At 37.7% G+C, this 144,179-nt stretch overlaps 2 protein-coding genes across 2 annotated transcripts; both read right to left on the bottom strand.

Annotated features, from left to right (window-relative positions):
- Positions 1-72,220: 72,220 nt before the first annotated feature.
- On the bottom strand, positions 72,221-143,724 carry MTMR9 (myotubularin related protein 9). The gene is made up of 10 exons (XM_061199470.1): positions 143,197-143,724; positions 130,264-130,372; positions 125,606-125,731; positions 106,620-106,793; positions 103,996-104,213; positions 102,946-103,107; positions 88,570-88,711; positions 86,538-86,758; positions 80,903-81,054; positions 72,221-72,919 (listed from the first exon to the last, which is right to left on the bottom strand). Exons 1-10 carry the CDS (start codon positions 143,376-143,378, stop codon positions 72,756-72,758), a joined length of 1,650 nt encoding a protein of 549 aa, XP_061055453.1. The 5' UTR covers positions 143,379-143,724; the 3' UTR covers positions 72,221-72,755.
- On the bottom strand, positions 113,575-113,946 carry LOC133097551 (large ribosomal subunit protein P1-like). The gene has a single exon (XM_061199469.1). It carries the CDS (start codon positions 113,917-113,919, stop codon positions 113,575-113,577), a length of 345 nt encoding a protein of 114 aa, XP_061055452.1. The 5' UTR covers positions 113,920-113,946.
- Positions 143,725-144,179: the final 455 nt, after the last annotated feature.

The following is a 144,179-nucleotide window of genomic DNA, read 5'->3' as shown; positions in this document are numbered from 1 at the left end:
TCTTTCTTATAGAAGAATTTCAACTAATCAGCATGGAGGGAATGAGGGAAATAGACATTCCCCATAGAGCACCACAGCAGTAATTGCTGCAGGCAAGTTCACAGATAGATGCTAAAATTAGTGGGGGAAGGCTTAAGGAGAAGCAGGATATTTGCATAGTCTCAAGGTATCTCTCCCCAAATAGATGTTTATTAATAACAAGGGGAAAGACAGTAACTTTACGGTAAAGAAGACTGGCAGTCATCACCTTAACCAAGCGACTAAGGTTAACATCGTCAGAAATAAGACATGTTGACATCATGTACCCCATGATGTGAGGCCCTGGGAACAGCTTATCACCCTGTGGTGTCCTTCCCAATAGTGCATACTCTCAATCTAATCATGAGAATACATCAGACAGCACACATAGAGAAACAGTCTACAAGGTAACTGACCACTCCTTTCAAAAGTCTCAGAGCCGGGGGACTTCCCTGGTGGCACAGTGGTTAAGATTCTGCCTGCCAATGCGGGGGACACGGGTTCGAGCCCTGGTCTGGGAAGATCCCACATGCCGCGGAGCAACTAAGCCCGTGTGCCACAACTACTGAGCCTGCGCTCTAGAGCCCACGAGCCACAACTACTGAAGCCCGCTCGCCTAGAGGCCGTGCTCCGCAACAAGAGAAGCCACCGCAATGAGAAGCCTGCACATCCCAAGGAAGAGTAGCTCCCACTTGCTGCAACTAGAGAAAGCCCGCGCACAGCAATGAAGACCCAACGCAACCAAAGATAAATAAATTAATAAATTAATTTTAAAAAAGTCTCAAAGCTAGGAAAGATGGGAATGGTCACAGATTAAGGGAGAATAAAGAGACGCAATGACTAAGTGTAAGGTGGGTCCTGGAACGGATCCTGGAAGTGAGAAACAACAGTGGAAAAACGGGCAGAACCTGAATAAAGTTGGTAGTTTAGGTCATAGTATTGTCCCGATGTTACTTCCTTAGTTTTGAGAATTGTCCTATGGTTATGTAAGATGTTAATATGAGGGGAGGTTGGGTGAAGGGTATAAAGGAACTCTGTACTGTTTTTGCTCTCTGTAAGTCTAAAATGATAGCAAACATTTTAAAAGTATTCTTTAAAGTAAAAAGAATGCATGCAGTATAACCTGTCACTTAATAAAAATGACTAAAAATCTTTTAACAAAATGTAAATATGTAAAATTTCACTTGGGAAAAATAGACTTTGTGGAAATAATGACCAGAAAAGGAGATTCACAATAGGAGAAGTTGTATTTGTTTAAATATAAAATGAGCAAAGAAAACGGGAGACGAATCAAATCTTTGTTGTAAAATTTAATGGAAAGTAATTAATTCCAAATAATTCAGTAAAGGAAGATTGAAAAGAAGAGAAAAACAAATAACTTATAGAAAACTGATCACAGGCTTATAATGACTTATTAAAAACATTTTTCTTTCTATGCAATTAGACAATATGTAAACGTTTATGACCATAAATTCCTAAACAGGGCCTGTCCAAAGGTAATGTTTTTGTTTGTTTAAGATATCTCCGTGTGTAGTTAAGGAAGAATGAACAGCACATGTAAATTCCATGCTTTCCTTTTAGGATTCCATAGTGCTTTAATCTAAAATATGAATGGAGGGGCTTGTTTCTGTGTAAAGTCTAATAGATTGCCTCAATAGGGACTTGGGCTCAGAAGGAATAATAATAAGCCACACGGAACAAGTGAGTAAATTACATCACTGGGCCACAACTTCTGCGCCCAGTTATTGAAAATAGCACCAGGGTTCCCCTTTCAGTTGCAGGAGTAGATGGTCTAGTCGGGGACCACACTGTCCCATAGCCACCCACACCCCACATATGGTGCTGAGCACGTGCAAGGTGATCAGTTGGAATTGAGATGTACTGTAAATTTAAAGTACACACCATTCTGTAAGTTGTCTTTTTGTTTTGTTTATGGTTTCCTTTGCTCTGCAAAAGCTTACATAGGTCCCATTAGGTCCCATTTGTCTATTTTGCTTTTGTTTCTTTTGCCTTGGGAGACTGACTTAAAATATTGCTACAATTTATGTCAGAAAATGTTTTGCCTATGTTATCCTTTAGTTTTATGGTGTCATGTCTTATATTTAAGTTTTAAGCCATTTTGAGTTTATTTTTGTGTGTAGTGTGAAAAAGTGTTCTAACTTCATTGATTTACATGTGACTGTCCAGCTTTCCCAACACCCCTTGCTGAAGAGACTGTCTTTTATCCATTGTATATTTTTACCCCTTTGTCATAGATTAATTGACCGTGGGTGTATGGGTGTATTTCTGGGATCTCTGTTCTGTTCCATTGATCCATATATTTGTTTTTGTGCCAATACCATGCTGTTTTGACTAATGTAGCTTTGCAGTGTAGTTCGAAGTCTGGAAGGGTTATGCCTCTGTCTTTGTTCTAATTTTTCCTCAGGATTGCTTTGGCAATTCTGGGCTTTTTGTAGGCCCATACATAATTTAGGATTTATTTTCTAGTTTTGTGAAAAATGTCATGGGGAATTTGATAGGGATCACATTAAATCTATGTATTGCTTTGGGTAATATGGCTATTTTAACTATATTAATTTTTCCAATTCAGGAACATGGAATATCTTTCCATTTCATTGAAGCATCTTCAGTTTCCTTTATCAATGTTTTATAGTTCGCTGAGTGTAAGTCTTTAACCTCCTTAGGTTTATTCCTAAATATTTGGGGTTCTTTGATGTGATTTTAAAAGGTATTGTTTTTTTACATTCCCTTCCTGACATTTCATTGTTAGTGTAAAGAAATGCAATTGATTACTGTATATTCATCTTGTATCCTGCTACCTTGCTGAATTCATTTATTAGTTCAAATAGTTTGTGTGGAGTGTTTAGGGTTTTCTATATAGAGTATCATGTCATCTGCATATAATGACAATTTTACCTCTTCCCTTCCAACTTGGATACCCTTTATGTCTTTTTCTTGTCTGATTGCTGTGACTAGTATTTCCAATCCTATGTTGAATAGAAGTGATGAAAGTGGCCATCCTTGTCTTGTTCCTGAATTTAGTGGGAAGTCTGTCAGCTTTTCACCATTGAGTATTATGTTGGCTGTGAGCTTGTCATGAATAACTTTTATTATGTTGAGATATGTTCCCTCTATACCAAATTTGGGAAGAATTTTTATCATGAATGGATGTTGAATTTTATCAAATGCTTTTTCTGCATGTATGGAGATGATCATGTGGGTTTTGTCTTTTGTTGGTGTGGTGTATCACATTGATTGATTTGTGTATGTTGGACCATCCTTGCGGCCCTGGAATGAATCCAACTTGATTATGGTGTGGGATCCTTTTTATGTGTTGTTGGATTCAGTTTGCTAATATTTTCTTGAGGATTTTTGCATCTCTATTCATCAAAGATATTGGCCTGTAATTTTAGTTTTTGCTAGTCTTTGGTTTTTGTATCAGAGTGATGGTGCCTTCGTAGAATGAATTTGGGAGTGTTCCCTCCTCTTCAGTCTTTTGGAAGAGTTTGAGAAGGATAGGTATAATTTCTTCTCTGTATGTTTCATAGAATTCGCCGTGAAGCCATCTAGTCCTGGACTTTTGTTTGTAGGGAGTTTTTTTTTTTTTAAATTACAGATTCTATTTCACTTCTAGTGATTGGTCTGTTCAAATTGTCTGTTTCTTCTTGATTAAATTTTGGCAGGCTGTATGTTTCTAGAAACTTTTCCATTTCTTCTAAGTTGTCCATTTTGTTGGCATGTAACTGTTCATAATATTTTCTTATGGTATTTTGTATTTCTGTGGTATCGATTGTTATTCTCCCCTTTCATTTCTTATTTTGTATATTCGGGTCCTCTCTCTTTTCTCCTTGGTGAGCATGGCCAGGAGTATGTTGATTTTCTTTACCCATTCAAAAAAACAACTCTTGGTTTTATTGATTTTTTTCTATTGTTTTTATCTCTATTTTGTTTATTTCCTCTGATCTTTATTATTTCCTTCCTTCTGCTGACTTTAGGTTTTGTTTCTTCTTTTTCTGATTCTTTTAGGTGGTACATTAGATTACTGGGGATTTTTCTTATTTTTTGAGGATGGCTTGTATCACTATGAACTTCCCTTTTAGAATTGCTTTTGCTTTATCTCATAGATTTTGTAAGGTTGTGCTTTCATTATTGTTTGTCTCAAGGTATTTTTTAAATTTCCTTTTGAATTCATTGTTGACCCATTGGTTTTTTTTTTTTTAATAACTGAAGGTAGATCTTTTTTAAAATTAATTAATTAATTAATTAATTAATTTTTGGCTATGTTGGGTCTTCATTTCTGTGCGAGGGCTTTCTCTAGTTGCGGCAAGCAGGGGCCACTCTTCATCGCGGTGCGCGGGCCTCTCACTATCGTGGCCTCTCTTGTTGCGGAGCATGGGCTCCAGACGCGCAGGCTCAGTAGCTGTGGCTCACGGGCCCAGTTGCTCCACGTGGGATGTGGGATCTTCCCAGACCAGGGCTCGAACCCGTGTCCCCTGCATTAGCAGGCAGATTCTCAACCACTGCGCCACCAGGGAAGCCCCCATTGGTTTTTATAATAGCATATTGTTTAGTCGCCATGTAATCATTTTTTTTCTCATTTCTTTTTCCAGTGGTTGATTTCCAGATTCATACTGTTGTGTTCAGAAAAGATGCTTGAAATAATTTCTATCTTCTTAAATTTGTTGAGACTCGCTTTGAGACCTAGATGTGGTCTGTCCTAGAGAATGATCCTTGTGCACTTGAAAAGAATGTGTTCTTTTTTGGTTTTTGGTTTTTTTGGTATGTAGTGTCCTCTAGATAACAATTAAGTCTAACTGTTTTCTTGTGTCATTCAGGGATCTCTGGTGCCTTATTGATTTTCTGTCTAGAAGATCTGTCTATTGATGTCAGTGGGGTGCTAAAGTCTTCTACTGTTACTGCATTACCATCCATTTCTCCCTTTATTTCTGTTAGTATTTGTTTTTTTAAATTGAAGTATAGTTGACTTACAATGTTGTGTTAATTTCTGCTATACAGCAAAGTAACTCAGTTATACATATATATACATTTTTTAATATTCTTTTCCATTTTGATTTATCACAGGATATTGAATATTCTTCCCTGTGCTATATAGTAGAATCTTGTTGTTTATCCTTTCTATATATAATAGTTTGCGTCTGCTAACCCTAAACTCCCACTGCATCCCTCCCCACCCTCTTCTTCCCCTTAGTAAGCACAAGTCTGTTTTTTATGTATGTGAGTCTGTTTCTGTTTCACAGATAAGTTCATTTGTGTCATATTTTAGATTCTACATATAAGTGATATCATATGGTATTTGTCTTTCTCTTTCTGTCTGACCTCACTTAGTATGACAATCTCTAGTTCCATCCATATTTCTGCAAATGGCATTATTTCAGTCTTTTTATGGCTGAGTAGTATACCATTGTATATATGTACCACATCTTCTTTATTCATTCATCTGTTGATAGACATTTAGGTTATTTCCATGTCTTGGCTATTGTCAGTAGTGCTGGTATGGACATTGGGGTGCATGTATCTTTCTGAATTATAGTTTTGTACAGTTATATGCCCAGTTGTGGGATTGCAGGATCATATAGTAGCTATACGTTTAGTTTTCTAAGGAAGCTCCATAATGTTTTCCATAGTGGCTGCACCAAACTATATTCCCACCAACAGTGTAGGAGGGTTCCCTTTTCTCCACACCTTCTCCAACATTTGTTATTTGTAGACTTTTTAAAGATGGCCATTCTGACTGGTGTGAGGTGGTACCTCATTGTAGTTTTGATTTGCATTTCTCTAAGAATTAGTGATGTTGAGCATCTTTTCATGTGCCTGTTGGACATCTGTATGTCTTCTTTGGAGAAATGTCTGTTTAGGTCTTCTGTCCATTGGGTTGTTTGTTTTGTTGTTGTTGTTGAGTTGTATGAGCTGCTTGTATATTTTGGGAATTAGGCCATTGTTGTTCGCATCATTTGCAAATATTTCTTTCATTTCATAGGTTGTCATTTCATTTTGTTTATGGTTTCCTTTGCTGTGCAAAAGCTTGTAAGTTTGGTTAAGTCTCATTTGTTTATTTTTGCTTTTATTTCTTTTTAAAAAAATTTTTTTACAGTAGGTCCTTGTTGGTTATCTGTTTTAAATATAGCAGTGTGTACCTGTCAATCCCAGACTCCCAATTTTTGCTTTTATTTCTATTGCCTTGGAAGACAGACCTAAGAAAACACTGGTACGATTTATGTCAGAATATTTTGCCTACGTTCTCCTATAGGAGTTTTATGACGTCCTGTCTTATATCTAAGTCTTTAAGCAATTTTGAGTTTATATTCATGTATGGTGTGAGTGTGTATTCTAACTTCACTGATTTACATGCAGCTGTCCAGCTTTCCCAACGCCACTAGCTGAAGAGACTGTCTTTTTCCCATTGTATATTCTTGCCTCTTTTGTCAAAGATTAATTGACCATAGGTGTGTGGGTTTATTTCTGGGCTCTCTATTCTTTTCCATCGATCCATATGTCTGTTTTTCTGCCAGTAGCATGTGGTTTTGATTACTATAGCTTTGTAGTATTGTCTAAAGTTTGAGAGGGTTATGCGTCCTGCTTTGTTCTTTTTTCTCAAGATTGCTTTGGCAATTCTGGGTCTTTTATGGTTCCATATAAGTTTTAGGATTTACGTTCTAGTTCTGTGAAAAATGTCATGGGGAATTTGATAGGGATCGCATTAAATCTGTAGATTGCTTTGGGTAGTATGACAGTTTTAACAATATTCTTCCAATCCAAGAGCATGGGGTATCATTCCATTTCTTTGAATCATCTTCAGTTTCCTTTATCAATGTTTTATAGTTCTCAGCATATAAGTCTTTCACCTCCTTTGTTAGGTTTATTCCTAAGTATTTTATTTTTTTGGTGCGATTTAAAAAGGGATTTTAAAAAATGGTTCTGGAGAACCTAGGGACAGGAATAAAGACGCAGACATAGAGAATGGACTTGAGGACATGGGGAGGGGGAAGGGTAAGCTGGGACGAAGTGAGAGAGTGGCATGAACATATATACACTACCAAATGTAAAATAGATACCTAGTGGGAAGCAGCCTCATAGCACAGGGAGATCAGCTCAGTGCCTTGTGACCACCTAGAGGGGTGGGATAGGGAGGATGGGAGGGAGATGCAAGAGGGAGGGGATATGGGGATATATCAGGATATATACACATAGCTGATTCACTTTGTTATATAGCAGAAACTAACACACTATTGTAAAACAATTATACTCCAATAAAGATGTTAAAAAAATAATAAAGACAAAAGTAACCAATAAATAAATTAATTAATTAAAAGGGTTTTTTTTGTTTTTTGCATTCCCTTTCTGATATTTCATTGTTAGTGTAAAGAAATACAACCGATTTCTGTATGTTAATCTTGTATCTTGCTACATTGCTGAATTCGTTTATCAATTCTAGTATTTTTTGTGTGGAGTCTTTTGGATTTTCTATGTAGAGTATCATGTCATCTGCATATAATTATAATTTTACCTCTTCCCTTCTTATTTGGATACTGTTTATTTCTTTTTCTGATTCTGTGGCTAGGACTTTCAATACTATGTTGAATAGAAGTGGTGAGAGTGGGCATCCTTGTCTTGTTGCAGATTTTAAGGGAAGGCTTTCAGCTTTTCTCATTGAGTATTATATTGGCTCTGGGTTTGTCATAAATAGCTTTTATTATGTTGAGATATGTTCCCTCTACACCCACTTCGGTAAGAATTTTTATAATGAATGGATGTTGAATTTTATCACATGCTTTTTCTGCATCTATTGAGATGATCATGTGGTTTTGTCTTTTCTTTTGTTGATATGGTATATCACATGGATAGATTTGTATATGTTGAACCATCCATGTGAACTTGGCATGAATCCAGCTTGGTTGTGGTGTGTGATCTTTTTATGTGTTGTTGGATTCAGTTTGCTAATATTTTGCTCAGGATTTTTGCATCTATATTCATCAGAGATACTGACCTGTAATTTTCTTTTTTGTTGGTATCTTTGTCTGGTTTTGGTATCAGGGTGATGGTGGCTTCATAGAATGTCTTAGGGAGTTTTCCCTCCTCTTCAATCTTTTGGAAGAGTTTGAGAGGTCTCGGTATAAGTCCTTTGTTTGTATGGTATAATCCAACTGAGAAGCCATGTGGTCCTGGACTTTTGTTTGTAGAGAGTTTATAAATTACAGATTCTATTTCACTTCTAGGGATAGGTCCATTCAAATTATCTATTTCATTTTGATTCAGTTTTGGTGGGCTGTGTGTTGCTAGAAATTGTCCATTTCTTCTAGGACAAATTTGTAGGCATATAATTATTCGTAATATTCTTTTATGGTTTTTTGTATTTCTGCCACATTGGTTATTATTTCTCTCCTGTCATTTCTTATTTTGTTTATTTGGGTTCTCTCTCTTTTCTTCTTGGTGAGCCTGGCCAGAGGTTTGTTGATTTTTTTGTTTGTTTGTCTCAAAGAAGCAGCTCTTGGTTTTATTGGTTGTTTTTCTATTGTTTTTTAAGCTCTCTTTTGTTTATTTCCTCTAATCTTTATTTCCTTCCTTCTGCTGACTTTAGGTTTTCTTTGCTCTTCTTTTTCTAATTCTTTTAGGTGATAGGTTAGGTGGTTCATTTGATACTTTTCTTGTTTTTTGAGGAAGGCCTGTATCACTATGAAGGCCTTTATCCCTGTAATACCTGCTTTTGCTGCATCCCATAGATTTTGTATGATTGTATTTTCATTGTCATTTGTCTCAAGGTATTTTTTAATTTCCTCTTTGATTTCATTGTTGACCCATTGGGTTTTTAGTAGCATGTTGTTTAGCCTCCATGAAATCGTTTTTTTCCTCATTTCTTTTTCTGTTGTTGATTTCTAGTTTCATGCCGTTGTGGTCAGAAAAGATGCTTGAAATAATTCCTATGCTCTTAAATTTGTTGAGGCTTGTTTTGTGCCCTAGTATGTGGTCAGTCCTAGAGAATGTTCCATGTGCACTTGAAAAGAATGTGTATTCTATTCTTTTTGGATGTAACATCCTGAAAATATCAGTTAAGTCTAACTGTTCTACTGTATCCTTTAGGATCTCTGTTGCCTTATTGATTTTTTTGTCTAGAATATCTGTCCATTGATGTGAGTGGGATGTTAAAGTCCCCTACTATTATTATTGTATTCCCATCAGTTTCTCCCTTTATTTCTGTTAGTATTTATTTTATGTATTTGGATTCTCCTATATTGGGTGCATATATGTTGATGAGTGTAGTATCCTCTTTTTGTATTGATCCTTTTATCAATATATAGTGTCCTTCTTTAGCTTTCTTTATGGCCTTTGTTTTAAAGTCTGTGTTGTCTGATAAAAGTATTGTGACCCCCGGTTTCTTGTCATTTCCATTTGCATGAAATATCTTTTTCTATCCCCTTCACTTTCAATCTATGTGTGTCCTTTGCCCTAAAGTGGGTCTCTAGTAGGCAGCATGTTGTAGGCTCTTTGTTTTTTTATCCAATCTGCCATTCTGTGTCTTTTGATTGAAGCATTTAGTTAATTGACATTTAAGGTAATTATTGATAGACAAGTATTTACTGCCATTTTACACCTTGTTTACTAGTGGATTCCGTGTTTCTTCTTTGTTCCTTTCTTTTTGTTTTTCCTTTTGTGGTTTGATGATTTCCTTTTATTTTATGATTGTGTTCTCTTCTTTTTGGTTTTTGGGAATCTGTTGTATGTTTTTGATTTGTGGTTACCCTGTTTTTCAAGTATGTTAACCCCTTATTATATCTAATTGCTTTAGACTGACAGTTATATAGGCTCAAGCACATTCTAAAAACAAAAAAGAATCTACATTTTCTTACTCTCCCACATTTTATGATTTTGATGTCCTCTTTTACATTATCATGTTTATACTTTTGCTGTTCATTATGTTTATCATCACTTTCCTATAGCTTCTTGCTTCTTTTCTATTTAGAGAACAACTTTCAATATTTCTTTTAACGTAAATTTAGTATTGCTGTATTCTTTTAGTTTTTACTTGTCTGAGAAATTCTTTATCTCTCCTTCTATGCTAAATGATCATCTTGATGGGTATAGTACTCTAGGTTGCAGATTTTGTACTTTCAGGACTTTGAATATATTTTGCCACTCCCTTCTGGCCTGCAACGTTTCTGTAGAGAAATCAGCTGATAGCCTTATGGGGGTTCCCTTGTACTGACTCTTTGTTTTTCTCTTGCTGCCTTTAGAATCCTCTTTTTATCTTTAACTTTTGCCATTTTAACTATAGTATCTCTTGGTGTAGGTCTGTTTGGGTTCATCTTGTTTGGGACCCTCTGTGCTTCCTCTACCTGGATATCTGTTTCCTTCTTTAGGTTTGGGAAGTTTTCAGCCATAATTTCTTCAAATACATTTTTGATCCCCTTTTCTCTTTCTTCTCCTTCTGGAATCCCTATTATGCATAGATTGGCATACTTTATATTATCCCATAGGTCTCTTGTACTGCTTTCATTTTTTTTCACTAGGCTTTCTTTTTTAAAATTTTTATTGGAGTATAGTTGATTTACAATGTTGTGTTATTTCAGGTGTACAGCAAAGTGAAGCAGTTATATATATACATATATTTACTCTTTTTTAGATTTTTTTCCCATATAGGCCATTACAGAGTATTGAGTAGAGTTCCCTGTGCTATACAGTAGGTCCTTATTAGTTATCTATTTTATATATCGTAGTGTGTATATGTCATTCCCAATCTCCCAATTTATCCCTCCCCCCTTGCCCCCTGGTAGCCATAAGTTTGTTTTCTACATCTGTAACTCTATTTCTGTTTTGTAGATAAGTTTATTTGTAACCTTTTTATAGATTCCACATATAAGTGATATCATATGATATTTATCTTTCTCTGACTTAACTTCACTCAGTATGACAATGTCTAGGTCCATCCATGTTGCTGCAAATGGCATTATTTCTTTTTTTTAATGGCTGAGTAATATTCCATTGTATATACATCCCACGTCTTCTATATCCATTCCTCTGTTGATGGACATTTAGGTTGCTTCCATGTCCTGGCTATTGTAAATAGTGCTGTAATGAACATTATGGAGCATGTTTCTTTTCGAATTATGGTTTTCTCTGAGTATATAACCAGGAGTGCGATTGCTGGATCATATAGTAGCTCTATTTTTAGCTTTTTAAGGAACCTCCATGTTGTTCTCCACAGTGGTTTTACCAATTTACATTCCCACCAACAGTGTAAGAGGGTTCCCTTTTCTCCACACCCTCTCCAGCATTTATTGTTTGTAGATTTTTTTGATGATGGCCATTCTGACCTGTGTGAGATGATACCTCATTGTAGCTTTCATTTGTATTTCTCTAATAATTAGCGATGTTGAGCATCTTTTCATGTGCTTTTTAGCCATCTGTATGTCTTCTTTAGAGAAATGTCTATTTAAATCTTCTGCCCATTTTTTGATTGGGTTGTTTGTTTTTTTGATATTGAGCTGCATGAGCTGTTTGTATATTTTGGAGATTAATCCCTTGTCGGTTTCTTCATTTGCAAATATTTTCTCCCATTCTGAGGGTTGTCTTTTTGTCTTGTTTATGGTTTCCTTTGCTGTGCAAAATCTTTTAAGTATAATTAGGTCCCATTTGTTTACTTTTGTTTTTATTTTCATTACTCTAGGAGGCGGATCGAAAAAGATCTTGCTGCAATTTCTGTCAGAGAGTGTTCTGCCTTTGTTTTCCTCTAAGAGTTTTACAGTATCTGGCCTTACACTTAGGTCTTTAGTCCATTATGAGTTTATTTTTGTGTACGGTGTTAGGGAGTGTTCTAATTTCATTCTTTTACATGTAGCTGTCCAGTTTTCCCAGACTGTCTTTTCTCCCTTGTATATTCTTGCCTCTTTTGTCGTAGATTAGGTGACCATAGGTGCATGGGTTTATCTCTGGGCTTTCTATCCTGTTCCATTGATTTATATTTCTGTTTTTGTGCCAGTACCATACTGTTTTGATTACTGTAGCTTTGTAGTATAGTCTGAAGTCAGGGAACCTGATTCCTCCAACTCCATTCCCTGGCGGTCCAGTGGTTACAACTCTGCACTTCCACTGCAAGGGGGGCAGGTTCGATCCCTGGTTGGGGAACTAAGATGCCACATGCTGCACAGTGTGGCCAAAGAAAAAAGAAAGAGAGAACCTGGGCTTCATTTGGTTTTCTGTCCGCTGTTATGATTGGATGATTTCCATTATTCTATCTCCCAGATCATTTATTTATTCTTCTGCATTATTCATTTTGCTATTCGTTGCCTTTGGCTGAGCTTTCATTTTGGCAAGTGAATTTTCTGATTTTTCTTGGCTCCTCCTGATAGTTTCTAGTTCCTTTTTACAGTCATTTGCAATTGTTTACAGCCTTTCTTTGTTCTTTTAGTATTTTCATTATCTCCTTTTTGAACTCAGTGTCTATTAGACTGAAGAGTTCTGTTTCATTGTTTGTTCCTTCAGGGAGAATTCTCTTGGTCTTTTAACTGGGAGTGCTTCCTCTACTTCTTCATTTTACTTATATTTCTTTTAGTCTGTGACTTTAGGAGAGACGATTATCTACTGTGGTCTTGGGGGGCTATTTTTATGTGAGAGTGTCCCTGTGTAGCTTATGTGAGTTTAATATTTTTGGTGCAAGAGCTGTTTTTAGTATGGATGCCTGCTGCCTCATTCCTCATTGTGTGCTTGCCATTATCCCCTTGATAAGGGGTGTGGAGATGCGGCAGCTGGTACCTGCTCCTGGAGCCAGCGTCAGTGGCAGTGTCTGGCACCTCAACCAGGAGCCCAAGGTGGCAGTGGCAGTGGCAGCTGCTTGCACCCACTCCCAGAGCCTGCAGGGGGTTGCCCTGTTGGCTGACGTCATGCATGCGGAGAAAGAGGCTGCTGTGGAGGACCCTACCTTCCCTTCGCGCCCTCCAACAATGATGCCCCGCCTCTATGGCAGGCCCGGTCTCCGTCTGTGTATACCCTTGGTTGCACCCTCACCACACTCCAGCCCCTTCAGGCTGTCTCCATGCAGCCAACCCCAGTCCCTCCTCCCCCGGGTCTGACCTCCAAAGCTCGAGCTTCAAGCATCCAGCCCCTCCCTACACCAGTGGACACATATCTCCATCTGGGGAATACAGGGCTGTGGCATGGACCATCTGTGCAGATCTCTGTCTGTTCTGCATACCAGTTGCTGCACTAGCCTCCGAGGCTCTGAAGACCCCCCTCCATCCTGGCTGATCTCCCCGCCAGTGATGGGGCTTCTCAGGGTGCGGGAAACTTTCCCTCTTCACAGCTCTCTCTCAGGGACACAGGTCCTGTCCTGATTCCCTTCTCTGTCTCTTTTTTCTTTTATCCTATCCTGCCACCTGGAGATACTTCTTGTCCTTTCAGAAGTCTGAGGGCTTCTGCCAGCATTCAGTAAGTACTCTGTGAGAATTGTTACACATAGAGATGTATTTTTGATGTATATGTGGGAGGAGATGAGCTCCACATCCTTCTACTCCTGTGTTAGTATTTGTTTTATGTTCTTAGGTGTTCTTATTGAATGCATATATGTTAACGAGTGTAATATCCTCTTCTTGTGTGGATCCTTTCATCATTATATAGTGTTCTCTTTCTTTCTTTCTTTTTTTTTTAAACATCTTTATTGGAGTATAATTGCTTTACAATGGTTTGTTAGTTTCTGCTTTATAACACAGTGAATCAGTTATACATATACATATGTTCCCATATCTCTTCCCTCTTGCATCTCCCTCCCTCCCACCCTCCCTATCCCACCCCTCTCGGTGGTCACAAAGCACAGAGCTGATCTCCCTGTGCTATGCGGCTGCTTCCCACTAGCTATCTGTTTTACGTTTGGTAGTGTATATATGTCCATGCCACTCTTGCACTTTGTCACATCTTACCCTTCCGCCTCCCCATATCCTCAAGTCCATTCTCTAGTAAGTCTGTGTTTTTATTCCCGTCTTGCCACTAGGTTCTTCATGACCTTTTTTTTTTCTTCCTTAGATTCCATATATATGTGTTAGCATACGGTATTTGTTTTTCTCTTTCTGACTTACTTCACTCTGTATGACAGACTCTAACTCCATCCACCTCACTACAAATAACTCCATTTCGTTTCTTTTTATGGCTCAGTAATATTCCATTGTATATATGTACCACATCTTCTTTATCCATTCATCCGATGATGGACACTTAGGTTGCTTCCATGTCCTGGCTATTGTAAATAGAGCTGCAATGAACGTTTTGGTACATGACTCTTTTTTTTTTTTTTTTTAACATCTTTATTGGAGTATAATTGCTTTACAATGGTGTGTTAGTTTCTGCTTTATAACAAAGTGAATCACTTATACATATACGTATGTTCCCATATCTCTTCCCTCTTGCATCTCCCTCCCTCCCACCCTCCTTATCCCACCCCTCTAGGTGGTCACAAAGCACCGAGCTGATCTCCCTGTGCTATGCGGTTGCTTCCCACTAGCTAGCTATTTTACATTTGGTAGTGTATATATGTCCACGCCACTCTCTCACTTTGTCCCAGCTTACCCCTCCCCCTCCCCATGTCCTCAAGTCTATTCTCTAGTAGGTCTGTGTGTTTATTCCCGTCTTGCCACTAGGTTCTTCATGACCTTTTTTTTTTTTCCCTTAGATTCCATATATATGTGTTAACATACTGTATTTGTTTTTCTCTTTCTGACTTACTTCACTCTGTATGACAGACTCTAACTCCATCCACCTCACTACAGATAACTCCATTTCGTTTGTTTTTATGGCTCAGTAATATTCCATTGTATATATGTGCCACATCTTCTTTATCCATTCATCTGTCAGTGGACACTTAGGTTGCGTCCATGTCCTGGCTATTGTAAATAGAGCTGCAATGAACATTTTGGTACATGACTCTTTTTGAATTATGGTTTTCTCAGGGTATATGCCCAGTAGTGGGATTGCTAGGTCGTATGGTAGTTCTATTTTTAGTTTTTTAAGGAACCTCCATACTGTTCTCCATAGTGGCTGTATCAATTTACATTCCCACCAACAGTGCAAGAGGGTTCCCTTTTCTCCACACCCTCTCCAGCATTTACTGTTTCTAGATTTTTTGATGATGGCCTTTCTGACCGGTGTGAGATGATACCTCATTGTAGTTTTGATTTGCATTTCTCTAATGATTAATGATGTTGAGCATTCTTTCATGTGTTTGTTGGCAATCTGTGTATCTTCTTTGGAGAAATGTCTATTTAGGTCTTCTGCCCATTTTTGGATTGGGTTGTTTGTTTTTTTGTTATTGAGCTGCATGAGCTGCTTGTAAATTTTGGAGATTAATCCTTTATCAATTGCTTCATTTGCAAGTATTTTCTCCCATTCTGAGGGTTGTCTTTTGGTCTTGTTTATGGTTTCCTTTGCTGTGCAAAAGCTTTGAAGTTTCATTAGGTCCCATTTGTTTATTTTTGTTTTTATTTCCATTTCCCTAGGAGGTGGGTCAAAAAGGATCTTGCTGTGATTTATGTCATAGAGTGTTCTGCCTATGTGTTCCTCTAGGAGTTTGATAGTGTCTGGCCTTACATTTAGGTCTTTAATCCATTTTGAGTTTATTTTTGTGTATGGTGTTAAGGAGTGTTCTAATTTCAAACTTTTACATGTAGCTGTCCAGTTTTCCCAGCACCACTTATTGAAGAGGCTGTCTTTTCTCCACTGTATATGCTTGCCTCCTTTATCAAAGATAAGGTGACCATATGTGTGTGGGTTTATCTCTGGGCTTTCTGTCCTGTTCCATTGATCTATATTTCTGTTTTTGTACCAGTACCATACTGTCTTGATTACTGTAGCTTTGTAGTATAGTCTGAAGTCAGGGAGCCTGATTCCTCCAGCTCCATTTTTCGTTCTCAAGATTGCTTTGGCTATTCGGGGTCTTTTGTGTTTCCATACAAATTGTGAAATTTTTTGTTCTAGTTCTGTGAAAAATGCCAGTGGTAGTTTGATAGGGATTGCATTGAATCTGTAGATTGCTTTGGGTAGTAGAGTCATTTTCACAATGTTGATTCTTCCAATCCAAGAACATGGTATATCTCTCCATTTATTTGTACAATCTTTAATTTCTTTCATCAGTGTCTTATAGTTTTCTGCATACAGGTCTTTTGTCTCCTTAGGTAGGTTTATTCCTAGGTATTTTATTCTTTTTGTTGCAGTGGTAAATGGGAGTGTTTCCTTAATTTCTCATTCAAATTTTTCAATATTCGTGTATAGGAATGCAAGAGATTTCTGTGCATTAATTTTGTATCCCTACTTTACCAAATTCATTGATTAGCTCCAGTATTTTTCTGGTAGCATCTTTAGGATTCTCTATGTATAGTATCATGTCATCTGCAAACAGTGACTGCTTTGCTTCTTCTTTTCTGATTTGGATTCCTCTTATTTTTCTTCTCTGGTTGCTGTGGCTAAAATCTCCAGAACTATGTTGAATAATAGTGGTGAGAGTGGACAACCTTTTCTTGTTCCTGATCTTAGTGGAAATCGTTTCAGGTTTTCACCATTGAGGACGATGTTGCCTGTGGGTTTCTCATATATGGCCTTTATTATGTTGATGTAAGTTCCCTCTGTGCCTACTTCCTGGAGGATTTTTATCATAAATGGGTGTTGAATTTTGTCGAAAGCTTTCTCTGCATCTATTGAGATGATCATATGGTTTTTCTCCTTCAATTTGTTAATGTGGTGTATCACATTGATTGATTTGCGTATATTGAAGAATCCTTGCATTCCTCGGGTAAACCCCACTTGATCATGGTGTATGATCCTTTTAATGTGCTGTTGGATTCTGTTTGCTAGTATTTTGTTGAGGATATTTGCATCTATGTTCATCAGTGATATTGGCCTGTGGTTTTCTTTCTTTGTGACATCGTTGTCTGGTTTTGGTATCAGGGTGATGGTGGCCTCGTGGAATCAGTTTGGGAGTGTTCCTCCCTCTGCTATATTTTGGAAGAGTTTGAGAAGGATAAGTGTTAGCTCTTCTCTAAATGTTTGATAGATTCGCCTGTGAAGCCATCTGGTCCTGGGCTTTTGTTTGTTGGAAGATTTTTAATGACAGTTTCAATTTCAGTGTTTGTGATTGGTCTGTTCATATTTTCTGTTTCTTCCTGGTTCAGTCTCGGCAGGTTGTGCATTTCTAAGAATTTGTCCATTTTTTCCAGGTTGTCCATTTTATTGGCATATATTTGCTTGTAGTAATCTCTCATGATCCTTTGTATTTCTGCAGTGTCAGTTGTTACTTCTCCTTTTTCATTTCTATTCTATTGATTTGAGTCTTCTCCTTTTTTTTCTTGATGAGTCTGGCTAATGGTTTATCAATTTTGTTTATCTTCTCAAAGAACCAGCTTTTAGTTTTATTGATCTTTGCTATTGTTTCCTTCATTTCTTTTTCATTTACTTCTGATCTGATCTTTATGATTTCTTTCCTTCTGCTAACTTTGGGTTTTTTTGTTCTTCTTTCTCTAATTGCTTTAGGTGTAAGGTTAGGTTGTTTATTTGAGATGTTTCTTGTTTCTTAAAGTAGGATTGTATTGCTATAAACTTCCCTCTTAGAACTGCTTTTGCTGCATCCCATAGGTTTTCGGTCATCATGTTTTCATTGTCATTTGTTTCTAGGTATTTTTTGATTTCTTCAGTGATCACTTGGTTATTAAGTAGTGTATTGTTTAGCCTCCATGTGTTTGTATTTTTTACAGATTTTTTCCTGTAATTGATATCTAGTCTCATAGCGTTGTGGTCGGAAAAGATACTTGATACGATTTCAATTTTCTTAAATTTACCAAGGCTTGATTAGTGACCCACGATATGATCTATCCTGGAGAATGTTCCATGAGCACTTGAGAAAAATGTGTATTCTCTTGTTTTTGGATGGAATGTCCTATAAATATCAGTTAAGTCCATCGTGTTTAATGTATCATTTAAAGCTTGTGTTTCCTTATTTATTTTCATTTTGGATGATCTGTCCATTGGTGAAAGTGGGGTGTTAAAGTCCCGTACTATGATTGTGTTACTGTCGATTTCCCCTTTTATGGCTGTTATTATTTGCCTTATGTATTGAGGTGCTTCTATGTTGGGTGCATAAATATTTACAATTGTTATATCTTCTTCTTGGATTGATCCCTTGATCATTATGTAGTGTCTTTCTTTGTCTCTTGTAATAGGCTTTGTTATAACGTCTATTTTGTCTGATATGAGAATTGCTACTCCAGCTTTCTTTTGATTTCCATTTGCATGGAATATCTTTTTCCATCCCCTCACTTTCAGTCTGTATGTGTCCCTAGGTCTAAAGTGGGTCTCTTGTAGACAGCATATATACGGGACTTGTTTTTGTATCCATTCAGCCAGTCTATGTCTTTTGGTTGGAGCATTTAGTCCATTTTCATATAAGGTAATTATCGATATGTATGTTCCTATTACCATTTTCTTAGTTGTTTTGGGTTTGTTATTGTAGGTCTTTTCCTTCTCTTGTGTTTCCTGCCTAGAGAAGTTCCTTTAGCATTTGTTGTAAAGCTGGTTTGGTGGTGCTGAACTCTCTCAGCTTTTGCTTGTCTAAAGGTTTCAATTTCTCCGTGTAATCTGAATGAGATACTTGCTGGGTAGAGTAATCTTGGTTGTAGGTTTTTCCCTTTCATCACTTTAAATATGTCCTGCCACTCCCTTCTGGCTTGCAGAGTTTCTGCTGAAAGATCAGCTGTTAACCTTATGGGGATTCCCTTGGTATGTTATTTGTTGTTTTTCCCTTGCTGCTTTTAATATTTTTTCTTTGTATTTAATTTTGGATTGTTTGATTAATATGTGTCTTGGCGTGTTTCTCCTTGGATTTATCCTCTATGGGACTCTCTGTGCTTCCAGGACTTGATTAACTATTTCCTTTCCCATATTAGGGAAGTTTTCAACTATAATCTCTTCAAATATTTTCTCAGTCCCTTTCTTTTTCTCTTCTTCTTCTGGAACCCCTATGATTCGAATGTTGGTGTGTTTAATGTTGTCCCAGAGGTCTCTGAGACTGTCCTCAATTCTTTTCATTCTTTTTTCTTTATTCTGCTCTGCAGAAGTTATTTCCAATATTTTATCTTCCAGGTCACTTACCCGTTCTTCTGCCTCAGTTATTCTGCTATTGATCCCTTCTAAAGAATTTTTATTTTAATTTATTGTGTCGTGCATCACTGTTTGTTTCCTCTTTAGTTCTTCTAGGTCCTTGTTAAACGTTTCTTGCATTTTGTCTGTTCTATTTCCAAGATTTTGGATCATCTTTACTATCATTATTCTGAATTCTTTTTCAGGTAGACTGCCTATTTCCTCTTCATTTGTTAGGTCTGGTGGGTTTTTACCTTGCTCCTTCATCTGCTGTGTGTTTTTCTGTCTTCCCATTTTGCTTAACTTACTGTGTTTGTGGTCTCCTTTTTGCAGGCTGCAGGTTTGTAGTTCAAGTTGTTTTTGGTGTCTGCCCCCATTGGCTAAGGTTGGTTCAGTGGGTTGTGTAGGCTTCCTGGTGGAGGGGACTAGTGCCTGTGTTCTGGTGGATGAGGCTGGATCTTGTCTTTCTGGTGGGCAGGTCCACATCTGGTGGTGTGTTTTGGGGTGTCTGTGACCTTATTCTGATTTTAGGCAGCCTCTCTGCTAATGGATGGGGTTGTGTTCCTGTCTTGCTAGTTGTTTGGCATAGGGTGTCCAGCACTGTAGCTTGCTGGTCATTGAGTGGAGCTGGGTCTTGGCATTGAGATGGAGATCTCTGGGAGATTTTCGCCATTTGATATTACGTGGAGCTGGGAGGTCTCTGGTGGACCTATGTCCTGAACTTGGCTCTCCCACCTCAGTGGCACAGCCCTGACGCCTGGGTGGAGCACCAAGAGCCTGTCATCCACACGGCTCAGAATAAAAGTGAGAAAAAAAGAAAGAAAGAAAGAAAAAGATAAAATAAAATGAAATGAAATAAAGTTATTAAAATAAAAAAAAGAAATTATTTAAAAAAATTTTAAGTAATAAAAAAAAGAAAGAGAATGAAGAGAGCAACCAAACCAAAAAATAAATCCACCAATGATAATAGGCACTAAAATGTATATTTTAAAAAAAGGAAAAAACAAAGGGCAGACAGAACCCTAGAAAAAGTGGTAAAAGCAAAGCTATATGGACAAAATCACACACAGAAGCATACACATACACACTCACAGAAAGAGGAAAAGGGAAAAAAATATATGTATCATTGCTCCCAAAGTCCACCTCCTCAATTTGGGATGGTTCCTTGTCTATTCAGTTATTCCACAGATGCAGGGTACATCAAGTTGATTGTGGAGATTGAATCTGCTGCTCCTGAAGCTGCTGGGAGAGATTTCCCTTTCTCTTCTTTGTTCGCACAGCTCCTGGGGTTCAGCTTTGGATTTGTCCCCGCCTCTCCCTGTAGGTCGCTTGAGGGCGCCTGTTCTTCACTCAGACAGGACAGGGTTAAAGGAGCAGCTGATTCGGGGGCTGTGGCTCACTCAGGCCGGTGGGTGGGAGGGGTATGGATGCGGGGCAAGCCTGCGGCGACAGAGGCCAGCATGACGTTGCTCCAGCCTATGGCGCCGTGTGTTCTCCTCGGGACGTTGTCCCTGGATCACGGGACCCTGGCAGTGGCGGGCTGCACAGGCTCCCAGGAGGAGAGGTGTGGATAGTGACCTGTGCTTGCACACAGGCTTCTTGGTGGCTGCAGCAGCAGCAGCCTTAGCGTCTCATGTCCGTCTCTGGGATCCACGCTGATATCCGCGTCTCACGCCCGTCTCTCGAGCTCCTTTAAGCGTCACTCTTAATCCCCTCTCCTCGCGCACCAGGAATCAAACAGGCAAGAAAAAGTCTCTTGCCTCTTCGGCAGCTCCACACTTTTTCCCGGCCTCCCTCCCGGCTAGCCGTGGCGCAGTAGCCCCCTTCAGGCTGTGGTCATGCCGCCAAGCCCAGTCCTCTCCCTGCAATCTGACCGAAGCCCGAGCCTCAGCTCCAGCCCCCGCCCGCCCCGGCGGGTGAGCAGACAAGCCTCTCGGGCTGGTGAGTGCTGGTCGGCACCGCCCCTCTGTGCGGGAATCTCTCTGCTTTGCCCTCTACACCCCTGTGGCTGCGCTCTCCTCCGTGACTCCGAAGCTCCCCCGCTCCACCACCCGCCGTCTCCACCCGCAAGGGGGCTTCCTACTATGTGGAAACCTTTCCTCCTTCACAGCTCCCTCCCACTGGTGCAAGTCCCGTCCCTATTCTTTTGTCTCTGTTTTTTCTTTTTTCTTTTGCCCTACCCAGGTACGTGGGGAGTTTTCTTGCCTTTTGGGAGGTCTGAGGTCTTCTGCCAGCGTTCAGTAGGTGTTCTGTAGGAGTTGTTCCACATGTAGATGTATTTCTGATGTATTTGTGGGGAGGAAAGTGATCTCCACGTCTTACCCTTCCACCATCTTGAAGCTCCTCCCGTCTGAGAAATTGTTTATCTTTCCTTCTATTCTAAATGATAGTCTTGTTGGGTAGAGTATCCTAGGTTGCAGGTTTTTTCCTTTCAGGGCTTTGAATATATCTTGTAACTCTCTTCTGGCCTGCAAAGTTTCTGTAGCGAAATCAGCTGATAACCTTATGGGGGTTCCCTTGTAACTGACTCTGTGTTTTTCTCTTGATGCCTTTAGAATCCTCTCTTTATCTTTAACTTTTGCCATTTTAATTATGATATGTCTTGGTGTGGTTTGGGTTCATCTTGTTTGGGACCCTCTGTGCTTCCTCTACCTGGATATCTGTTTCCTTTAGGTTTGGGAAGTTTCAGCCATAATTTCTCCAAATACGTTTTTGATCCCCTTTTCTCTTTCTTCTCCTTCTTGTATCCCTATTATGCGCACATTGGCATGGTTTATATTATCCCATAGATCTCATTTGTTGCTTTCATTTTTTTCATTTGTCTTTCTCTCTACTGTTCTGATTGGGTGATTTCCATTATTCTGTCTTCCAGACCATGTATTCATTTTTCTGCATTATTTAGTTTGCTCTTTATTGCCTTTAGCTCGGTTTTCATCTTGGCAGTTGGGGTGTCTAATTTTGATTGGCTCCTCTTTATAGTTTCTAGTTCTTTGTTACAGTAATCCACATTTCTACTGATAGTCATTCTTAATTCCTTCAGCATTTTTATTACCTCCTTTTTTGAACTCAGGGCCTGGTTGACTGGAGAGGTCTGTTTCATTGTTTGTTCTTTCAGGGCATTTATCTTGTTCTTTTAATTGGAAGTAGTTCCTCTGCTTTTTAATTTTACTTATATTTCTCTGACTCTATGAATTTATGAGAAATAGTTATTGACTGTGGTCTCGAAGGGCTGTTTTTTATGTGGGAGCAGCCCTCTGTAGACTGTGAGTCCATTATTTTGTTGCGAGGGCTGTTTTGGGTATGGATGCTGGACACCTCTTTCCTCAGGGCGTGCTGGCCCTTGTCCCTTGCTAGGGGGGTGTGTTTGGTGTTGTGGTGACCAGAGCCTGCCCTGGATGTTGGCCGGGGCCTTCTCTTTGCTCTTTGGGTGTCACAACCCCATAAGAGGCAGGTCCTGCTGCCCAGTTGTCAGAGTAGACACCACCAGCTTCTGTTCTCAGCTGTGGTTTGAGGTAGGCGGGTTGCAGCGCTCCATCTCAGAAAGGAGCCTCTGTGTGTTCTTCCCCAGGAGCTGTCTGCTGGGACATGCGACTCTGTGATGCCACCTCCCACCTGGTACGTGTGCCCACAGAGACCACTGTTGCTGGCCCTGCCCTTGGGCCCACCTCTGCTGTGAGAGCACTGGCAGTTGGCTCAGATTTCACCCGGGCCTCCACATACGTGTGCCCGCAGAGTTCATCGAACCTGCGGCAGCTGGAGCCACAGGCCGTCTGTGAGCGTGCTGATAGTGAGGCTGCTTGCCTGGCGCACGCCCCTCCTTTCCCATGTCGAGAATGGAGTGCCTGTGGCGGACCTGCGCTCCATCCTGTGTGCGTTGCCAGTTGCGGCCCGGGCCACGCTCCAGGCCCTTCAGGCTGTCTCCGCATGGCCAAGCCGAGTCCTCTCCCGGGGTCTGTCCTCGGAAGCCCAGTTTCAGCACCGAGTTGCTGTGCAACAAGCAGGGGCGTGTCTTGCCCTGGGAAGTGCGGGTGGTGTTTCAAGGACCATCGGTGCTGGTCTCTGTCTACCCTGTGGGGCCTCAGACCAGCTCATGCACTCTCCTCCCAAGCCTCTGAATCTCTTTATCTGTCCCAGCAGACCTCCCAGCTGGTAAAGGAGGTTTCCAGGGTGAGGGGGCCTTTCTTCTTTCACAGCTCTCTCCCAGGGGCACAGGTCCTGTCTCGATTCCTCTTCTCCCTTTTCCCTTTGTCCTTCTCAGTTACGTGGGGATCTTTCTTGCAGCTTGGGTTGCGTGAGGTCTTCTGCAGGCGTTCAGTAGGTGTTCTGTGAGAAGTGTTCCACGTGTAGATGGATGTTTGATGTATTCGTGGGAGGAGGTGAGCTCTACATCCCTCTGTTCCGCCATCTTGATCTCCTCCCCAACAAAAATTCTGCACTGTAAGTTGGTTTGGGCATAATATTTGATGAGACATAAGCCAGTCTCTATCTCTTTCTCCTGAAATTTCTGACTCCCTGTCATTGTGATGGTTCATTGTCAGTGTCAACTTGACTGGGCCACTGGGTGTCCAGATATTTGGTTAATATTATTCTGGTTGTGTTTCTGAGGGTGTTTCTGGATGAACGTAACATTTGAGTCAGTAGACTAAGTGAAGCAGATTGCCTTCTCCAATGTGGGTGGACCTCATCCAATATGGTGGAGGCCTGAATAGAACAAAAAGCTGAGTCAGGGAGGATTCGATCTTTCTCTTTGACAGTCTTCAAGCTGGGACATCAGTCTTCGCTGGCCTTTGGACTCAGGCTTAGACTGGAACTCACATCATTGGCTCCCCTCTGGGGCTCCAGCTTGCAGCTCTTGGGACTTCTCAGCCTCCCTAACTGGTGACTTGATTCCTTATAATAAATCTCCAGATAGATAGATAGATGATAGGTAGATCCTATTGGTCCTGTGTCTCTGGAGAATGCTGACTAATACACTCAGTAAGTGAACCTGGCAATTCTGGCAGATAGGGAAGTCACCCAGATCTGGGGCAAATCCCAAAACAGAGTTAGTGCCAGAAAATACTTTCTTAATTAAAAAAAAACTTAATATTTGCATCATTTTTATTGAAATATTTGTATTTATGAACAGAGTCAAATCTCTATCAGGTCAAAATGATGGAACAAAGAGTCCTATACCACAGAATAGGAAGTCCCCTTTTTTATTTAGGGAAAGGATCTCTGTTGAGTGTGTGTGTCAGAACAGAGTCTGCAAAAGAAATGTATCTTTTGCACAGTTTATTTATATGGTAATTGTGAATACCATGCACCTTTATGGAAAGATATTTATGAATAATTCAGAAAGAATCAAAACAAAATTGTCACTTGGGTAACTGCATTTTAAAAAGGTAAACATATGAATAAAGACTAGATAGGAACAACAGAATAATTGTTGGGAACAATAAATGTTTATAAAAGTTTCCTCTGACTTTGTTCTGAACAATACAGGGCAATTTTTAAAAATAAAGAGAGCCTTTGGGGTAAATGCAGAGTATTGAAAACAAAAGATTTGACTTCCGCTCCCTACCCAAATTCTCTAATGGCCATAAAGGAATAACAAAGGTATAAATATATCTCAGTAAATAGAAGAGGAGCAGAAATGTTGGCAGGGAAGAAAAGTCAACATTTTGGAAACTGAAAACTGGATTGCAGATGACTTCTTTGTCAGACCTAAGAAAACCAAAATTAGTCTAAGCTTTTAGGCGGGGAAAGATGAGAAGTAAGCAGAGTTCACAAGACCCCTAGGAAGTTGCAGGCCTTGGAGGTACCTGGCACCTCAGAAGGCAAATGGGGTAAAAATATAGAGGACTGTTTAAATGTTTTTAAAACAAAAAGTTGGGCCTTGGAGATCCCCTTTCCCACTCCACACAGCCAAACAGAAGGCCTGGCCCTCACGGGCACAGCGAACACTGTGACATCGATGCCTGTGTCACATGGCCCCAAGCAGCAGCTTCTGTACGGTAGCCAGGATTTGCTGCAAAGCCTTCCCTTGGCCTTTGAGGTCCCCTCAAAACTGGCAGCCTTTCAAGGTACCTGGGAAATGGATCAAACAGTATTCCCATGAGTGAATGTGCCGTCTGTGAAATCAGAAGAGGCCTAACGAGCTGTGTCTCTTTCTTCATGCAGGAGATGCAAACTTGAATAAGTTAAGGCCTTTGCCTTGGGGTGCCTCAGCATGCATGCCCCTGCCGACTGGACCTCCAGAAACCTCGCCAGTGTGGCCGGCCCCAGAATCTTCACAGTTTATTTCCCCTCCCCTGGAGTGCATTAGTCTTATCAAGGCGCCTGGAGTACTTACCACTAGTCTTATCAAGGCACCTGGAGTACTTACCACCTTTGCTCCCTGAGTCTGAAAAAATGATTCATCAACATAGTGAACCACCCTCATGTTCTATAGCAGAGGTCTGCAAACTTTTTTAGTAAGGGGCCAGGTTGTAAATACTTTCCGTTTTGCTGTCACAACTACTCAATTCTTCATTGTAGAGTGAAAGCAGCCATAGACAATACATAAACAAAGGAGTGTAGTTGTGTTCCAATAAAACTTCAGTTACAAAAACAGGCAGTGGGCCAGATTTGACCTGTGGGCATTAAGTTGCTGCTTTCTCTTCTAAATCATCAAGTCCCTTCAGACTACGTTGTGCCAGAGAGTGAAAAATTACCGTAGACCTGGGGTAAGATCCTGAATGAATGCTGCTGACGCACCAAGAATTCAGACTGCTTCCTGTTCTCTTTCCTGAGAGGGACTGAAAAGAATAAATTTGCTGGATAACTATTAGTACACCAGTTCTCAGAGGCTGTGATGTTCTGTTCTAGTAAAGAACCAACATCTGGACCACCCAGCTGTAATTGGGACTCCTGCTCAGTTACAGTAGTTCACCATTATCTACTGTAACCCATCTGGATTGTTTTAAAGTCTATTTTGTCTGATGAGTATTGCTACCCCGACATTCCTGTCATTTCCATTTGCATGAAATAACCTTTTCCATTCCCCACTTTCAGTCTGTGTGTGTATTTTGACCTGAAGTGAGTCTCTTATAGGCAGCCTATTTTAGGTTCTTGGTTTTGTTATCCAACCTGCCACTCTGTGTCTTTTGCTTGGAGCATTTAATCCCTTGACATTTAAAGTAATTATTGATAGGTGGGTACTTATTGCCATTTGAAATCTTGTTTTCCAGTTGTTTTTGTAGGTTTCTTTTCTCTAGAAGAAAATCCTTTTTTTTTTTTTGAAGTATAGTTAGTTTACAATATTGTGTTAGTTTCAAGTGTACAGTAAAGTGATTCGGAGATAGACATATATAAATATGTATATAATTTTCAGATTCTTTTCCATTATAGGTTTAATATTACAAGATATTGAGTAGAGTTCCCTGTAGGTCCACAGTAGGTCCTTGTTTACCTATTTTATATATAGTAGTCTGTATGTTAATCCCAAACTCCGAATTTATCTCTTCCCCCCTCCTGCTGTCCCCTTTGGTCATCATAAATTTTTTTTCTATATCTATGGGTCTATTGATGTTTTGTAAATAAGTTCAGTTGTATCATTTTTTTAGATTCCACATATAAGTGATATCACATGCTATTTGTCTTTGACTTACTTCACTTAATATGGCAATCTCTATGTCCATCCATGTTGCTCTAAAAGGCATTATTTCATTCTTTTGTATGGCTGAATAGTATTCCATTGTGTATATGTACCACATATTCTTTATCCATTCATCTGTTGATGGACATTAGGTTGCTTCCATGTCTTGGCTGTTGTAAATAGTGCTGCTATGAACATTGGGGTGCATGTATCTTTTCAAATTAGAGTTTTCTTCAGATATATGCCCAGGAGTTGGAAATGCAGGATCATATGGTAGCTCTATGTTTAGTTTTTGAAGGAACCTACATATTGTTCTTTGTAATGGCTGCATCAATTTGCATTCCCACCAACAGTGTAGGAAAGTTCCTTTTTCTCCACACCTTCTCCAGCATTTATTATTTGGAAACTTTTTGATGATGGCCATTCTAACTTGTGTAAAGTGATAACCTCATTGTAGTTTTGATTTGCTTTTCTCTAATAATTAGTGATATTAAGCAGTTTTCATGTGCCTGTTGGCCATATGCACTTCCTCCTTGGAAAAGTATCTAGGTTTCTGCCCATATTTTGATTGGGTTGTTGTTTTTTGATATTAAGCTGTATGGGCTCTTTGTATATTTTGGAAATTAATCCCTTGTCATAGCATCATTTGCAAATGTTTTCTTCCAGTCCATAGGTTGTCTTTTCATTTTGTATATGGTTTCCTTTGCTGTCAAAAAGCTTTTAAGTTTAATTATATCCCATTTGTTTATATTTGGGTTTTTTCCCATTTTTCTAGGAGATGGATCCAAAAAGATATTGCTGGGATTTATGTCAAAGTGTGTTCTGCCTATGTTTTCCTCTAGGAGTTTTAGAGTATCCACTCTTACATTTAGGTCTTTAATTCATTTTGAGTTTATTTTTGTATACGGTGTTTGAGAATGTTCTAATTTCATTCTTTTATGTGTAGATGTCCAGTTTTCCCAGCACCACTTATTGAAGAGACTGTCTTTTCTCCATTGCATATTCCTGTCTCCTTTGTCATAAATTAATTGGCCATAAGTGTGTAGGTTTACTTCTGGGCTTTCTGTCCTGTTCCTTTGATCTATATGTCTGTTTTTGTGCCAGTACCATTCTGTTTAGATGACTGTAGCTTTGTTATATAGTCTAAAGTCAGGGAGCCTGATTCCTCCAGCTCCATTCTTCTTTCTCAAGATTGCTTTGGCTATTTGGGATCTTTTATGTTTCCATATGAATTTAAAATTTTTTGTTCTTGTTCTGTGAAAAATGCCATTGGTAATATGATAGGGATTGCCTTAGGTAGTATGGTCATTTAAACAAAATTGATTCTCCCAGTCCAAGAATACAATATATCTTTCCATCTATTTGTGTCATCTTCAATTTCTTTCATCAGCATCTTAGTTTTCAGAGTAATTTTAAGGTCTTTTGCTCCCTTAAGTAGGTATATTCCTAGGTATTTAAAATAAAATTTAAAAAAAAAAGAAAGAAAGAAAGAACGATTACGTCTTATTAAATGTGGAATTTTATCCTAGGAATACGCTTCTGCTTTTTATAACACCATTCTGCCCACCAGAATAAAAAGAACAATGGCAAACAATCTTAAACATAAATTGTACAGAAGTCAAAAAAAAAAAAACTTTTTCCATTTTAGTTTTGATATGTTTTTCTGTGGGTCTGTTTGGGTTCATCTTGTATGGGACCCTCTGTGCTTTTTGTACTGGATATCTGTTTCCTTCTTTATGTTTGGGAAGTTTTCAGCCATAATTTCTTCAAATACATTTTCAGTCCCCTCTTCTCTCTCTCTCTTTTCCTTCTGGAACCCCTATTATGTGTAGGTTGGCATGCTTTGTATTATCCCATAAATCTCATATGTTGCTTTCATTTTTTTTCAGTTCTCTTTCTCTATACTGTTCTCATTGGGTGATTTCCATTATTCGATCTTCCAGAGTACTTATTTGTTTTGTGTTATTTATTCTCTTTATTGCTTCTAGATTGGTTTTTATCTTGGTATTTGAATTGTCTAATTTTTATTGGTTCATCTTTATAGTTCCTTGTTACAGTGATCTGCATTTCTATCATAATCTTTCTTAAATCTTTTAGCATTTTTATGACCTCCATTTTAAACTCAGCATCTAGGAGACTGATGAGGTCTGTTTCATTGTTCTTTCAGGGGATTTCTCTTGTTCTTTTAATGGGGAGTAGTTCCTCTGCTTTTTCATTTTACTTAAATTTCCCTTTTTCTATGAATTTAGGAGAAACAGTTATCTACCATGGACTTGAAGCAGTGTTTTTATTTCAGAGCATCCATATGTAGAATTTCAAATTCCACTTGTTCATTGCTGGTATGTAGGAAAATGAGTGACTTTTAAACATCATTCTTGTATCCTGCAACCTTGCTGTAAAAATTGCTGTAAGTTCCAGGTTTTTTGTTTCAGTCTTTTTGTTGTTGTCAATTCTTTCTTAATTTTTGCATAGGTTATCATGTCAGCTGCAAACTAAGACAATTTTATTTCTTCCTTCTCAATCTGTATACCTCCTATTTCATTTTCTTATCTTATTGCATTAACTAGGACTTCCAATATGATGTTGAAAAGTAGTGGTGTGAGGGACATTCTTGCTTGTTCCTGATCTTAGTGGGAAAGCTTCCAGTGTTTCACCAATAAGTATAATGTTAGCTGTAAGATTTTGTAGATGTTCTTTATCAAATTGAGAAAGTTCTTCTCTAAGTTTGTTGAGAGTTTTTATCATGAATAGGGGTTGGTCTTGTCAAATACTTTTTCTGAACCTACTGATATTTTTATGTGACTTTTTCTTCTTCAGGCTGTTGGTGTTATAAGTTACATTAATTTTCAAGTGTTCAGCCAACCTTGCATACCCAGTAGATAAGGGGTTTTTTAATATTTTTCTTTAAAATTTTAGGATTAAAAAAGTTCTTTGTTCTGCTGTTACCTGCCATTTATTGGAAAATTTAATCTATTTATATTTAAAGTAATTACTGATAAGACAGGACTTCTGCCATTTTGCAGTTTGTTTTCTGTATGTCTTACAGCTTTTCTTGTCCTCATTTCCTCCATTACTACTTTCTCTGTGTTTAGCTCATTATTTGGAGTGACAACTTTTGATTTCCTTCTCATTTACTCATTTCCATTTCTATAGCTATTTTCTTTGTGGTTACTATGGTCATTACATATAGCAACCCAAGGTTATAACATTATAATTTGAATTGATATTAACTGAAATAGTGTACAAAAACTCTATTCCTATGCAGCTCTCTCCCCTACCCTTTATATTATTGATGTCACAAATTATCTTTATACACTGTATGCCCAATAATATAGATTTATAATTATTTTTATGCCTTTGTTTTTTAAACCCTGTAGAAAATAAAAAGTTGGAGATACAAACCAAACTTACAATAATATTGATTTTTGTATCTACTCATTTTTTACACTTAACAAAGACATTTATTTCTGCATATGAGTTTAAGTTATTTTCCAGTGTTGTTTCATTTCACCCTAAATGAATTCCTTCACTATTTCTTGTAGAACAGGTCTAATGGTAACAAGCTCCCTGAGTTTTGTTTTGTTTTTTTAAATCTGGTTATATCTTAATTTCTCCCTGATTCTTGGAGGACAGTTTTTCCAGATATAGAAGTCTTAGTTGAAGACTTTTTTGTTTCAACATTACAAATGTATCATCCCACTGCCTTCTGGCCTCCCTGGATTCTGATGAGAGATCAGTTGATAATCTCATTGAGGATGATCCCTTGTATGTTTTAATTCTTTCACTGCTTTTAAGATTCCCTCATTGTGACTTTCAGTAGTTTGATTATGGTGTGTTTCAGTGTAGATCTCTGACTTTAAAGTACTTGGATGTTTTTGAGGTTTTTGGATTTGAAGATTCATGTCTTTCTTCAAATTTGGGAAGTTTTCAGCCTTTAGTTCTTCCAATAATCTTCCTGCTCCTTTCTCTCTTTTCTCTTTTTGTTTGACTCCTATAATCCATATGTTGGTTCACTTGATGGTGTCTTATAGGTCTCTTAGGCCTGTTCCTTTTCTTCATTCTTTTTTTTTTTTTTCTGTTCCCCATACTGGATTTTGAGGGCATTGTATATCACATTTGACTATACTGCTTAGACCCATTTACTGTATGGTATCCCATCAATCTGCTAGTTCTGAGTGGATACAAGAGTAAGAGAAGGATCTGCAACAAGTCCAGGATGCAGTACAGGCTGCATTACCATTTACAGATATAGTGATATTTGAGGTGCATATAGCAAATAGGAATGCTATATGGAGCCTCTGTCAAGTTCCAATAGGAGAGCACAATCCAGAACCCTAGTATTTTGGAGCAAAGCAAGGTTCTCTTCTCCAGACTACCATTCTCCCTTTGAGAAACAGCTTTGGGCTTGCTATTAAACCCTGGTCAAGATGGACCATAGATATCAAGAATTCATGTAAGCCGAGGCACCCGTAATGAACTGGGGGTTATCTGACTTACCAAGCTGTCAGGTTGGGTGTGTCCAGCACAGTTCATCTTCAAGTGGAATGGTGTTGAGATGGGGCTTGAGCACTAGAAAGGTTCAAAAGGCTCTAGAAAGATGCATGAGCAGGTGTTTCAGATCCCTTTGACACCCATTTCTGCTGCATTGCCTTAGCTCTCCTTTAGCCTACTGAGGAATTCCTTATGACAGGTTAACAGAGGAAGAAAAATATTGGCCTATGAGGAGAAATATTCCCAAGTATCAAGAGATATTTGCCCACTTTTCTGGTATAGAGGTGGCCAGAAGTACAGATCTACATGTATTCATGGTCAGTGTCTAATGGTTTGGCTGGTTGACCAGAGGGATTGTAAAGAACAAGATTGAAAAATCAGTGTCAAGGAAATCTGGGGAAGAAGTATTTAACTAGACCTCTGAGAATAGGCACAGAATAGGAGGATATTATTGTCCCATGTGAATGTTCACCAAAGGGCATCCACTCCAGAGGATGTTTCAGTAATCAGGTGGGCAAATTGACACATTCTATGGATCATAGAACTTATGGATTGATTGGCCTTTTTCTTCAGGCATCCTTGTTCTTACTTAATGGAAATAGATATAAAGCAGCCATGGTGTCGGAGGGAGGCTCTGCATAGACTCAGCAACATGGACTTCCTCTGATCAGTTGGGCACCACCACTCTGACTTCCTAACATATCAAGAACAAAATCTTATGCAGACCTCTTAGTATGACACCCTTCTCTGGGCAGCCCAGCCTGCCACCTGGTAACAGGTTAATTACATTGTACCTCTTTTATAAGGAAGGGGAAGCAATTTGTCATCACTCAAATAGACATATATTCTGTATATAGATTTGCCTTCCTTGCCTGTAAATATTTCTGGCTATCTCTGGGTAGAATGTGTTATTTACTCTCATGGTATTGGTTATGTGTTGAACTGTGTTCCCCTCAAAATTCTCTTGAAGTCCTAACCCCCAAAATGTGATCTTATTTGGTAATAGGGTTATTGCAGATGTAATTAGGTAAGTTAAGATGAGGTCATTAGGGTGGGACCTGACCCAATATGACTGGTGTCCTTATAAAAGGGGAAATTTGGACTCAGACGTGCATACACATGCTTCTCATCCCCAAAACTTTGAGATCTGCTCGTTAGAGATCTTATTTACCAAAGGAGGAGTATGCCCCCAAAGGACATAGCAATAGTTTCACTGATTTGGAAATTAAGGCTTCCACCTGCCCATCCTGGGCTTCTCATGCCACTAAACAGGCAAAGTGTTTCGCTCTTTGGTTGAAATGACTGATCTTGATTACCAAGGTAAAATTGGATTGTTATTATACAGTGAGAGCAGAAAGGATTATGCCTGCAGACCAGGGAATTCTCTGGGCTATCTCTTATTCTGACCACATTCACTATTAAAACTTATTGAAAATTCAGGACTTCCCTGGCACCCTAGTGGTTAAGACTCTGCTTCCAATGCAGGGGGCGCAGGTTCTATCCCTGGTCGGGGAAGTAAGATCCCACATGCTGCACACGGCCAAAAAAAGAAAAAAAATTAAAAATTAACAACAACAACAAAAAGGCAACAGATCTGATGATCAGATCTTCAGCTTAAGAACCCAATAGGTTGATGTTTGTATTGAAGGTTAGGGTAACATGAAATTGGTTGTGGAAGAAGGAATTATAAATACCAACTGCAAACTCATGATCAGTTACAAAAGTAACAACTATAGCAAGTATGCATATTTTCTTCATTGATGTCTGTGTGTTCTCTCTCTTTCTCTCTTCTCCTTTCACCTTATTAGTCTAAACTGTTTATAGTGGTTAAAGTTTCAATTTCAGGTTGCAGGTCAGACTGTACTTAATTTTAAGGATAATTAATATTTCCTAGTAATGAATACCATGAGTGTTGCCCAGAGAGGGATACAATGAATATACAATGATTTTTCTGTCTCACCATTTTAGGTAGAAGCTAACAGCATCTTTGCTTGTTTGAAGAATAGCTATATATTGTTAGATGAAAGCATAAAGTTGTTATTGCGGATGGAAGGTCGACTACATCTAGAAGGATGGACACAGATACAGAATAGCCAAGGGTGGACTGTGCTAGTTTATAAGATATTTCAGCTTCTAAACCCCTTGTGTTAGTCAGGTTTATCTGGAGAAACAAAAATGATATTTGTAAAGCGATTTATCATAAGAACTTGGTTCACATGATTATAGAAGCTGAGAAGTCCTATGCTCTGTTGTCTGTAAGCTAGAGGCCCAAGAAGGCTGGGGGGTAGTTCCAGTCTCAGTCTGAAGGCCTGAGAATGAAGAGAGCTGATGGTGTAAGTCTCAGCCTGAGGCCAGGAGAAGACACATGTCTAAGCTCAAGAAGTCAGGCAGGGAGAGTGAATTCTCCCTTTCTTCACTTTTTTGTTCCAGTTAGGCCCTCAACAGATTGGATGATGTCCACCCATATGAGGGAGGGCCATCTGCTTTACTCAGTCTGTCGACTCAAATACAATCTCATCTGGAAACACCCTCACAGGCACACCCAGAAATAATGTTTAACCAAGCATCTGAGCACCCCGTGGCCTTGTCAAGGTGACTTTTGAAAGTAACTATCAGTCACGCACACCCTTATATATTCTGCTTTGTGATGTTGGAGATGAAACTCTTCAAGCCATGTTTCTGTTGATGGACAGTTGAGTTGTTTCCATCTTTTGGCTATTGTGAATAATACTGCAGTGAACATTGGTGTGGAAGTATCTCAGTCCCAGCTTTCAGTTCTCTTGGATATATACCTAGGAGTTATCAGCCAGGTCATGTGATACTCTTTATTAAACTTTTGAGCAACCCCCAAACCATTTTCCACAGCACCATCTTACGTTCCAACTACAAGTGCACTGGGGTTTCAGTTTCTCCACACCTGTGCTAACACTTATCTTCCTTTTCTGTTTGTTTCTGTTTTTTACTATAGCCATCCTAACTGGATGTGAAGTGGTATTTCATTGTGGTCATAATTTGCATTTCTCTAATAACTAATGATTTTGAAAGTCTTTTCATGTACTTATTGACGATCGGTATATCTTCTTTGCAAAATTGTCTATTCAAGCCCTTTGTCCATATTTGAATTGGGTTGTTTGTTTTCTGTTGTTGAGTTGTAGGAGTTCTTTATATATTCTGAATATTGAACTCTTATCAGATATATGATTTCAAACATTTTTCCCATTCTGTGGATTGTCTTTTCATTCTCTTGATAGTGTCTTTTTTTTTGGCTGTGCTGGGTCTTCGTTTCTGTGCGAGGGCTTTCTCCAGTTGCGGCGAGCGGGGGCCACTCTTCATCGCGGTGCGCGGACCTCTCACTGTCACGGCCTCTACCGTTGCAGAGCACAGGCTCCAGATGCGCAGGCTCAGTAGTTGTGGCTCATGGGCCTAGCTGCTCCACGGCATGTGGGATCTTCCCAGACCAGGGCTCGAACCCGTGTCCCCTGCATTGGCAGGTAGATTCTTAACCACTGTGCCACCACGGAAGCCCCGATAGTGTCTTTTGATACACAAAGGTTTTTAATTTTGATGAAGTCAAATTTATCGAGTTTTTCTTTTGTTGCCTGTTCTTTTGGTGTGATATCCAAGAAATTATTGCCAAGTTGAATGTCATTAAGATTTTGCACAGGTATCTTCTATGAGTTTTAAAGTTTTAGCTCTTAACTCCTGATTTGATTTATCAAAGATTGAACTTTTGTGTGTTGTGTAAGAGAAGGGTGAGATTTATTCTTTTGCATGTGGATATTCAGTTTTTGTTCCACCATTTTTTGAAAAGAATATCCTTTCCTCCCACTGAATGGTCTTGATATCATTGTAAAAAATCATTTGCCCATACATACAAGAATTTATTTCTGGGCTCTGTATTTGATTCAGTTTGTCTGTATTTTTGTCTTTAAACCACAAAAATACTCTGGCAATTACTATAGCTTTGGGATAATTTTTAAAATGTGGAAGTGTGCGTCCTCCAACTTTGTTCTTCTTTTTCAAGATTGTTTTGACTATTTCGGGTCCCTTGACATTCCATATGATTTTTAGGATAGACTTTTCTATCTCTGCAAAAAGTTACCATTTGGATTTTGATAGGATTATCTTGAATCTGTTGATAGATTTTCATCTTAACAGTATTAAGTCTTACAGCAAGTGGGATATCTTTCTATTTATTTATATCTTTTTTTTTTCACACACACACACTGTATTTTATTTTTACAAGAGATGAATAGACTGACACCAAGCATTGTACATGGATGACCACAACAAAAGCAACAATGATTGCAATTACCAAACATGAAACACACTCATACTATGTCATAATATTGACATTCAGTCCAGTAATCCTCCACTGTAACAGCTCCTTTACTTTGCAGTGAAAATTGATTTGTATATTCTTTGCCTCTGAGTCCTTGTGGGATTTTTTTTTTTTTAATTCAGACAGAAAGTCACAAAAATTATACTCATCCTCATCAGTTCACTCAGTCCCATGTAATTAATTTTTTTTTCATCTTGATCTTTTGTTAGCACTTTTATGAGTTCATCAGTTTTTCATTAGAGTTCTGAAAATGCTTATTCATTCAGTTCAGCAGTACAGTCAGTTACCAGAAACCTGTACTTGTCAGAATCTTTTCCATGAATTTCTTAAAGATGAAACCCTTTTATAGGAACATATTTGCAAAAGCATCAGAGTACACCCAGAACTGTCTGTAAATGACAAAAGACTTAAAAATGACCACAGTTAAAGATTTGATGAAAGTTCATAATAATGCAGTTGACAAGAAAATTAGTTATTTCTGAGATATACCTTTTAAAGTAATAACTAGGATTATGACTTATAACATTATACCAGAACATATAAGATTTTTAGAAATTTCATGTAATGTCTGAAACATTTATATTAACATATTTCCATACAAATAACCCAATGAAAGTTTAGTATTAGTTGTTTTGTTTGTTTGTTTTTTTATACTGCAGGTTCTTATTAGGCATCAATTTTATACACATCAGTGTATACATGTCAATCCCAATCGCCCAATTCAGCACACCACCATCCCCACCCCACCGCAGTTTTCCCCCCTTGGTGTCCATATGTCTGTTCTCTACATCTGTGTCTCAACTTCTGCCCTGCAAACCGGCTCATCTATACCATTTTTCTACGTTCCACATACATGCGTTAATATACGATATTTGTTTTTCTCTTTCTGACTTACTTCACTCTGTATGACAGTCTAGATCCATCCACGTCTCAACAAATGACTCAATTTCGTTCCTTTTTATGGCTGAGTAATATTCCATTGTATATATGTACCACATCTTCTTTATCCATTCGTCTGTTGATGGGCATTTAGGTTGCTTCCATGACCTGGCTATTGTAAATAGTGCTGCAATGAACATTGGGGTGCATGTGTCTTTTTGAATTATGGTTTTCTCTGGGTATATGCCCAGTAGTGGGATTGCTGGGTCATATGGTAATTCTATTTTTAGTTTTTTAAGGAACCTCCATATTGTTCTCCATAGTGGCTGTATCAATTTACATCCCCACCAACAGTGTAAGAGGGTTCTCTTTTCTCCACACCCTCTCCAGCATTTGTTGTTTGTAGATTTTCTGATGATGCCCATTCTAACTGGTGTGAGGTGATACCTCATTGTAGTTTTGATTTGCATTTCTCTAATAATTAGTGATGTTGAGCATCTTTTCATGTGCTTCATGGCCGTCTATATGTCTTCTTTGGAGAAATGTCTATTTAGGTCTTCTGCCCGTTTTTGGATTGGGGTGTTTGTTTCTTTAATATTGAGCTGAATGAGCTGTTTATATATTTTGGAGATTAATCTTTTGTCCGTTGATTCGTTTGCAAATATTTTCTCCCATTCTGAGGGTTGTCTTTTCGTCTTGTTTATGGTTTCCTTTGCTGTGCAAAAGCTTTGAAGTTTCATTAGGTCCCATTTGTTTATTTTTGTTTTTATTTCCATTACTCTAGGAGGTGGATCAAAAAAGATCTTGCTGTGATTTATGTCAAAGAGTGTTCTTTCTATGTTTTCCTCTAAGAATTTTATAGTGTCCAGTTTTACATTTAGGTCTCTAATCCATTTTGAGTTTATTTTTGTGTATGGTGTTAGGGAGTATTCTAATTTCATTCTTTTACATGTAGCTGTCCAGTTTTCCCAGCACCACTTATTGAAGAGACTGTCTTTTCTCCATTGTATATCCTTGCCTCCTCTGTCATAGTTTAGTTGACCATAGGTGCATGGGTTTATCTCTGGGCTTTCTATCTTGTTCCATTGATCTATGTTTCTGTTTTTCTGCCAGTACCATATTGTCTTGATCACTGTAGCTTTGTAGTATAGTCTGAAGTCAGGGAGTCTGATTCCTCCAGCTCTGTTTTTTTCCCTCAAGACTGCTTTGGCTATTCGGGGTCTTTTGTGTCTCCATACAAATTTTAAGATGATTTGTTCTAGCTCTGTAAAAAATGCCATTGGTAATTTGATAGGGCTTGCATTGAATCTGTAGATTGCTTTGGGTAGTAGAGTCATTTTCACAATGTTGACTCTTCCAATCCAAGAACATGGTATATTTCTCCATCTGTTGGTATCATCTTTAATTTCTTTCATCGGTGTCTTATAGTTTTCTGCATACAGGTCTTTTGTTTCCCTAGGTAGGTTTATTCCTAGGTATTTTATTCTTTTTGTTGCAGTGGTAAATGGGAGTGTTTCCATAATTTCTCTTTCAGATTTTTCATCATTAGTGTATAAGAATGCAAGAGATTTCTGTGCATTAATTTTGTATCCTGCAACTTTACCATATTCATTAATTAGCTCTAGCAGTTTTCTGGTGGCAGTTTTAGGATTCTCTATGTATAGTATCATGTCATCTGCAAACAGTGACAGTTTTACTTCTTCTTTTCCAATTTGTATTCCTTTTATTTCTTTTTCTTCTCTGATTGCTGTGGCTCGGACTTCCAAAACTGTGTTGCATTATAGTGGTGACAGTGGACATCCTTGTCTCGTTACTCATCTTAGAGGAAATGCTTTCAGTTTTTCACCCTTGAGAATGATGTTTGCTGTGGGTTTGTCATATATGGCCTTTATTATGTTGAGGTAGGTTCCCTCTATGCCCACTTTCTGGAGAGTTTTTATCATAAATGGGTGTTGAATTTTGTCAAAAGCTTTTCCTGCATCTATTGAGATGATCGTATGGTGTTTATTCTTCAATTTGTTAATATGGTGTATCACATTGATTGATTTGCGTATATTGAAGAATCCTTGCATCCCTGGGATAAATCCCACTTGATCGTGGTGTATGATCCTTTTAATGTGTTGCTGGATTCTGTGTGCTAGTATTTTGTTGAGGATTTTTGCATCTATATTCATCAGTGATATTGGTCTCTAATTTTCTTTTTTTGTAGTGTCTTTGTCTGGTTTTGGTATCAGGGTGATGGCGGCCTCATAGAATGAGTTTGGGAGTGTTCCTTCCTCTGCAATTTTTTGGAAGAGTTTGAGAAGGATAGGTGTTAGCTCTTCTCTAAATGTTTGATAGAATTCACCTGTGAAGCCATCTGGTCCTGGACTTTTGTTTGTTGGAAGATTTTAAATCACAGTTTCAATTTCATTACTTGTAATTGGTCTGTTCATATTTTCTGTTTCTTCCTGGTTCAGTCTTGGAAGGTTATACCTTTCTAAGAATTTGTCCATTTCTTCCAGGTTGTCCATTTTATTGGCATAAAGTTGCTTGTAGTAGTCTCTTAGGATGCTTTGTATTTCTGCAGTGTCTGTTGTAACTTCTCCTTTTTCATTTCTGATTTTATTGATTTGAGTCCTCTCCCTCTTTTTCTTGATGAGTCTGGCTAATGGCTTATCAATTTTGTTTATCTTCTCAAAGAACCAGCTTTTAGTTTTATTGATCTTTGCTATTGTTGTCTTTGTTTCTATTTCATTTATTTCTGCTCTGATCTTTATGATTTCTTTCCTTCTGCTAACTTTGGGTTTTGTTTGTTCTTCTTTCTCTAGTTCCTTTAGGTGTAAGGTTAGATTGTTTACTTGAGATTTTTCTTGTTTCTTGAGGTAGGTTTGTATAGCTATAAACTTCCCTCTTAGAACTGCTTTTGCTGCATCCCATAGGTTTTGGGTCGTCGTGTTTTCATTGTCATTTGTCTCTAGGTATTTTTTTATTTCCTCTTTGATTTCTTCAGTGATCTCTTGGTTATTTAGTAACGTATTGTTTAGCCTCCATGTGTTTGTCTTTTTTACGTTTTTTTCCCTGTAATTCATTTCTAATCTCATAGCGTTGTCGTCAGAAAAGATGCTTGATATGATTTCAATTTTCTTAAATTTACTGAGGCTTGATTTGTGACCCAAGATGTGATCTATCCTGGAGAATGTTCCGTGCGCACTTGAGAAGAACATGTAATCTGCTGTTTTTGGATGGAATGTCCTATAAATATCAATTAAATCTATCTGGTCTATTGTGTCATTTAAAGCTTCTGTTTCCTTATTTATTTTCATTTTGGATGATCTGTCCATTGGTGTAAGTGAGGTATTAAAGTCCCCCACTATTATTGTGTTACTGTCGATTTCCTCTTTTATAGCTGTTAGCAGTTGCCTTATGTATTGAGGTGCTCCTCTGTTGGGTGCATATAGATTTATAATTGTTATATCTTCTTCTTGGATTGATCCCTTGATCATTATGTAGTGTCCTTCCTTGTCTCTTGTAACATTCTTTATTTTAAAGTCTATTTTATCTGATATGAGTATAGCTACTCCAGCTTTCTTTTGATTTCCATTTGCATGGAATATCTTTTTCCATCCCCTCACTTTCATTCTGTGCGTGTCCCTAGGTCTAAAGTGGGTCTCTTGTAGACAGCATGTATATGGGTCTTGTTTTTGTATCCATTCAGCAAGCCTGTGTCTTTTGGTTGGAGCATTTAATCCATTCACGTTTAAGGTAATTATCGATATGTATGTTCCTATGACCATTTTCTTAATTGTTTTGGGTTCGTTTTTGTAGATCCTTTTCTTCTCTTGTGTTTCCCACTTAGAGAAGCTCCTTTAGCATTTGTTTTAGAGCTGGTTTGGTGGTGCTGAATTCTCTTAGCTTTTGCTTGTCTGTAAAGCTTTTGATTTCTCCATCAAATCTAAATGAGATCCTTGCTGGGTAGAGTAATCTTGGTTGTAGGTTCTTCCCTTTCATCGCTTTAAGTATATCATGCCACTCCCTTCTGGCTTGTAGAGTTTCTGCTGAGAAATCAGCTGTTAACCTTATGGGAGTTCCCTTGTATGTTATTTGTCGCTTTTCCCTTGCTGCTTTCAATAATTTTTCTTTGTCTTTAATTTTTGCCACTTTGATTACTATGTGTCTCGGTGTGTTTCTCCTTGGGTTTATCCTGTATGGGACTCTCTGCACTTCCTGGACTTGGGTGGCTAATTCCTTTCCCATGTTAGGGAAGTTTTCGACTATAATCTCTTCAAATATTTTCTCTGGTCCTTTCTCTCTCTCTTCTCCTTCTGGGACCCCTATAATGTGAATGTTGTTGCGTTTAATGTTGTCCCAGAGATCTCTTAGGTTGTCTTCATTTCTTTTCATTCTTTTTTCTTTAGTCTGTTCCGCAGCAGTGAATTCCACCATTCTGTCTTCCAGGTCACTTATCCGTTCTTCTGCCCAGTTATTCTGCTATTGATTCCTTCTCGTGTAGTTTTCATTTCAGTTATTGTATTGGTCATCTCTGTTTGTTTGTTCTTTAATTCTTCTAGGTCTTTGTTAATCATTTCTTGCATCTTCTCAATCTTTGCCTCCATTCTTATTCCGAGGTCCTGGATCATCTTCACTATCATTATTCTGAATTCTTTTTCTGGAAGGTTGCCTATCTCCACTTCATTTAGTTGTTTTTCTGGGGTTTTATCTTGTTCCTTCATCTGGTATATAGCCCTCTGCCTTTTCATCTTGTCTATCTTTCTGTAACTGTGGTTTTTGGTCCACAGGCTGCAGGATTGTAGTTTTTCTTGCTTCTGCTCTCTGCCCTCTGGTGGTTGAGACGATCTAAGAGGCTTGATGGGAGGCTCTGGTGGTGGGTAGAGATGACTGTTGCTGTGGCGGTCAGAGCTCCGTAAAACTTTAATCCACTTGACTGTTGATGGGTGGGGCTGGGTTCCCTCCCTGTTGGTTGTTTTGCCTGAGGCAACCCGACACTGGAGCCTACCTGGGCTCTTTGGTGGGGTTAATGGCAGACTCTGGGAGGGCTCACGCCAAGGTGCACTTCCCAGAACCTCCGCTGCCAGTGTCCTTGTCCCCACGGTGAAACAGAGCCACCCCCCGCCTCTGCAGGAGACCCCCCCCCAACACCAGCAGATAGGTCTGGTTCAGTCTCCCCCAGGGTCACTGCTCCTTCCCCTGGGCCCCGATGCGCACACTACTTTGTGTGTGCCCTCCAAGAGACCCCAGAGACTGGGGTCTCTGTTTCCCCCAGTCCTGTCGAAGTCCTGCAATCAATTCCCACTAGGCTTCAAAGTCTGATTCTCTAGGAATTCCTCCTCCCATTGCCGGACCCCCAGGTTGGGAAGCCTGATGTGGGGCTCAGAACCTTCACTCCAGTGGGTGGACTTCTGTGGTATAAGTGTTTGCCAGTCTGTGAGTCACCCACCCAGCAGTTACGGGATTTGATTTTACTCTGATTGCGCCCCTCCTACTGTCTCACTGTGGCTTCTCCTCTGTCCTTGGACGTGGGGTATCCTCCTTGGTGAAGTCCAGTGTCTTCCTGTCGATGATTGTCCAGCAGCCAGTTGTGATTCTGGTGCTCTCGCAAGAGGGAGTGAGAGCACGTCCTTCTACTCCGCCATCTTGGTTAATCTATTTATATCTTCTTTAATTTCTTTCATCAGTGTTGTATAGTTATCAGTGTAAAAACCTTTAGCCTCCTTGGTTAAATTTATTTCTAAGTATTTTTTCATTTTTATGCCATTGTGAATGGAATTGTTTTATTAAATTCCTTTCAGATTGTTCATTGCCAATGTATAGAAATGCAACTAATTTTTGTGTGTTGAATTTGTATCCTGTAACTTTGCTGAATTCTTTTATTAGCTCTAACAGTTTTTTTGTTTAATCTTTAGAATTACTACATATAAGTTCATGTCATCTGCAAACAGAGATCATTTTACTTCTTCCTTTCCAATCTGGATGCCTCTTATTTATTTGCTTACCTAATTGCAATGCTAGAATTTCCAGAAAAATGTTGAATAGCAGTGGTTAAAGTGAGCATCCTTGTCTTGTTCCTGATACTAGAGAGAAATCTTTCAGTCTTTCAACCTTAAGTATGAAATTAGGTATGGATTTTTCATTAAGAGGGCATTGAGGAACTGCTGTCTATTCCTAATTTGTTGAATGTTTTTATCATGAAACTGTTGGATTTTGTCAGATGTCTTTGCTGTGTCAGTTGAGATGATTGTGTGGTGTTTTCCCTTTTTTCTCTTGATGTTATGTATTACACTGATTTTTTTTATGCTGAGCCACCCTTGCATTCCTGGGATAAATCCCACATAGTCTGATGTACAATCCTTTTAATATGCCATTGGATTCAGTTTTTTAGTATTTTTGCATCTATATACATAGGGAATCTGTAATTTTACTTTCTCATTATAACTTTGTCTCGTTTGGTTTTCAGGGTAATGCTGACCTCATAAAATGTGTTAGGAAGTGGCCCTTTCTCTTCTATTGTTTGGAAGAGTTTGGAAGGGATTGGTATTAATTCTTTAAATGTTTGGAAGAATCCAACAGTGAAGCCATCTGCTTTAATGTGCAAATCCCTATTGATATATGATTTTGTGCATCTTTTCATATTCTTATTTTGCATCTGTATATTGTCTTTAGTGTAGTGTCTGTACAGATGTTTTCCTCATTTTTATTTGAGTTATTTTCTCATTTCTGAGTTTTAAGAGTTCTTTGTATATTTTGGATAAAATCCTTTATCAGATATATCTTTTAAAAAATTTTTATTGGAGTATAGTTGATTTACAATGTTGTGTTAGTTTCAGGTGTACAGCAAAGTGAATCAGTTATATATATATCCACCTTTTTTCCGATTCTTTTCCTATATAGGCCATAACAGACTACTGAGTAGAGTTCCCTGTGCTATACAGCAGGTTCTTATTAGTTATCTATTTTATATATAGTAGTATGTATATGTCAATCCCAATATCCCAATTTTATCCCTCTCTTCCTTTATCCCCTGGTAACCATAAGTTTGTTTTCTACATCTGTGACTCTGCCTCTATTTTGTAAATAAGTTCATTTGTACTATCAGATATATCTTTTGAAAATAATTCCTCCCCATCTGTGGCTTGTATTCTCATTTTCCTGACAATATATTTTGCACAGCAGAAGTTTTTGATTTTAATGAATTCCAGCTTATCAATCGTTTCTCTCATAGATCATGCCTTTGGTGTTGTAACTAAATTGTCACCCCCATATTCAAGTTTATCTAGGGTTTCTCCAGTGTATAGGTCTTTTTCATCCTTGGTTAAGTTTATTCCTAGTATTTTATTTCTTTTTTTATTTGATGTGATTTTATTTTATTTAAAAAAAAATTTTAATACATCTTTATTGGAGTATAATTGCCTCACAATACTGTGTTAGTTTCTGTTGTACAACAAAGTGAATCAGCCATATGCATACATATATCCCCATATCCCCTCTCTCTTGTGGGATTGGTTTTTACTTTCTCTTTCTGATATGTTATTGTTAGTGTAAGGAAATGCAACAGATTACTGTATATTAATCTTGTATCTTGCTACGTTTCTGAATTCATTTACTAGTTCTAATAGTTTTTGTGAGGAGATGTTAGGGTTCTCCATATAGAGCATCATGTCATCTGCAGATAGTTACAGTTTTACCTCTTCCCTTCCAATTTGGATACATTTTATTTCTTTTTCTTGACTGATTTCTGTGATTAGGACTTCCAATACTATGTTGAATAAACATGGTGAGAGTGGGCATCCTTTTCCTGTTCCTGATTTAGTGGGAAGGCTTTCAGATTTTCACCACTGAGTATTCGTTTGGCTGGAGGTTTGCAGTAAATGACTTGTATTATGTTGAGATATTTCCCCCCTATACCCACTTTGGTGAGAGTTTGTATCATGAATGGATGTTAAATTTTGTCAAATGCTTTTTGTGCATCTGTTGAGAGGATCATGTGTTTTTTATCTTTCCTTTTGTTAATGTGGTGTATCACATTGATTGATTTGCATATGTTGAATCATCCTTGTGCCCCTGGAATGAATCCACCTTGATCATGGTGTATGATCCTTTTTATGTATTGTTAGATTAGGTTTGCTAATAGTTTGTTGAGGATTTTGCATCTATATTCATCAAAGATATTGGCCTGTAATTTTCTTTTTTGGTAGTGTCTTTGTCTGATTTTGGTATCAGGGTGATGGTGGCTTCACAGAATGAATTTGGGAGTGTTCCCTCCTCTTCAATTTTTGTAATAATTTGAGAAGGATAGGTTTAAGTTCTGCTTTGTATGTTTGGTAGAATTCCCTAGTGAAACCTTCCAGTCCTGGACTTTTGTTTGGAGGGAGTTTTTTAAAATTACAGATTGTATTTCACCTTCCAGTGATCAGTCTATTCATATTATATGTTTCATCTTGACTCAGTTTTGGCAGGCTGTATATTTCTAGAAACTTCTCCATTTCTTCCAAGTTGTCCAATTTGTTGGCATGTAACTGTTCATAGTATTCTCTTTTGATTTTATGTATTTCTGTGGTATTCATTGTTGTTTCTCCTCTTTCATTTCTTATTTTATTTGAGTCCTCCCTCTTTTCTTCTGGGTGAGCCTGGCTAGAGGTTTGTCAATTTTGTTTAACTTTTCAAAAAGCCAGCTCTTTGTTTTACTGATCTTTTCTATTGTTTTTCTGGAACTGTATTTAATTTAATTCCTCTCTGATCTTTATTATTTCCTCCCTTCTGCTGACTTTGGGTTTTGTTTTTCTTTTTCTATTCTTTCAGGTGGTAAATTAGGTTGCTTATTTCGGGTTTTTCTTGTTTAGTGAGGAAGGCCAGTATTGCTGTGAACTTCCCTCATTGAACTTCTTTTGCTGCATCCCATGGATTTTGTAAGGTTATATTTCCATTTTTTTTGTCTTGAGGTATTTTCTGATTTATTCTTTGATTTCATCATTGACCCATAGGTTTTTTAGTAGCACGTTTTTTTGCTCTCCATGTTCCTTCTTTTCTCATTTTTCTTTCTGTGATCGATTTCTAGTTTCATACTGTTGTAGTCAAAAAAAGGTAATAATCTTGAAATAATCTTGAAATAATTTCTATCCTCTTAAATTTGTTGAGGTTTGTTTTGTGGCCTAGTATGTGGTCTATACTAAAGAACATTCCATGAAGACTCGAAAAACATGCATATTCTGTTTTTTCTTTTTGGTTTTTTGTTTTAATTGGATGTAGTGTCCTGTAGATATCAATTAAGTCCAACTGTATTGTATCATTTAGGACCTCTGTTGCCTTTTTGATTTTCTATCTAGATGATCTATACATTGATGTCAATGGGGTGCTAATGTCTCCTAATATTATTATACTCCTGACAATATCTCCCTTTCTCTGATAATATTTGTTTTATATATTTAAGTCCTCCCATGTTGGGTGCATGTATGTTAACAAGTATAATATCCTCTTCTTGTATTTATCCCATATCATTACATAATATTCTTCTTTTCTTTGTTTTGTTTTTTTGATTGATTTTTATTGAAGTGTAGTTCTTTTTTTCTTTATGACCTTTTCTTAAAGTCTATCTTGTCTGATATGAGTATTGCTACCACTGCTTTCTTGTTTCCATTTGCATGAAATACGTTTTTCCATTCCTCACTTTCCATCTGTGTGTGTCTTTTGCCCTGAAGTTAGTCTCTTGTAGGCAGCCTATTGTAGGTTCTTGTTTTGTTATCCAACCTGCCACTTTAAGTCTTTTGATCAGAGCATTTAGCCTTTTGACATTTAAAGTAATTATTGGTAGTTATGTATTTATTGCCATTTTAATCTTTGTTTTCCAGTTGTTTTTGTAGTTTTTTTTTGTTCATTCCTTCTTCTTTTTGTTTTTCCTTTTGTGGTTTAATGATTTTCTTTTGTACTATGCTTGAGTTCTTTTCTTTTTGGTTTTTATGAATCTTTTGTATCTTTTTGATTTGAGGTTATGATGGAGTTCAAGTATGTTGACCCATAATTATATCTACTTGCTTTAAACTGATAGTCATATATGTTCAAACACATTCTAAAAGATCTACATTATTATACTTCCCTCCCCCATATTTTGTGATTTTGATGTCCTATTTTATATCTTCACACTTATCCTTTTGCTGTTAATTGTGGTTATAATCACATTTACAAAATATTTTTGATCTTCATTCCTTTTATATATTTACCTTTCCTGTTGTGTTTTTCCCTTTCCTATAGATTCTTCTTTTCAATTTAGAGAAAACCCTTCAATATTTCTTTTAGGGTAGATATAGTATTGCTGAATTATTTTAGTTTTTGCTTGTCTGAGAAATTCTTTATCTCTCCTTCTATTCTAAATGATAAATCTTGCTGGGTAGAGTATCCTAGGCTTCAGATTTTTTCCCTTTCAGGACTTTGAATATATCATGCCACTCCCTTCTGACCCGCAGACTTTCTGCAGAGAAACAGCTGATAGCCATATGAAGGTTCCCTTGTAATTGACTCTTTATCTCTTGCTGACTTTAGAATTCTCTCTTTATCTTAAACTTTTGTCATTTTAATTATGACATGTCTTGATGTGGGTGTGTTTAGGTTCATCTTTTGGGACCCTCTCTGCTTCCTGTATTTGGACATGTTTCCTTCTTTCGTTTTGGGAAGTTTTAAGCCATAATTTCTTCAAATATATTTTCAATCCCCTTCTCTCTCTCCTCCTTCTGGAACGCCTATCATGCTTTGTATTATTCCATAGATCTTATATGTTGCTTTTTTTTTTTTTAATTGGTCTTTCTGTCTGCTCTTCTGATTGGGTGTTTTCCATTATTCTATCTTCCAGGTTACTTATTTATTCTTCTGTGTCATTTAGTTTGCTTTTTATTGCTTCTTGATTGGTTTTTATCTCGGAAATTCAACTAACTAATTTTGCTTGGTTCATCTTTGTAGTTTTTAGTTTCTTGTCACTGTGATCCTCATTTCTATCAATAATCTTTCTTAAATCCTTTAGCATTTTTATTACCTCCTTTTTAATTTGGGATCTAGTAGACTGATGAGGTCTTTTTCATTATTCTTTCAGGGGATTTCTCTTGTTCTTTCAATTGCAAGTAGTTCCTCTGCTTTTTCATTTAACTTAAATTTCCCTTTCTCTATGAATTTAGGAGAAATAGTTATGTCCTGTGGACTCAAAGGGGTGTTTTTATGTTGGAGCATTCACGTGTAGAATGTGTGTGTCCAGTATTATTGGTGCGAGGGCTGGTTTTGATTTGGATGCCAGCTGCGTCTTTCCTCAGAGTGTGCTAGCCATTATACCCTTGATGGGGGTGTGATTGGTGTTGTGGTGTGTAGAGCCTGTGTTGGATGTGATACAGGGCTTCCTCTTTGCTCTTTCATTGTCACTGCTCTGCCCTGGTTCCGCCTGGATCACACCTCAGGTGCCCCAGTCTGTCTCTGCATAGCTAGATCAAATCTTTGCACTGATCTCGTTTGAAGCTGTGGTGTGGATTGAATGGAGATGGGGTGTTCACCCCTTCAGATTGGGAATTGTGGTGAGGCAGCAGCTGCCAATGCAGGGCTCTCTCTGCCCTGGTTGTTAGCAAACCAGTGTGCGTGCACTCCTTGTGAGTAGAGCCTAGGCTTCTCCAGCCCTTCTATCTGTCTTAGCAGATTTCCCAGAAGGCTAGGGGGCTTTTCTCTTCTATGCAGGACTCTAGGTCTGGGATGCCCAGGTTGTGAGGCCAACTGCTCCCTCCCCATGGCAAGTGTCCACTGTGTGGACCTTCTCTTCCTTACAGATTTCTCCCAGGGGCACCAGTCCCAAACTGATGCTCGTTTATTTTCCCTTCCAACTAGGTTATGTGGAGATCTTTCTTGCAGCTTTAGTTGTATAGGAGATCTTCTGCCAGTTTCCAGTTACTTTTTTGTGAAAATTGTTCCACATGTAGATGTTTCTTTGATGTGTTTGTGGGGGGAGGTGAGCTTCATGTCCTCTTTCTCTGCCATTGTGATCCCCCTCTTAATGGTATTATGATTTTTTTTTCTTATAGGAAATGTATTTAGTAGAGGTTTTTTTTCTGTATAATATAAAAGGATTTTGATTAACTTAGTGCTTTAATTATATTAGAATGCATTTTGAAATTTTTATCTCTGAAAGGCCATAACAGATACAACTTTATGGAATTCATGTATAATTTTTAATATTCATGATAACACTATATATTCTGGTTGCAACTAGTAGCACTATTCCTTCTTTTTTTTTTTCACACACACACACTGTATTTTATTTTTACAAGAGATAAATAAACTGACACCAAGCATTGTAAATGGATGACCACAACAAAAGCAACAATGATTGCAATTACCAAGCACGAAACACACTCATACTATGTCATAATATTGACATTCAGTCCAGTAATCCTCCACTGTAACAGCTCCTTAACTTTGCAGTGAAAATTGATTTGTATATTTTTTGCCTCTGAGTCCTTCTGGGATTTTTTTTTCATTCAAACAGGAAGTTACAAAAATTATAATCATATTCATCAGTTCACTCAGTCCCATGTAATTAATTTTTTTTTCATCTTGATCTTTTGTTAGCACTTTTATAAATTCATCAGTTTTCCATTAGAGTTCTGAAAATGCTTATTCATTCAGTTCAGCAGTATAGTCAGTTACCAGAAACCTGTACTTGTCAGAGTCTTTTCCATGAATTCCTTGAACATGAAACCCTTTTATAGGAACATTTTTGCAAAAGCATCAGAGTACACCCAGAACTGTCTGTAAATGACAAAAGACTTAAAAATGACCACGGTTAAAGATTTGATGAAAGTTCATAATAATGCAATTGACAAGGAAATTTAGTTATTTCTGAGATATACCTTTTAAAGTAATAACTAGAATTATGACTTATAACATTATACCAGAACACATAAGATTTTTAGAAATTTCATGTAATGTCTGAAACATTTATATTAACATATTTCCATACAAATAATCCAAAGAAAGTTTAGTATTAGTTGTTCTGTTTGTTTCTTTGTTTGTTTTTTTATACTGCACGTTCTTATTAGTCATCAATTTTATACACATCAGTGTATACATGTCAATCCCAGTCGCCCAATTCAGCACACCACCATCCCCACCCCACCGTGGTTTTCCCCCCTTGGTGTCCGTACGTTTTTTCTCTACATCTGTGTCTCAACTTGCGCGCTGCAAACCTGCTCATCTGTACCATTTTTCCAGGTTCCACATACATGCATTAATATACGATATTTGTTTTTCTCTTTCTGACTTACTTCACTCTGTATGACAGTCTCTAGGTCCACCCACGCCTCTACAAATGACCCAATTTCATTCCTTTTTATGGCAGAGTAATATACCATTATATATATGTACCACATCTTCTTTATCCATTCGTCTGTTGATGGGCATTTAGGTTGCTTCCATGACCTGGCTATTGTAAATAGTGCTGCAGTGAACATTGGGGTGCATGTGTCTTTTTGAATTATGGTTTTCTCTGCGTATATGCCCAGTAGTGGGATTGCTGGATCATATGCTAATTCTATTTTTAGTTTTTTAAGGAACCTCCATACTGTTCTCCATAGTGGCTGTATCAGTTTACATTCCCACCAACAGTGCAAGAGGGTTCCCTTTTCTCCACCCCTCTCCAGCATTTGTTGTTTGCAGATTTTCTGATGATGCCCATTCTAACTGGTGTGAGGTGATACCTTATTGTAGTTTTGATTTGCATTTCTCTAATAATCAGTGATGTTGAGCAGCTTTTCATGTGCTTCTTGGCCATCTGTATGTCTTCTTTGGAGAAATGTCTATTTAGGTCTTCTGCCCACTTTTGGATTGGGTTGTTTGTTTCTTTAATATTGAGCTGCATGAGCTGTTTATATATTTTGGAGATTAATCCTTTGTCCGTTGATTCGTTTGCGAATATTTTCTCCCATTCTGAGAGTTGTCTTTTCGTCTTGTTTATGGTTTCCTTTGCTGTGCAAAAGCTTTGAAGTTTCATTAGGTCCCATTTGTTTATTTTTGTTTTTATTTCCATTACTCTAGGAGGTGGATCAAAAAAGATCTTGCTGTGATTTATGTCAAAGAGTGTTCTTTCTATGTTTTCCTCTAAGAGTTTTATAGTGTCTGGTCTTACATTTAGGTCTCGAATCCATTTTGAGTTTATTTTTGTGTATGGTGTTAGGGAGTGCTCTAATTTCATTCTTTTACATGTAGCTGTCCAATTTTCCCAGCACCACTTATTGAAGAGACTGTCTTTTCTCCATTGTATATCTTTGCCTCCTTTGTTATAGGTTAGTTGACCATAGGTGCGTGGGTTTATCTCTGGGCTTTGTATCTTGTTCCATTGATCTATGTTTCTGTTTTTGTGCCAGTACCATATTGTCTTGATTACTGTAGCTTTGTAGTATAGTCTGAAGTCAGGGATTCTGATTCCTCCAGCTCCATTTTTTTCCCTCAAGACTGCTTTGGATATTCGGGGTCTTTTGTGTCTCCATACAAATTTTAAGATGATTTGTTCTAGTTCTGTAAAAAATGCCATTGGTAATTTGATAGGGATTGCATTGAATCTGTAGATTGCTTTGGGTAGTACAGTCATTTTCACAATATTGATTCTTCCAATCCAAGAACATGGTATATTTCTCCATCTGTTGGTATCATCTTTAATTTCTTTCATCAGTGTCTTATAGTTTTCTGCATACAGGTCTTTTGTTTCCCTAGGTAGGTTTATTCCTAGGTATTTTATTCTTTTTGTTGCAGTGGTAAATGGGAGTGTTTCCGTAATTTCTCCTTCAGATTTTTCATCATTAGTGAATAGGAATGCAAGAGATTTCTGTGCATTAATTTTGTATCCTGCAGTTTTACCAAATTCATTGATTAGCTCTAGTAGTTTTCTGGTGGCATTTTTAAGATTCTCTATGTATAGTATCATGTCATCTGCAAACAGTGACAGTTTTACTTCTTCTTTTCCAATTTGTATTCCTTTTATTTCTTTTTCTTCTCTGATTGCCGTGGCTCGGACTTCCAAAACTATGTTGAATTATAGTGGTGACAGTGGACATCCTTGTCTCGTTACTCATCTTAGAGGAAATGCTTTCAGTTTTTCACCCTTGAGAATGATGTTTGCTGTGGGTTTGTCATATATGGCCTTTATTATGTTGAGGTAGGTTCCCTCTATGCCCACTTTCTGGAGAGTTTTTATCATAAATGGGTGTTGAATTTTGTCAACAGCTTTTTCTGCATCTATTGAGATGATCATATGGTTTTTCTCTTTCAGTTTGTTAATATGATGTATCACATTGATTGATTTGCGTATATTGTAGAATCCTTGCATCCCTGGGATAAATCCCACTTGATCATGGTGTATGATCCTTTTAATGTGTTGTTGGATTCTGTGTGCTAGTATTTTGTTGAGGATTTTTGCATCTATATTCATCAGTGATATTGGTCTGTAATTTTCTTTTTTTGTAGTATCTTTGTCTGGTTTTGGTATCAGGGTGATGGTGGCCTCATAGAAAGAGTTTGGAAGTGTTCCTTCTTCTGCAACTTTTTGGAAGAGTTTGAGAAGGATAGGTGTTATCTCGTCTCTAAATGTTTGATAGAATTCACCTGTGAAGCCATCTGGTCCTGGACTTTTGTTTGTTGGAAGATTTTTAATCACAGGTTCAATTTCATTACTTGTGATTGGTCTCTTCATGCTTTCTGTTTCTTCCTGGTTCAGTCTTGGACGGTTATACCTTTCTAAGAAATTGTCCATTTCTTCTAGGTTGTCCATTTTATTGGCATAGAGTTGCTTGTAGTAGTAGTCTCTTAGGATGCTTTGTATTTCTGCTGTGTCTGTTGTAACTTCTCCTTTTTCATTTCTAATTTTATTGATTTGAGTCCTCTCCCTCTTTTTCTTGATGAGTCTGGTTAATGGTTTATCAATTTTGTTTATCTTTTAAAAGAACCAGCTTTTAGTTTTATTGATCTTTGCTATTGTTCTCTTTGTTTCTATTTCATTTATTTTTTCTCTGATCTTTATGATTTCTTTCCTTCTGCTAACTTTGGGTTTTGTTTGTTCTTCTTTCTCTAGTTCCTTTAGGTGTAAGGTTAGATTGTTTACTTGAGATTTTTCTTGTTTCTTGAGGTAGGTTTGTATAGCTATAAACTTCCCTCTTAGAACTGCTTTTGCTGCATCCCTTAGGTTTTGGATCGTCGTGTTTTCATTGTCTTTTGTCTCTAGGTATTTTTTTATTTCCTCTTTGATTTCTTCAGTGACCTCTTGGTTATTTAGTAACGTATTGTTTAGCCTCCATGTGTTTGTGTTTTTTACGTTTTTTTCCCAGTAATTCATTTCTAATCTCATAGCGTTGTGGTCAGAAAAGATGCTTGATATGATTTCAGTTTTCTTAAATTTACTGAGGCTTGATTTGTGACCCAAGATGTGATCTATCCTGGAGAATGTTCCGTGCGCACTTGAGAAGCAAGTGTGATCTGCTGTTTTTGGATGGAATGTCCTATAAATATCAATTAAATCTATCTGGTCCATTGTGTCATTTAAAGCTTCTGTTTCCTTATTTATTTTCATTTTGGATGATCTGTCCATTGGTGTAAGTGAGGTGTTAAAGTCCCCCACTATTATTGTGTTACTGTCGATTTCCTCTTTTATAGCTGTTAGCAGTTGCCTTATGTATTGAGGTGCTCCTCTGTTGGGTGCATATAGATTTATAATTGTTATATCTTCTTCTTGGATTGATCCCTTGATCATTATGTAGTGTCCTTCCTTGTCTCTTGTAACATTTTTTATTTTACAGTCTATTTTATCTGATATGAGTATAGCTATTCCAGCTTTCTTTTGATTTCCATTTGCATGGAATATCTTTTTCCATCCCCTCACTTTCAGTCTGTATTTGTCCCTAGGTCTGAAGTGGGTCTCTTGTAGACAGCATATATATGGGTCTTGTTTTTGTATCCATTCAGCAAGCCTGTGTCTTTTGGTTGGAGCATTTAATCCATTCACGTTTAAGGTAATTATCGATATGTATGTTCCTATGACCATTTTCTTAATTGTTTTGGGTTCGTTTTTGTAGATCCTTTTCTTCTCTCGTGTTTCCCACTTAGAGAAGTTCCTTTAGCATTTGTTTTAGAGCTGGTTTGGTGGTGCTGAATTCTCTTAGCTTTTGCTTGTCTGTAAAGCTTTTGATTTCTCCATTGAATCTGAACGAGATCCTTGCTGGGTAGAGTAATCTTGGTTGTAGGTTCTTCCCTTTCATCTCTTTAAGTGTATCATGCCACTCCCTTCTGGCTTGTAGAGTTTCTGCTGAGAAATCAGCTGTTAACCTTATGGGAGTTCCCTTGTATGTTATTTGTCATTTTTCCCTTGCTGCTTTCAGTAATTTTTCTTTGTCTTTAATGTTTGCCAGTTTGATTACTGTGTGTCTCGGCGTGTTTCTCCTTGCGTTTATCCTGTATGGGACTCACTGCGCTTCCTGGACTTGGGTGGCTATTTCCTTTCCCATGTTAGGGAAGTTTTCAACTATAATCTCTTCAAATATTTTCTCAGGTCCTTTCTCTCTCTCTTCTCCTTCTGGGACCCCTATAATGCGAATGTTGTTGCATTTAATGTTGTCCCAGAGGTCTCTTAGGCTGTCTTCATTTCTTTTCATTCTTTTTTCTTTATTCTGTTCTGCAGCAGTGAATTCCACCATTCTGTCTTCCAGGTCACTTATCCGTTTTTCTGCCTCAGTTATTCTGCTATTGATTCCTTCTAGTGTAGTTTTCAGTTATTGTATTGTTCATCTCTGTTTGTTCGTTAATTCTTCTAGGTCTTTGTTAAACATTTCTTACATCTTCTCGATCTTTGCCTCCATTGTTTTTCCGAGGTCCTGGATCCTCTACACTATCATTATTCTGAATTCTTTTTCTGGAAGGTTGCCTATCTCCACTTCATTTAGTTGTTTTTCTGGGGTTTTATCTTGTTCCTTCATCTGGTACATAGCCCTCTGCCTTTTCATCTTGTCTGTCTTTCTGTGAATATGGTTTTTGTTCCACATGCTGCAGGATTGTAGTTCTTCTTGCTTCTGCTCTCTGCCCTCTGGAGCACTATTCCTTCTTTAACAATGTTTCTTAAACTATGTTGACATATATATTTATTTATATGTGTGTGTGCACACATATTTCAAAGGCTCTGAAATATCATAATTGAGCTCTCCAGGACGAGCAGAGCTGTGTTGAGCAAGTCCAAAATGGCATGAGAGAACCGGTATTATGATTTTTAATTTCAAATTCCACTTGTACATTGGTGGTATGTAGGAAACTGATTGACTTTTGTATATCAACCTTGTCTCTTGCAACCTTGCTATAATAATCATAAGTTCCAGATTTTTTGTTGCTGTCAGTTCTTATGTTCTGCATGGATTATCGTGTCAGCTGCAAACTAAGACAGTTTTATTTCTTTCTTCTTAGTCTGTATTACTCTTATTTCATTTTCTTACCTTACTGCATTAGCTAGGACTCCTAATATGATGTTGAAAAGTAGTGGTTTGTGGGGACATCCTTGTCTTGTTCCTGATCTTAGTGGCAAACCTTCCAGTGTTTCACCAACAAGTGTGATGTTAGCTGTAGGCTTTTAGTAGATGTTTGTTCTTCTCTAAGTTTGTTGAGAGTTTTTATCATGAATCAGAGTTCATTTTTGTCAAATACTTTTTCTGAATCTACTAATATAATTATGTGATTTTTCTTCTTCAGCCTGTTGATGTGATGAATTACATTAACTTTCAAATGTTGAACCAATCTTGTGTACCCAAGGCATCATGGGTTTTTTAATTTCTTTTCTTTGAAATTTTAGAATTCAAAATACGTTTCTTTTTTCTGCCATTACCTGCCTTTCATTGGAAATTTTAATCTTTTTGTATATAAAGTAATTACTGATAGGACTTCTGCCATTTTCTAATTTGTTTTCTGTATGTCTTGTAGCTTTTTGTCCCTCATTTCCTCCATTACTGCTTTCTATTGTGTTTAGTTCATAATTTGGAGTGACAACTTTTGATTTCCTTTTCATATCCTCATTTGGAGTGACAACTTTTGATTTCCTTTTCATATCCTCATTTCCTTTTCTACAGATTATTTTCTTTGTGGTTACTATGTGCATTACATAGAGCAACCCAAAGTTATAACATTCTAATTTGAATTGATATTAACTTAAATAGCATACAGAAACTCTACTCCTATGCAGTTCTATCCCCCATCCTTTATTGATGTCACAAATTATATCTTTATACACTGTATTTCCAATAATATAGCTTTATAATTATTTTTATACCTTTGTTTTTTAAATCCTGTAGAAAATAAAAAGTGGAGATACAAACCAAAATTACAATAATATTGATTTTTGTATTTGCCCATTTTTTACACTTAACAAAGATATTTATTTCTTCATATGGGTTTAAGTTATTGTCTAACGTTCTTTCATTTCACCATGAATGTCTTCCTTCACTATTTCTTGTAGACCAGGTCTAGTGGTAACAAGCTCCCTGAGTTTTTTTTTTTTAATCTGGGTATATCATAATTTTTGGTTCACAGTTTTTCTGAATATACAAATCTCAGTTGACAAGTTTTTTTCTTTCAGCATTACAAATGTATCATCCCACTGCCTTCTGGCCTCCCTGGATTCTGATGAGAGATCAGTTGATAATCTCATTGAGGGTTCCTTGCATGTGTTGATTTTCTCACTGCTTTTAAGATTCCCTCATTGTGACTTTCAGTAGTTTGATTATAGTGTCTTTCAGTGAAGATCTCTCTGAATTTAAAGTACTTGGATGTTTTCGAGTTTTTTAGATTTATAGATACATTGTCTTTCTTCAGATTTGGGAAGTTTTCAGCCCTTAATTTTTTCTATAATCTTTCTTCTCCTTTCTGTTTGACTCCCATAATCTATATGTTGGTCCACTTGATGGTGTCTCAGGTCTCTTGGGCCTATTCACTTTTCTTCATTCTTTTTCTTTCTGTTCCTCAGACTGGGTAATTTAAATTTTCTTGTCTTCATCTTTGTGGATTCTTTCCTCTGCCTGATCAGATAATTTGTTGAACCCTTCTAGTTAATTTTTCGTTTCAGTTGTTGTGCTTTTCAGCTCCAAAATTTCTGTTTGGTTCCTTTTTATAATTTCTTTTTGTTGGTATTTGCATTTTGATCATACATTTTCCTGATTTCCATTATTTCTTTGTCCATGTTTTTCTTCAGCTCTTTAAGCCTATTAAAAACAGTTATTTTAGTCTTTTTCTAGTATATCCAATGTCTGGAATTTCTCAGGGATAGTTACTTTCAATTAATGTTGTTCCTTTCAATGGGTCATACTTCCTGTTTCTTTGTATGCCCTGTGATTTTTTTGTTGTTGTTATCAAAAACTTGATACTTGAATATTATAGTGTGGTATCACTGGAGATTAGATTCTTGCCTTTCTCCAGGGTTTGCTAGGGGCTTTATGTTTGTTTTATTATAATTATTGAAGGCTGTAGTAGTCCATTTGTTTAGTTACTTTTCCAATCTGTTTTTGAGAAGATGTATTCCTTGTCATGTGTTGTCGCTGAGGTCTGTGTTCCTTTAGCTCACGTTCACCTAATGTTTTGACAGAGATTTCTTTGAATGCCAGAAGCTTAAAAAAATAACTAAAAACAAGCAAACCAAAAAGAAAAAAAACCTCTTCCAATCTTTGCAGATCCAGTTCTATGTCGGGGCCCTCCTTCAATACCATGCTTGCCCTGAACCTACGGATAACTGTGAAGTGAAAATTTGGGGTCTCCCCAACACTTTTCTAAATATGTGTCTTAATCTAGGCATGCACATAGCCTAGATTACCTAAATTACCCCATATACATGTTTTTGTTTTTGTTTTTGTTTTGGCTGCTTTGGGTCTTTGTTGCTGTGCACGGGCTTTCTTTAGTTGCAGCGAGTGGGGGCTACTCTTCATTTGCGGTGTGCGTGCTTCTCATTGTGGTGGCTTCTCTTGTTGTGGAGCACGGGCTCTAGGCACGTGGGCTTCAGTAGTTGTGGCTTGTGGGCTCTAGAGCGCAGGCTCAGTAGTTGTGGCGCACGGGCTTAGTTGCTCCATGGCATGTGGGACCTTCCCAGAACAGGGCTCAAACCCGTGTCCCCTGCATTGGCAGGCAGATACTTAACCACTGTGCTGCCAGGGAAGCCCTACATGAGTTTTTTGAATGTCTTAATCTCCCAAAGAATGTCCCCCAGCTTTTCCTCCCATGCTTTAGGTATCCTGACTGTTATATATTTTGCCTGTAACATTTTCCCCCAGGTGTTTGTGGGTTGTTAGTTCTCCTTGCAGTATTTTCAGTCAAAGCCAACTACTTTTCCAGCCTGAGTTCTGAGTTAGGTAAAACAGAGATGAACGCCTTCTGTAAGTCCTTCAGGTATCCCTTAGACAGGTTACAACAGACATAAGCAATACTTTGTGACTAGAGTCTGCTCTGCTCCCTCAGAACCAGACAGGAGGTGCCCATAACACAGGCTAGCACTGTTTCAAGACTGCCCTATGCTGGAAAGGGGGTGGGACAGCAGCAAGTAAAAATGCCACAAATATTTCCTAAAGTTTTCAACTTGCTTTTTTTTTTTTTTAAATTCAGCATGTTCTTGGTTGCTGTAAATCTTTGACTGTTTTCCAGAGTTCTGACAAACTTGGTTTTGCGGTTTGTTTCTTGATGTTTCTGTGTGGGCATAAGAGGTTGGATCTGCCTACTCTGTCAATTTGCTGATGTCACCCTATATGCTTTTTCAATGGTTTACTTTTTCCTGAATATTACAGTAGTTTAAAAATATTTAAAAATCATAAATTGGTTTATTAAACTCACAGTATTACTTTATTATAAAAATTTATTATCTTAATCATTTTTAACTGTACTGTTCAGTATTGTTAAGTATATTCACAACAATATATTTCCCCCTCCCCCAGCCTCTGGTAACCACCATTCTACTTTCTATTGCTACAAATTTGACTACTTTAGATACCTTATATAAGTGAAATTATACAGTATTTGTCTTTTTGTGACTGGTTTATTTCATTTAGCCTAATGTCAAAGTTCATCCATGTTGTAGCAAGTGACAGGATTTCCTTCTTTTTAAAGACTAAATAATATTCCATTGTATGGATAGACCACATTTTCTTTATTCATTCATCTACTGATGGATATTCATGTTGTTTCCACCTCTTGGTTATTACGAATATTGCTGCAATGAACATGGGTGTGCAAATATGTCTTAGAGATCTTGTTTTCAATTTGTTTGTGTATATACCCAGAAGTAGGATTGCTGAATCATAAGGTAATTTTATTTGTAATTTTTTTTTAATTTTTATTTATTATTTATTTTTGGCTGTGTTGGGTCTTTGTTTCTGTGCGAGGGCTTTCTCTAGTTGTGGCAAGTGGGGGCCACTCTTCATCGCGATGCGCGGGCCTCTCACTATCGCAGCCTCTCTTGTTGCGGAGCGCAGGCTCAGTAGTTGTGGCTCACGGGCCTAGTTGCTCCGCGGCATGTGGGATCTTCCCAGACCAGGGCTCGAACCCGTGTCCCCTGCATTGGCAGGCAGATTCTCAACCACTGCGCCACCAGGGAAGCCCTATTTGTAATTTTTTTTTTTTAATTTTAAATTTTCTTGAGGAACTGTCATACTGTTTTCCATAGTGGCCCCACCATTTTACTTTCCCAGCAGTAAGACATAAGGGTTCCAGTTTCTCCACATCCTCAATACTTGTTATTTTTTGTTTTTCCTACAATGGCCGTCATAATGGGTATGAGATGATATCTCATTGTGGTTTTGATTTGTATTTCTCTAATGACTAGTGATGTTGAGTATCATTTCAGCCTTGTTAGCAGCCAAAACAAAAACAAATGTTGAGTATCATAACAGCCTTGTTAGCCATTTGTACATCTTCTTTGGTGAAATATCTATTCAGGTCCCTTGCCCATATTTTAATCTCATGATTGGTTTTTTGTTTGTTTTTGAATTGTAGGAGTTCTTTATATATTCTGGCTATTAATCCCTTTTTAAATATATGATTTGCAAATATTTTCTCCCATGTATATTGTCATTTAACTCTTGATTATTTCCTTTGATGTGTAGAAGTTTCTAGTCCAATTTGTGTATTTTTGCTTTTGTTGCCTGTGCTTTTGGTGTCATATTCAAGAAATCATTGCCAAGTCTAATGTCATCAAGCTTTTCCCATGTTTTCTTCTAGGAGTTTTATTGTTTTAGGTCTTATGTTAAAATCTTTAATCCTTTCTGAATTAATTTTTTGTATATGATATAAGGTAATTGTCCAACTTTATTCTTTGTCATGTGGGTATCCAGTTTCCTAGGACCACTTTTTGAAGAGACTGTCCTTTCCCCATTATGTGTTCTTGGCACCCTTCTTGAAGATCATTTGAAAACATACACAAGGGTTTATTTTTGGACTCTCTCTTCTGTTCCATTGTTCTCTCTCTTCTGTTCTCTTCTGTTTCATCTGTTCTTTATGTCTGTGTTTATGCAAGCACTACACTGTTTTGATTACTGTGGCTTTGTAATATATTGAACCCTGACTGGTACACCATTCCTGTTTCTTAACATTTCTGAGTCACTTTGTTTTAAATCTGTCTGTTGTGTGCAGCCAAGTTGGGTTTTGCTTTATAAGTCAACTTGAACATCTTTTCTTTAAATATTAATAGATGAATCAAGCCCACTCATTTATTGATATGTCTAATGTTTGATTTTAATTGTCATATTGTTTTCTTATATTTACTGTGTGCATTGTTATATTTACTGTATTTATTTATCTTGTTCCTTTGGAGTTCGTATTTCCTTGGGTATGAAAAGATTGGAATTTTTTCCGAGAGATAGCACCATAAAACTGTTTATACAGGTGGCCATAGTTACCTTTATCCTAACTTTTTACAATTTGATTTGTTAGGTTTAAATATCTTTGACTACTATTATTTAAATGACAATCAATGAGCTTATTCTTTCTCGGTTTTTTTTCTCTTATTTAAAAAAATTGCAGTTTCTACATTGTCAAAGTACATAAATTCTACATATTCTGCCACCACTGTCTCTACCTTTGTCATAGTCTTGGATCTACAGTTACAATATATGTACAGCTGTAGTCTATCGTTTTCCATCATCTCTTAATTGGATAAAACTCATTCTTCCACGGATTTCTCAGGAAGCACTCTTACCTGCCATATTCCCTGAGTTCTCGCATGCTTAAAAACTTTCAATAGCGTTGATTCTAAAAGTACAGGTTAGCTGAATATAAAATCCTTGGGTTATGCTTTTTCTTTGCATTTCTTGAAAATGCTGTTCTCCTTGTCTTACTTTGTATGTTGTTGTTGAGAATTCTAATGGCAACCTGATGTTTTTTTTTTAACATCTTTATTTGAGTATAATTGCTTTACAATATTGTGTTAGTTTCCGCTGTATAACAAAGTGAATCAGCTATGTGTATACATATACCCTATATGCCCTCCCTCTTGTGTCTCCTTCCCACCCTCCCTATCCCACCCCTCTAGGTGGTCACAAAGCACTGAGCTGATCTCCCCGTGTGATGCATCTGCTTCCCACTAGCTATTTTACATTTGATAGTGTACGTATGTCAGTGCTACTCTCTCACTTCATCCTAGCTTCCCCTTCCCCTTCCCCATGTCCACAAGTCCATTCTCTACGTCTGCATCTTTATTCCTGTCCTGCCCCTAGGTTCATCAGAACCTTTTTTTTTTTTTTTAGATTCCATATATATGCGTTAGCATATGGTGTTTTTCTCTTTCTGACTTATTTCACTCTGTATGACAGACTCTATGTCCATCCACCTCACTACAAATAACTCCATTTCGTTTCTTTTTATGGCAGAGTAATATTCCATTCTATATATGTGCCACATCTTTATCCATTCACCTGTCAATGGACACTTAGGTTGCTTCCATGTCCTAGCTATTGTAAAGAGTGCTGCAGTGAACATTGTGGTACATGACTCTTTTTGAATTATGGTTTTCTTAGGGTGTATGCCCAGTAGTGGGATTGCTGGGTCATACGGTAGTTCTATTTTTAGTTTTTTTTGTTTTTTGTTTTTTGGTTTTTTAATTATTTATTTATTTATTTATGGCTGTGTTGGGTCTTCGTTTCTGTGCGAGGGCTTTCTCTAGTTGTGGCAAGTGAAGGCCACTCTTCATCACAGTGCACGGGCCTCTCACTATCGCGGCCTCTCTTGTTGCGGAGCACAGGCTCCAGACGCGCAGGCTCAGTAATTGTGGCTCATGGGCCTAGCTGCTCTGCGGCATGTGGGATCTTCCCAGACCAGGGCTCGAACCCGTGTCCCCTGCATTAGCAGGCAGATTCTCAACCACTGTGCCACCAGGGAAGCCCTATTTTTAGTTTTTTAAGGAAACTCCATAGTGACTATATCAATTTACATTCCCACCAACAGTGCAAGAGGGTTCCCTTTTCTCCAAATCCTCTCCAGCATTTATTGTTTGTAGAGTTTTTGATGATGGCCATTCTGACTGGTGTGAGGTGAAACCTCGTTGTAGTTTTGATTTGCGTTTCTCTAATGATGAGTGATGTTGAGCATCCTTTCATGTGTTTGTTGGCAATCTGTATATCTCCTTTGGAGAAATGTCTATTTAGATCTTCTGCCCATTTTTGGATTGGGTTGTTTGTTTATTGATATTGAGCTGCTTGAGCTGCTTGTATATTTTGGAGATTAATCCTTTGTCAGTTGCTTCATTTGCAAATATTTTCTCCCATCCTGAGGGTTGTCTTTTCATCTTGTTTATGGTTTCCTTTGTGCAAAAGCTTTTAAGTTTCATTAGGTCCCATTTGTTTATTTTTGTTTTTATTTCCCTTTCTCTAGGAGGTGGGTCAGAAAGGATCTTGCTGTGGTTTATGTCAAAGTGTGTTCTTCCTATGTTTCTACTAAGAGTCTTATAGTGTCTGGGCTTACATTTAGGTCTTTAATCCAAGTTGAGTTTATTTTTGTGTATGGTGTTAGTGTTCTAATTTCATTCTTTTACATGTAGCTGTCCAGTTTTCCCAGCACCACTTACTGAAGAGGCTGTCTTTTCTCCGCTGTATATTTTTGCCTCCTTTATCAAAGATAAGGTGACCATATGTATGTGGGTTTACCTCTGGGCTTTCTATCCTGTTCCATTGATCTGTATTTCTGTTTTTGTGCCAGTACTATACTGTCTTGATTACTGTAGCTTTGTAGTATAGTCTGAAGTCAGGGAGCCTGATTCCTCCAGCTCTGTTTTTCTTTCTCAGGATTGCTTTGGCTATTTGGGGTTTTTTTGTGTGTCCATACAAATTGTGAAATTTTTTGCTCTAGTCTGTGAAAAATGCCATTGGTAGTTTCATAGGGATTGCATTTAATATGTAGATTTCTTTGGGTAGTATAGTCCTTTTCACAATGTTGATTCTTCCAATCCAAGAACATGGTATATCTTTCCATCTGTTGGTATCATCTTTAATTTCTTTCATCAGTGTCTTACAGTTTTCTGCATACAGGTCTTTTGTCTCGCTTGGTAGGTTTATTCCTAGGTATTTTATTCTTTTTGTTGCAATGGTAAATGGGAGTGTTTTCTTAATTTCTCTTTCAGATTTTTCATCATTAGTGTATAGGAATGCAAGAGATTTCTGTACATTAATTTTGTATCCCACTACTTTACCAGATTCATTGGTTAGCTCTAGTAGTTTTCTGGTAGCATCTTTAGGATTCTCTATGTATAGTATCATGTCATCTGCAAACAGTGACAGTTTGACTTCTTTTCTGATTTGGATTCCTTTTATTTCTTTTTCTTCTCTGATTGCTGTGGCTTAAAACTTCCAAAACTTTGTTGAATAATTGTGGTGAGAGTAGGCATCCTTGTCTTGTTCCTGATTTTAGAGGAAATGGTTTCAGTTTTTCACCATTGAGAACAATGTTGGCTGTGGGTTTGTCATATATGGTCTTTATTATGTTGAGGTAGGTTCCCTCTATGCCTACTTTCTGGAGAGTTTTTATCGTACATGGGTGTTGAATTTTGTCAAAAGCTTTATCTGCATCTATTGAGATTATCATGTTTTTTTTTCCTTCACTTTGTTAATATGGCATATCTCATTGATTGATTTGCATATATTGAGGAATCCTTGCAATCCTGGGATAAAGCCTACTTGATCATGTTGTATGATCCTTTTAATGTGCTGTTGGATTCTGTTTGCTATTTTGTTGAGGATTTTTGCATCTATGTTCATCAGTGATATTGGCCTGTAGTTTTTTTGTGTGACATCTTTGTCTGGTTTTGGTATCAGGGTGATGGTGGCCTTGTAGAATGAATTTGGGAGTGTTCCTCTGCTATATTTTGGAAAAGTTTGAGAAGGATAGGTGTTAGCTATTCTCTAAATGTTTGATAGAATTTGCCTGTGAAGCCATCCGGTCCTGGGCTTTTGTTTGTTGGAAGATTTTTAATCACAGTTTCCAGTTCAGTGCTTGTGATTGATCAGTTTATATTTTCTATTTCTTCCTGGTTCAGTCTCGGAAGGTTGTGCTTTTCTAAGAATTTGTCCATTTCTTCCAGGTTGTCCATTTTATAGGCATATAGTTGCTCGTAGTAATCCCTCATGATTCTTTGAATTTCTCCATTGTCAGTTGTTACTTCTCCTTTTTCATTGCTAATCCTGTTGATTTGAGTCTTCTCCCTTTTTTTCTTGATGAGTCTGGCTAGTGGTTTATCAATTTTGTTTATCTTCTAAAAGAACCAGCTTTTAGTTTTATTGATCTTTGCTATTGTTTCCTTCTTCCTCATTTATTTCTGATCTGATCTTTATGATTTCTTTCCTTCTGCTAACTTTGGGGTTTTATTGTTCTTCTTTCTCTAATTGCTTTAGGTGTAAGGTTAGGTTGTTTGAGATTTTTCTTGTTCCTTGAGGTAGCATTGTATTGCTATAAACTTCCCTCTTAGAACTGCTTTTGCTGCATCCCATAGGTTTTGGGTCATCGTGTTTTCATTGTCATTTGTTTCTAGGTATTTTTTTGATTTCCTCTTTGATTTCTTCAGTGATCTCTTGGTTATTTAGTAGTGTATTGTTTAGCTTCCATGTGTTTGTATTTTTTACAGTTTTTTTCCTGTAATTGATATTTAGTCTCAGAGTGTTGTGGTCAGAAAAGATACATGATACTATTTCAATTTTCTTAAATTTACCAAGGCTTGATTTGTAACCCAAGATACAATCTGTCCTGGAGAATGTTCCATGAGCACTTGAGAAGAAAGTGCATTCTGTTGTTTTGAATGGAATGTCCTATAAATATCAATTAAGTCCATCTTGTTTAATGTGTCATTTAAAGCTTGGGTTTCCTTATTTATTTTCAGTTTCGATAATCTGTCCATTGGTGAAAGCGGGGTGTTAAAGTCCCCTACTATGATTGTGTTACTGTCGATTTCCCCTTTTATGGCTGTTACTATTTGCCTTATGTATTGAGGTGCTCCTATGTTGGGTGCATAAATATTTATAATTGTTATATCTTCTTCTTGGATTGACCCCTTGATCATTATGTAGTGTCCTTCTTTGTCTCTTGTAATAGTCTTTATTTTCACGTCTATTTTGTCTGATATGAGAATTGCTACTCCAGCTTTCTTTTGATTTCCATTGCATGGAATCTTTTTCCATCCCCTCACTTTCAGTCTGTATGTGTCCCTAGGTCTGTAGTGGGTCTCTTGTAGACAGCATATATACAGGTCTTATTTTTGTATTCATTCAGGCAGTCTGTGTCTTTTGGTTGGAGCATTTAACCCATTTACATTTAAGGTAATTATTGATATGTATGTTCCTATTACCGTTTTCTTAATTGTTTGGGGTTTTTGTAGGTCTTTTCCATCTCTTGTGGTTTCCTGCCTAGAGAAGTTCCTTTAGCGTTTGTTGTAAAGCTAGCTTGGTGTTGCTGAATTCTCTTAACTTTTGCTTGTCTGTAAAGGTTTTTATTTCTCTGTCAAGTCTGAATGAGATCCTTGCTGGGCAGAGTAATCTTGGTTGTAGGTTTTTCCCTTTCATCACTAAATTATGTCCTGCCATTCCCTTCTGGCTTGCAGAGTTTCTGCTGAAAGATCAGCTGTTAAGCTTATGGGGATTCCCTTGTATGTTATTTGTTGCTTTTCCCTTGCTGCTTTTAATATTCTTTCTTTATATTTAATTTTTGATAGTTTGATTAATATGTGTCTTGTTTTGTTTCTCCTTGGATTTATCCTGTATGGGACTTTCTATGCTTCCTGGATTTGATTGACTGTTTCCTTTCCCATGTTAGGGAAGTTTTCAACTATAATCTCTTCAAATATTTTATCAGACCCTTTCTTTTTCTTTTCTTCTTCTGGGATCCCTATAATTGGAATGATGATGTGTTTAATGTTGTCCCAGAGGCCTCTGAGACTGTCCTCAGTTCTTTTCATTCTTTTTTCTTTATTCTGCTCTGTGGTAGTTATTTCCACTATTCTGTCTTCCAGGTCACTTATCCGCTCTTCTGCCTCAGTTATTCTGTTGATTCCTTCTAGAGAATTTTAAATTTCATTTATTGTGTTGTCATCATTGTTTGTTTGCTCTTTGGTTCTTCTAGGTCCTTGTTAAACATTTCTTGTATTTTCTCCATTCTATTTCCAAGATTTTGGATCTTTACTGTCATTACTCTGAATTCTTTTTCAGGTAGACTGCCTGTTTCCTCTTCGTTTGGTCTGGTGGTTTGCTCCTTCATCTGCTGCAAACCAATTTTAAATGACTCTCTTTGCCTAGAGGCCCTGGGGATTTTTACCCCCTCTTCATATTTAAAGTCTAATGGTTTTACTAGGATATGTCTTGAAACTGACCAATCTGGATCCAAGTCTACTCAGACTTTATTTCTGGAAACAGTTCTTGGATTATAGGTTTAAATATTTGTCCTGTTCCATTATTTTGTTTTTCTTCTTCAGGGACTACAATTATTCATATATTGGCTCTTCTCTGAGTGTCCTCTATGTCCATCGCTTTCTCTCTCATCCTTTTTGCTTACTATTTTTATTTTCACTCTTGGCCTTTCATGCTTTTGTTCAACGTTTTTAAATAAATCTTCAGTTGAACCTATTCTCCCTTGAGTAATTTCACCTTCAAGATGACTTTGTCTTTATTCCTCAAATTCTTTCCTGAGTTCATTTAACTCTTGTTTTCTACCTTCCTGTTTCATTTTTGGTTATTTCTGTTGTGAGTTTTCTGATTTCTCATTTGAGGTTTTTTTCCATATCATATACAGAAATTTTGTTTAAAGGTATTTATTTCTTTTGGAATGTGTGTTAGAGTTTTATTTTGCTTAATGTTTCATTTACTGGGGGATAATTTTCATCAGCTGAAATATTTTTATCCTCATTTTAATTTTATAGCTTTGCATAGATACTCTATTTTCTGTTCACTTTGTGCTTTTAAATTTTTTAAAAATAATTTTAAACTTACAAATACGTTTTCAGTCTTTCCTTTTCCTCTATAAGCTCCATAATTTACAAGAATACAGACTTATTTGGTAGAATGTCCCTTAATTTAAAGGTTGCCTGATGCTTCCTCATAATTAGATTCAGGTTGTGCTTGTTTTTTGCAAAAAATGCCGTAAAAGTGATGCTGTGTTCTTAGTGGATCCTATCAGAAGGCACATGATGTTGATTTATTCCATTACTAGTGACGTTAATTATGTTTGGATTAGGTGGTATCTACCAGGTTCCTTCACTGTAAAGTTACTGTTTTCCTCTTTGTAACTGGTAAGTATTTTATGGAAAGATACTTTGAGACTATATGCTTTTGCTCACAAACTTTCACCTGCTAGTTTTAGCATCCACTGACAATGATTCCCTAGATCAGTTATTACTAGTGACTAAACAGTGATTTTCTTATGTCATCATTCTTTCTATATTTCATAGTTGGCATTCTACCCTAAGGAGGAGCTTTGCCTTTTTCCTTATTGATTTATTCATATCAATACATACTGAATAAATAGTATGTGTAATATATACTCCTAATTCTTGGGAGATATAGGTGGAAAGTATTTAGGTGGAAAGGTCATGATGTCTACAGCTTACCCTCAAATGTTTCAGCAAAATAATAGCAATCGTACATACACACACTCAAGGGTGTTAAAGCAAATGTGAAAAAATGTTATACTGTTCACCTAGATTGAATATTTAAGGAATATCACTGTACTATTTTGCAACTTTTTTGCAGACCTGAATTTTTTCAAAATATAAGGTCCAAATATATATATATCAATTTTAATCAAGACACTGCCAAAACCTTCACAAATATTTGAAAAAAAGTCAGCCTATAGATTTAATTTACTGCATTTGAATGTATTCAAAGTTTATTACCATTGTCTATAGATATTTAACACTAGCATCTGTGCAACAGTCCTCTGAGGCAGAGGGAGAACATGACACATAAATCTTATACACTAAGAGAACAGTACCATGTTTGACACGTTTGTTTCTTGATCCAGTAAACCAAGCTTGACAAAGCAGCCAACTCAAGATAAATGATTCCAGTCTTAGGACATAAGTGAACTTACCACTTAAGGGAACATTGCAAATAATATTAAAATGTTATGCAGACTTAACAGAAGTTCAGGATTTCCCCTATATGCTGACAGGTTCATCATATAGAAACCTGTACATTACAGCACTCTGAGGTTTTAGCAAAGCATACATTACAGACACATTTGCTATACAGTGCAGTTTTATTGTGTAAGACATGAATAATAGTGCACTTAAATCCAAGAGTCACATTCAGATATATCAAGAGTCACAATTCAAATACATGGCTACTGAAGAAATACATACTTTTTTTTTTAATTTATTTTTTAAAATAATTAAGTTGTGCAAGTACAACACTTTCAGTGTAGATGGTACTAGATCTATAAGGATTCTAAAAAGCAGAACTCAGGGTGTATTTGTGTAGATTAATCCACCTCTCCAAAAATACATGCATTTGAAAAAGTGAAGCAAATGTCTTGGGCAGACAGACACAGGCAGTGTTGCACAACTTGTTTTTATTACAAATCACAAATATATTTAATCTGTATACTCACAGACAAACAGAATGGCCCTAGAAGACAGTAAGCTCTCATCGTGAAGTATTTTCCATGACAATGCAGTGTCTGCAGTGAGCCCTGTTATTTTTCATTAATTAAGCAGAAACTACAGTTCTGCACTGTAGTTCAAAAATAGGACATTAGTTTATTTTAAAGGGAATTTAGATTAGAAGTTCAGACTGTCTAAAACCTAGCCCTAGAGTTTCAGAAGGTCTCTTCTGGGCTTTTGGTTTAAAGGAAGAAAATGCTGTGGACACTAGATTATAAGGACTGAGTGAAGGCAGAAGTCGTTTTATTCAAGAAAACAAAAATTAGCATTTCATACCATCTGAGAATAAATATTAATGTAGAAACCAGTCTTTTACTGTTTTTTGTTAAGATGGTGAATTACAAAAAATACTACCTATAATAACTTATTGTACCAGCTCTGGAGGGGGAAGATCTGAGCCATGTTAAAGAATAAGAAATAATTAATCTGTGTTGTCCTGAGGTATAGGATAAACCTGTATCAGAGGTACTGAATGAATGACTTCATTCTCTCATAAATTTCAAAGCTTCCAGAACCAGGGGACTAACTGTTCTAAATACTGCCCATTTTTTGTCCAGGAAATACCTCTCTGATAAAGAGTGCTCCTAATAGGCTCATGTCGTTTTAATTCATTAAATCTGGATATGGGTAAATACCAAAACTGTGTCTCAGGGTAAGGTCTGATAGTAAGTGAACCTGGTGACTTAGTTAAGACTGACAATTAAAACAGCTAATCTTGAAACCAGATAACTTTAAGAGTTACATCTTTAAGCAGATTATTTTTAAATGCAGCAAAATGTTCCTCCTATTTTTCACTTCAAGAGACAATTACTGGTCAAATCTTTTCCATGATATTGACTTTTTTATTTAACATAAATACTGACTGAATCAAAGAATAAAATCTCACTAAATTTTCATCCTTTAAAATGAAAAGCAGTGACATATCACCTCTACAAAATCAGGCTTTAGAATTCAAAGAAAAGTTTTAAAATTCTCCAAACGGATCTTAAGTGACTATCTATTGTCTTCCAAAGTTTTCCCAAAAATCACTTTAAAAACTTGCTTCAAAGGCCTAATTTTTCTTAGAAATAAAACAAATTTATAGGTGTCTTAAACCTATAAGGTTTTATAATTTCTGCTTGTGTTCTTCCCATTTAATAAAATCAAAATTGAAAATTTCAAACAGCTACTGAAAAGTCTTAGACCACCCAAAAAGTTTCAGCATTTTTATATAACCAACAAACTATGTTCTTCTGATTTTTTTTAAATTATTAATTTAAATCTAAGGATCCCTGTACTGTAGCAATATTTTTAAAATATTCTTTGTGGGGCTTTTTTTTTTTTTTTTTTAATGGCTGTGTTGGGTCTTCGTTTCTGTGCGAGGGCTTTCTCTAGTTGTGGCAAGTGGGGGCCACTCGTCATCGCGGTGCGCGGGCCTCTCACTATCGTGGCCTCTCTTGTTGCGGAGCACAGGCTCCAGACACGCAGGCTCAGCAATTGTGGCTCACGGGCCTAGTCGCTCCGCGGCATGTGGGATCTTCCCAGACCAGGACTCGAACCCGTGTCCCCTGCATTGCCAGGCAGATTCTCAACCACTGTGCCACCAGGGAAGCCCCGGGGCTTACTTTTTTGCATTCCAAAAATGTAAACCAGCCTTCACAATAATGTACACGAACTTGATTATATCTCACTTTATTATTGGCTTGTAATGGGGCAATCTGCATGCTCACTAATTCGGCCATCATTCTCTTCATTAAAGTTTTTAAAGCAATATTTATCAAAGACAATTCTCCAAACTTAACCTTTAAGAAGTAGCTTCTTATAAGTATATCCACTGTAATTATTCTTTTTATCCAAGGGATGAGTAACTTAATAAAAACCCTCTGCAAATTATATTGATAAAGCACTTGTCTTTGACAGAGTTCTCAGGTTTGGGGAAACCTTAGTATTTGCCTTATTAGATGACCCCTTTGAAAGTACATTGATACCAAAGTTTGTTTTTACACCCTGTAAACAGAACTGAGGTTTGGACAATCCCTAATTATAAATTAACACTAAAACACAAACTTGTCCAAACAGCTTATGATTGCTGTCTCAGTAAGAGAAAGAAAAATTGAAACACTATGCTATTATTGTACTCTGGCTCACATGTAAAATGTTCATCAGGAAGACAGGTATAAGTTGATGGCATACAATTTCTCCATGACCAAGCCTAATAAAAAAATCCCTCCAAAGTTTCCACCCACAGAAGCCTTATGGCCAATTAATATTACCAGTGAGAGTCACTTCTAAAGAAAGAATCACTAAAAAAAAATCTCTATATGGTTTTCCTTATGCGTCCATTAACTGAGGAGAAGAAGGCTCCTTCAATTTTGAGGATCCATAAAATGCTAGGGTGTTTCCTCTTTTAAAAAATTAATACAGACATTTCACACAACACACAGATATCTACAGCAAGAAAGTACATCTTCTTTGCTCCTTGCCTTATTAGCCTTTAGGTGAGGGCTTTAATGCCCCAAGATTCATAACTACAGCCAAGAAAACAGGTCACGAATAAAACTGGGCTTGGCTTAGAGGAGAAAGCAGACAAATTTACCAAAAGAGAGCTCCAACTGTGGATTGCTGTCTAGCCTTTTGCTACAAGTCTGAGGAAACAGAAAAAAAAAAAGTTTGGGCAACTGGAGATAGAAAGTATTTGCCACTTTCTAAGGATGTGGCCATAGATTTTGCTACAGTCGATTTTGAAGAATTAAAATTTTACTTCAATACATAGCCCTAAAGCAGGGTTCAGTTTTGTTGTGTTTTACAATGAAATGGTTATATATAGATGGGATGGAAATGGTATTAAAGATTGCCCTTCAACTATCCTTTTAAAGGAAAACTAGAATTGACAGTATCTGTTAAAACGACCTGTGCCACAAAACAAAAATGTATAAGGAAAGCACCAAACCACAAACTTTTAGAATTGCAGGCATAAACCAGCATAGCATATAAATATAGTCATCATTGTTTCTGTAACATTGAAACATTTCAAATTGGCTTCTGAAGATTAAAACATAGCTGCATCATGTTCATAAACTTTCACCTCCACTTAAATTATTATTTGCCTAACATATAATGGACAAATCAGCAGAGTCAAGATAAATTTTCAAAAGGCTCAAGACAATAAGAAAATTTTAACCATAGTATTAGTAAACTCTTAGAATATTTAAAAATAAAACAAAACACAATAAAACACACATATCCGTACATAAACCAGTGCAATAAGAACTTCAGACAAGGGCAGTGCATCTCTGGTTTAAGGAAACCGTATTTGTAGCTTAATCATAACAAATTAACATCTATTCTAAATGACAGTTTAAGGTTACATCCAGCATTTGACACACATTTAACATGTGTGTCAAAACCCTGAAAAACCAATTCAACACTAATGATACCTTATCAGTAACAAATTCCTACTTTATTTCTATATTGCACATATTTTAGTGTCTACTGTTACAATAAATTTACTTCTTCTTAATGTAAATATCAGAGGACTATAGCTGTTGCCCTTGTAAAAATAATTGACCTTGAATAAATATTCAGCTTTTGCTTTCTTGACAAATCAGAATGAGGATGAATTCAGCTCTGTCAGTCCAAAACTGTTTTAAAGAGAATGGCTTTTTTATGTGGCAAAGATATTGGAAATGGCACATTAAACACAAAATTCTTGGTTTACCAACCATTTCAGGTTTGAAAAATATTTCTATATTTGGAGTGCTTCAAAGTCTGATCCTTTTTTTAAACTAACAGATATTCCCTAAGAGATTAATCATATCCTTGACTGGTGTGGAGCACTGTTTGGAAAGTGGATGCAGAGAAAAGCTTAGGGTGAAATGGCGTATAACACAAATGGCATTAAATAGGTCACTTGTTTCATGTAAAATAAAATGACTAGCACCTCCTTCCTGCTCCCAAAGTGAAAAGGCCTAACAGGCCACATGAAACATGAATAATTATAGTAAGTTCCATTCATAAAAGTTTTGAAGAGTCCATTATATTAGAAGGTTCTCACATCTAAAGCCTTAAGTTTAAGGCTACTGTGTGAAAGTGAACTGAAGGGCAAGGGAGAGAGAGATGGGATACCAGTCCGGACGGTCCTCCGAGGGCTGCAGGGGATCTGGAATTCAGGGGCTCTCCTGCATCCCATCCTCAGTCTCCAGTTCTGCCAACTGCCGCCTAAGGATATTGACTTTTGCTTGTAATTCCTTGTTATATTCAATGATGTTAACCATTTCTTCATATGCTTCATCCAAATACTTGGAGGATCTGTTCCAACGTAGAAAAATACCTATTGAATGCACGAAAGAAAAACAGAAGGGTAAAGATACACACAATGGATTAGCATTATAATTGTGGTTAATATATAATCCCATGCATTATAATCCTTCTCATTTTTTCACAATTCACATCTGTGTTTTATTATACTCTAAAATATACAGCAATCTTGAGGTACTGAAAGAGTACAATTGAATACAGTATTCAAGAAGTCACTATGAGGGAACCCCCATAAGGTTAACAGCTGATTTCTCAGGAGAAACTCTACAAGCCAGAAGGGAGTGGCATGATATATTTAAAGTGATGAAAGGGAAGAACCTACAACAAAGATTACTCTATCCAGCAAGGATCTCATTCAGATTCAGTGGAGAAATCAAAAGCTTCACAGACAAACAAAAGCTAAGAGAATTCAGCACCAAACCAGCTGTACAACAAATGCTAAAGGAACTTCTCTAAGAGGGAGACACAGGAGAAGAAAAGGACCTACAAAAACAAACCCATAACAATTAAGAAAATGGTAATAGGAACATACATATCGATAATTATTGATAATTACCCTAAACGTGAATGGATTAAATGCTCCAACCAAAAGACACAGGCTTGCTGAATGGATACAAGAACAAGACCCATATATATGCTGTCTACAAGAGACCCACTTCAGACCTAGGGACACATACAGACTGAAAGTGAGGGGATGGAAAAAGATATTCCATGCAAATGGAAATCAAAAGAAAGCTGGAGTAGCAATACTCATATCAGACAAAATAGACTTTAAAATAAAGGATGTTACAAGAGACAAGGAAGGACACTACATAACAATCAAGGGATCTATCCAAGAGGAAGACATAACAATTATAAATCTATATGCCCCAACATAGGAGCACCTCAATACATAAGGCAACTGCTAACAGCTATAAAAGAGGAAATTGACAGTAACACAATAATAGTGGGGGACTTTAACACCTCACTTACACCAATGGACAGATCATCCAAACAGAAAATTAATAAGGAAACACAAGCTTTAAATGACACAATAGACCAGATAGATTTAATGGATATTTATAGGACATTCCATCCAAAAACAGCAGATTACACTTTCTTCTCAAGTGCACATGGAATATTCTCTAGGATAGATCACATCTTGGGTCACAAATCAAGCCTCAGTAAATTTAAAACTGAAATCATATCAAGCATCTTTTCTGACCACAATGCTATGAGATTAGAAATCAATTACAGGGGAAAAAAACATAAAAAACACGAACACATGGAGGCTAAACAATACGTTACTAAATAGCCAAGAGATCACTGAAGAAATCAAAACATACCTAGAGACAAATTACAACGAAAAAACGACAATCCAAAACCTCTGTGAGGCAGCAAAAGCAGTTCTAAGAGGGAAGTTTATAGCAATACAAGCCTACCTCAAGAAACAAGAAAAATCTCAAATAAACAATCTAACCTTACACCTAAAGGAACTAGAAAAAGAAGAACAAACAAAACCCAAAGTTAGCAGAAGGAAAGGAATCATAAAGATCAGAGCAGAAATAAATGAAATAGAAACAAAGAAAACAATAGCAAAGATCAATAAAACTAAAAGCTAGTTCTTGGAGAAGATACACAAAATTGATAAACCATTAGCCAGACTCATCAAGAAAAAGAGGGAGAGGACTCAAATCAATAAAATTAGAAATGAAAAAGAAGAAGTTACAACAGACACAGCAGAAATACAAAGCATCCTAAGAGACCTACTACAAGCAACTCTATGCCAATAAAATGGACAACCTGGAAGAAATGGACAAATTCTTAGAAAGGTATAACTTTCCAAGACTGAACCAGGAAGAAATAGAAAATATGAACAAACCAATCACAAGTAATGAAATTGAAACTGTGATTAAAAATCTTCCAACAAACAAAAGTCCAGGACCAGATGGCTTCACAGGTGAATTCTATCAAACATTTAGAGACGAGGTAACACCCATCCTTCTCAAACTCTTCCAAAAAATTGCAGAGGAAGGAACACTCCCAAACTCATTCTATGAGGCCACCATCACCCTGATACCAAAACCAGACAAAGATACTACAAAAAAAGAAAATTACAGACCAATATCACTGATGAATATAGATGCAAAAATCCTCAACAAAATACTAGCAAACAGAATCCAGCAACACATTAAAAGGATCATACACCATGATCAAGTGGGATTTATTCCAGGGACACAAGGATTCTTCAATATACGCAAATCAATCCATGCGATACACCATATTAACAAATTGAAGAATAAACACCATATGATCATCTCAATAGATGCAGGAAAAGCTTTTGACAAAATTCAACACCGATTTATGATAAAAACTCTCCAGAAAGTGGGCATAGAGGGAACCTACCTCAACGTAATAAAGGCCATATATGACAAACCCACAGCAAACATCATTCTCAATGGTGAAAAACTGAAACCATTTCCTCTAAGATCAGGAACAAGACAAGGATGTCCACTCTCACCACTATTATTCAACATAGTTTTGCAAGTCCTAGCCACAGCAATCAGAGAAGAAAAAGAAATAAAAGGAATACAAATTGGAAAAGAAGAAGTGAAACTGTCACTGTTTGCAGATGACATGATACTATACATAGAGAATCCTAAAGTTGCTACCAGAAAACAACTAGAGCTAATCAATGAATTTGGTAAAGTTACAGGATACAAAATTAATGCACAGAAATCTCTTGCATTCCTATACACTAATGATGAAAAATCTGAAAGAGAAATTAAGGAAACACTCCCAAGGAAACACTCCCATTTACCACTGCAACAAAAAGAATAAAATACCTAGGAATAAACCTACCTAGGGAGACAAAAGACCTGTATGCTGAAAACTATAAGACACTGATGAAAGAAATTAAAGATGATACCAACAGATGGAGAGATATACCATGTTCTTGGATTGGAAGAATCAATATTGTGAAAATGACTCTACTACCCAAAGCAATCTACAGATTCAATGCAATCCCTATCAAATTACCAAGGGCATTTTTTACAGAACTAGAACAAAAAATCTTAAAATCTGTATGGAGACACAAAAGACCCCGAATAGCCAAAGCAGTCTTGAGGGAAAAAAATGGAGCTGGAGATGGAGTTAGAGTCTGTCATACAGAGTGAAGTAAGTCAGAAAGAGAAAAACAAATACAGTATGCTAACACATATATATGGAATCTAAGGGAAAAAAAAAAAAAAGAGGTCATGAAGAACCTAGTGGCAAGATGGGAATAAAGACACAGACCTACTAGAGAATGGACTTGAGGATATGGGGAGGGGGAGGGGTGAGATGTGACAGGGTGAGAGAGTGTCATGGACATATATACACTACCAAATGTAAAATAGATAACTAGTGGGAAGCAGCCGCATAGCACAGGGAGATCAGCTCGGTGCTTTGTGACCACCTAGAGGGGTGGGATAGGGAGGGTGGGAGGGAGGGAGATGCAAGAGGGAAGAGATATGGCAACATATGTATATGTGTAACTGATTCACTTTGTTGTAAAGCAGAAGCTAGCACACCATTGTAAAGCAATTATACTTCAATAAAGATGTTTAAAATAAAAAAAAAAAAAAAAAAAAAAAATGGAGCTGGAGGAATCAGACTCCCTGACTTCAGACTATACTCCAAAGCTACAGTAATCAAGACAGTATGGTACTGGCACAAAAACAGAAATATAGATCAATGGAACAGGATAGAAAGCCCAGAGATAAACCCACGCACCTATGGTCAACTAAACTATGACAGAGGAGGCAAGGATATACAATGGAGAAAAGACAGTCTCTTCAATAAGTGGTGCTGGGAAAACTGGACAGCTACATGTAAAAGAATGAAATTAGAACACTCCCTAACACCATACACAAAAATAAACTCAAAATGGATTAGAGACCTAAATATAAGACTGGACACTATAAAACCCTTAGAGGAAAACACAGGAAGAACACTCTCTGACATAAATCACAGCAAGACCTTTTTTGATCCACCTCCTAGAGTAATGGAAATAAAAACAAACAAACGGGACTAATGAAACTTAAAAGCTTTTGCACAGCAAAGGAAACTACAAACAAGATAAAAAGACAACCCTCAGAATGGGAGAAAATATTTGCAAACAAATCAATGGACATAGGATTAATCTCCAAAATATACAAACAGCTCATGCAGCTCAATATTAAAAAAACAAACAACCCACTCAAAAAATGGGCAGAAGACCTAAATAGACATTTCTCTAAAGAAGATGTACAGATAGCCAAGAAGCACGTGAAAAGCTGCTCAACATCACTAATTATTAGAGAAATGCAAATCAAAACTACAATGAGATATCACCTCACAACAGTCAAAATTGGTATCATCAGAAAATCTACGAACAACAAATGCTGGAGAGGGTGTGGAGAAAAGGGAACCCTCTTGCACTGTTGGTGGGAATGTAAATTGATACAGCCACTATGGAGAACAGTATGGAGGTTCCTTAAAAAACTAAAAATAGAATTACCATATGACCCAGCAATCCCACTACTGGGCATATATCCTGAGAAAACCATAATTCAAAAAGACACATGCACCCCAATGTTCATTGCAACACTATTTACAATAGCCAGGTCATGGAAGCAACCTAAATGCCCATCAACAGATGAACGGATAAAGAAGATGTGGTACATATATACAATGGAATGTTACTCAGCCATAAAAAGGAACGAAACTGGGTCATTTGTAATGACGTGGATGGATCTAGAGACTGTCATACAGAGTGAAGTAAGTCAGAAAGAGAAAAAACAAATATCATATATTAACGCATATATGTGGAACCTAGAAAAATGGTACAGATGAACCAGTTTGCAGGGCAGAAATAGAGACACAGATGTAGAGAACAAACGTATGGACACCAAGGGGGGAAAGCGGCGGGGGGGTGGGGGTGGGATGAACTGGGAGATTGGGATTGACATGTATACACTAATATGTATAAAATGGATAACTAATAAGAACCTGCTGTATAAAAAAATAAAATTCAAATATTCCAAAAAAAGTCACTATGTACATGCTCATTAATTCTTCAAAAGATCAAAATCCCATTCTCTGATATATTCAGGAATACAAACTGATCATTTACAATGTGATAAACTTTATAGTTTCACAATACAAATCTTTCTTTCTTTCTTTAAACAATTACAGAACTTTATCCAGACCTGTAAGACCTACATGTGTGAAATCACTTTCACTGGAAAAGTGGCAGTTACAGCAAAAGCAGAACTACACAAACTGTTATTTAAAAGCCTAAACTTCAGCACTCTCTCTCCCTCTGTGTTACTTACGAGACAGTCTTCCAATTCTGTAGGCAACTGCTTCTTTCCCCAAATAACAATAATTATCCTTTTATTATTGAGTAAAAGACATTTTCTCCTCTACACAGATGTACGTTAACATATCAGCCCAAAGTAACGGCTTAAAGATACTCAAGTCAGGAGGCACAAACACCTTCCAGGCTGCAACAAATCAGCAGCTGGCAAGTTCACAGAGGTTTTATGATTAGAATACTTTCCATAAACCAAACTGCCATGCACCCTAGAGAGTCCTTCTGTAATGTGTCCAAATGCTAGATAGAAGAAGAAGATAGAAACAAAGACTAAAGACTAACCTGTGTTGATTTTTCTATTAAATGAGCTTTTTTTTTTTTTTTTATACTGCAGGTTCTTATTAGTCATCAATTTTATACACATCAGTGTATACATGTCAATCCCAATCGCCCAATTCAGCACACCACCATCCCCACCCCACCGCTGTTTTCCCCCCTTGGTGTCCATATGTCTGTTCAAATGAGCTTATTTTTAAAATCCTGTTCTTCAATACAGGAATTACTTAATGGTTGACTACGATGACTACAATGTAATTATAAACAGCAGAGAGACATTTTAAGGCCAGAGTAGTGTCATTATACAATCCATATACTTACCAGGAGAATATTATACCTAACATAGGATTTCTTCCAGTTCTAAGTTGAGGAGGTACTAAACATACAGAGAAACCCCTTTCTTAATGGAGTAGCAGGAACTCATTCATATAACAAAAAAATTTTCTTCTATCAATCACATAATCCCTAAACTGTCAATGAGGTTTGGTAAAAACAAGTTAAATTGTCCTTTAGGCCATCGGACTCCCAATTTTGGCTTTCCTCCCAACTAACTAGATTCTCGTTTCAGTTATTAAACATGACAGTAGCTTTTAGGTAAATTGTCCCAGAAGTCTTAAACAAGTAGTACAGCTGTAATCTCTCATTTAAGAGATCACCTGTCCTGCATATGTGACTATCTAAACACTCAATAAGCAAGGAGAAGTTCTGAGCAGCCCCAAATCCCCAAAGCACTAAAGCTCAGACTCAGAGACCCTGGAGACTGAGGCCACTTTCCCACAGTTCTAACTAGGGGACACCTCGACTGATAAGATTAGAAGCATAAACTGAGGGGGAGGAAGCAGCTAATGACAGATATGCCAAGTGGAACAAGCCGTGAGAACTGACAGCCGGAGAAGCGACAGAAACAGGCTCGGTCTCAAAACAAGGAAGCAAAGCAACCTGAGACCCTTTTACACACAATGGGCAGTTTCCACACAAGAATTGCCCTTGAGAGCATAATGTATTAGAACACAGTATACTAACTGACATTTATAGTACTTCAGTTTACCAAACAGCTATCATTCCTGTGTGTATGCCTTATATTGTTTAATATAAAGAGGAATAAAAATGTACTTACTAACCTTCAAATTGGTTAAAAAGAAATTAAATGGTATTTTATAGTCTTTTGTTTAATGAACGGATATGTTTTAGATAGGTTTTGGTTATTTTTTAAAAAACAAGCTTTAGTATTTAAGGAGATAAGCTTCAGGAATCTGAAAAATTAATGCAGGTAAAACACGTTCTTTAGAATAGACATGAAAATTAAGCCTGGATTACTGTTCCACACAAACAGGACATCTGTATTACTGCATTGATGGATGGCATTTATGTACGTTTTATGGAATCTTACTAGAATGACTAGCTCATTACCCCTTCAACAGCCTTCAACAGAAGAATCTACCTAACGACTACTTAATAAAGCAAACAGAAACCATCTCCTAGGAGCTTCCAGTTTATTCCTGTCCCAACCACCTATCACTTTTCTACGCAAAAAGTAATATACTTTTCCTCACACCCATTAGGATGGCCTATCAAAGGGGGGAAAAAGCAGAAAATAACAAGCATTGATGAAGATGTGGAGAAACTGGAACCCTTGTTCATTGCTGGTGGGGTTGTAAAATGATGCAGTCATTACGGAAAACAGAATTACTGTTCCTCAAAATACTGAACGTAGAATTACCATATGATCCAGCAATTCCACTTCTGGGTACATACCCCAAAGAATGGAAAGCAGGGCCTCAAAGAAATGTTTGCACGCCTATGTGCCCACTGACGGATGGATAAATAAAACGTCACACACACACACAATGGAAAATTACTCACCCTTAAAGAGGAAGGAGATCCTGTCCCATGCTACCACATGGATGAGCCTTGAGCACATTAATTATGCTAAGTGAAATAAGCCAGTCACAAAAGGACAAATACTGTATGGTTCCACTTACATGAGGTACCTGGAGTAGTCAAATCCAGAGACAGAAAGCAGAATGGTGGTTGCCTGGGGCTGGAGAGGGGCCCTGAGAAGTTGTTTATGGGTACAGAGTTTTAGATTTACAAGATGAAAAGTTCTGGAGACCTGTTTCACAGCAACATGATATACTTAACCATACTGAATTGCACACTCAAAGATGGTTAAGTTGGTAAATTTTGTGTTTTTGTCACAATAAAAAAAAAGTAATGTACCTTCTTATCTTGAGAAAATATCCGATATAAACAGCAGTATCCATGTACTCATGTACCCACAGGCAGTCAAGAGAACATCCTAGACTATATTAATAAAAGGTTTGCAAAGGATGCATGGCTTACCCTCCCACAGCTGAAGACTCTGTGGAGCAACCGAAGGCCAGATGACAAGATTGTTGGCTTCAAAGAGAGGGTTGGTGAACTTACTCAGTTCACTGGGCCGGTTGACCCAGGACCATAGAGACATCGTTTTCTGCTGTAGCTTCAACTTACATCTGATCAAGAAAGAAAATTGCCATTAAAGCAATTAATTTATGACAACCACTATTAAATGCTCCTTCTAATAGGACAATTTCTTTTCTCTGTATGTTAGAAAGCAGAACACAAGACTTGTAGCAGAGGAACAAAATGTTGTAAAATTAAAATATTTGTCAGCATTTTTACCTGTCAACAACATCAAAACAAAGACTGTTTTGCAGGCTTCCAAAGCTGGCAACGAAGAGTTAATCCACCAAGAAGATATAATAATTATAAATATATATGTATGTTGCACCCGAGCCACAAAACATATGAAGCAAAAACTGACGTAATGGAACAGAGAAACAGACAATTCTCTAATATAGTTGAGGATTTCACTATCCCAATAACTAGACAGAAGATAAATAAGGAAATGTAGGACCTGAACAAAATGTAAGACAAATATAGAAAACTCTACCCAACAGCAGAACACACATTCTTCTCAAGTGGACATGAAGCATTCTCCAGGCCAGACCACATGGTAGGCCACAAAACAAAGCTCAATAAATTTTAAAAGACTGAGATCATACAAAGCATCTTCTTCGACCACGAGGGAATGAAGTTAGAAATCGATAACAGAAGAAAAACTGGAAAATTCATAAATATGTGGAATTATATAACACACTTTCAAACAACCAATGGTTTAAAGAAGACATCACAAGAGAAGTTAGAAAATACAGATGAATGAAAACAAAAACACAACATGCTAACACAACTCCAGTGAAAGTAATGCTCAGAGGGAAATGTATAGCAAGAACCTATGTTAAAAAAGAAAGATCTCAAATCAATAATCTAACTTTACACCTTAAGGAACTAGACAAAGGAGAGCAAACTAAGCCAATGCTTGCAGAAGGAAGGAAAAAATAAGATTACAGAGGAGACAGGCAAAAAAACTTTTTTAAAGAATAACATCAATGAGACCAAAAGTTGGTTCTCTGAAAAGATCAACAAAATTGTTCCTCTGGATAGAATGACAAATAAAAAGGAAGATGCAAATAACTAAAATCAAAAATGAAAATGGGACATTACTACTGACCTTACAGAAATAAAAAAGATTTTAAGAAAATACTATTAACAGCTGCACACCAACAAATTAGATAATCTGGATGAAATGGACAAATTCCTATAAACACAAAAATTACCTAAACTGACTGAAGAAATAAAAAATCTCAACAGACCTATAACAAATAAGGAAATTGACTCAGTAACAAATACTCTCTCCACAAAGAAAAGTCTAGGACCAGATGGTTTCACTGGTAAATTCTATCAAATATAAAAGAAAAATGACCAATCCTTCTCAAACTCCCCAACAAATAGAAAAGGAAGGAATATTTCCTAACTCATTTTATGAAGCTATTATCACCCTGATGCCAAAGCCAGACAATGATACAAGAAAACTGTAATAGGCCAATGTCCCTTACTAATATAGATGCAAAAATTCTCAGCAAACTACTAGCAAACCAAATACAACAGCATATTAAAAGGATTATATACCATGACCAAGTGAGATTTATCCTAAGTAAGAAAATCAATATAAGAAACAAATCAACATAAGAAACATAAGAAAATCAACATAAGAAAATCAATCAATGTAATACACCACATTAATAGAACAAAGGGAAAAAAACCACATGATCATTGCAATTAATGCAGAAAAAGCAGATGACAAAACCGAACATCTTTTCATGATAAAAACACTCAATAAATTAGGAATAGAAGGGAACTTCCTCAACATGGTAAAGGGTACTTATGAAAAAAAACACAGCTAACATCATACTCAACATCACACTCATGTGAAAGACTGAAAGCTTTCTCCCTAAGATCAGGAATAAAACAAGAGTGCCTGCTTTCACCACTGCCATTCAACACTGTACTGGAAATTCATTAGACATGAAAAAGAAAGAAAACACATCCAAAGTAGAAAGGAAGAAGTACAATGATCTCTACTTGCAAATAACATGATCCTATGCATAGAAAATCCCAAAGAATCCACACACACACACTAACTACTAGAGCTAATACATAAATTTGGCAAAACTGCAGGGTACAAGATAGACACACAAAAACAGTCACGTTTCTATATGCCAGCAGTGAATACTCCAAAAAAAAAAAAAATTCCATTTACAACAGCATTCAAAATATTAACATACCAAGAATAAATTTAACCGAAGAGGTAAAATATTTGTATACTGAAAACTATAAAATATTGCTGAAAGGAATTAAAGACCTAAATAAATGGAAAGACATCCCATGTTCATAGACTGGAAGACAACATTGTTAAGGCAGTAATAACTACCCAAAGTGATCCACAGATTCCAATGCAATCTCTATCAAAATTTTCTTACAACTCAACAATAAAGACAAATAACCCAATGAAAAAATTGGCAAAAAATATCCGAATAGATATTTTTCCAAAGAAGTGATACACAAATGCCCAACAAACACATGCAAAGCTGATCAACACCACTGGTCCATTAAGGAAATGCAAATCACTTATAATGAGATTTACACCACTTTACACCCACTAGGATGACTGAATCAAAAGGGCAGACAATAAAAAATGGTGGAGATGTGGAGAAACTGGAGCCCTCATACATTGCTGGTGGGAATGTAAAATGGTGCTGCCACTTTCTTTCACAGCTCCTCAAAATGTCAGTTACCATATGACCCACAATTCCACTCCTAGGTTTATATCTAAGATAAATGGATATATGTCCACACAAAAACTTGTATACAAATGTTTAATGCAGCATTATTTATGGTAGCCAAATGATGGAAACAACCCATTCTACAACATGGATGAACCTTGGAAATATACTTAGTGAAAGAAGCCAATCATAAAAGGCCACATACTGTATGATTCCATTTATATGAAATATTCAAACAGGCAAATTTATAGACTAAGCAGATTTGTGGTTACCAGGGGCTAGGGGATGGAGGGAGGGAAAATGGATAGTGACTGGCAATGGATATGGGGTTTGTTTTGGGGGCAATGAAAATGTTCTAAAATTAGGTGCAGTGCTGGCTGCACAACTCTGAATATACCATTAAAAAAATCACAATAAATATACTTTAAATGGCTGAATATTATGGTAAATGCATTATATCTCAATAAAGCTGTTTTTAAAAAATGTTACATCTTCCCTTTTAACTGAAGTCATCTTTTACCAAGAAGTTTCAGTGGTTTTTGAAGATTTTTTAAAAATCTTATTAGGTTAGTTAATACTCCAATCTCCCAAATTCACAGGGTTCAAGTAATTTCAGACTTTGTATTCATAACAAATCTTAAAAGTTCTCATTCTTTAGTATGTAATATTTAAAAGGGAAAAAAAAGGATGGTCATTGCTTTCTCTTAGGTCATCTCTTCTAATTAAACTCTATTCTGACTAGCAGAATTCTAGAACAGAGATGAATAGAACCCTAAAGTCAGGAAGCATTAAACTTTTCATCTATTAATAAGGAAAAAAATAGGAAAAAATTAATAATTTATGTTCTATTTGGATTAACTACAGTGTTACAGAATAGTTTCTGGGGTGGGAAGGGAAATATTAATGGCATCTCCATCACAAATCAATACAAATCCTACTTTTTGGAAGTAGGCCTGTTCTTTTGGCATAAGTAATGAATTCAAGTATAATAATATAAGTATAATCATTTCTAGAAAGTCAACTTAAAATGATACTAAAATACCCAAAGTAAATTTCATTAATTGAAAAAACTGAGGTACGATGTTGAAAGATTCATTTAAGCCTAAACTATGAATGAACAGCTCAGGGACAATCCCAACCACCAACCTATCTGAAGGTTTTCACAGAGGTTTGATTTTGCAATGCCAACATAATGTAATAGGGAAGAACAAATCTGGCTCCATACTGGATCTGTTTCTTTTACTTTAACCTTTGTATTCTACTGCTTTTGCTACAAGTTAATCACTAAAGGAATGTTGCTTATAGCTTAAAGAATACATAATGGCCCATCTGGGGAACCCTGTCTCCCATCCTGAGCAGTAAGCTAAAACACCTTTGTTTAGCTCCCAGGAAACATCCTGACCAGGCCCACCTGTGAAGGACTGCAGGGAGGAAGAAATGAACGCATCCCCTCCAGAGTCTGGCAGGAACCAGGAAACATTTGCAACAACTTATCACCTTGTTTTTTTTCTTTTTCTTTTTTAACTTTACCTCCTCACCTCCCCCTCTTTGTTTTATAAAAGAAACTAGCATCCAAACCCAGGCAGGATGGTTCTTTGAGACACTAGTCCACCATCTTCCCAGTCTGCTGGCTTTCTGAATAAAGTTGCTATTCCTTGCCCCAGCATCTCGTCTCTTGATTTATTGGCTTGTCGTGCAGCAAGCAGTACAAGCTTGGACTTGGTACCAATAAGACATTTTATCTTGAGCAAGTTAGTCCTGTCCCAACTCCATATATTATCAGAGAAAACACTTAGAGCAAATACCCTTGGGATACAGAAGAAACAGTGCAAATTATAAACACACCCATTAAATCAGTCAAACTGATCATATGAATCACGTGTGGCTGCAGTAACTACAGCCAAAGCACAGTGAGAAAACTGTGGTGACACAGAACTTTCTAGAGCAAATAGTTCCAAATTTTTCCCTACTTCTGAAGACAAGAATCTGTAAGAAACTCTAAAGTTGAAATATTTGCCAATTCAGCTTTAAGTAAAAAAAACATGTATTGCTCTATGTGCTTGAATTTCAAACAGGTAAAGATGCAATAATTCTATTCTTTTATGAAAACTGTTAATTGTTTAAATTTATTATTCAACTAAATGATGCCAGGTACCAGCCAAGGGACAAACCCTGCCTCCCACCCAGAGGAAGCCTTTAGATTGTACCCAAATGAGAAGATTACCAGTTAAGCATCTTTAATGATCATTCTGATATGAATCTTCTAATTAAACCTATAAACTTGATGGTGTCTGGGTTATGAAGTAAGATTGTCACTCTGGGCCTGAGGACAGTTTCTCGGTATAAGAGAGAGAAATCTAGAGCAGGAGTAGGAAGACCTGTACTACAGCCATACTTTTGGTGACCAACAGGCTGTGTGTCCCTGGACAAGTCATTTACTTCTCTGGATATTACCTTCCTAATCTATAAAATTGGATGGAGGGTAGAATTGAATTATATGTTAAAGCTTCTTCCAGATGTAAGATACTATGCTCCTATATAAGGAAAGTAACATTTTAATGGCTGCTCAATTATTCAAAGTTTTGTAATCAGTGTATGGACTAATTTTAATCAAATAGAACAAAATCCAGGATATGCTCTCACCTAGCATGTGATAGGCTCACAATAAATTATGTAATTTAATTTATACTAACTGTAACCTCTACCATCTTATAAATAACATTAATGTAGAACCAAATCCTGGTATCTTTTAGGAAATGACCAAAACAGCTAAAAATAAAATGCCCCCCCCCCCCCGTGAGCAGTGTACCCACCTTTCACTTTCATTGTTGCCCAGAAATGTTCCAAACTGTGAGGCATATGCATGCTCAAAGAGCATGATGAGGAGATTCTCATTAAATTCAAACGAACAAGGGAACTGACGAAGTATCTGCCACACACAGTCCAAGAAGAGAAGAAATACAGGCGACTCCCACTTCTGCTTACTATTACAATAGGCCGACTGTGCACAGCGCTGTTGGAATGGGTGACCAGCCTAAGAGAAAAGATGGAAATGCAGCAATCAGATCCGAGTGAGATCACACTGGAGTGCATTATTAACAAATTTCACACAGTTGCAACAAAACTATTAAATGGAACATCATATAATTTGGGTGGCTGCTCTTTAATGATTTCTTGGTTTAAGACAATCTTCAGCAACCAAGGAAAAAGACAAGATTTCCAAATACTTAACAAGGGTATATATACAGTTAGCCATAACGCCTGCAGTTGGTCTTGGAATATCAAATAGAAGAATAATGAACTTCAGTAATAATAAGCATAAAATAAATCTTTCTAGGTCTGTAAAATCTGGAGCAAAGTCAAAGAACATAAGCTCTTCAGGTATAAAACAAAGGACAGCTATCCCCTTCTATCCATCCAAAGCACTGTAGACTACTGTAAGCTACAGAAGCCTCACCACTAAATGCAGATAGATATGGGCTTCTCATAGACAAATTTTATCAGGTTACTCCTGATAGTAAGTCTTTAATTACATACGAAAAAAAGTTACTGTCTTGAAGACATCTGTATGAATACTTTTCTATTAGAGACAAAGCTGTCTTTAGTCTCCCCCCTCCCCAAAAAGAACTAGAAGAGTCTGTCATCTACTGACCAAAGGAAATTTAAGAATCATTTGGCTCTCTGGCCCACCCAGAACCTGAGTACTGACCTTATCCCCCCAAATCACACCCTTCTAGGTATTTCATAGACATGCTTTATCTTTGGGTCCTCGTGCTACTTTATCTGACAAAGATAATGCCAGGAACATGAATGGGATTTTGATGCCCATGAAAATGGTAATATATAAATAAATCAGTCATACTCATTTGTTTGTTTGCTATGCATCACAAGGAATGTAGTTGAATAAGATCTGCACCAAATATTTAGGATGGTCTGACTTAAACAGAGATAAAGGTCAGCTGTCAGGGTGGGTAGACATGGTCAACATAACAGCGTTAACACATAATCTGAATTGTAACTAGAAGGGCCAGAAGTGATTTTTCTCCAGAGATACTTCCTTTCAAGATATATCTAAACATTTGTTTTCAATCACAATTATCTACTAAGTTACATGGTGTATATATATTTAAATTAACCTCTGGCCTGAAGGATTTCCATCTATTTTATGAGACCTTTATTTTAGCTGTCCTTCAGCATTATATAGGACAGCACTGTGTTGTGTCCTAGGGATAAACAGCTGAATTGGGCAAGGTTCCCTGAACTCAAAGAAGTCACTATATCTGAGCCTAGTTCAGGAAACAAGGTGTGAGGAAAATGGATCAATTTTATCTGTGAAGGAAGTTAAGGTCCCAGAGTCTTCATGCAAGTAGAGATATTTAGCTGGATCTTAAAGGATGAGAAGGATTTCACCTGGCTGAGGAAGACGACAGGACAGAGCCAGATGAGCAGAAGGTAGAAAGCACTAAAGCACATGCCTTGTACTTACAAGTCCCCACTCCTCCTTCCCCCCTTGTTTATGTCTTTTATCTCTAGCAAGACTAAGTTCTGTGAGACAAGACCATGTTTTACACATTCTCTGTGTTTCCCCTATAGGTAACAAGGTACAACTAATAACGCTTGTCAGGGGAATGAAGTGCCAAATGAGCAATATAAGCAAAGAGGGAGACAGAAATTGAGAGGCAGTGAAGATCACAGGCATTTATTAAGAGGAAGAGAGATTAACTGTCCCCCAGAAAATTAAACATCTGAATCAATCAAAATTTCATATATTATATCCATTCCCACAAACCAGGATCAAACATCAATTATGAGCAGTTCCTCTGTGGACAAAATAGCTTTTCTCACCTGAAGCCACTCTCTCTCTATCAAGGCCTCAAAGCCCTGGATGGTCCTGCTTCTTGGTTCCAAGATGATCTGGGCCAGGGAGGTAACCTGGAGTGTGGAATCAGTTCCTTCTGTTCCATGAATCAGTATGGATGCTCCTTCCCTGGTAGGAAAATTCAGAGGACAAATGGGACACTCCTGACATGGTCAACCAACTCTGTTAATAATAAACATTTCTTGAGTATAACAGTTGAAAGTCTTTTGCCTTCTGCTCTATCCAGTAGGTTTAGAGTCTAAATGAGGTACATGAAGACAGCTTCCCTTGGGGAAAATATAGAACTATAAGTCCCAGATTTCATAGGGCAAGAACCCATTTACATTACAACAAATTTCATAAAACCATTTCCTGAATGTTTTCTTCCTTTACAAAACCAGAAAGCAGACCTCATCACATTCACTAGATGCTGACCTTTTCTGCTTTAATAGTTAACTAAAGCCTTTTCTCATCAAGCCTAGAAACACACACTTAAAGTTATTTTTCTGTATCTCTCTGACCTTGATTCTACCTTTCCACCATCAGTTTACTGTAAGGATGCCTTCATAAACCATAATGAATCTGGAAAACAAGTCCTAAACCACACTTTGAGAAACATGAAAACAGGAAGAAAATTTTTAAAATATATATATATAAAAGTGTCAATCTAGGGACTGCCCTGGTGGCACAGTGGTTAAGACTCCATGCTCCCAATGCAGGGGGCCCAGGTTCGATCCCTGGTCAGGGAACTAGATCCCACATGCATGCCACAACTAAGAGTTTGCATGCCACAACTAAGAGTTCACATGCCACAACTAAGGAGCCCACGTGCCACAACTAAGGAGCCAGCGACCCGCAACTAAGGAGCCCATGAGCCGCAATTAAGGAGCTCACGTGCTGCAACAAAGGAGCCGGCAAGCCATAACTAAGGAGCCCGCAAGCCACAACTAAGGAGTCCGCCTGCCGCAAATAAGACCTGGCGCAACCAAACAGACCCAGTGCAACCAAATAAAATAAATAAATTCCGTAGGGGGAAAAAAAAGTGTCAATCCAGAAAGTCAGTGGCAATGATACCACTGCACACTCTGTAGGTGGTGCCTAGGACCCCATTACTCTAAAGAGTGGGAGGAAACACCAGAAACTAAACTACATTTTCTCCCCTCCCCTTCTTCTACCTCTTTTTATTGAAATGACAGTGAAGGAAATTGTGGAAAAAAGGAAAATGAGCTCACCACTTTCCCATAAAAGTTTTATGTTTGGCTACAGTTAATTCTTTCCTCATGTACAGATGTACTTTACATAGCTGTAACAAGATAACTTATTATTTCTACTTTTATTATAAACATTTTCCCATGTTTCTATGTCATCTGTAGAAGTATTGTATTAATGGTTACATAATATTCTATTAGATGATGAACTACAATTTACTTAATCCTATAGTTGGACATTCAGGTCACTGCCAATTTTTGTTACACTTTAGATGGTGTACTTTTTGTCTTTTGCTGAATTATTCTAGAGTTCTTAATTTGAAAATAAGACTCCCTGATGTTCACCTATGATTAGGTTAACAACCCATTCTCACGATGAAATCTAATGACTAGACTGAAGGGTATGAGCAAATGTTTTCAGGCTTTTGATATATATTAGATACATATCCTAGTTATCTGTGGTATACTCTAAATTTAATTCAATTAACTTAAGGTCTATTTTTACATTTTGAGTGTTGTAAGGGCAGATTGTTATGGAGGTATAATTAATGAGCTAATATACATCAAAAAAGGGCACTCAAACATGGCAAAATAAATCAAAACCTTCAATTCTCCTAAGAGTGTGGAAGTTCCTGTTTGTTTAAGGTAGCCCAAACTAAACAAAGGTGGAGATAGCAAACACCGTTCTGCCCCTAGGATTACTTTCACCTGCATCACCTCTTATTATGGCTGAAAACTTAGACAACATGGTTATAAGGGTTTATGACATTTCATAAGCAAACAAAGCCTCTGTACTCATCATGTAAGGGGAAATATTTTTAACTTAGGTTAAAAAAACCCAAACCCTTAATATATACATCTCATCATTCTGTATTATTTATTTCTCTGCCACAGAACCTTGGTCTTTAACTCCCATATTTTATAAGATAAATGGGCTTCCCTTTTTTTTTTTTCTTTATTTTTTTGGCTGCATCGGGTCTTAGTTGTGGCATGCAGGATCTTTTCGTTGCGCTGCGGGCTTCTCTCTAGTTGTGGCGTGTTGGTTCTCTCTCTAGTTGTGGCGCGCAGGCTCCAGAGTGCATGGGCTCTGTAGTTCGCGGCACATGGGCTCTCTCATTGAGGCGCGCGAGTTCAGTAGTTGTGGCGTGTGGGCTTAGTTGCCCGCAGCAAGTGGGATCTTAGTTCCTCGACCAGGGATCAAAACCGTGTCCCCTGCATAGGAAGGTGGATTCTTTACCACTGGACCACCAGGGAAGTCCCTACACCAGGAATCCCGGGGAATCCTGATTCATGGCACTTGGTGACCCTGTGGTAAGTTGCTAACTCACCACATGATCTTAAGCAACCTGTTCTATTATCAATTTCTCATTAATTATTTTTAAAATTACATATATATTTCCCTAATTTGGAAGCATCAATAAAACAAATTAAAGTCTCAAAGAAAAGTGCCATCCAACTATGGTCGTGACAACACTTCTACCTACCTACTGTTTCAGTGGGAATCCCCTTCTTAAAAAGGGTATTCTAACAGAGGGCAGACAGCAGAAGCAAGAAGAACTACAATCCTGCAGCCTGTGGAACAAAAACCACATTCACAGAAAGATAGACAAGATGAAAAGGCAGAGGGCTATGTATCAGATGAAGGAACAATATAAAACCCCAGAAAAACAACTAAATGAAGTGGAGATAGGCAACCTTCCAGAAAAAGAATTCAGAATAATGATAGTGAAGATGATCCAGGACCTCGGAAAAACAATGGAGGCAAAGATCGAGAAGATGCAAGAAATGTTTAACAAAGACCTAGAAGAATTAAAGAACAAACAAACAGAGATGAACAATACAATAACTGAAATGAAAACTACACTAGAAGGAATCAATAGCAGAATAACTGAGGCAGAAGAACGGATAAGTGACCTGGAAGACAGAATGGTGGAATTCACTGCTGCAGAACAGAATAAAGAAAAAAGAATGAAAAGAAATGAAGACAGCCCAAGAGACCTCTGGGACAACATTAAATGCAACAACATTCGCATTATAGGGGTCCCAGAAGGAGAAGAGAGAGAGAAAGGACCAGAGAAAACATTTGAAGAGATTATGGTCGAAAACTTCCCTACCATGGGAAAGGAAATAGCCACCCAAGTCCAGGAAGCGCAGTGAGTCCCATACAGGATAAACCCAAGGAGAAACACGCCGAGACACATAGTAATCAAAGTGGCAAAAATTAAAGACAAAGAAAAATTAATGAAAGCAGCAAGGGAAAAACGACAAATAACATACAAGGGAACTCCCATAAGGTTAACAGCTGATTTCTCAGCAGAAACTCTACAAGCCAGAAGGGAGTGGCATGATACACTTAAAGAGATGAAAGGGAAGAACCTACAACCAAGATTACTCTACCCGGCAAGGATCTCATTCAGATTCGATGGAGAAATCAAAAGCTTTACAGACAAGCAAAAGCTAAGAGAATTCAGCACCACCAAACCAGCTCTACAACAAATGCTAAAGGAACTTCTCTAAGTGGGAAATACAAGAGAAGAAAAGGATCTACAAAAACGAACCCAAAACAATTAAGAAAATGGTCATAGGAACATACATATCGATAATTACCTTAAACGTGAATGGATTAAATGCTCCAACCAAAAGACATAGGCTTGCTGAATGGATACAAAAACAAGACCCAGGGCTTCCATGGTGGCGCAGTGGTTGAGAATCTGCCTGCTAATGCAGGGGACACGGGTTCGCGTCCTGGTCTGGGAAGATCCCACATGCCGCGGAGCAACTAAGCCCGTGAGCCACAACTACTGAGCCTGCGCATCTGGAGCCTGTGCTCTGCAAAAAGAGAGGCCACAATAGTGAGAGGCCTGCGCACCGTGATGAAGAGTGGCCCCCGCTTGCCACAACTACAGAAAGCCCTAGCACAGAAACGAAGACCCAACATAGCAATCAATCAATCAATAAATCTTTAAAAAAATAAAATAAAATAAAATAAATTAAAAATAAAAATAAAAAGTCCTAGTGATGAGTAAGAAATTGGACTATTCCAAAAAAAAGAAAAACAAGACCCATATACATGCTGTTTACAAGAGACCCACTTCAGACCTAGGGACACATACAGACTGAAAGTGAGGGGATGGAAAAAGGTATTCCATGCAAATGGAAATCAAAAGAAAGCTGGAATAGCTATACTCATATCAGATAAAATAGACTGTAAAATAAAAAATGTTACAAGAGACAAGGAAGGACACTACATAATGATCAAGGGATCAATCCAAGAAGAAGATATAACAATTATAAATCTATATGCACCCAACAGAGGAGCACCTCAATACATAAGGCAACTGCTAACAGCTATAAAAGAGGAAATCGACAGTAACACAATAATAGTGGGGGACTTTAACACCTCACTTACACCAATGGACAGATCATCCAAAATGAAAATAAATAAGGAAACAGAAGCTTTAAATGACACAATGGACCAGATAGATTTAATTGATATTTATAGGACATTCCATCCAAAAACAGCAGATCACACTTTCTTCTCAAGTGCGCACAGAACATTCTCCAGGATAGATCACATCTTGGGTCACAAATCAAGCCTCAGTAAATTTAAGAAAACTGAAATCATATCAAGCATCTTTTCTGACCACAACGCTATGAGATTAGAAATGAATTACAGGGAAAAAACGTAAAAAACACAAAAACATGGAGGCTAAACAATACGTTACTAAATAACCAAGAGATCACTGAAGAAATCAAAGAGGAAATCAAAAAAAGCACCTGGAGACGAAGACAAACGACAGTGAAAACACGACCATCCAAAACCTACGAGATGCAGCAAAAGCAGTTCTAAGAAGGACGTTTATAGCTATATGAGCCTACCTCAAGAAACAAGAAAAATCTCAAATAAACAATCTAACCTTACACCTAAAGGAACTAGAGAAAGAAGAGCAAACAAACCCCAAAGTTAGCAGAAGGAAAGAAATCAAGATCAGAGCAGAAATAAATGAAATAGAAACAAAGAAAACAATAGGCAAAGATCAATAAAACTAAAAGCTGGTTCTTTTAGAAGATAAACAAAATTGATAAAACATTAGCCAAACTCATCAAGAAAAGGAGGGAGAGGACTCAAATCAATAAAATGAGAAATGAAAAAGGATAAGTTAAAACAGACCGCAAAAATACAAAGCATCCAAAGAGACTACTACAAGCAACTCTATGCCAATAAAATGGACAACCTGGAAGAAATGGACAAATTCTGAGAAAGGTATAACCTTCCAAGACTGAACCAGGAAGAAATAGAAAATATGAACAGACCAATCACAAGTAATGAAATTGAAACTGTGATTAAAAATCTTCCAATAGGGGCTTCCCTGGTGGCGCAGTGGTTGAGAATCTGCCTGCCAATGCAGGGCACACGGGTTCGAGCCCTGGTCTGGGAGGATCCCGCGTGCTGCGGAGCAGCTAGGCCCGTGAGCCACAATTACTGAGCCTGCGCATCTGGAGCCTGTGCTCCGCAACAAGAGAGGCCGCGATAGTGAGAGGCCCGCGCACCGCGATGAAGAGTGGCCCCCGCTTGCCACAACTGGAGAAAGCCCTCGCACAGAAACGAGGACCCAACACAGCCATAAATAAATAAATAAAATTAAAAAAAAAAAAAAACTTCCAACAAACAAAAGTCCAGGACCAGATGGCTTCACAGGTGAATTCTGTCAAACATTTAGAGAAGAGCTAACATCCATCCTTCTCAAACTCTTCCAAAAAATTGCAGAGGAAGGAACACTCCCAAACTCATTCTATGAGGCTACCATCACCCTGATACCGAAACCAGACAAAGATACTACAAAAAAAGAAAATTACAGACCAATATCACTGATGAATATAGATGCAAAAATCCTCAACAAAATACTAGCAAACAGAATCCAACAGAACAGTGAAAGGAGCATGCACTGTGATCAAGTGGGATTTATCCCAGGGATGCAAGGATTCTTCAATATACGCAAATCAATCAATGTGATACACCATATTAACAAATTTAAGGAGAAAAACCATATGATCATCTCAATAGATGCAGAAAAAGCTTTTGACAAAATTCAACACCAATTTATGATAAAAACTCTCCAGAAAGTGGGCATAGAGGGAACCTACCTCAACATAATAAAGGCCATATATGACAAACCCACAGCAAACATCATTCTCAATGGTGAAAAACTGAAACCATTTCCTCTAAGATCAGGAACAAGACAAGGATGTCCACTCTCACCACTATTATTCAACTTAGTTTTGGAAGTCCTAGCCATGGCAATCAGAGAAGAAAAAGAAATAAAAGGAATACAAATTGGAAAAGAAGAAGTGAAACTGTCACTGTTTGCAGATGACATGATACTATACATAGAGAATCCTAAAGATGCTACCAGAAAACTACTAGAGCTAATCAATGAATGTGGTAAAGTTACAGGATACAAAATTAATGCACAGAAATCTCTTGCATTCCTATACACTAATGATGAAAAATCTGAAAGAGAAATTAAGGAAACACTCCCATTTACCACTGCAACAAAAAGAATAAAATACCTAGGAATAAACCTACCTAGGGAGACAAAAGACCTGTATGCTGAAAACTATAAGACACTGATGAAAGAAATTAAAGATGATACCAACAGATGGAGAGATATACCATGTTCTTGGATTGGAAGAATCAATATTGTGAACATGACTCTACTACCCAAAGCAATCTACAGATTCAATGCAATCCCTATCAAATTACCAATGGCATTTTTTACGGAACTAGAACAAATAATTTTAAAATTTGTATGGAGACACAAAAGGCCCCGAATAGCCAAAGCAGTCTTGAGGGAAGAAAACGGAGCTGGAGGAAGCAAACTCCCTGACTTCAGACTATACTACAAAGCTACAGTAATCAAGACAATATGGTACTGGCACAAAAACAGAAACATAGATCAATGGAACAAGATAGAAAGCCCAGAGATAAACCCACGCACCTACAGTCAACTAATCTATGACAAAGGAGGCAAAGATATACAATGGAGAAAAGACAGTCTCTTCAATGAGTGGTGCTGGGAAAACTGGACAGCTACATGTAAAAGAATGAAATTAGAACACTCCCTAACACCATACACAAAAATAAACTCAAAATGGATTCGAGACCTAAATGTAAGACCGGACACCATAAAACTCTTAGAGGAAAACATAGGCAGAACACTCTTTGACATAAATCACAGCAAGATCTTTTTTGATTCACCTCCTAGAGTAATGGAAATAAAAATAAATGGGACCTAATGAAATTTAAAAGCTTTTGCACAGCAAAGGAAACCATAAACAAGACGAAAAGACAACCCTCAGAATAGGAGAAAATATTTGCAAACGAATCATCGGACAAAGGATTAATCTCCAAAATACATAAACAGCTCATGCAGCTCAATATTAAAGAAACAAACAACCGAATCCAAATATGGGCAGAAGACCTAAGTAGACATTTCTCCAAAGAAGACATACAGATGGCCAAGAAGCACATGAAAAGCTGCTCAACATCACTGATTATTAGAGAAATGCAAATCAAAACTACAATGAGGTATCACCTCACAGCGGTCAGAATGGGTGTCATCAGAAAATCTATGAACAACAAATGCTGGAGAGGGTGTGGAGAAAAGGGAACCCTCTTGCACTGTTGGTGGGAATGTAAATTGATACAGCCACTATGGAGAACAGTATGGAGGTTCCTTAAAAAACTAAAAATAGAATTACCATATGATCCAGCAATCCCACTACTGGGCATATACGCAGAGAAAACCATAATTCAAAAAGCCACATGCACCCCAATATTCATTGCAGCACTATTTACAATAGCCAGGTCATGGAAGCAACCTAAATGCCCATCAACAGACAAATGGATAAAGAAGTTGTACATATATACAATGGAATATTACTCAGCCATAAAAAGGAATGAAATTGAGTCATTTGTTGAGACGTGGATTTATCTAGAGACTGTCATACAGAGTGAAGTAAGTCAGAAAGGGAAAAACAAATATCATATATTAACGCATGTATGTGGAACCTAGAAAAATGGTACAGATAAGCTGGTTTGCAGGGCAGAAGTTGAGACACAGATGTAGAGAACAAACGTATGGACACCAAGGGGGAAAAACCGCGGGGGGTTGGGGATGGTGGTGTGCTGAATTGGGCAATTGGGATTGACATGTATACACTGATGTGTATAAAACTGATGACTAATAAGAACCTGCTGTATAAAAAAAACAAAACAAAACAAAAAACTAATACTAAACTTTCTTTGGATTATTTGTATGGAAATATGTTAATATAAATGCTTCAGACATTACATGAAATTCCTAAAAATCTTATATGTTCTGGTATAATGTTATAAGTCATAATTCTAGTTATTACTTTAAAATGTATATCTCAGAAATAACTAAATTTCCTTGTCAATTGCATTATTATGAACTTTCATCAAATCTTTAACTGTGGTCATTTTTATGTCTTTTGTCATTTACAGGCAGTTCTGGGTGTACTCTGATGCTTTTGCAAAAATGTTCCTATAAAAGGGTTTCATCTTCAAGGAATTCATGGAAAAGACTCTGACAAGTACAGGTTTCTGGTAACTGACTATACTGCTGAATTGAATGAATAAGCATTTTCAGAACTCTAATGGAAAACTGATGAATCCATGAAAGTGCTAACAAAAGATCAAGATGAAAAAAAAAATTAATTACATGGGACTGAGTGAACTGATGAGGATGATTATAATTTTTGTGACTTTGTTTGAATAAAAAAAAATGTTAATAAAAAAAAAAAAGGTAAATGATCTGTAATGTGCTTGGAAGCATCAAAAAGTAAGACGAATTAATGGACAGATCGGATGAATAAATGGAAAGAGACGTCATTAAAAAAAACAACAAAACAATGCATGTATGAAAACGGAATCCTAACATCATCAATTAAATTGTTCCATCATATCTAAGAATGCATGCTACTGTCTATGTAAATTTTTTGTAGTCAATATCCTTTTTTCAAAGCTGAGAACAACTGAATCTTCTTGATGACTTAGGAAAAAACAAAAGTAGGCATTTTCTTTTCGGGTTTGATAATTTAGCCAATTCTCTCGCCATTATCTGTGTATGTGTGGTCGACACATTAACAATTGCTGTCCTGATCATACTGTCTGATTATACTGTCTAATTAATGTTGAATCTAAAATTTTTACTTAATCACAGAGCTTCATATGGTACTAAAAAGTCTACCTCAAGCCCAAGTCACGGCTTCTGGCTTGTCACTTATGACCTGTCTTTGTGGAAATATTAGAATTAACCCCTCAGTGTGCTGGGAAAACTGGACAGCTACATGTAAAAGAATGAAATTAGAACATTCTCTAACACCATACACAAAAATAAACTCAAAATGGATTAAAGAACTAAATGTAAGACCAGATACCATAAAACTCTTGGAGGAAAACATAGGCAGAACACTCTTTGACATAAATCACAGCAATATCTTTTTCGATCCACCTCCTAGAGTAATGAAGATAAAAACAAACTGACACAGCAGTGTAAAGCAACTATATTCCAATTAAAAAAAAAGAAAAACAAAAATAAACAAATGGGACCGAATAAACTTAAAAGTGGAACTTCCCTGGTGGCACAGTTGTTAGGGATCTGCCTGCCAATGCAGGGGACACGGGTTCGATCCCTGGTCCGGGAAGATCCCACGTGCCACGGAGGAACTAAGCCCATGCGCAACAACTACTGAGCCTGCACTCTAGAGCCCGCCACAACTACTGAGCCCACGTGCCACAACTACTGAAGCCCGTGCACCTAGAGCCCGTGCTCCACAACAAGAGAAGCCACTGCAATGAGAAGCCTGCACACTGCAATGAAGAGTAGCCCCCGCTCGCCACAACTAGAGAAAGCCTGTGTGCAGCAACAAAAACCCAATGCAGCCAGAAAAAAAAAAAAAACTTAAAAGCTTTTGCACAGCAAAGGAAACCATAAACAAAATGAAAAGAAAACCCACAGAATGGGAGAAAATATTTGCAAACGAAGCAACTGACAAGGGATTAATCTCCAAAATATACAAACAGATGATGCAGAAAACAAATAACCCAATCAAAAAATGAGCAGAAGATATAAATAGACATTTCTCCAAAGAAGACATACAGATGGCCAAAAAGCACATGAAAAGATGCTCAACATCGCTAATTATTAGAGAAATGCAAATCAAAACTACTGAGGTATCCCCTCACACTGGTCAGAATGGCCATCATCAAAAAGTCTACAAACAATAAATGCTGGAGAGGGTGTGGAGAAAAGGGAACCTTCCTACACTATTGGTGGGAATGTAAATTGATATAGCCACTATGGAAAACAGTACGGAGGTTCCTCAAGAAACTAAAAATAGAACTACCATATGATCCAGCAATCCCACTCCTGGGCATATATCTGGAGAAAACCATACTTCGAAAAGATACATGTACCTCAGTGTTCATTGCAGCACTGTTTACAATAGCCAAGACATGGAAGCAACCTAAAGGTCCATCAATAGGTGAATGGATAAAGAAGATGTGGCACATATGCACAATGGAATACTACTCGGCCATGAAAAGGAATGAAATTGGGTCATTTGTAGAGACGTGGATGGATCTAGAGACTGTCATACAGAGTGAAGTAAGGCAGAAAGAGAAAAACAAATATAGTATATTAACGCATATATGTGGATCCTAGAAAAATGGTACAGATGAACTCGTTTGCTGGGCAGAAATTGAGACACAGATGCAGAGAACAAACGTACGGACGCCAAGGGGGGAAAGTGGCGGGGGTGGGGGTGGGGGTGTGATGAGAGTTGGGAAATTGGGATTGACATGTATACACTGATGTGTATAAAATGAATGAAAAAAGAATGAAATAATGCCTTTTGCAGCAACATGGATGGACCTAGAGATGATCATACTAAGTGAAGTCAGACAGAGAAAGACAAATATCAAATCATATCACTTATATGTGGAATCTAAAAAAATGATACAAATGAACTTATTTACAAAACAGAAACTGACTCACAGACTTAGAAAACAGACTTATGGTTACCAAAGGGAAAGGAGGGGAAGGGATAAATTAGGAGGTTGGGATTAACATATACACACTACTATATATAAAATAGATAATCAGCAAGCACCTACTGTAGAGCACAGGGAACTCTACTCAGTACTCTGTAATAATCTATATGGGAAAAGAATCTGAAAAAGAATAGATATATGTATATGTATAACTAAATCACTTTGCTGTACACCTGAAACTAATACAACACTGTAAATCAAATATACTTCAATTAATTTAAAAAAGGAATTAACCACTTAGGAGTATAAAATAATTTTATGACTCTAGAAAGTTTTATTTTGTAATTATTTTCATATTTCTTTTTTAAGTTGTTTAGAAATGAATAACAAAATATGTTTTCCCCCTCCAAAGGTCTAGCTTTAATATGATATCAATATGTTTTTTCTGGCAGACAAATAGATTATTATTTTAAATAACTCAGTTGATAGGAAGATATCTTTGGAAGCTTTCCTTGTGTACATATACTAGCCCCTGGGAATTAAATACTGGTGTCAGGGCTAGGTTTAGAATTTGACCCAAAATAAGCATGCAAAATGCTTGCACAAAAAGAAAAATCCCTCTGATAAACTGAAAAACATTATAAAATCAGTAACTACCAGTGACATTATCTGTTGTTCTTCTTGGTTATAAGTATTTCTCATTTTATTCAGAGATGTATGGTTTTGTTGATGAAATTGCTGGTGTGCAAACATTTAAAAATTAACCCCCCAAAAGGCAACTGGGGTCACATCTGCCCTATTTTAAAACAGCAGCCTAGATTTTTCTTTTAATATAGAAGGATAATGTATCAAAATATTTCGTGTTCCATCTTGCACAAGAGTGGGGCAAGTTTTCACGCTTTCCTATAGAAAAAGTTGTTAGCATATATTAATGTGCTCCCAGAGTCTTCCTTCAGCTTTCTGAAGCAAACAAGGAGTCCCTTCTGAAACAACCAAGGGATGGGCATTTTTCCCTCACATCCTTACTGGGTACTCTGAAATAGATTTGCTCTCCCAGCTAGAAGTTTGTATGTTAACCATCCCTGATGTTACTTAAACCAAAAAGAACAACAATCACAAACAAACAAAATAGCATAGAAAATACGAGAGCAGAACAACAGCCATTTAAAGATCCAGAGACATACACTCAGGGGTCTGTCTGTGTTATTCCTTAATTACTTCTTACAAAAAGGTTGGAATCTCAGCACTGCCACTTGGGCTGTAATCAGTACAACTCAGGCAACTTACTCTGATTTTATTTTTCCTTATCTATAGAGGTAGGGTAATAATACATAACAAGGTTGTTTGGAAGCTTATATGAAATTATATATGTACAGGAATTTGAGACATGACTGAGGCAAATCAACAAAGAATAATGCAGGTAGACTTAGAAGTTCAATCCAGGAAAGAAAGAAAAAAGGTGACTGAGGTGGACATGTGGTTTATGAAAAGCAACGTGCCTGTTGATGTTTGAACTGTTCTTTGAAGACAAGGCTTTTGTTCTACTTGAGATACAGAAGGACAAAATCAAGGAGAAACAGCTCAGTGCTCCTTGGACTGCTCTGGCCATTACTCCTGGCAGGGCTTCAATACCAATTGAATGTGACGGTAACAGTCATTTAGAAAACAGGAAGGAATAAAAGAGACAATGGAAACAAGATGGGAAAGAAATTAAATTTAAGGCATTCTTTTAAAAATCTGGTTTGCAGAAAACCTCCTTTCAGTCTTTGTCCTGTCTGCTTTCAAGTGGAGTAATTGATGCCTTATCAAGGAGACATCTATTCTCTGTGGAAGCTAATGAAGACATTAGAGTAGATATGGACCAAGACAAGGACTTAGCCAGCTCTTCTAGGGCCTGTTGCAGCATCCTGTGTGAACGTAGATCGGGGCTCTAATTGAAATTCATGTTTATGTGGGTTCATTTTTAAGCAAAGTGTTCTCGGTCTTTGAATTGGCTGCTAGGAAGCTCAGCACCCCCCTCCACCCCATCTTTGCAAGTGTATAAGATTTTAAAACGACTTCCCCTGGTGGTGCAGTCGTTAAGAATCTGCCTGCCAATGCAGGGGACACGGGTTTGAGCCCTGGTCCTGGAAGATCCCACATGCTGTGGAGCAACTAAGCCTGTGTGCCACAACTACTGAGCCTGCGTGCCACAACTACTGAAGCCCACACGCCTAGAGCCTGTACTCCGCAACAAGAGAAGCCACCACAATGAGAAGCCTGCACACTGCAATGAAGAGAAGCCCCCGCTTGCGGCAATTAGAGAAAGCCCGCATGCAGCAACGAAGACCCAATGCGGCCCTAAATAAATAAATAAATTTGTTTAAAAAAAAAAAAACAGGTTTAAAATGAAAAATAAAATAAAAGGGCATTCTAAGCTTCTGCAACAACTTATACCAATCCTTCTGCCCCTGTTCAAGTCTTCTGCCTCAAGTCTCAAGGATTAGCAACTTTCAACTGAGTGAATAAACTAAAATCACTTCATATACTTCACATCACTACCATCCGGTTTTCTCAACTTGAGATCCAGATATAACTGCACATATCAAGTAGTTTGTAACAAGATAGCTGAGACATTAGAAAGGATCATTTACTGTGTAACAAAATTACATGTTTCCTTTCATTGCTATTTCAAAAGTTCCTTGAAGGCCAAGTTTGGCCCTCTGAGGAGAAATAAGAAAACTTCTTTTCATTCTTTTTCAGTCTAAGAAAAGGAAAATTGGTAGATTCACATTTTAAGGATTTTTATAGAAAAAAATAGGTCCTTTAGTACTTAAAAAATTTTTGTCATGGAAGACATGTATATGTACATGGTTCACATTCATTCAACAAACATTATCAATTAAATGCCAGACTCTACACACACACTTCACTGACACTGAATGGTGTTGACTATCTTCTGTAGTTATTTATAAAATGATGTGAACATAAGATACAGACAGGCATGAACAGTAACATAATACACACCACAGGTCTGGATGGAAGCGAAGTCTAGTTGGTGTGAGTGCCCCGCTCCAGAACCCTGAGATGCACTTTACCTGTCGAGACACTGAGCTGCCAGACAGGCAGTTGTCAGAATCTCTTTGATGTGAGTCAGCCAGTTGGAGGCCTCCAATCTACTGAGCCATCGGTCCATGTTATGTGTTTGGTCATTACAAGCTTCCACGAGTTTGATTAAGCTCTCCTGAAGAATGTGATACCTTTCAAAAACAAGAAAAAGTTAAAAAGAAGAAAGAAAACAGAACATAGAACAATGAAGGAAGAAACCAAATCAAAAACTCAGCCTCCAATATATATCCAAGGGCAAAAGCAGCTCAAAATACTATAAAAATATTTACCTTGCTATATAATAACTTATAGGGTTAAAGACTGAAAAACTAATATTTAAACATGATTGTGAAATGCTTAAAATGCCTGCGATGGTAAACTCTTCCTCATCTGAACAGATTAAACCCAGTTTGCATAACTGAATTATCTGACTGAGGAGAGGGCCACAGCACTGCTTTTGTGACAGGTCACAAGACAGCACCACTAACATCTGCGTCCCGTTCCCACAGACTCAACTCTGGACACGTGTACTGCCAGCAGGGATGCCCAAGGCCAGCTCAGATCCCATTGTTTTATTAGCTCCAACTCCCACCCACTCACCCACCCAGAAGCAATTATAAACCACTAATTGCAAGCATAAAGGAGATGATATAGGTAGAGGAAACAAGGTGTGAAAATAAGTGGGTATCAGGGAAATTAAATGTCTAAGTCTTTTTGACTTAGGAAAATATAATTATGCGTAGCATATCTTTTCAGTAAGTTTGGTGACCGCTGATCTACAAGTAGAGGAGCAGACCTCATGGTGATGAAATTACAGAACTAACAGAGAAAAAATGCTATCTGATCAAAACTCACTTCTGAGCATCCACCATAAGTTTTCTGCTTATCTTGTAAAACACAAGGACAGGATATCCAGCCAATTTTTAACTCAAGTTAATATGAAGGTTCGTTTGAAAATTTGTGATTTTTGAACAGCTAAGGGCTCACCCACTCTAAATATCTGCTAATAAGAGTCCAGTACTGTCTCCCGAATCTTTTACCTCTCAATGGACTTATGAATCCGCCTCCACTGGGGATAATGAGCTTCTTGTTCAAAGCCACCTCCTTTGGCTCTAGCTTGCTGAGCTACGTTTAGAGGTCGGGTGTCAATGATGTAGCCACGCTTTCCTGCCCTGAGGGTAGCATTTATCAGCTTCTCATCTTCTTTGCACCGTCTCCCATTTGTGCCAGTGAGTGGCTGACCACTTCGCATAATAACCTACAAGGACAATAGAGTCTAAAATTTAACAGTAGCTGCTTTTTCAAGTTGCTGAAAACAGAAATGAATTAGCTAGATTAAGAGTATCTCAAAAAACAATTCTGTGAAGAGTCATGTACCACAATGTTCATTGCAGCTCTATTTACAATAGCCAGGACATGGAAGCAACCTAAGTGTCCATGGACAGATGAATGGATAAAGAAGATGTGGCACATATATACAATGGAATATTACTCAGCCCTAAACAGAAACGAAATTGAGTTATTTGTAGTGAGGTGGATGGACCTAGAGTCTGTCATACAGACAAAGTAATTCAGAAAGAGAAAAACAAATACTGTATACTAACACATATATATGGAATCTAAAGAAAATGGTCATGAAGAACCTAGGGGCACAACGGGAATAAAGACGCAGACCTACTAGAGAATGGACTTGAGGACGCAGGGAGGGGGAAGGGTAAGCTGGGACGAAGTGAGAGAGTGGCATGGACATATATACACTACCAAATGTAAAACCAATAGCTAGTGGGAAGCAGCGGCATAGCACAGGGAGATCAGCTCGGTGCTTTGTGACCACCTAGAGGGGTGGGATAGGGACAGGTGGGAGGGAGATGCAAGAGGGAGGAGATATGGGGATATATGTATATGTATAGCTGATTCACTTTGTTATATAGCAGAAACTAACACACCATTGTAAAGCAATTATACTCCAATAAAGATGTTTAAAAAAAAAAAATTGTGTGTCACTTCGGAGATGAATTTGATCCTAAAACAAAGAAATGTTTCTATGTATTGACAATAGTTAATCATTGTAAAACAAAAACAAGACTTGCACTTTTACACGATTTTTCTTCCTACTATCTCAAAATACTTTCACATAATAAATTATAGTTCCTCTTTAAGATCAAATATTACAATTCATTTAGTCAGTGAATTAATTATCCAGCAGATCTGGGCCTGTAATTAAGATAATGATAACAGCCTACACACCAGGAAACTTTGGCTTCAACTACATAAACTTAGGGTTGGCAGGTTTTATCAAGAATTATAAAGAGAAAAGGCACCAATGGTAAAATAAAAAAAATTTATGCACTATTATTCTTGTTTTGGGAATCACTTTCAATATCTTGAAAGCTACTTATTTATTCTTTATTCTCCAGTGGCCTTCTTCCAGTATTCCAGGACTTAACCACTTGTCTCCAAAGACCAAAAACTACATACTTTGAAGTCTGCTTTTGAAACTTTTCTCAAGAAATCAGTATCTGTTATACTGATCTATTCCCTGGCGAATGGTTTAGAATTATTTCAAGCTCGTCCCATAATACAGGGGTCCCCAACCCCCAGGCCGCAGACCGGTACCAGCCCACAGCCTGTTAGGAACCGGGCCGCAGAGCAGGAGGTGAGCGGGGGGCGAGCGAGCAAAGCTTCATCTGCCACTACCCATCGCCCGCATTACCGCCTGAACCATCCCCCCACCCTTTCCGTGGAAAAACTGTCTTCCATGAAGAGTCCCTGGTGCCAAAAAGGTTGGGGACCAGTGCCATAATACATGCTGTTATCTTAACTACCTTGAAATTTAACATAAGGAAGGTCATCCAGAGGATGACAATGGCTAACTCTCAGACTGCACTTACCATGTAACTGGACACAATAATATATTTTATGAGTTGTTAAAATGCTTTATGGTGAACCCTAGTGAAGAGAAATACTGCTGAGCAGGCAAGATAGGTGACCTGATTTCTAGAAATCCCTTTATCCTAAATATCTACATTTGACTTACTACCAGGGGAAAAAGGAAAATGGAAGATAGCCATAACTTACCCACTCATTTACTATTGGATTCAAAATGAGAAGCAGAGTTTACTGACAAAGAGAAAATAAGAGGAGAGAAATAAACTTCGAAAATATTTAGGAAACGAACACACAGTGAGCACTTGCCTATTCAATTCCTGACTCCTGTGTTTACTTAAGTTGTGACTAATGACGTGTCACTCTTTTCCCTTTTGAAAATAAAAACGTCTGTTCAATTTACCTTTCACAGGAAAATCTGGTGAGAATAATTAAAATAAAGTATCATACCATGATTCTGGTCAGAGAAATTTATTTTTCTACCTAAGAGTGTTAATTTTAAGTATCAACTAAACATTAGCTCCCTTTGTACTGAGTCCTAAAGATAAACTTCTCTTGGCTTTTCTAAGGTTAAGCAGCATCATGGAAAGAATTCAAAGTCATATCCTGATCACAGAAAACACTCTACTCCTGATTCCCTAAAGCTTAAATAACAGGAAGTCCCAGCAGGAGAGACTAATCACTTCAATGAACAGGTACACAGAAAAGGGGAACATTTCTAAGAACCTCAAACCAAGTCTTCCAGTTGATTAAGCAGCAGTATTTATTGTTCACTTACCATTCCATTTTTTTTATGATAATAGCTGAGTACTGGGAAGCGTCCTCCATGTCGAAACGTAGCTACCTTCCGAAGAGCTTCATCATCGATGGCTTTGGGCACTATGACAATTGGTGGGTAAGAGGGGCAAACAGCAAATTCCTTATTGACATAGCTTAACCTCCATTCACTGGTCTGAAAAACACAAAATACTTCAAAGCTAAGCAAATATCTCAATGTCACAAAATAATCTGAAAACTTTTAAAGGAGCTTAGATATCAATTTTCATACAGTGAAGAAGCCATCTCACAGGAATGTACTAGAAGGATACCTAGCCCATACTCAAATAATTCCACAGAAAAGGAGCTCCTCTCTTCAGAGCCAGCTTCCTACAGTGCTAGGTATCCCTAGTTCCTAGAAAGTTCTTCCTCCTATTGAGCAAAACTTATTGCTCTGTAACTTCCTCTATTGTTTTTTACTGTGATTTCAGTACAAGTTCCCCATTTCACATGACATCTTATGGAATATATGAAAGACAGTTGTTTCTCCCTTAGTCTTCTATTCTCCAAGTTAAATATTTTAAGTATATTCATGAATATCAGGGCCAACATCATCTCATTCATTCTTGTCTTGGTACCATTTACTTTGTTAACGGTACTCTTAAAGTACAGCAACAGGAAGACTAAAACTCCAGATGATGCTTAACCAGAACAGAAGAGAACACTGCTACTACCTACATCAAACCCCTTGCTCATTTCTGTTATTTAAGAAAGGAGAAAAATGAGGAAAGACAGTTAACATCTTTCTTAAAGCAATAACAACTTAATACTAAGAAAGATTATACTTATAAGTCAATGAAATAATTTCAAACTCAGTATGCTAAGAACCAAAAGTACACAATATAAAACTATCAAATGACAACTTATTTCTAACATCAAAAATGAAAATCACTTAAAGACTGTAAAAAGCTTTGCACAGCAAAAAACAAACAAAATTATGTGTATGTAAATTTCAGTATGTTCCTATAAATCAGAGTTGCCCTAACATGCTGGCCATGGCTTGTAGTATCAGGAGGATAAACCAAAGCATGTTTGATAAGTGTATTTTAAAAAAAAAAAGTCCTTTTACAAGATGCAATATCATATTTTTTAATTAAATTTTTTCACTGTTCAAAGTTATTCACATTACTAATTTAAAAGACAGTTTCTAAAAAATTATTTTTAAAAAAGGAAGTTACCTGTTTCCTGCTCACCCATCATCTAATTCCCTTTCCCCAGAAGCAACCATTTTCAACTCTTTCAGTTTTTTTTTGTTTTTTTTTTTTTAATTTTTGGCTGTTTTTCACAATTAGGTATTACTTACTGATTTCCTACTCCAGAGAATGCTATGATTCTTCATTGACCTGCAATGCCACTTCTGTCAAATATTAACTTTCCACACATGTTGGCCTCTCTATTCTGTCCCACTTGTCTAGCTGCAGCAAGTCCATGGCTTTTAGAGTAAGCTTTGTATTTAGTAGGCTAAGCCTCCTAGAATCCTCTTCCCTCCTTCTTGTTCTTCAGAAGAACCTTGGTTCCCCTTGATCCTTTGCTCTTTCATGTAACTTTTATCAACTTCCACTTAAAAACCTACTGGTGTTTTAATAAGATGGCACTGACTTTATAGATTGATTTGGAGACATCTTTATAATATTTAATATCCTTATCTATGAGCACAGTGTCCCTCCACTTTTCAAAGCTTTCTTAATTTTTCAATAAAGTTTTAAAATTCTCTCAATAAACATCTTTCATATCTTTTCTTAGATATACTCCTAGGAACCTTATATTTTTATGGCATTTTAGTTGTATGTCTTCAAAATTGTGTTTGGTGTAGAGAAATGCCTACAATTTCAAGATTCTTTCAGTTTCCTATGTAGAGAAGCATATAATCAACAACTAAGAGCAGGGACTTCCCTGGTGGTCCAATGGTTAAGACTTTGCGCTCCCAATGCAAGGGGGCAGGTTCAACCCCTGATCGGGGAACTAAGATCCCACGTACTGCATGGCCAAAAAAACAACAAAAAAACCCAACTAATAGCAATTTTGCTTCTTTCATTTCAATCTTAATACCTTTTATTTTTCCTTCTTGTCTTCCTGAGCCAGCTAGGAGTAGTGATGGCGGGCATCTTTGTCTCACTCTTGAACTTAAAGGGAATAATGAAAGATTTGCTTTTTGTATATTTTTGTTTTTGTAGCTACCCTGTATCAGATTAAATAAATTCCTTTCAAATCCAACTCTGCTAAGAGCTTTTATCATAAATAGATGTTTAATTTTATCAAATTGTTTTTTTCTCCTCTTCTAATTTTGTTTCACCATGTATGTAATTGTCTTTTCTCTTTGGTTAATTTTGTGATATTCTCTTTGCCTTACTGTTCGATAGCTGAACTCAATACATCTAAGTAAAAACGTCCTTTTGATTATCCTACATGGTGTTTGCTGGGATACCCTTGTGCATCTTTGCAGTCCATACCTTCCCCTCCACACCCAATACTAGGAAATCACTAATCTGCTTTCGGTCACTTTTAGTGTCTTATCTAAGAAATCTTTGCCTAATCGATGGTCATAAAGATCTTCTCCTGTGTTTTCTTCAAGAAATTGTATACCTTTAGCTCTTATGTTTTGGTCTATAATATATTTTGAGTTAATTTTTGTGGATGGAAGTAAAGGTCTAGATCTATCTTTTATCAGTCCAATTGTTCCAATGCCATTAGTTGAAAAAAACTCTCCTTTACCTATAGAGTTGTCTAGGCACCTTTGGCAAAAATTGACCACAAATGGGAGAGTTTATTTCTAGACCCTCTATCCTGTTCCATGGATTTATATATCTATCCTTAAGCCAATATACCACATTCTCTTGATTACTGTAACCTGATAGTAAATTTTGAAATCAAGTAATGTAAATAATTTAGCTATTTTTTTTTCAAAGTTGTTTTGGCTATCCTAGTAACTCTGCAGTTCCATATAAATTACAGGATAATCTTGGCAATTTCTACAAAGACATCTATTGGAATTTTGATAGGAGTTGCATTGAATCAATAAATCAATTTGGAGAGAATTAGCATCTTAATGAGAGGTCAGTAAACTATAGTCCACAAGCCAAATCCAGTCCCCTGCTTGTTTTTGTAAATGCAGGCATACCTCAGAGACATTGCAGGTTTGGTTCCAGACCACTGCAATGAAGTGAATATTGCAACAAAGCGAGTCACAAATTTTTTGCTTTCCCAATGCATGTATAAGTTATGTTTACACTATACTGTAGTCTATTAAGTGTGCAACATCAATATGTCTTAAAAAAATAAAATGTACATACCTTAATTTTAAAATATTTTGTTGCTAAAAAATGCTAACCATCATCTGAGCCTTTAGTAAGTCATAATCTTTCTGCTGGTGGAGGATTTGAAATATTTTCAGAATTACCAAAATGCAACAGAGACACGAAGTAAGCAAACACTGTTGGAAAAATGGCACTGAAAGACTTGCTTGACATAGGATTGCCAAAAACCTTCAATTTGTAAAAAATGCAATATCTGAAAAGCACAATAAGATGAAAACGCAATAAAATGAGGTATGCCTGTAAGATATTATTGGAACACAGCACCACCCATTCATTGATATATTATCTGTTGCTGTTTTCATGCTGTAACAGCAGAGTGGAGCAACTGCAACAAAGATTTCATGACCCACAAAGCCTAAAATATTTACTATTGGGTCCTTTACATAACTCAGCCCATGACTGATCTTAACAATAGTCTTCCAATCTGTGAACATGTGTTTCTCTTTTTATTTAGATGTCCTTTAACTTCTCTCAGCAATGTTTTGTGTTTTTCAGTGTATATATCCTGCCCTTTTGTTAAATTTATTACTAAGTATTTTATTCATTTTAAGATTGCTTATTGCCAGTTAGTTTTTGTACACTTGTATCGAGCAACCTTGCTAAACTTATTAGTTCTAGTTATTTTATTCATTTCTGCTCTTATTTTTATCATTTCATTCTTTCAAGTTACTTTGCTCATTTTTTTTCCCAGTTTCTTAAGTTGGAGCTTAAGTTGGTGATTTTAGACCTTTCTTCTTGTTTTATATTAGCACTTTAACATTATAAGTTTCTCTCTAAACACTGCTTTAGCTATATTCTACAAATTTTGATATTATCATTCAGTTCAAAATATTTCCTAATTTCCTTTCTGATTTCATCTTTGAGTTACAGATTATTTACAAGCATTTTGTTTAATTTAGAAATACTCTGGGTATTCCTCGATACCTTAGTGTTAACTGATTTCTAATATAATTACTTTGTGATCAGGGATTATATTCTGTATGGTTTCAATCCTTTTATTGATATTTATTTAATAGCCCAGCGTATGTTCTCTCTTAGAAAACATACCATGTGCTCTTGCATGTTGTTTATTCTGCAGAAGTTGGGAAGTAGTATTCAATGAATATCAGAGAGTGTTGTTCAGATTCTCTGTCTCTACTTGTTTTGTTGTTGTTTTGTTTTAGTTTAGTTGTTCTATTACTTGCTGAGAGGGCAGTTTAAACAATCTACAATCATCACAGAGTGGCTTATTTCTTCACTTCCATCAATTTTGGCTATCAGGCATAAATATTTATTTTTATATATAAATCATTATGTTGTCCTGATGAATTTTATTATTATGGAATGACCCTCTTTATCTGATAATATTCTGTGTCTTGAAGTGTTTTTTTTAAATCTGGAATTAATAAAGCTACTTCTTTTTTATACTTATTATTTTCATGGCACATTTTCCCCACGCATTTTTCAATCTGTCTCTTTATACTCAAAATGCATCTCTTGTACACAGCAGTATTTGGATCTTGCTTTTTTTTTCTTCTTCTTCTTTTTTTGGCCACACCACGCAGCTTGAGGGATCTCAGTTCCCTGACCAGGGACTGAACCTGAGCCCTCAGCAGTGAAAGCCTTGGAATCCTAACCGCTAGGCCACCAGGGAACTCCCTTGCTTTTTTTCTTCAATTTATTCTGACAATCTCTGCCTTTTAATTGGAGCATTTAGCTCATCAATATTAGATATCGATACAGCTGGATTTTAGTCTAGCATTTATTTTGTTTGCCCCTTCAGTTTTTATTGCTGTTTCTTCTTTCCCACTTTCTTTTGAATTATTTTAATACTTTTTAGAATTGTACTTTAATGTATTAATCTTTTAATTATACCTCTTAACATTTTTAAGAAGTGACTGCTGAGTACAATGGTTCTCAGCTATGGGTGATTTTGCCCCAAGAGAACATCTGTCAATGACTGAAGACTACTGGGGTTGGAGGAGAAGAATGCTACTGGCATCTAATGGCAGGCCAGGGATACTGCCAAACATCCTACAATGCACAGGACAGCTTCTCACAACAAAGAATTATCTAGCCCAAATGTCAACAGTGCCAAGTTTGAGAAACTCTGCTCTAGGGATTATAATATATGTTGTTAATTTAAATATTAGCCCACATTACATAATATGTAAAAACCTTTAAGCTGTATTGGTCTATATCCATTCAGCCACACCACACCCAGTCATTTTTAATGACATAGTTTCCATATGTAATATGTCTACATACACTATAAACACCACAAAGGCAATGCCATAGTTTGTGTTTGTTTTTTTAATAAATTTATTTATTTATTTATTTTTGGCTGCATTGGGTCTTCATTGCTGTGTGTGGGCTCCTCATTGTGGTGGCTTCTCTTGTTGCGGAGCACAGGCTTCCATAGTTGTGGCACGCGGGCTCAGTAGTTGTGGCTCGCAGGCTCTAGAGCGCAGGTTCAGTAGTTGTGGCGCACGGGCTTAGTTGCTCCACGGCATGTGGGATCTTCCCGGACCAGGGCTCGAACGCGTGTCCCCTGCATTGGCAGGCAGATTCTCAACCACTGTGCCACCAGGGAAGCCCCCATTGCCATAGTTTTTGCTTTAAGTAGTCATACATATTTTAAAGACACTAAAAAGAAAAAAAAATAGCTTGTTATAGTTACCTAGAATTTACCATTTCCAGTATTCTTCAATCATTTTGAATATTCAGGATTCCCTCTGGTATTATTTCCCTTCAGTCTGAAGAACTACCTTTAACATTTCTTATAGTGAAGGTCTCTTGGTGACAAATTCTTAGTTTCTTTTTATCTGAAAATGTTGTCTCACATTCCTCCTTGAAAGATACTTTCACCAGATACAGAATTCAGGGTTAGTAGGTTTTACTCCTTTCAACACTTTAAAAGTTTTGTCTTCTAGTCACCATGATTTCTGATGAATAGTCCACGGTCATTTGAATTGTCTCTGTGTATGTAATGTGTTGTTTTTATCTGGCAGCTTTCAAGATCTTCATGTTATCATGGTTCATTGACAGTTTGACTATGATGTGCCTAGCATGATTTTCTTCATACTTATCCTGTTTAGGGCTTGCTGAGTTTTTTGAATTCAGAAAATTCACCAAATTTTTAGTTTCTGAACATTATTTCTTTAAATTTTTTTTCTACCTATTCTGTCTATTCTCTCCTGGATCTGTAATTACACATATACCAGACATTTTGATATTGTTCCACATGTTCCTGAGGCTCTGTTTATTTTTCCATAATTTCTCTTCTCTATTTCTCCAAATAATTTCTATTGCTCTAATTTCAATATTACTGTTTGTCCTCTGTCATTTAGCCTAGTGAATATTTTATTTCGGATATAAATTTTTCAAAAAATGCTGAGTTCCATTTGACTCTTCTTAATGTTTTCTATTTCTCTGCTGAGGTTTCTTTTCTCTCATTTTAAGCATAGTTTCCTTTATGGAAAATTGGGCAGTTTAAACAGCTGCTCGAAAGATCTTGTATGATCATTTGAACATCTGAGTCATCTTGGGGTTGGCAATTGCTGATTGTCTTTTTTTTTTTTTTTGCAAAGAGCCCAGCTTTTTGTGTTACTAAAGAGGTTTAGTTTAGTCAAAAAAACCAAAGCCCATGTCATCATCAGACTCTTCAGATTCTTCTTTCTTTGCTTTCGCTTTCTTCTCCTCAGCTGGGACAGCACTGGTGGAGGGGGCAGGACCTCCTGCTGGGGCAGCAGCAGCTGCTGGGGCAGGTCTACCTGCCCCCACGTTGCAGATGAGGCTCCCAATGTTGACACTGGCCAAAGCCTTTGCAAACAAGCCTGGCCAGAAAGGTTCAACATTTACACCTGCTGCTTTAATGAGGGCATTGATCTTATCCTCCGTGACCATCACCTCATCATCGTGCAGGATGAGGGCCGAGTAGACGCAGGCGAGCTCCGAGACGGAGGCCATGGTGCGGGTGAGTGCTAGGCAGGTGCTGCCAGGAGCAATGCTAGTCACCGGATGAAGTGAGGGCCGCACCCCAACGCAGCCTTAGCTTCCTCGGAAGGACCAAGCACCTCAGCGGCAGCTGAGGAAAGGAAGCTGATTGTCCTTTTTCTTGAGAACGGGTCATAATATCCTGGCTCAACTGTGGACTGTATCCTGGACATTGTGAATGTTATGTTGCGGAAACTGCATTCTATTACACACCTTTGAAGAGTGTTATGGTTCTGTTTTACAAGGAACTAACTTGTTCAGACTTAAACTGCAAACTCTGTAACATTTGAGGTGCACGGCAGCTCAGACCTTAGTTCTGACTGCTCCCAGTCTGTCCCATGCAATCATGGTTCAAGCCAGAGAGTGCAAGGTTTTTAGCATGAGCCACCGTTCTCCTTGCTTGGCCCTGCAATAAACCTTTCTCTGCTCCAAATTCCAACGTTTCAGTTTGTTTGGCCTCCCTGTGTGGTGGGCACACAAACCTGCATTTGGTAACAGTTTTGGTGAGCCAGTCCAGGAGTTCATGCCTATGGCAAGTCGACCATGGCCAGGAGCAGCCCTTTCCCCGAATCCCCAGGAGCTGCCAGAGCTCATTTTGCTCAGGGGAACTCAGAGGGACTCTCCGTGGCAGGCGCTGGCCGCCTCAGCCCAAGTCTGTTTGGAGCCAAGGGACGACCTAAGCTACAGTTCACTTTCGGTGTCGCTTGGGGTTTGATTCAAATGACCCAGGTATTGAACTGAAGAGGGTAGAGGGAAGGGTTTTTTAACTTCCCCTGCACCCCAAGACAGCCTTTCGCAGAGTGTGCAGTGAGTCCCCCTGGTGGCCCAAGAGCCGTGTGGATGAAAGGCTCTTGGTGCTCCAGCCAGGCGTCAGGGCTGTGCCTCTGAGGTGGGAGAGCCAACTTCAGGACACTGGTCCACAAGAGACCTCCCAGCTCCACGTAATATCAAACGGTGAAAATCTCCCAGAGATCTCCATCTCAATGCCAAGACCCAGCTTCATTCAACGACCAGCAAGCTACAGTGCTGGACACCCTATGCCAAACAACTAGCAAGACAGGAACACAACCCCATCCATTAGCAGAGAGGCTGCCTAAAATCATAATAAGGCCACAGACACCCCAAAACACACCACGAGACGTGGACCTGCCCACCAGAAAGACAAGATCCAGCCTCATCCACCAGAACATAGGCACTAGTCCCCTCCACCAGGAAGCCTACACAACCCACTGAATCAACCTTAGCCACTGGGGACAGACACCAAAAACAATGGGAACTACAAACCTGCAGCCTGCAAAAAGGAGACCCCAAACACAGTAAGTTAAGCAAAATGAGAAGACAGAAAAACACACAGAAGATGAAGGAGCAAGGTAAAAACCCACCAGACCTAACAAATGAAGAGGAAATAGGCAGTCTACCTGAAAAAGAATTCAGAATAATGATAGTAAAGATGATCCAAAATCTTGGAAATAGAATAGAGAAAATACAAGAAACGTTTAACAAGGACCTAGAAGAACTAAAGAGCAAACAAACAATGATGAACAACACAATAAATGAAATTAAAAATTCTCTAGAAGGGATCAATAGCAGAATAACTGAGGCAGAAGAATAGATAAGTGACCTGGAAGATAAAATAGTGGAAATAACTACTGCAGAGCAGAATAAAGAAAAAAGAATGAAAAGAATTGAGGACAGTCTCAGAGACCTCTGGGACAACATTAAACACACCAACATTCGAATTATAGAGGTCCCAGAAGAAGAAGAGAAAAAGAAAGGGACTGAGAAAATATTTGAAGAGATTATAGTTGAAAACGTCCCTAATATGGGAAAGGAAATAGTTAATCAAGTCCAGGAAGCACAGAGAGTCCCATACAGGATAAATCCAAGGAGAAACATGCCAAGACACATATAATCAAACTATCAAAAATTAAATACAAAGAAAAAATATTAAAAGCAGCAAGGGAAAAACAACAAATAACACACAAGGGAATCCCCATAAGGTTAACAGCTGACCTTTCAGCAGAAACTCTGCAAGCCAGAAGGGAGTGGCAGGACATATTTAAAGTGATGAAGGAGAAAAACCTACAATGAAGATTACTCTACCCAGCAAGGATCTCATTCAGATTTGACGGAGAAATTAAAATCTTTACAGACAAGCAAAAGCTAAGAGAATTCAGCACCACCAAACCAGCTTTAAAACAAATGCTAAAGGAACGTCTCTAGGCAGGAAACGTTGTGTTGTTCAAGAGAAGGAAAAGACCTACAATAACAAACCCAAAACAATTAAGAAAATGGGAATAGGAACATACATATTGATAATTACCTTAAATGTAAATGGATTAAATGCTCCCACCAAAAGACATAGACTGGCTGAATGGATACAAAAACAAGACCCGTATATATGCTGTCAACAAGAGACCCACTACAGACTGAGGGACACATACAGACTGAAAGTGAGGGGATGGAAAAAGATATTCCATGCAAATGGAAATCAAAAGAAAGCTGGAGTAGCAATTCTCATATCAGACAAAATAGACTTTAAAATAAAGACTATTACAAGAGACAAAGAAGGACACTACATAATGATCAAGAGATCGATCCAAGAAGAAGATATAACAATTGTAAATACTTATGCATCCAACATAGGAGCACCTCAATACATAAGGCAAATAGTAACAGCCATAAAAGGGGAAATCAACAGTAACACAATCATAGTAGGGGACTTTAACACCCCACTTTCACCAATGGACAGATCATCCAAAATGAAAATAAATAAGGAAACACAAGCTTTAAATGATACATTAAACAAGATGGACTTAATTGATATTTATAGGACATTCCATCCAAAAACAACAGAATGCACTTTCTTCTCAAGTGCTCATGGAACATTCTCCAGGATAGATCATATCTTGGGTCACAAATCAAGCCTTGGTAAATTTAAGAAAACTGATATCCTATCAAGTATCTTTTCCGACCACAACGCTATGAGACTAGATATCAATTACAGGAAAAAATCTGTAAAAAAATACAAGCACATGGAGGCTAAACAATACACTACTTAATAAACAAGAGATCACTGAAGAAATCAAAGAGGAAATCAAAAAATACCTAGAAACAAATGACAATGAAAACACGATGACCCAAAACCTATGGGATGCAGCAAAAGCAGTTCTAAGAGGGAAGTTTATAGCAATACAATCCTACCTTAAGAAACAAGAAACATCTCAAATAAACAACCTAACCTTACACCTAAAGCAATTAGAGAAAGAAGAACAAAAAAACCCCAAAGTTAGCAGAAGGAAAGAAATCAAAAAGATCAGATCAGAAATAAATGAAAAAGAAATGAAGGAAACGATAGCAAAGATCAATAAAACTAAAATCTGGTTCTTTGGGAAGATAAACAAAATTGATAAACCATTAGCCAGACTCATCAAGAAAAAAAGGGAGAAGACTCAAATCAATAGAATTAGAAATGAAAAAGGAGAAGTAACAACTGACACTGCAGAAATACAAACGGTCATGAGAGCTCACTACAAGCAACTCTATGCCAATAAAATGGACAACCTGGAAGAAATGGGCAAATTCTTAGAAATGCACAACCTGCCGAGACTGAACCAGGAAGAAATAGAAAATATAAACAGACCAATCACGAGCACTGAAATTGAAACTGTCATTAAAAATCTTCCAACAAACAAAAGCCCAGGACCAGATGGCTTCACAGGCGAATTCTTTCAAACATTTAGAGAAGAGCTAACAACTATCCTTCTCAAACGCTTCCAAAATATAGCAGAGGGAGGAACACTCCCAAACTGATTCCATGAGGCCACCATCACCCTGATACCAAAACCAGACAAAGATGTCACAAAGAAAGAAAACTACAGGCCAATATCACTGATGAACATAGATGCAAAAATCCTCAACAAAATACTAGCAAACAGAATCCAACAGCACATTAAAAGGATCATACACCATGATCAAGTGGGGTTTATCCCAGGAATGCAAGGATTCTTCAATATACACAAATCAATCAATGTGATACACCATATTAACAAATTGAAGGAGAAAAACCACATGATCATCTCAATGCAGAGAAAGCTTTCAACAAAATTCAACATCCATTTATGATAAAAGCCCTGCAGAAAGTAGGCATAGAGGGAACTTTCCTCAACATAATAAAGGTCATATATGACAACCCACAGCCAACATCGTCTTCAATGGTGAAAAACTGAAACCATTTCCACTAAGATCAGGAAAAAGACAAGGCTGCCCACTCTCACCACTATTATTCAACATAGTTTTGGAAGTCATAGCCACAGCAATCAGAGAAGAAAAAGAAATAAAAGGAATCCAAATCAGAAAAGAAGAAGTAAAGCTGTCACTGTTTGCAGATGACATGATACTATACATAGAGAATCCTAAAGATGCTACCAGAAAACTACTAGAGCTAATCAATGAATTTGGTAAAGTAGCAAGACACAAAATTAATGCACAGAAATCTCTAGCATTCCTATATACTAATGATGAAAAATCTGAAAGTGAAATGAAGAAAACACTCCCATTTACCATTGCAACAAAAAGAATAAAATTTCTAGGAATAAACCTACCTAAGGAGACAAAAGACCTGTATGCAGAAAATTATAAGACACTGATGAAAGAAATTAAAGATGATACAAATAGATGGAGAGATATACCATGTTCTTGGATTGGAAGAATCAACATTGTGAAAATGACTCTACTACCCAAAGCAATCTACAGATTCAATGCAATCCCTATCAAACTACCACTGGCATTTTTCACAGAACTAGAACAAAAAATTTCACAATTTGTATGGAAACGCAAAAGACCCCGAATAGACAAAGCAATCTTGAGAAAGAAAAACGGAGCTGGAGCAATCAGGCTCCCTGACTTTAGACTATACTACAAAGCTACAGTAATCAAGACAGTACGGTACTGGCACAAAAACAGAAATATAGATCAATGGAACAGGATGGAAAGCCCAGAGATAAACCCACACACATATGGTCACCTTATCTTTGATAAAGGAGGCAAGAATATACAGTGGAGAAAAGACAGCCTCTTCAATAAGTGGTGCTGGGAAAACTGGACAGGTACATGTAAAAGTATGAAATTAGAACACTCCCTAACACCATACACAAAAATAAACTCAAAATGGATTAAAGACCTAAATGTAAGGCCAGACACTACCAAACTCTTAGAGGAAAACATAGGCAGAACACTCTATGACATAAATCACAGCAAGATCCTTTTTGACCCACCTCCTAGAGAAATGGAAATAAAAACAAAAATAAACAAATGGGACCTAATGAAACTTCAAAGCTTTTGCACAGCAAAGGAAACCATAAACAAGACCAAAAGACAACCCTCAGAATGGCAGAAAATATTTGCAAATGAAGCAACTGACAAAGGATTAATCTCCAAAATGTACAAGCAGCTCATGCAGCTCAATATCAAAAAAACAAACAACCCAATCCAAAAATGGGCAGAAGACCTAAACAGACATTTCTCCAAAGAAGATATACAGACTGCCAACAAACACATGAGAGAATGCTCAACATCATTAATCATTAGAGAAATGCAAATCACAACTACAGTAAGATATCATCTCACACCAGTCAGAATGGCCATCATCAAAAATCTACAAATAATAAATGCTGGAGAGGGTGTGGAGAAACGGGCACCCTCTTGCACTGCTGGTGGGAATGTAAATTGATACAGTGACTATGGAGAACAGTATGGAGGTTCCTTAAAAAACTAAAAATAGAACTACCATACGACCGGGACTTCCCTGGTGGCCCAGGGGTTAAGAATCCGCCTGCCAATGCAGGGGACACGGGTTCGAGCCCTAGTCCGGGAAGATCCCACATGCCGCGGAGCAACTAAGCCCGTGCACCACAACTACTGAGCCTGTGCTCTAGAGCCCACGAGCCACAACTACTGAGCCTGTGTGCCGCAACTACTGTAGCTCGTACACCTAGAGCCTGTGCTCCACAACAAGAGAAGCCACCGCAATGAGAAGCCCACGCACCGCAACAAAGAGTAGCCCCCGCTCGCCGCAACTAGAGAAAGCCCGCGTGCAGCAACGAAGACCCAACACAACCAAAAATAAAAACAAAATAAAATAAATAAATTAAAAAAAAAAAAAAAAAAAAAGAACTACCATACGACCCAGCAATCCCACTACTGGGCATATACCCTGAGAAAACCATAATTCAAAAAGAGACATGTACCACAATGTTCATTGCAGCTCTATTTACAATAGCCAGGACATGGAAGCAACCTAAGTGTCCATCATCGGATGAATGGATAAAGAAGATGTGGCACATATATACAATGGAATATTACTCAGCCATAAAAAGAAACGAAATTGAGTTATTTGTAGTGAGGTGGATAGACTTAGAGTCTGTCATACAGAGTGAAGTAAGTCAGAAAGAGAAAAACAAATACTGTGTGCTAACACATATATATGGAATCTAATAAAAAAAAAAAAGGTCATGAGGAACCTAGGGGCAAGACGGGAATAAAGACACAGACCTAGTAGAGAATGGACTTGAGGATGTGGGTAGGGGGAAGGGTAAGCTGTGACAAAGTGAGAGAGTGGCATGGACATATATACACTACCAAACGTAAACTAGTTAGCTAGTGGGAAGCAGCCGCATAGCACAGGGAGATCAGCTCGGTGCTTTGTGACCACCTAGATGGGTGGGATAGGGAGGGTGGGAGGGAGGGAGATGCAAGAGGGAAGACATATGGGAACATATGTATATGTATAACTGATTCACTTTGTTATAAAGCAGAAACTAACACACCATTGTAAAGCAATTATACTCCAATAAAGATGTTAAAAAAATAAAATAAAGTGTCAGCCAGAGATTCAGGGTTATATACACAATCAAGGTTCCCCTCCTCTGGCTCTCTGGTTCCCCAAGCCCTTCCCCTGGTTCCTCCCACCAGAGAGAAAGTGGGCTTTTCACCAGAATGTTAGCTGTCCTATACCATCAATGCCATAACTTCACTGACCTCAGGACAAGGCCCGCAAAATAGGAAATGCACTCTGTCATTCACTTCCTCTAATTTTGACTCCCCTCTAAAATATGCTGATTTCTGTTCACTTACCAGAGCCTCCAAGTAACAGTTTTCTGTATTTTATTTATAGTTTGTCATTGTATATCTGCAGGAGGTCTTGTCAGATAGAAGCTACTCAACCATTACCTTATCATCATCTTTGTTGTATATAATTTCTGAAGTAGTAGATTGAGGGAGTACAGATATATTATATATGTGTATTTCAGCAAAGTATCTGAAATAATATTTCATGATATCCTAGAATAAAAGCTTGTTAAAAGGGGAGGAGCTCTTAAAGATCATTTGTCCAATACTTTCACTGTGTAGACTTGGAAACTGAGTCCCAGCAAGTCAATCAGCCAACATATCTGGTATGCAACATAAGATATCTTGATAGCTAGTTTTAGTACTCTGTCTTCTCAATACCATACATCTCTTTTGGATATAAGAGAAGAAGGGACTGGCTAATACTATTTAGAAAGTTTTTTAGATGGTCAAAAAACCTTACTCAACGAATACTGATTAAGTGATATATGTCTACCTGGCAGAGAATTCCAATGATATATAGAAGGCCTTATTGTCCTTTTGTCCTATCCTGCATAAATGCACACATTCCTATATTCATTCACTCATCAAATATCTACTGCTTGCCAATCATGTGCTAAGAATACAGTAGATACCCTGAGAAAACCATAATTCAAAAAGAGTCATGTACCACAATGTTCACTGCAGCTCTATTTACAATAGCCAGGACATGGAAGCAACCTAAGTGTCCACTGACAGATGAATGTATAAAGAAGATGTGGCACATATATACAATGGAATATTACTCAGCCATAAAAAGAAACGAAATTGAGTTATTTGTAGTGAGGTGGATAGACTTAGAGTCTGTCATACAGAGTGAAGTAAGTCAGAAAGAGAAAAACAAATACTGTGTGCTAACACATATATATGGAATCTAAAAAAAAAAATGGTTCTGAGGAACCTAGGGGCAGGACAGGAATAAAGACTCAGACGTAGAGAATGGACTTGAGGACACAGGGAGGGGGAAGGGTAAGCTGGGACGAAGTGAGAGAGTGGCATGGACTTATATATACTACCAAACGTAAAATAGATAGCTAGTGGGAAGCAGCTGCATAGCACAAGGAGATCAGCTCAGTGCTTTGTGACCACCTAGAGGGGTGGGATAGGGAGGGTGAGAGGGAGACACAAGAGGGAGGAGATATGGAGATACACATATATGTACAGTTGATTCACTTTGTTATAAAGCAGAAACTAACACACCATTGTAAAGCAATTATACTCCAATAAAGATGTTAAAAAAAAAGAATACAGTAGAGAATAAGAATGACATGTATGTTTCCCACCGTCCTAAAGTTTATATTCTAGCAGCTTGTATCCTAGACCAGAAGAGAGATAATAAACCAACAATGAATAAGAAGCTTTCACATTAGTGACCCCCTCCTACTTGAAGCTCGCTCTTCCCTTGGCTTTTTCCTCCACTCATCCCTTACATGGTTCATCCTTGGCCCCCTACTTACTTTAGATGCTTTCCCTCGGTAATATCAACTTCTCCCCATGGTTCCCACAATGTATACATTGATTACGCTCAATATTTCATTTTTAACACAGATCTCTCATATAAGCTCTAAACTATCTCTTGTACATATTCAATGATATGTACCACACAGGCCCTTTGAATTTGCCATCCCCAAAACTGAACTCACCTCATTCCCTGTCAAACACATTTCTCTTTCTGTCTTTCCCATCTCAATGGTAAAACCTAGATGCCATTGCCTGTTCTACCTCTCACATCCAGGGAGTGGGTCACCAACTCCTCTTAATTCCACTTGCTGACTCTTTCTGCACTATAACCTCTCTGCTACTGGTCCAGCCGTCTTCTTTATATGACTACAGCATCCTCTCAAGCAGTTTCTCAGCATTTTGCAACAGAACTGACTTTCTATAACACAGATCTAATAATTTCATTTCCCCTGGGCCTTGTGGAAATTTTGTCAGCACTTATTTTATTGTATTCAATTACTTAGATAATTATTAGACTTTGAACAATTAGAAGGAAGGGACCATGCTTTGCTTATCTAAAATTTCCATAATCTAGCAATAGTAAGTAAATACCTCAAATCAAGGCATTAAAGATGTTCTCATTAAATTTGTGGATTACAAAATTTGCAGGAATATAAAACAGAAATTCAAATATACAAATTGCTTAAATAATTAGCTAACCCCAAAAGGAAATGCCTACGAGGAAAAAAGTGTTGAATAGGGCTTCCCTGGTGGCGCAGTGGTTGAGAATCTGCCTGCCAATGCAGAGGACACGGGTTCGAGCCCTGGTCTGGGAAGATCCCACATGCCGCGGAGCGACTAGGCCCGTGAGCCACAATTGCTGAGCCTGCGCATCTGGAGCCTGTGCTCCGCAACAAGAGAGGCCACGATAGTGAGAGGCCCGCGCACCGCGATGAAGAGTGGCCCCCGCTCGCCGCAACTAGAGAAAGCCCTCGCACAGAAACGAAGACCCAGCACAGCCATAAATAAATAAATTAATTTAAAAAAAAAAAAAAAAAAAAAAAAGTGTTGAATATAAGAAAGAATGAATGGACAAACAAACAAAAAGGCAAGGAGGATCCCTTAATAACACATGTATAAGGATGAAGGAATTTTAGTTTATTTCGTTAGTAATTTAATTCTGAAAAAGGCCAATTCAACTTTGGGCTACAGTAAAGTATCAGTAATAGTTCCAATCTACGCTAAATGTTATGGGTACCATATTTTAAGAGAATCAATGACAAACTGAAGGCCTTGCTGAGGAAAGCAGCCAGGACAGGGTGGGGCCCTGAGTTCAGTATTATGGGAAAAGGCTGAAATAAATACTGATATTTAATCTGTAGGAGAGAAAACTTAATGGGGACATAAAAGTTATTAATTTGAAGAACAATTCATAGTAGAGGAATAAGACAACCTGAAAAACACAAGGCAACATCAGAAACATGGGGTCTAAGTACAGGGGAACTTCAGCTTGGTATTAGGACTGTTCCCATCTGGGACGTTACTGTGTGATTTTGCAAATTCTCTTGCACTAGAGATTTCAAGCAGAAGCTGGACAACCACATCATGGATGTGTTAGCACAGAGGATTTCTGCACAGGATAGGAGACTGATCTGAATGTTGGCTTGTTGAATGTAGACTTAGACTGGTTCACTTATGGCACCTAACTACAAGATAAGTCATGAGCAAGTCATTTATACAGACGTTTTTGGATAACCAAGAAAATCATCCAGACATCTCCCTTCCAGATCAAATTCTGAGTGCCATTTTCCACCTAGGAAGTGACTAAGGATTCCTCTAAGGTAGCTGTTAGCTAGTAGTTAATTGATACAAAAGAAAAGCATCATGCATTTGAGAATGTTTACTATGCAGTTTTTAATGCTATAAAGACCCTGAATATAAATGTAAATACAGGTAGTTATCCACAAACTATATGAAAATGCTCCATACACAAGAATGTAAAATTCCCCTTCCTTTCTCACTTTGCTGCTATGGACATCTTTGTTCTTTAAATTACATGGCACCCTGGTCCCTACTTCTTGCTCCTCCTAGGACCCATTTACAGAGGTATGTTGGAAAAAGAAAAGTAGAAAAAAATTTTTTTTGAAGACCAACAGCATCTATTTATTGGACAATTGCAGCTTCTTTCCTAATGAGATACAGCCCATTCCTTTTTTCGGGTATTTGTACATTTCAGCCAGTTAGGGGAGAAGGGGAAGGAACATTCAGTGACAGACACAGATGTTTCTTTTTTGGTGAAAGCAAAAAACCTTTATAAACAACATCCCACTCATAAGTAAAAGTGGGATAGAAAAAACTTGATTGTTTTTAATCTGGCATTTATGTATATCTTCTCATTTCATATGTACAGTTTATTTGGGTACTATTACCGTCCACTGGCAGAATACTTAACAGTAAAAACAAGTATCAGGATGGAAGAAGTATTAACAAAAGCTAAGAAAAAAATGGCTTCAGGAGGTTGGGCAGCAGTAGAAGCAGAAAGTGTGCAGAAAGGTCCTGCCAATCTTCCAATCTTCCAGAAAGAACACGTGGATCTAGTACACTGGTCTTAGTAACCCAAATTATAAAATCACAAAAATCATCCCACAAAAACAAATCGATACATGGTTCTCTAGTGCTCTCCTAGATACACAGTGGGTTCAACAGACTTTTGGGAGATGGCTCAGAACCTAATTACTGTATACAAAGCTGTTTCTAGGGAGACACTTTTAAAACACCCCCAAATTAAAACATGTCAGGACTATCTTTATGAAGATCTTAATGTTTTATCAGTAAATCCACTAGAAGAAAAATTACTTAAGCTGCAGCACTGGGAACAAATTATGCAAATCTCTGAATGGCAAAGGCTGCAGCACTAATAGCTAATAGATACTTCTTTTGGGCATGGATAAGTCAACTGCACCTTATTACTCGGCAAAAGGAAGTGATCATTTTCACAAGTAAAGTGCTGGGTTATTTCTCATTACCCATAGTTCTCTCAAAAGTTACTCACAGCTGAAGAGTAGAGTTCAAACTCTTGCTCAGGAAGGAAAGAATGCCAGCCATCTTCTATCACTTCAAACATGGGCCGGTAAAAGAAAGGGTACATCAGAGTGATGGAGTCCAGGGTAGATAATGCCTAGGGGAAAAAAGAAATAAAGAAAGAAAATTGGAACATATCACAATTTTAAACACTTTCTAATTGCCAAATTGGTATTAAATACGGCCTAATAATGATGGACACCCAATATATTTCTCTAACATGGTATTTATCACTAGACACAATTATACCTTACTAAGGCTAATTACCATGCTTTCAGCCTCTAACAAAGTTTCTGGCACATAACATACACTCAATTAGCATTTGCTGAATGAACAAAAGAACAAAACAATGTGCACACCTACTCAGGAGAAAAATGAAAAAACTCCTTCTTGAGACCTAGGGAGAGTTCAGTAATAAGCCCTAATAAAAAGGTCCAAATATTTCTGGGGACCAGAGAACAGGTTTTGGTTAGTCAGTAAGGCCTTGGCTCAAAATCCAGTTATTAACTATATATAAACATATGTAAATTATTTAAAATCAGCGTGTGTTAGCAATTGTAAAAAAGCTTAGTAGCCAAAGAGTCCGAAGGGAGTCAGACTGCTGGACTCAAATTCCAGATGCCAATGCAAGAGTGTTTAAGTAATGTAACCACTCTACGCCTCACTTTCCTTAGCTGTAAAATAGAGGAAATAACCTCATAGGTCTACCTCATAGTACCTACCTCTTAGGGCTGTTGGGAGCATTAAGAGAGAAAATGTATGTAACAGGGCTAGAACAGTGCCTGGCACATAATAAACTCTAAAATAATTTTACCTGTTACATGCTCCACATAGCTTCCATCGATGTGAAATTTCCTCCCTTCCTAGAGTGATATGGTCAGGTACCCTCATACCTTTATGCTACACTGACCCAAAACCGGGGCAATAACCCTGTGGTCCCAAAATGAGCCTATTGCCATCTGAAGCACTTGAATTCTGGTGACAACACCAGGAAAACCTGACTAGATGGAGGAACTGAGAAACGGAACATCACCTGGCAGTTTCATCCTTCTGACAGGGGAGTTTTAGAAAGCATTTCTATGAGTGGAAAAAAAAGGCACCAAAATCAATTAGCATAATTCAAACTGCAGTAATTTTGGAGACACTCAGCTGGAGGGGGGAAGAGGGCCCAACATCATGCTAACATCCCCAAGCTCTCAGAATAAAGCTACCTCCTTTTAGGTCACAGAAAGATCAGGTCAGTAGAACCTTTATTTTATTTTATTTATTTAATTTTTAAATTTTATTATTTTATTATTTAAAAGATATTCTTCGCAATATTAAAAAAATTTTTTTTCAGCTTTACTGCGGTATAAATTGACAGTTTCATTAAACTGTAAGATATTTCAAATGTACAAAGTGATGATTTGATACACATGCACATCGCGAAAGGGTTTTCCCCCATCGAGTTAATTAACACATCCATCACCTCACATATTTACCTTCTGTTGTTGTTTATGAAAACATTTAAGTTCTACTCTCTTAGCAAACTTCAATTACATAATACAGTGTTATCAACTATAGTCCATGTTATGCATTAGATTCTCAAACCTTATCTCATAAATAAACATCTGTAACTTTTACCAACCTCTCCCTATTTCACCCACCTCCAGCCCCTGGAAACCACTTTTCTACTTCCTGTTTGTTTGCTTTTTTTAATTTTTTAGATTCCACATATAAGTGATACCATGCAGTATTTGTCTTCCTCTGTCTGGCTTATTTCACTTAACACAACGCCCTCCTGTTTCATCCATGTTGTTGCAAATGGCAGGACTGCTTTCTTTTTTAAGGCTGAATAATATTCCAGTGTGTGTGTGTGTCTGTGTGTCTGTGTGTCTGTGTGTGTGATTTTCCTTATTCATTCATCCATCAACAGACACTTAGGTTGTTTCTATACCTTGGCTATTATGAATAATGCTGCAGTGAACATGGCAGTACGGATATCTCTTTAAGACAATGATTTTGTTTCCTTCGGATATATACCGAGAAGTGGGATTGCTGGATCATATGGTAGTTCTAGTTTTAATTTCTTGAGGAACCTCCATACTGTATTCCATAGTGATTGGTACAACCATTATTTTAAATGCATGTCAGCAACCATTCTGGCAGGCAATAAGCACTCAGGCTCAGACTTGTCGTGATTACATTTCATGTCACTAGAGACAGAACTTTTCCTTTAAACACATTAATGCTCAAAGAACTGAAATCATTTCAACCCTAAAAGGCCACTGAAACTATATAGAAAATAAGATTCATCCGACTTCCTGCTATAATTTAGAAAACCAAGCACTTGCCAGTTATTCTTCCAATGGGATTCTATTTATGGCAACAGAATATATTGGGGTATATGGATTTTGATAACAAAGAATAGTTCAACTGTGCTTTACAAGAAATGCACTTATTACTACCAAATTATGTCAAGATGTATAGAAGAAGGGAGGGAAATTGGATGCCAGGAAAAGGCTAGAGGCCAAGTACACTATGTGTATTTACTATGCTGTTAAAACAATCAACAGAGCATTCATTTTCTAAGGTCAAATTACTTACGGCTTCTTTTCAGCCTTAAGGGCTTCTACATAATCAGTCAGTTTCTACATAATCAGTCAGTTTCTACAGAGCTTTAGGTAATATGTGTAGCTAAATAAATAATTGATTAGTGTCAGATGCCAAGAAGTTAAGTAAGTGCAATCAGCAAGTGGGGTAATAGGCGTTTTGCCCTGTTTCTTCACCGCAGGCAACTTCACTAACACCCACCAGCTATCTTACAAGTTACAAAAGGGATAAGAAAAACAAATGCGGACGGGTCAGTGAAAATCCAACCCCACAACTGAAGAAAACACATGCTCAACTGAAGTGGGTGAGTGGCATTCCCCAGCCCAAACAGCAGGACACATTTCCCTTTAACAGCCTAGAAGCCACAGTGCGTTTCTCACTCATGTCAGCAAATTCAGCCAAATCAACATTACTGTGTTATTTCCAAATGATGAAAATGTAAGACAAACAGTTCAGCTCATCTTCTCATTTCCTTAAGTAAAATTTAGCAAAAGCAGAAAGAAAAAATGCTACATGCCATTTTCTCAGTACCACAACGGTGGTTCCTCTATTTCTCTATTTTTGTTTAAAAGCCAAATGAGATCCTACAGATTTAAGCCTTTCTGCCCCCTTTAACAGTTAAGCCAATAGCATTTATTTTGCATACAAAGCCCAGATCAGTCACTCAAAGACAGAAGGAAAAAAAAATCAGTGTGTCTCTATAATTACCTAGAAAATACTGTAAACACAAAGCTAATTGCTATAATTTAGTGGCAATGATTTAAAATAAAGCAACTTAAAATCTGAGGGTATACCAAAATAGTTGGTTAAAATGGGAAAGAAAACACTGTGAGCTCTTCAATTTAAAGATTAAATTATCCGGGCTTCCCTGGTGGCGCAGTGGTTGAGAATCTGCCTGCCAATGCAGGGGACACGGGTTCGAGCCCTGGTCTGGGAAGATCCCACATGCTGCGGAGCAACTAGGCCCGTGAGCCACAATTGCTGAGCCTCGGCGTCTGGAGCCTGTGCTCCGCAACAAGAGAGGCCGCGATAGTGAGAGGCCCATGCACCGCACCGCGATGAAGAGTGGCCCCCACTTGCCGCAACTAGAGAAAGCCCTCGGACAGAAACGAAGACCCAACACAGCCAAAAATAAATAAATAAATAAACAAACAAATAAATAAATAAAAGTTTAAAAAAAAAAGATTAAATTATCCAAGTAAAATTTCTATTATTTGTAATCTGAACAGATATTCAATATCATTTCTGTAAATATAAAACAAATACATCCTGTCTTAAGCAAACATAATATATGGAAATTCAGATTTACTAAAAACAAACAAAAGACTACAATCATTGTTGATAATTACTTGCTTTACAAAAGAAATAACGTTTTTAAGAAGTCTCAGCATTTATATACACACAATGGAATATTATTCAGCCTTAAAAGGGAAGGAATTCCTGTCACATGCTACAACATCGATAAACCCAGAAGAATAAGCAGCATTAAAAACTGCTGTTAAGTCAATGAAATCTTTTTACATTCCTATAACAATGACTCAGGGTGAGGCTCTTCCATTCAGTCTTCAATATTTGAGTCACACAACATGACTAAGTATCTAAAAGAAACATATAGGGGCAGGACAGGAATAAAGACTCAGACGTAGAGAATGGACTTGAGGACACAGGGAGGGGGAAGAGTAAGCCGGGACGAAGTGAGAGAGTGGCATGGACTTATATATACTACCAAATGTAAAATAGATAGCTAGTGGGAAGTAGCCGCATAGCACAGGGATATCAGCTTGGTGCTTTGTGACCACCTGAGGGGTGGGATAGGGAGGGTGGGAGGGAGACACAAGAGGGAGGAGATATGGGGATATATGTATATGTATAGCTGATTCACTTTGTTATAAAGCAGAAACTAAGACACCATTGTAAAGCAATTATACTGCAATAAAGATGTTAAAAAAAAAAACATAAGAGCTACAGTGAAGCAGAAAATAAGGTTCCTTTTAATGATTATTTATTTTCATCACATTTCGCTTCCAAAATACTTACCTCAATGGAACTGGCTATATTCAAACATTCCTCCATTCCAGGAATATCCAACTGAATAATTCGAAAATCCTTACATTTTATGATGATGGTACCCAGTGGTCCCACAAACCTATAAAAAAATTATAAATTATGCTTAGGGACCTATATACTCCCAACTCAAAGTATATGGTTATTTCTTTAAAAAGAGGAGGTTAGTTATAATCACCATCTATACAGGCAGACCTTCTTTTATTGCACTTCACTTTATTGAGCATCGCAGATATTGTGTTTTTTAAAGATTGAATGTTTGTGGCAACCCTGTGTCCAGCAAGTCTATCAGCGCCATTTTTCCAACAGCATTTGCTCACTTCATCTCTCTGCATCACATTTTGGTAATTCTTACAATATTTCAAACTTTATTATTATTATTGTTGTTATTGTTATTATATTTGTTATGGTGATCTGTGATCAATGATCTTTGATGTTACTATTTTAATTGTTTTGGGGCACCAGTAACCATGCCCATATACTACAGTGAACTTAATTGATAAATGTGTGTCCTCTGACTGCCCCACCAACTGCCGTTTCCCCATCTCTCTCCCTCTCCTCAGGCCTCCCTATTCCCTTAGACACAAAAACATTTAAATTAAGCCAATTAATAACTCTATAATGCCCTCTAAGACCTCAAGTAAAAGGAAGAGTCACACATCTTACTTTAACATCAAAAGCTAGAAAGGATTAAGCTTAGTGAGGAAGGCACGTCAGAAGTCGAGACAGGCCAAAAGTTATACCTCTTATGACAAATAGGTAGCAAGGTGTGAATGCAAAGGAAAAGTCCTTGAAGGAAATTAAAAGTGCTACTCCAGTGAACACATGAATGATAAGAAAGCAAAACAGCCTAATTGCTGATATGAAGAAAGTTTTAGTGGTCTGGATAGAAGATCAACCAGCCACAACATTCCCGTAAATCAAAGCCTAATCCAGAGCAAGGCCCTAACTCTAATTCTCTGAAGGCAGAGAGAGGCAAGGAAGCTATAAAAGAAAAGTCTGAAGCTAGCAGAAGTTGCTTCATGAGATTTAAGGCAAGAAGCCATCTCCATAACATAAAAGTAAAAGCAAAGCAGCAAGTGCTGATGTAGAAGAAGCAGCAAGTTATCCAAGAGATCTAGCTAAGATAATTCATGAAGGTAGCTGCACTAAACAACAGATTTTCAAGGTAGACAAAGCCTTATACTGGAAGGAGAGGCCATCTGAGGACTTCCGTAGCTAGAGAGGAGAAGTCAATGCCTGGCTTCAAAGATTCTAAGGACAGACGGACCCTCTTGTTAGGGGATAATGTGGCTGGTGACTTTAAGTTGAAACCAATGCTCATATACCATTCCCAAAGTCCTAGGGCCCTCAAGAATTATGTTAAATCTACTCCGCCTGTGCTCTATAAATGGAACAACAAAGCCTGGATGACAGCACATCTGTTTACAACATGGTTTACTAAGTATTTTAAGCTCACTGTTGAGACCTATTGTTCAGAAAGATTCCTTTCAAAATATTACTGCTCATTGACAATGCACCTGATCACCCATTATCTGATGGAGACGTACAATGACATTAATGTTGTTTTCATGCCTGTTAACACAATGCCCATTCTGCAGACCATGGATCAAGGAGTAATTTTGACTTTCAAATCTTATTATTTAATAAATATATTTCAGGGACTTCCCTGGTGGCACAGTGGTTAAGAATCCGCCTGCCAATGCAGGGGACAGGGGTTCAAGCCCTGGTCTGGGAAGATCCCACATGCTGCGGAGCAACTAAGCCCATGCGCCACAACTACTGAGCCTGCGCTCTAGAGCCCACGAGCCACAACTACTGAAGCCCACATGCCTAGAGCCCGTGCTCCGCAATGAGAAGCCACTGCAATGAGAAGCCCACGCACCACAACAAAGAGTAGCCCCCACTCGTCACAACTAGAGAAAGCCCGCAAGCAGCAACAAAGACCCAACGCAGCCAAAAATTAATTAATTAATTTTTTAAAAAAAGAAATAGATTTCATAAGGCTATAGCTGCAATACATAGTGATTCTTCTGATAGAATGGGGCAAAGTAAATTGAAAACTTTCTGGAAAGGATTCACCATTCTAGATGCCATTAAGAATATCTCTAATTCATGGGAAGAGGTCAAAATATTAACATTAACAGGAGTTTGGAAGAAGTTGATTCCAACCCTCAAGGATAATGTTAAGGGGTTCAAGACTTCAGTGGAGGAAGTCACTGCAGATGTGGTGGAAATAGCAAGAGAACTAGAATTAGAAGTGGAGCCTGAAGGTGTGAATGAACTGCTGTAGTCTCATGATAAAACTTTAATGGATAAGGAGTTGAACAAAGTGTTTTCTTGAAATGGAATCTACACCTGATGAAGATTGTTGAAATGACATCAAAGGATTTAGAATATTACATAAACTTAGTTACTAAAGCAGCAAGAGGGTTTGAAAGGATTCACTCTGATTTTGAAAAAAGTTCTACTGTGGGAAAAATGCTATCAACAGCATTGCATGCTACAGAGAAATTGTTCTTGAAAGGAAAGAATCAATGTGGCAAACTTCACTGCTGTCTTATTTTAAGAAATTTTCACAGCCACCTCAACCTTCAGCACCCATCACCCTGATCAGTCAGCATTCATCAGCACTGAGGCAAGACCCTCCACCAGCAAAAAGATTACAACTCACTGAAGGCTCAGATGATGATTAGCATTTTTTAGCAATAAAGTATTTTTAAATTAAGGTATTTACACTGCTTTTTTAGATATAATGCTACTGCACACTTAATAAACTACAGTATAGTGTATAATAACTTTTACATGCATTGGGAAACCAAAAAATTCATGTGACTTGCTTTATTGTCATATCGGCTTTACTGAGGTGGTCTGGAACTAAACCTGCAATACCTCCGCCGTGTGCCTGTATTCAACTTTCTTCTCCCCTAGTAATCTAATTAAGGAAGAATCAAGCCTGCATCATTAAAATGTGAGCCACAAATAATTTTAAATATATGTATTTAAATTTTTTTTCAAATATATAAAGTAATTCATGCTAGGCCAATTCATTTAATGGAGATTATTAGAGGCCTTACTTCAAATAATAGGAAAAACAGATCTGTAATTAATGTATTAAGTGTTTGTGTAGAGATATTTCCAAAGCATAGAAAAACAGTTCATTTCAGATTTTACTTACTTCCAAACTTACAGCAGTTGATTTGAAAAATAAGTATCTTTTTTTCAGTCTTTAAAACCTATTAACTTGCAATATCTATTCTAAGTCAAGGAAAACTTCAGAGTAAATGCCACGTGTAATCATAAATTTTGTATCAGTAAGTTTTGAACAAATTTAATTTTACCTTAGTTGGGATTTTTGTCTTCATTTTCTTGTTTTTTTTTTTTTGTCTGCACTTGTTGATAGCTCTGATTTTTCTTTTGCTTTGCCACTGACTGCCCCAATTCTTTCCCATTAATACTTCTGAGTATTCCCTAAACTAAGAATTCTTAGATTGATCTAAAGTGGATAATTTTATTTATACTGTGCCTAGCTTAGGAAAACAACTCCTACAGCTACTCTTCCCAAATTCTACTTCAACTGTAAATACCCCCATGCCCAACATCACTGCACTGTGAATTTGGATAAGCAAAAATTATCAACATGGGTCAAATCTAGGATTTGAAAATTCCACCAGATATCCACAACTAAACAACACAGTGGAATGCCTCTTATGAAATGTATTTTGAAAACTCATACTCTTGGCACTTCCACTTCTGGCAAAGGTGGAATAACAGGGACCAGATTTACCCTGCTACCTGAAACAACCAAAATAACTGGGCAAAATATAAGAAAAGACTGTTTTCAAGACACTGAACATCAGACAACAAAGAACAGAGCTCTCCGGGAGATGGGTGAGTCCAGTGACTGCTCCAATTTACTGTTTTGAGATTTTCCCAAGTTATAGTGAAGGGAGAGGAAAACTGGGTGGGGTTGATAGTCTGAGGAGACCACCTATATTAGGAAAGAAGGAAATTAATGAAGAAAATTTGGGTCTCAAAATAGTGACCTCAGATTCCACTATACTAGAAATAGAACAGCAACTTAAATCCAAAGCAGAGAAAATTAAATAATAAAGATAAAAAGAAAAAAAAATTAATGAAATAAGAGAAGATTCTAGGGAAAAATGAAAGCAAAAATGATTGTTTCAAAAGATCAATAAGTGATAAAATTCTAGCCAGACTGATCAGGAATAAAGAAAGTCACAATTTACCAATGTCAGAAATGAGAGAGGTTACAATCACTACAGACTCCACAGACATTAAAAAATAATAAGGGAATATTAGAAACAATTTTATCCCAATAAATTCAACAAGGTAAATGATACGGACAAATTTCTCAGAAGACACAAACTAGTAAAGATCATTCAAGAATAAATAACCTGGTTAGATCTATATTTACTAAATAAACTGAAATTTTCAATAAAATCTTCCCCACAAAGAAAACTCCAGTCCTGGGTGGCTTCACTGATGAATTCTATAAAACATTTAAGGAAAAAATACTATCAAGTCAAGACACACTCTTCCAGAAAACTGAGAAGAGGCAATTACTTCTCAACTCACACCTAAAGTCCAGCATTTCCCAAATACAAAACCCAAAAACATCACAAGAAAACTACAGACGAATATCCCTCATAGACACAGATGTAAAATTTCTAAACAAAACGTTAGCATATTAAATCCAACAATATATAAAAAGGATAACGTACCACGAGCAAATGGGGTTTATCCCAAAAACGCAAGGGTGGTTTAACAAAGTAATTTACCATATTAACAAACTGAAAAAGAAAAACAATATGCTCATCTCGATAGATACAGAAAAAGCATTTGACAAAATCCAACAGCTATTCATGATTTTAAAATGAAACAAAACAACCCAACTCTCAGCAAACTAGGAACAGAAGTGAACTTCTTCCACCTGATAAGAGCATTTACAAAAACAAAAAAACCAAAAAACTCTACCACTAATAGCATACTTAATGAGAAAGACTGAATGCTTTCTCACTAAGATCAGGAATAATACAAGGATGTTCCCTCTCACCACTTCTATTCAACATTGTACGGGACTTCCCTGGTGGCGCAGTGGTTAAGAATCTGCCTGCCAATGCAGGGGACATGGGTTCGAGCCCTGGTCCAGGAAGATCCCACATGCTGTGGAGCAATTAAGCCCATGCGCCACAACTACTGAGCCTGCGCTCTAGAGCCCGTGAGCCACAACTACTGAGCCCGCGCACCACAACTACCGAAGCCCACGCGCCTAGAGCCCATGCTCCGCAACGAACAGTAGCCCCCACTTGCCGCAACTAGAGAAAACCCATGCACAGCAACGAAGACAGAATGCAGCCAAAAATAAAATAAATTAAAAAAATTTTTTAATGATTAATACAAACAGGTAATTGGAAACTGAAATTTGAAAAATATCACTTGAAATAGCATAAAAAAATATGAAATAAATAGAGGAAATTCTGACAAAAGATGTGAAAGACCTGTGAGTGAAAACTATAACACATTGCTGAAAGAAATTTGAGACCTAAATAAGATAAATGGAGAGAGAGATTTGTTCATAAGTCAGAAGACTCAATGTTATGATATCCTATGTTAATTCTCATCAAGTTCATTTATCAACAGGTTCACCATAATTCTCACAACAGGCCTTTCTTAAAAAGAAATTGACAAGCTGATTCTAAAATTCATATGGAGGAATTCCCTGGCGGTCCAGTAGTTAGGACGCTGTACTTTCACGGACGAGGATGCGGGTTCAATCCCTGGTCGGGGAAGATCCTGCAAGCTGCATGGCGTGGCCAAAAATGAATTTTTAAAATTCATATGGAAATGCAAATGACCTCAAATAACCAAAACAACTTGGAATAATAACAAAATCAGACAGCTAACACTATATAATTTAAAGACTTAATATAAAAATAAAGACTGTGGCAGCAATGGCATCAAATAGATCAGTGGAATAAAGAAGAAAGTCTAGAAATACATTCACTTACATATAGACAAAGGTGTGCAAAGACAATTCATTGAAGAAAGGGCAGACTTTTCAAGAAATGGTGCTACAACGATCAGGTATCTATATGAAAAAAAGAATTTGGTTCTATACATGAACCATATACAAAACCAACTAAAAATGGATCATATATCTAAACCTAAAACTATAAAACTTCTAGAAGAAAACATGGGAGAAAATCTTTGTGACCTTTGGTTAGGCAAAGATTTCTTAGATATCACAACCCCAGTCTATAAAAGAGCTAATAAACTGTATGTCTTCAAAATTTTAAATGTTTGCTCTCTGAAAGACACAGTTAAAGAGAATAAAAAGACAAGCCACAGACTGAGAGAAAACATTTGCAAATCTTATATTTGATAAAAGACTTGTATCAGAATATACTTAGAAAAAAAAAAAAAAACCTCAAAACTCAATAAGGGAAAGGATTCTGGAAGATAGTGGAATCAGAAGCATTAGGAATCTGTCTTCCCACCTAGATAACAATTGCACTGGCAGAATCTCTTTGCTGTACCTATTTTGGAACTCTGATGTCTATTAAAGGCTTGCAACTTCTAGGGAAAGACTTGGATAATAAATTGCAATTAATTTTGGATAAATTCAGCTCTTAGCAAAACAGCAGCTACCCATTCCCCACCCCCACCCAAGTGACAGGCAGCTGTGTATATGTTCTTAGAGCAGCTTGAACACAGTTTATAGGAGCCAGGGTGGGCAGAAAGGACCCTGTCCTCCAAATATCAGGGACCTGTGCTGTGATTGTTGATTGCTGATTCTGATCACAGAGGTGCAAAGAGGCAGGCAGCCATTGTTGCAATTCCTCCCACTGTTGCAAGCTGCCCCCAGCCCCCAATCGGTGACTTTCAGTGGATTTAGAGGGTCAGCTCTCTTCCCACTCCTCTTCATTTTTCACTTTTCCCCTTTCAGGAACCAGACATTAAAGATCAGGACATCTGAAAACAACTGTATATATAGGAAAATTATACAGTGACTGTGACTGCACATACCCAGGCTCAGAAAAGACCTGAGAAAGCCTTAAGTTTACACCTCAGGCTGATCCTTGGCATAGACATCCTACAACAGTCAAAAAAACAAAAATAATAAACAAAAGAAACACCCCAAAACAGCAAACCCTGGGGAAGAGGGAGAATCTGTTTTCCAGAGCTACCACATTATTAGATCTAAACATCCAGTGTTGAGCAAAGAAAAAAAAAAATCACAAGGCAGAGAAATTATCAGGAAAGCATGGCCCATTCAAAAGGTAAAAAATAAACAGAAACTGTCCCTGAAAAAGATTTGATGGAAGATGATATCTTAGACAAAGTCTTTAACAGTCTTAAAGATGCTCAAAGAACTAAAGGAAGATATGGAGAAAGTCAAGAATATAATGTGTGAACAAAACAGAAATATCAATAAAGAGATAGAAAACCTAAAAAAAAAAAAAAAAAAGAAATTCTGGAGCTTAAAAGTATAAGAACTGGAATCAAAAATTCACAAGAAGGGGGCTTCCCTGGTGGCGCAGTGGTTGAGAATCTGCCTGCCAATGCAGGGGACACGGGTTCGAGCCCTGGTCTGGGAAGATCCCACATGCCGCGGAGCAACTAGGCCCGTGAGCCACAACTACTGAGCCTGCGCGTCTGGAGCCTGTGCTCCGCAACAAGAGAGGCCGCGATGGTGAGAGGCCCGCGCACCGCGATGAAGAGTGGCCCCCACTTGCCGCAACTAGTGAAAGCCCTCGCACAGAAACGAAGACTCAACACAACCAAAAATAAATAAATAATAAATAAATTAAAAAAAAAAAAAAAATCATTAAAAAAAAAAAAAAAAAAAAAAAAAATTCACAAGAGGGATTCAAAAGCAGATTCTCAGCAAGCAGAAGAAAGAATCAGCAAACTTGAAGACAGGACAATGGAAATTATCAAGTCTGAGAAACAGAAAAAAAAAAAAGATTAAAGAAAAGTGACCTGTGAGGTACCAACAAGCAGACCAACATACACACAGTGGGAGTCTCAGAAAGAGAAGAGAGAAAGAAAAGAGCAGAGAGGATATTTGAGAAAATAATGGCTGAAAATTTCCCAAATTTGATGAAAGACATGACTATAAACATCCAAAAACCTCAATGAACTCCGAGTAAGATTAACTCAAAGAGACCCACACCAGGAACTCAAAAACTTTGGAGCTAGAAGACAGTGGGCTGATATATTCAAAGTGCTAAAAGGAAAAACTGTCAACTAAAAATCTGATATCCAGCAAAACTGTCCTTCAAAAGTGAGGGAGAAATTAGGACATTCCCAGATAAACAAAAGCTGTGGGAGCTTGTGAGCACTAGACCTGCTCTGCAAGAAATACTCATGGGAATCCTGCAAGGTGAAATGAAAGGACACTAGACAGTAACTTGAAGCTGAATGAAGAAATAAAGATCTCAAAAAGGTAAAAAAAAAAGGCAATTATAAAAGCTAGTATTGGGACTTCCCTGGTGGTGCAGTGGTAAGAATCCGCCTGCCAATGCAGGGGACATGGGTTCAAACCCTGGTCTGGGAAGATCCCACATGCCACGGAGCAACTAGGCCCGTGTGCCACAACTACTGAGCCTGCGTTCTAGAGCCTGCGAGCCACAACTACTGAGCCCACGTGCCACAACTACTGAAGCCCGCACACCTAGAGCCCATGCTCTGCAACAAAGAGAAGCCACCGCAATGAAAAGCCCACACACCGCAATGAAGAGTAGCCCCCACTCGCCACAACTAGAAAAAGCCCACATGCAGCAACGAAGACCCAACACAGCCAAAAATAAATAAATAAATAGTTATTTTTTTAAAAAGCTAGTATTATTGTAACAATGGTTTGTAAACGCACATTTTATTTTCTACATGATTTAAGAGACTAACACTTTAAAAGAATTATTAGATTATGTTTTCAGGCCCAAACACATAAAAATGTAATTTTATGACATCAATGGAAAGCAGTGGGGACAGAGCTATAAAGGAGTAGAGTTTTTGTATGTTTTTGAAGTTAAACTGGTATAAATTCAAATTAGAGTATTATAACTTTAGGATGTTAAATTTAATCCCCATGGTAACCACAAAGAAAACAGCTACAGAATATACACAACAGTAAATGAGAAAAAATTTTAAACATTTCATTACAATAAAATCAACTACGTGCAAAAGAAGACAATAATGAAGGAAATGAGGGACAGAGAAGCTTTAAGGCATATAGACAACAAACAGCACAATGACAGAAGTAAGTCCCTCCTTACCAATAATTACTTTAAATGTAAACGGATTAAACTGTCAAAGGATAGACATTGGCAGAATGGATAAAAACATATGATCCAACTATAGTCTGTCTCACAAGAAACTCACTTGAGATCCAAAGACACAAACAAGTTGAAATTGAAGGGATGGAGGAAAAAGATATTCCAAGCAAATAGTAACCAAAAGACAGCAAGGAAAGCTTTACTAGTATTAGACAAAATAGTCTATAAATAAAAAATGGTTATGAGAGACAAAGGACATTATCTATTAATAAAAGGTTCAACATAGCAAGAAGGTGTAACAATTATAAACATTTACACATCTAATGACAATCAAAATATTTGAAGCAAAATCTGACAGAAGTGAAAGGAGAAATAGACAGTTCTACAATAACAGTCAGAGACTTTAATACCCCATCAGACAGATATACATATGGAAACAGAGGACTTAATACAATAAACTAACTAGACCTAACAGACATAAACACGCTACCCAACAACAATAGGATACACATTCTTCTCAAGTGCACATGGAACAATTTTCAGGATAGACCGTATGTTAGGCCACAAATCAAGTCTCAACAGATTTAAAAAGACAGATATAGAGACCTCCCTGGCAGTCCAGTGGTTAAGACTCTGAGCTTCCACTGCAGGGGGTATGGGTTCGATCCCTGGTGTGGGAACTAAGATCCCGCATACCGCTAGGTGCAGCCAAAAAAAAAAAAAAGATATCATACAAAGTATCTTCTCTGACCACATGGGATGAAGTTAGAAATCAGTTAACAAAAGTAAAATTGAGAAATTCACCAAATTATGGAAATTAATACACTTTTAAACAACCAATGGATCAAAGAAGAAATCACAAGGGAAATTATAAAACACAGACAAAAAAATGAAAACAAAAACATGACGTTACAAAACTTATGGGGCACAGCAAAAGCTGTATATATTATATATACATATATATAAAATCACCTGATATATGATAAATCAGTCAAGGATGGGTTGTTAGATGATGGTTTTAGGAAAACTGGCTTGCTACATGAAGAAAAACAAAGTTGGATTCTTATCACACTTGAAACAAAGGTAGAATCCAAATGAATTAAAGACCTAAAAATGAAGGGTAAAACTATAAAGCTAATATGGAAGAAAATGTAGGAGACTATCCTAGTAATTTTGGGATAAGGAAGGACTTCTTAAGACTTAAAAAGCACAAACCATAAAGTATCGATGAATTTTGTACTAAAATTAGGACTTCTGTTCCACAAAGGGCACCACACAAGAGTTAACAAATGGGTGAGAGATATGAAGAAGATACCTGCAATGTCTAAGCGAAGAATTAATACCTAGAGTATATAAGGAACTGGTGCCAAAAAAAAAAAAAAAAAAAAACACCAGAAAAAGAAACACCAAGAAAATTCACAGGCAATCCACAGAAAGGGAAAAAAATTTTAATGATTTGCTAACAAATCACTGCCCTTCTACAATCCATTTTCTGCCAGCCAGCAGAATCATCTTCTAGAAGTCTACCGATTGCTACTTCCACGCTTTCAACTCTCCGAGGCTTCCCATGAAAACCATCCCAATGGCGTAACAGGCTCTACACCATCTGGCCCCTGCTTATCCCTCCAACCACGTTTCTGCCGTCTCCCTAGTCCCCCTAGCTTCTACCCCGTGCTCACTGCCCTCCTGCCACACCTGCCTCTTTGTTGTTCCTCCTACATGCCAGGCATGGTCCTGTCTCAAGTCTCTGCCTTTGCATTCCCTTTGGCTGCAACGCTCCTTCCTCCAATATTCACACTGCAGGCTTCCTCCCTTCATTAATTCAAATGTCACTTGTCTTCTCGAACATTCTTTCTAAATACACTGACTCCAGGCATTCTCTATCCTAACATCTTCCTTTATTTTCCTTCCTGGCATTTATTACCTGATGTTGTTATATATTTATTTGTTGATTTATGTGAATGTCCATCTCCTCCCCTAGTACATAAGCTCCTCATCTTAGTCACCATTGCATCTGCACAGCCCAGACAGAGCTCAGCATATAGAAGACACATGGAAGTAACTCTTTTTTGAAAGCAACAATTCAACAAACTCTGATCTGACCACCTAGCTCTTTCCATTACATCATGCTGCTTCCCAGGAAAAAGATAAATGTGTACAGTTTGTCATTTCTCCCCTAACAGATTAAAAAGTCCTTATCTTAAATACTTGGTTTAGCCCAACCAGGCCCAGCGTGTAGTAAATGCTAGGTAAATACGATGAAATGAGAGAGTGAAAAGCAACCACAGAAAGAGGTAAGGAAGAAAGAAAAGAGTCGGTGGCATGGAGAAACTCTAATTTGTATTCTATGGCACCACTGACCATTCAGCGGTTAATCCTTTTATTTCCTATGTGCCTATCTGCCCATGCCACAGTTTTGAAGGAGATAAAAATTAACCAAATTCGCGTCCTGGCTTCAAGGAGCTAACATATATGTAACTATCAAAATACAGATTGTAAAATATACTTATGAAAGAGGTATAATTAAAGAGCTATAGGATTTCAAGGTGAGGGGAATTACTTCTCCTTGTGGGATTAACAGAAGAACCTGTGAAAGGGGTGGCAGATTGAAATGGTTAAACTGAATATTGATAGATCAGTAACAGCTGAAAACTTTTACACAGGAGAAGGTGATCTCAGGAATCTAACAGGAGCCCTCTGCTTGAAAAAATAAATTTATCACCACTTCACCCGTACTAACTTCTACTATTAGAAAGTATTTTCTTTTAAGGCATAACCTCTCTAGGAATCTTCTTAATACTGTATCCAAATTCTCCTGAGAGGTAATAGAAAAAGCTGTTGTCATTCATTTATACTTTAGTGTTCACTGGATAACCAATTTACCTTCTTCTGGCTAGAGTAAGTACAAAGCCATTGGGGAAATGATAATTTTGACTGCAAAGGAAGTATAACTTTTCAACTCTGAGGCACTACCCTGGAAAGACAGAGTCTGGGGTGCAAAATAAGAGGTTAATTAATTAATACCTTTGTTTAAGAGCCTACTCTGTTCTTTCCAAAAGCCAAACAGAGTAAAAATAAATAAAAGACATTATAATCTCCCATAATGCGAAGTCTTTAATTGATGACCCAGAAGGTAAGAAATAAGGACAAATATGATAAACTGAACATTTTTGAGAGGAGGGGAAAAGGTTTTGTGGAATTTAGACACTACATACTGAAGTCTACATACTCGAAAGTGGCAAGTAAAGACTTTACCTAAATCACATTCAATCACAGCTTCATGAACTATGATTGACAATTAACATTCAAGGAATATGACGGTGCAAGGAAAAGAAATTTTAAAAGAAAACGTTGCATATCCCCCCACATGGTGTTATGTACCAAAAATGATAATCACGATAACAACCACGTGATAACCCAGCCAGATTGAATGGAAACCTGGTATCTCATTTGGATGGTTTTCTGCTTTCTAAAACTCAAATCCTCAATCTAGGCCAGAGGGGGCTCGATCTGCTGGCTGGTTGGGCGATGGGACGCGTTTCCGCAGACCTGCACCTGAGGACCCCAGGTTCCCCGCGGAACAAGGGGTGGAATGGGCACTCACCGCTTGTCGATGGCGTCGATGTTTGAATGGAGGAGCCACAACTCCTCCGTGTTGTCCTGCCGGGAGGACAGGATCAGGTGGTGGCCAGTAAGACACAAGGTCCCCTCGACGGCCGGGTAGAAAGGCCGGTGCAGCACCACATTGTCCACCCGTGGGGTCTTAATCAGCTCCGCAAACTCCATGTTCCCCAGCGGCCGGAGCCAGGGAACTGCCCAAAGGGGCGAGACGGTTACGCCGCCGCTGGGCTGAAGGGAATGACCAGGCGCTCGGCAGGCAGGAGGGGCGGGGACCCAGGCGGGGAGGTCGCGCCCCGCCCCAGGCTGGGATGGGCGCGGCGAGGCCTGTGGCCACCGTCACAGGCCCCGGGAAAGCCGGGGCTGGACCGGGGCTGGGCCAGGCCGGGCGCCGCTCCCTCACTGCTCGGTTCCCCCAGGCCCAGGACTCGGGCAGAGAGAACGCTCCGCGACAGGCCCAGCCGCCGCCGCCGCCACCTGGGGACCCGGTCTCGGGTGGGCAAGTTGAGGGGACAAGAAGGAGGCCGCCCCAGGGCCACTTTCCACATCCGAGACGCTACGGACTCCTGGCGGAAGTAGCTACTCGCAGCCGGAGCCTAAAGCAACTCCGGGCGGAAGCGGCGGGCTCGAAACTCGGCAGTCTGGGAAGTCCGACCCGGAAGTCAGTCCCCGCCTAGGTCCGATGAGAATGCTTCCGGAAACACAGCGGGAATCGAAGATTTGTGTTCCTAGCAGGAAAAAGCTCTGCCTGCAAGCCGACCGCCGCACCCGCCACCCGTACAAACATTCCGTTTGAGAAAAGGCTGGGGGAAAAGGGACGACGAGAAGAGGTCCCTGAGCTGCCTCCCTCCACTTGAGCAGTAATCCCTCTTCAGACCGTGGGGCTGCCGTAAATTTTGGCGATTTTCATCCATTGGCCCTGAAGAGATGACACGTGGGATTGAGTAGGTGATTGTGACCCCACAGAAG

The sequence above is a fragment of the Eubalaena glacialis genome, chromosome 9 (assembly GCF_028564815.1).
Source record: "Eubalaena glacialis isolate mEubGla1 chromosome 9, mEubGla1.1.hap2.+ XY, whole genome shotgun sequence".
Lineage (NCBI taxonomy): Eukaryota > Metazoa > Chordata > Mammalia > Artiodactyla > Balaenidae > Eubalaena > Eubalaena glacialis.
The sequence above is the reverse complement of the archived record's forward strand: the minus strand, read 5'-3'. Positions and strand labels throughout refer to the sequence as shown.

Excerpts from the sequence above, each read along its gene's own strand:
- LOC133097551 (XM_061199469.1), bottom strand. The coding sequence starts at position 113,919 with ATGGCCTCCGTCTCGGAGCTCGCCTGCGTCTACTCGGCCCTCATCCTG.
- MTMR9 (XM_061199470.1), bottom strand. The coding sequence starts at position 143,378 with ATGGAGTTTGCGGAGCTGATTAAGACCCCACGGGTGGACAATGTGGTG. Across the intron at positions 125,732-130,263 it reads ATATAGCCAGTTCCATTGAG|GCATTATCTACCCTGGACTC; the intron begins GTAAGTATTTTG and ends TTTTTCCCCTAG. Across the intron at positions 72,920-80,902 it reads GAGTCTTCAGCTGTGGGAGG|GTATTTTTCTACGTTGGAAC; the intron begins GTAAGCCATGCA and ends TGCATTCAATAG.